Source organism: Borostomias antarcticus (genome assembly GCF_949987555.1).
Source record: "Borostomias antarcticus genome assembly, chromosome: 17".
Classification (NCBI taxonomy): Eukaryota; Metazoa; Chordata; class Actinopteri; order Stomiiformes; family Stomiidae; genus Borostomias; species Borostomias antarcticus.
The window spans coordinates 12,502,435-12,646,613 of record NC_140250.1 but is presented as its reverse complement, the minus strand read 5'-3'; the positions used below and the strand labels follow the sequence as shown (position 1 = coordinate 12,646,613).

The window sequence follows — 144,179 nt, the reverse complement described above, 5'->3', positions numbered from 1 at the left end:
GCTGCCATGTAAACAGGAAGAAGACAGACCGTTGGCCTAGGCTGTGCAAAGAGGGTTAAAATGAAAATAATAACTACTGAAAATTATTTCAAACTAACCGGGACGAGTTTGTCTGCACAACAAGGGAACAATTTAAAAAATATGTTCAACTTTTGAAATGTAAGTAAAATGTGAAAATGCAAATATCTTTTAGCATGAGCTTTACTTCGGAAAATGGATAATGTGATAAACGTTGGGTGAGTAGATTTAGGAGATCACATCATATTTAGACCGGTATGGTCCTTTAAAGGCCAAATGGAAATGCTACCGCCTCCTTACCCATAGATAGCCTAACACCAACAACGTGGATGAGGCATACTGGAAACTCTGCGACATGCTGGTGAAAGTGGCCAAAAAATCCATCTCACGCCGATGCCGCAACAGCTACAAACCATGCTGGGATGCAAGTGTAAGAGTCTCTACTGTGTCTTCCTCAGCCTCAGCCCTGCTGTCTAGACTCAGCTGAAGGAGACAAGAGCGCTGGGAGGAGGCCATTAACTCCATCGACTTCTCACACTCCAGCCACAAGGCATGGAGCATCCTTAACAACCTCACTGGTAGGTCTAGACCCTTCCCCCATCACTTCCCCATCTCTGCAAACAAAATCCCATCACAATTGGTGAAAAGTGGGACATACAGTACAAGGGCAAAGACCACGCATCGTCACTTCTTGTGGCAAAAAAAGTGTCTGACCTCTGGAAGGCCACAACTCCTAGCAGCGGTAACATCTCCGGTGAATTCACACCAGAGGAGTTCGCTGCTGCCCTCCAGCATGTAAAGCCAGGGAAAGCTCCGGGGCCTGATTCTATCTGCCCGGAGCTTATACTCCATGCCGCGCCTGCCTTGAATTCCTGGTTAAGAGCACTCCACTCTTCCTGCTTGTGCCAACTCAAGATCTCCAAAATCTGGAGAATAGCCCTAGTTGTCGCGATCTCCAAGCCGAACAAGCCTGAAGGGGACCCCAAGAGTTACTGCCCCATGTCTCTGCTATGTATTCCCTTCAGGAACCTTGAGCGTCTTATCTACGCCTGTGTTGAATCAATGACACCGTATGGCAGCATGATCATGGAGCTTGTCCAAAACCGCAGCTTCACCCTCACCACCGGTAGCGGACAGAGAAGAAGGTTGCGATGCCTTAATAATGGCGTCCCCCAGGGATCTGTCCTGGCCCCCCTCCTTTATCACAGTCTTGCCCCCCCTGCCGATCACAGTCTCCAGGAAGTGTGCCTACGTAGATGACCTTGCGCTTACCCTTGTTGTCTGCGGCCTTCCACCTTAACAACAAGGAAGCCAAACGTGAGCTCCGTGAACACATCGATGGAACACTGCTGCCATGCTGTGCCAAACCAACCTATCTCGGCGTGACATTGGACAGATCGCTCATGTTCCGCCGACACCTCGAGTCACTGCGCAAGAAGTTAACAGCTCGTGTGGCGGCTAGTCCGATCAGGATGGGGCACCAGCGCAAAAACACTGCGTACGGCAGCCCTAGCCCTGGTCTACTCAACCAGTGAATATTGCGCACCTGTTTGTTGTCACAGCACTCACACCCGCCTCATCGATCCGCCTATCAATAAAGCCTTGCGCATCGTGACAGGATGCCTGCATCCCACTCCTGTGGACAACCTTCCCATCCTTGCAGGCATCCAGCCCACTGTGCCTCTGTCACACAGGAACCACAGCACGTCTCGCCTGCTGGGCCATGGAGCCTAACCACCTGCTCCATGACAGGCTCACTGCAGCGGAGCCTCCCTGACATCTCAAGTCGAGACACCCTTTTGTGCCTGCCGCACGGGATCTCCTACAGCAATCAGCGAGGCAGGATGGGAAGACTACATCTGGTGTGCGGAGTGGGAGGCAAACACCTCCAGCCGCCGGTCCTTCCCCTCCCGGGATGGACTTACCCAGACCAGCATGGTTGAGGTTTAATCATCTCTGGACCGGCATCGGACGCTTCCGGCATAGATGCACAGATGGGGCTTGGCATCCTGTGCAGCGTGTGAGTGTGGCGCAGAGGAAAAACCGCAGACCATGTCATCCAGGACTGTCCGATACATCGGACACCCAGCGGAATGCGTGGCCTGACGGTTGTGGATGACGAAACGGTGACATGGCTTCTGGAGGTGTGCCCGGATATATAGCGGTGTAATGGTGACACCCTCACCCAGGCTCGGGGTGGTAAAAGGATAGCCCCTCGGCAACTACAGGACAACTACACCAAACCCACACGACAAAGAAGAAGATCAGAATGTCAAATGACTTGACTTGCTTGACTTATACCAGGGATTTGAATTGCTTGATTCTCAGTAGCTTGGGACTTGCTTGAGACTTGTGACTTGCACATTTGTGACCTATTCCAACCTCTGGTATGTGTAGTCGTTAGGTGTTGATATCGATTTATAATTATTTCAACATTTTCTTCTATGCAAAAGATAGGGCGGGTGCGAACCCAACCGGTAGAGGATGTGGTTTTAAACTTGGCTCCCTATAGACATCATGGGGAATGAAACAGGTGAACAATTTTCATTGGAATGAACGGGCAGCCATCTTTCAATGCTGCATTGCTAATAGAGTGCCTAAGTGGAAGCAGGAAGACAAAAAGCGCCATGGGACCTTAAATCAGAAAAAATATGAATGGTAGTGAAAGGCGTGAGAAAAATAATTCCTTGATCCCGATTGAATTGTGCCATGACCATCACATATGATGTTTGTCAATTTAAAATATTAACTTAACTAATTACAATAATCACAAGTTAGCTAATATTAACTAGCCAACATTACACTTGTTTAACATTCACCAAAACCTTGTAAAGGTTTGGTAAAATCTTGCAACTCTCCTTTCACATTCCTGCAGCTCTCAACATGGCCAGACTAATAGTGATTTTCACCTTTTAATAATTTTAAACTCGTTCTGGAATAACTGCTTTATGGTATTATGACAAACTGCGACTTTCTTGATTTGCAAAATTATGTTTTAAATTGACAAACATCATATGTGATGGTCATGGCACAATTCAAACGGGATGAAGAAATTATGTTCATCGCCATTGACTACCGTGCATAATACCGGCCCAGTCTCAAACCAGTCCCTATCCCCTTGCCCTATCCACTCCCCCTCCGTTTGCGCATTCAAACCCGCGGTCAAACCCGTAAATAGCGAGCCTGCATCGGCCCAAGCATAGTCATATATACTAGATGGCGCATTGACGTTGATTTGATTGCTGCCGGACGAAAAACGCGTCCGCCATTTTGGTCCGGTACGGAGCTCCGCGAGTGAACTAGTGATGGGTCGGTCACGAACGATTTTAACTCTTTTAAGTGAACAATGGGAGCCGGCTCCCGACTGAGAGACAATTTCTTTTTTTGTAAATAAATACAAGACTGTAGGTAGTTGATAAATAGATAGTTGTTAGCTGATAGATACAACTAAAACTGTTGGATGCTGCTGTTTTGCACTTTGTTATTTTTTATTTTATTTATTTATTTTTTATGTTATTTGACTGTTATGGATAGTTCAAAGACAAAAATATTTTTTCCCACTTATCTTCTAGTGTTATCTATTGATGCAGGGTTACTTTTACTGACTGAAACTGCTGAGAACGGTTGTCACGTGACAGCGGTACCGGACCAATATGGGGGCCGTATTTTGCGCCGCTCAATCCATGGGCGTGTCCGAAATGCCTGCTACCTGCTATTTAGTATGCGAGAAGTAGCATGCTACTTAGTACCTACTACTTTACGAAAACGATATACAGGTAGCAGGCGAGAAAATGTAGCATGCTACTCGAGTCAGGTGACGGGAATGCTACAGCCGTGTGAACACGACCGCTCCACTGGCTGGCTAACTTAGCCGGTAATGTTGCGTTTCCATGGCTACAGGGCTACTAGTTAGCTACGACATCGTGAGTTCTCGAAATCTAATTTTTACCTCACATATAAATACAAAACTGCATTTATAGCTCTGTGTCGTTATAACTACACTATCTGTTGGAGCCAATTAGGAAATTAAGACGATTTATATCAACTTGTATTAAATGAACAATGACTCCACCTGGTGGACATCTGGGAAAGAAGCCAAGGACAGGAAATATAGTCCACACATGGACACATGACAGGCCCCCCCAGTTAATTGAGCCAGGTGTGCTGGTATGTTAGATGCAACACGGGAAACCTTTGTCAACCGTACAGCTATACCGCACAGCTACCGACCTTTGGATTTATTTACATTTTCTTGAAGATACATTTTGAAGTACAGAAAGTAGGCTATTGTTTTGATCCTGAATTTGTTTGGACACAAACACACACGCATCACACCCATGCACAAACAAACAAACAAACACACACACACACTCATACAAGCTAGAAGCTCCAAGAAAGAACTGAAGACGGCAAGGAAAGTAAGAGAAATCTGATTTTCCGCGATATGGTGGACGCGTTGACTTCCGTATGCATCTAGTTGGATTGGCGTAAGTGGAACATTTGAAAAGGCCAATACAAAAGTTGACAAAGTTCCTAATTGATACGGAAACGCCTGGAGGAATGGATGGAATAATGGACCATATTCATGACTGATCTTAACTGCGGGGCATGTGGATATTGAATTGTGGATGATGGAAAACGGGTGGATATGAATCGGGAGAATTGTTGCTTTGTGCAATTTGATGTGAACACTGGAACGTTTGCTGTCGGACGCGGTGACTGTGGATTTCTATGGAACGGACTTGCGTGCCGTATTGCGATTGTGGAGTTATTGAAATTGGAAATTGTCGTTGTCTGGCGTTTTGGTGCAAACTATAGTTCGCTGTTAAATCGCGGAAGTGTGGCCGTGAATCCCGACTCATGTGTAGGCCTATGTTGAAATCGTTGCTGTGGTAGTAGCCTGCAACTTTGTTGCGCGCTGAGCGTCAACACGTTTGAACGGATCTGCGCTATGGTACTGTATGCGTGTGCCCATTCATATGAATGAAGTGACATGCGAGAGGTTTTCAAGTGCGCTTTTTTGAAGCCTGCGTAACATGAATGGTGCGTTCATGGGGTAGGCCTGTTAAGTAGTCACATTCTGATTGTGTGAATTGAATTGAACGGTCGAACTAAAGTAAAGAAATGTCTTTAAACAAAGAAGGCGTTAAATTAACTGAGGAACTTCAACCTCATGGTGGATTAAAGGAAATAAACAAAGACGACAAATCAACTGGGGAACCTCAACCTCAAAGTGGATCAAAGGAAAATGAAAATAAAATTCCTATGAAAGAAAAAACTGGAGCTGATGCTAGACCAAATAGGAGCACGAAACTCACACAAAAGGCTCTCCAAGCTCGTCTTGACAAACTCCAGGAGGCAAGAAGAGTCCAAATGAAAGCACTGACTGCAAAGAGAAATGCCATTGAAGACCTCATGATTGATTATGGAAATGATTCAAAGGTGAAGGATGGTTTTGCTGTATTCAATTCTCTGGAGGAGAAAATTGTACAATTGCATGCGTCTACTCAAGATATCCTTACTGATGAGGAGAAGGAATCAGACAACCTCAAATGGTACCTTCCCATGCTAGCTTGTAAAGAATTCCAGGATATTGTAAAGAAGTGGCTGTGTACAGCTGCCTCCTTTACTCAGCAGGAAGAAAAGGCACCACCTAGTGTCAGAGGTAGCCAAAAGGGGCCTTCTAGCCACAAAGGTAGCCAAAGGGCACCGTCCAGTCACAGAGGAAGTAATAGAAGCCAGAGCTCTACAGCATCATCCATGAGGAAAAAGGCTGAAGCTGAAAAGGCAGCTCTGATGGCACGTGCTGCCAATTTACAGAAAATGCATGCACTGGAAAAACAAGAAAGAGAATTGAAACATGAACTTGAAATAAGGCAAGCAGCTCTAGCGGCCCTGAAAGAAGAGCTTGAGTTGCAAACCAACATTGAAGCTGCAGCTGCAAAGATACAAACGCTGTCAAGCTATGAGGAACAACATGTAACAGAACATAATGGTACTGAACATGATGATGCTGAAGAGCAGTTTGATGAAGAGGATAATGATGACAATGATAATGATGAGGATGATGATGACAATGATGTCAATGATGATAACGAGGATGATGACAAGGATGACGATGATGCCGAGGATGATTTTGATGACGAGGTCGATGAGGAAGAGGATGAGCAGGAGGAGGAAGAGCTTAGTACAGCCAATCAGCAAACCAGTCATGCCACTCCAAGGGTGAAATTAAGTAGAAGACAAGTTGCCCCCGGTGGTGGAAGCCAGCAGCTCAGTTCCACCCAAAGGCAAGGTGCTAGCAAACAGCAGTCTTCTAACCAAAACAAACAAGCCTCTCACTCTCACACGGTGCCAAATGCAGCGTCAGGAAACAACATCCTGGCCAAAGTAATGAAAAGGCAGAACAAAATAACTGAAATGCTGATACAAGAACAACGGCACTCTCTGCTTCCTACCAGAGAAGTACCTATATTTAAAGGAGATCCGTTGCAATATCTGTCGTTCATCAGAGTCTTTGAACATACGATAGAGGAAAAGACCGACAACTACAGAGATCGCTTGTTCTTTCTTGAACAGTTTACTGAAGGCCAAGCTAAAGAGCTTGTAAGAAGTTGCCAGTATGCAAATCATAAGAAGGGTTACCTTGAAGCTAAAAGACTACTTGAAGAGAACTTTGGAAATCAGCTCTTGATCGCATCCGCTTGCATGGAAAAGGTATCAAAATGGAATACCATTAAGAGTGAGGATAAGAAAGCATTGCATGCTTATGCAATTGTTCTTCGTGGATGTGTGAACACAATGCAGGACGTCAAATTTTTGGATGAGCCATCTCAAATGAAGCAGGTCATCCTGAAACTACCGTTTAAACTTAGAGAGAGGTGGCGAGCTACAGTCTATGACTTTTACGAACGTAAAAAGAAAAGAGCAAAGTTTCCTGAACTTGTTGCTTTTGTCGAACGGCATGCTAGAATAGCAATGGACCCACTCTTCGGGGACATTCAAGACCCTGCACCTAAAAGGGATCAAAAGGGAGGCAAACCGTTCAGTGTAAGGTTCAGTCTTGACCACAAGAGAAGTAGTTTTGCTACTGTTGCAACCCCTGGTGTCCGTGAGGAACAGAAGCCTTGCAAGAGCTCTAAGCCGGACAAAGTCAATGCTGCTGTTCAAAGACCTTGTGTATTCTGTGCAGGGGCCCATGTAGACGAATCATGTGAAATGAACAAAAGACCTCACAAAGAAAAAATTGAATGCTTGAAGACCAAGGGAATATGTTTTGGTTGTTTAATTAAGGGGCACAGAAGCAAAGATTGTCAAAACAGAATGAAGTGGGATGTGTGCTCACAAAGGCACCCAACTATTTTGCACATACACAAAGGAAAAGACGAAGGAAAACATAAGGATGACAAGGAAGCAACAAGCACGTCTGTCAGCAATGGGATGGTTACGCTGGAAGCTCATGGTGTTACCGGGGCCGGTAATGGCCAAACACTCTCAATCATTCCGGTACAGGTAAAAACTTCAAACTCTAACCAGGTTGTTCAAACTTATGCATTTATGGACTCTGGGAGTACAGCAAGTTTTTGTACTGATGCACTGAGACAGCAGTTGAAGGCAAAAGCAAAGAGGGTGCGAATCCTGCTAAGAACAATGGGCCAGGAGAAGGCTGTTGACATTTCCCTTGTTCCGGCTGGTTGTTTGGAGATAAGCGGAATTGATGGTCATGATTTCTACGAGTTACCAAAACTGTACACTGATGATGAAATCCCTGTAAACAGGGAACACATACCCACGCAAGCTGCGCTAGACAGGTGGGACTACCTGAAGGAAGTTAAACTGATAGAACTTGATGCACCTGTAGGACTGCTAATAGGGACCAACGCACCACGGCTAATGGAACCTCAGAAGGTTATTAACAGTCAAAATGATGGACCTTATGCTGTTCAAACTGTATTGGGATGGGTGGTGAATGGACTGCTGGATAAAGATGACGGTGATGAAAGCCAGCCTCATTTGCGTGTTGCCGCCAATCGGATTTCAGTCGCTGACCTGAACGATATCCTCATGCAGCAGTATAACCACGACTTCCCAGAAAGAAAGTATGAGGAAAAGAAAGAGATGTCTGTTGAAGACAAAAGATTTATGGAGATCATGTCAGACTCTGCTGTAAAGAAAGATGGACATTATCAACTTGCACTTCCGTTGAAGCAGAGGGAAACAAAGATGCCAAACAATCGCCATCTGGCAGAACAAAGGGCAATGTCACTAATGAGAAAGTTCCACAAGAATCCAGCATTCCATGATGAGTACAGAACATTTTTAGAAGCTGTGATACAGAAAGGTCATGCTGAGCCTGTGCCACAGGAAGAGCTCAATGCTGACAATGGAAAGGTATGGTACATACCGCATCATGGGGTTCGCCACCCAAGGAAAGGCACAATCCGTGTTGTTTTTGATTGTTCTGCTACGTTACAAGGAACCTCCCTTAACGACAACCTGAGATAATACTTTATTTTTCTGACATGAGAAAACTAAGAAGGGCAACTTCATGGTTTCTGCACCTGAAAAGAGTATTGTTACAACTGAGTAAGAGGCGTAAAGAAATACTCACCATGGTACAAGCACAAGAAAAGGATGTGAACAAGCGGGTCCAGATGATAGAAGATGAAATGAAAAGGTTCAAAGGGACGATGACTGCTCTCACACTTACCACACATGATTTGGAAGAGGCAGAGGAAGCTATAATTCGCTTCTGTCAGAAACAAAACTTTGCAGAAGAGCTGACGACACTGCAAGTTAGTGGTTGTGTCAAGAAGAACAGTTCATTGTATAAGCTTGATCCTGCACTTGAAGAAGGTGTTTTGAGAGTCGGGGGACGATTGAGCAAGATGGCAATGCCAGAAGAAGTGAAGCACCCTACTATTCTTCCAAAGAATCACCATGTCTCCAAAATCATTCTCCGAAGCATCCACAACCAGATTGGTCACAGTGGCAGAAATCACATGTTGTCAAGATTAAGGCAAAAATACTGGATTCCCTGTGCTAACGCACTGGCAAGAAAAATCATTTCTGAATGCACTATATGCCGGCGTCAACTTGCCTCAGTCGGAGAACAGAAGATGGCAGATTTGCCTAAAGATAGGATAACGCCAGACTTCCCACCGTTCACGCACGTTGGGGTTGACTACTTTGGGCCAATAGAAGTAAAAAGATGAAGGACCATTGTGAAACGATATGGAGTCATTTTTACCTGCCTTACCTGCAGAGCGGTACATTTAGAAGTGGCTCATTCATTAGATACAGATTCTTGCATTCATGCATTCAGACGTTTCATCAGTAGAAGGGGCCAAGTAGCTGAAATAAGATCTGAAAATGGGACAAACTTCATCTCCACAGAAAAGGAATTGAAGGAAGCTTTAAAAGAATGGAATCTCGATCAAATCGACCAAGCCCTTCAGCAAAGGAACGTGAAGTGGACCTTTAATCCTCCATACGGAGCCCATCATGGTGGAATATGGGAGAGGTTAATCCGTCTGGTCAAGAAAACTTTGCTGTCTGTTACTAGACAACAAAATCTTGATGATGAGAGCCTCTCAACTGTCATGTGTGAGGTGGAAGCAATTCTGAACAGTCGCCCACTGACAACTGTCTCAGATGACCTAAACGATTTGGAGACTCTTACTCCTAACCATCTGCTTCAGCTCAAGGTGCAGCCCATCCTGCCACCCGGCATTTTTGATTCGCATGACTTGTATGTACGCCGCCGTTGGAAACAAGTCCAGTACATATCGGATCTGTTCTGGACCAGATGGGTGAAGGAGTACCTCGCACTTCTCCAAGAAAGACAAATATGGAATGTCACAAGAAGAAATTTCATGAAAGGGGACATCGTCTTGATTGTAGACTCTAATGCTCCCCGTGGATCCTGGGTCATGGCAAGAGTCCTTGAGACACGCCCTGGATCTAGAGGGTTGGTTCGCAGTGTTCTTCTTAAGACCAGAACAAGCACACTAGAAAGACCGATCAGTAAGCTATGCTTGCTGGTGCCTGCCTCAGAATAAGGCACAATCAAAGATGGACTCGGACCACCTGTCTATCGCAGTCAATGGCTCTATTCGAAGGCAGTGTAATTATTATTTTATGGCTCCATTGGAAATTTTCATTTGTATTGTTAAAGGAGGTACCCATAACAATAGGGGCCGGTATGTTGGAGCCAATTAGGAAATTAAGACGATTTATATCAACTTGTATTAAATGAACAATGACTCCACCCGGTGGACATCTGGGAAAGAAGCCAAGGACAGGAAATATAGTCCACACATGGACACATGACAGGCCCCCCCAGTTAATTGAGCCAGGTGTGCTGGTATGTTAGATGCAACACGGGAAACCTTTGTCAACCGTACAGCTACCGACCTTTGGATTTATTTACATTTTCTTGAAGATACATTTTGAAGTACAGAAAGTAGGCTATTGTTTTGATCCTGAATTTGTTTGGACACAAACACACACGCATCACACCCATGCACAAACAAACAAACACACACACACACTCATACAAGCTAGAAGCTCCAAGAAAGAACTGAAGACGGCAAGGAAAGTAAGTGAAATCTGATTATCCGCGATATGGTGGACGCGTTGACTTCCGTATGCATCTAGTTGGATTGGCGTAAGTGGAACATTTGAAAAAGGCCAATACACTATCAAAAAACAATTTTTCCATGGACAAATTTAGCCAATACTTGCACTTAAAAAATCCTTCGCTCTGTCCCGCCTGACAGACACCAGTGTCGGCCATGCCAGCTGTTCTGAAAATTTCGCTGAACAGTGACGTAGCATGCTCCGGTTTCCGGAATAGCATGTTCTGAACTATGCTACGTTTTTCGCCGTTTTTTTCGCCAATATAGCAGGCGAGGTAGCAGGCGAGAGGTAGCAGGCACAGTTTTGAAGTAGCATGCTACTTCTCACATACTAAATAGCAGGTAGCAGGCATTTCGGACACGGCCCATTACGAGTCATCCCGTGTTCATATCAAGCCGAAATCTAAAGTGAAGCCCTATTGACGGCGCCATCTTGGCTAAATTTGTAGTCATTTGGCTATTTCCGGTGACTTTTGTACTTGCGCAGTTGTGCTTTTCTGTCCTACGCGCGTCCACGAACAAGTTCTGTGAAATGCAATGAAATGAAAACCGGCTTGCATATTAACTGTTATGTCAAATATATCCATTGGAGACATTATTATTTATCCAGGCATCTTAGTTTTAACAGGTTAATTATAGCTGAACATGTTTTGTTTGCTAGTAGAAGGTATTCATTCCATTCGCGATAACGTTATTGCAGCCAGGCCATTCCTCCAGGGAGCCAGTGACAGGCGAGTTGAAAAGCTTCACTCCCCGCCAGCAGGAGCTTTGGCCGCATCTCGGATAACCCGCTGAGTTCGTGGCTGCTATTTCACACTCGCCCTTGATCAATCCCAATACCGATCCATGGTAATAATGAATCAATCGTTCAGATATAGGTTGGGTTCTGGTGCATAGTTGAAATGGTAGTGGGATACGGTGATAAACTGGAGAGATCATTTGACAGCAATTATTAGCCTTTTCCAGAAATGGACAGAAACTGGATCTTTTTTAGAATAACAGGAATTTATTCACATACAATGGAAAGGAGTTGATATGTAGGCATAAAGATGAAACGATACACTGCCATTCAACAATCCACAATAATTAGCCTACATGGTTAAGTTTGGGTGTTTTCAGTCAACGTTGGCGTTGACCGCTTCTAGCTTCTATATCGAATGGCCGACTGGTGTAAGATGGATAGCCTAAGGTTAGAGAGATAAATGTAGGTTATGTTAATAAAGCTAACAATGATGTTGTAAAATGCATGCAGCACTGCCGATCTGAAAGATTGATTCATTATTACCATGGATCGGTATTGGGATTGATCAAGGGCGAGTGTGAAATAGCAGCCACGAACTCAGCGGGTTATCCGAGATGCGGCAGCAGCGACCAAAGCTCCTGCTGGCAGGGACTTTTCAACTCGCCTGTCACTGGCTCCCTGGAGGAATTTCGCCTGGCTGCAATAACGTTATCGCGAACGGAATTAATACCATCTACTAGCAAACAAAACATGTTCAGCTATAATTAACCTGTTAAAACTAAGATGCCTGGATAAAAAAAGAATGTCTCCAATGGATATATTTCACAAAAACAGGTTAATATGCAAGCCGGTTTTCATTGCTAAATCAAAGCGGGGAGAGCCGGGAACGTGCGTCTACATTTCGTGAACTTGTTCGTGGACGCGCGTAGGCCAGAAAAGCACAACTGCGCAAGTACAAAAGTCACTGGAAAGCCAGAAAAGCACAACTGCGCAAGTACAAAAGTCACCGGAAATAGTCAAATGACTACAAATTTGCCAAGATGGCGCAGTTCAATAGGGCTTCATTTGTGATAGCGCTCAGTGAATGGAGTGGCTGTATCCAGTTCTATTAATACATCCATGGTTCATATCTATGGGCCCAAGCTCCTGATAGCTGAAGCCGGAAGTGCACCTGCCAAAGCGATGCTGGAGAAAACAGAATATAAATAAAGTTCCATCTTCCTACACTGTCAATTATTCTAGATAGGCTAGGCTCAAGCCCGGATTAACCATAGACTAGATCGGGTGAGCACCCTGGGGCCTCAGCCAGGGGGGGCCTCAAAAAAAAAAAAAAAAAAAAACTTTTTTCTTTTTTAATATATTGTCTATATTTAATAAGATATACAAACAGGTACAAAATTAACTGTTGATAAATAGTATGTATAAAATGAAAAATAATTGTGATTTGGTGCCCCCCCCCCCCCCCCGCCAATCACAGACGAGTGCACAATGGCACAGACAATTGCCAAGGCGCCAAACTGGAACTAGTGTCAAGAGAAAATTCAAGATGGAGAAGCGTCAGCACCCCAGTGGTTCTTTGAAAAGAAAACTGAAAAAGAGTTGTGTCAATGTGCTGTGATGAAAAATGTCCCCTCAAGAGCTTTTTTGTATCGCCTAGTCCTAGTAACGTTAGCAGTAGGCCTAGTAGCAGCAGCGAAGTGAATGCCAGTGAAGCGACTCAAACAACGAGCGAGGGAGAGGTCAGCGCTAGCAACAGTGCTAACGTTAGCAGCAACGACTTTAGCAGTGGCAATCCTAGCCTGGGTGCCCACTGTCAGGGGGACGTGAGCAAAAGCGGCGGCAAGGAGGACAACCAGGTGAATGAGAGTACCAGTGGAGGAGGCAATGAAGAGCATGATGTCGAGGATAAAGAGATAATCTCATCTGACCCTGAACTATGGGGAGAAATAATGGAGCGCGTCAGGGAGATGGCCATTCGCAAAGACCCTACAGCCTTCCAGAACAGGGCATCCAAATACCCAGCATCTGTGCGGGACATTGGTCTTGGAGGCCAAACAAGATAACCAATGATCTATTACACTGCTGCCTCCCAAATAAGGAGGTAGTGCCTCAAGAGTGGTTAATTTACTCATCATCCGCAGGTATGGTCAACTGCTAGCTACAGAACTCAAACTTTTGTTTTCCTCGCACTGATTTCACAGCTTTGAAGAAAATCACAGAATGTGATGTCAAAAGATAAAACCAAAAAAAGGAGAACATCACTTTATCCCTAGATCGCCTGACTTGTCGCAAACTCTTAAAAGCCTGTATTCATAGCTGACATTTAAATAAATAAAAATAGGCTTAGGTCCTATATCAAATGTACATCATATATTCCATTATTTACAGGGACAATAGAACAGATAAAGCAGCTGATTAGTCTGTGACATGCAAATGCCTCTTCATAAAAAAGGAATGTTGGCAAAGAGGTATGGGAGTAAGTTATTGATTGATTGATTGATTGATTGATTGATTTGTCTCCGTTTGGATTGGGTTTCTCATTATATAGGTATGTATTTTATATTGATTTATATTTTTTATTATAAATCATAAACATTTTACCCCATAAATCACTAAACATGCCATGGTGATGGCTGCTTCCCTGTTCTGTTGGTTCCGGTGGAGTGGGGAGTCCGTCCCACATTTGGCTGTCCATTATATAACCTACCCTCCCCCTGAATTGAGAGTACCCTCTACAGCTGAGTGAAACTTAATTTGGAGTGACACTCGGTGGTGGAGTGTGAGTGGTAGGGGCTAGTTTAGGATTGGGCCCATGGAGGTATAATATAAACTGGAGACGGCATTGAAAATGGCTGCCTATTCATTTCAATGAAAATTTAGCATCAGAGACCAATCTAATCAATATAAACTTTTAATTCAATTGGGGTTTTTTGTTTTTGAAGCCACCAATACCTGTATCAAGCCCATTTGAAACATGTGCTGTGAACGACCCTCGGGGACGCTGGGCGCGTTCATGAGTCCTGCGAACTCGGCGGAAAACATGTCACCATAGGAAGACCCGCCCTACTATGCCTCTGATTGGATAGTTTTAAGGAAGTCATATGTAATGACGTCGGCTAACATTTGCTATGCTTTTAGCAATGAAGCTGCTATGATCATGCTAATCATAGATATGAACGTATGTCTATGATGCAAATGATCATGACATGTGGTTACTTTAGGACATCGTTGGAAAAGAGAGGGTAAGTGGGTCAATGTTGAATAACTTAGCTAACATTATCTAATGTTACATTTCTTTATATTAACGTCAACTATATTGATAGGCTAGGTAGCTATGCTAATGTTGCTATGCTAACGTTACGTTCGGAGGTTTCAGATGTATTTCAATTTGAACATAATGTTGAGCATGCTCAATGTGACATTGTTCATACATTGATTACAGTCTGTAATCTTGTCTGGCATTATTTAGCTATAGTGGGCTGATGCTTGCTGCTGCTACTATAGCATTTGCCACATTATACATCAAATGAATCAAGCATGGTTATTGTTATTACCTGAAGGCATTATTACCATTGCAAGTAAGCATGCCATGTATATGCCATGCCTGAAAATCAAATTAATATTGTGATTCTTCCCCAGCATAGCTCATTGTACACTGATATAATCATTCTCCTTGCTTTTGCTAATACTCATCTCTTTTATCAAACTTTATGCTAGGAAAGAAATCTGGGTGTGGTTCGGCGCTAGTGCTCATCCAGGCTGTTGTCATCTCCCGCCTGGACTCCTGCAACTCCCTACTTGCTGCCATCCTGCAGCGTTGGCCATCAGACTCCTGGAGAAAGCTGCTGCTGACCTGGTGTTCAACAGTCCCATGCTCTTCCACACAACTTCCCTACTCTGTTCTCAGCACTGGCTCCCTGCGCTGTCCCATCCAGGTTAGGACTGTGGTGCAAGCCTACAGGGCAAATGAACAGCTCCCTCCTACCTCCAGGCTGTGGTCAAGCTCTGCTGCCTTCTGCTGCAGACAGAACCAGATACACAGGTGAGGCCTGTCTGTCACGGAGCCACCACCTTGCTCCGCCTCCGGTGTAACTCGGTTCTTCAGCTTGGCTGCGTACTTGATTGATGTTGCACATGGGCGATTGGAACTAAACTAACCTTGCGTTGCATTTGTCTCTCTCTCTCTCTGGCTCTATCGTGTCCACTCTGCTGGCGCTGATGGATGGGTTGGACAGTCAAGGGGAGCCAGTGGTCCAGTTCCTGTTCATGCTTGGTTGTTGCCTACTCACCTTCCCATCTCCTGCATCACCTGCCACCTGTCTCCGCTCTGCCCAGCTGCACCTCATCCCTCATTACTCTTAGCATTAATACCAGTCAATTTCCCTTGGTTCTCTGTAAGATCATCCAGTCATCTACCTAGTCTGTTCAGCTCTTCTGTCTGCCATATTTTGAAGTTGTTTATTGAAATTGAGTTAAAGTAGTTTGTATGGGTCAAGCATCCTCCAGTTTGTATGACTCAAGATCTGTTTAATGCCATGTATATGGTTCACACATACTAGAAATTTGACTAGGGTTAAGGCATACACTGTTGTAGACACAGGACTGGGAGCAGGACAGAACAGTGCAAAGACATGACAGTTTTCTTGCATGTCAAGTTGGTCAGTTGGTGACATGTTTTTAATTGTTGTTTTGTGATCACTGTCTTTGTGATATTTTCTGATGACCAAGCCTTTGATCTAAGCAGAGCCTTGGCACATTATGGAGGAACCATGTCCCTTTCTTTTACCGATCCCTGAGAGCAAGACCTGTAAATGTCCTGAACAGTGTGGTGGCCACATTTGTTGGGAATTTGGGTGGAAACGGTGTGGAACATCATTGCATAGTTTGACTGCCATTTCATACCAACATTAAGAGAAAGTGGAGAAGTAGACTATACCTTGTAAAAAAAAAAATCACCAATAGAAAATACTATAGGTGTGCAATTCGTTTGTACAGTCTGGTAGTTAAATGGTTAAAAATGGGCAAGCAATAACATTGGAGGGAAATGTATACTGACACCGATGATTGTTTCAGAAATGGTCTGAGACAAAATAATGAAATGTTATACATCAGTATTGTGAAACACTGAAAATATTTTAATGACTGACGAGGCGAGAGGAAACAGTCCAAGTTAATCAATAATAACTAGGCTCACTATGAACAGTGTGTATTATTGGCTCTGTTCTGACATCAGTGCACAGTTCATTCCACCACTGTGAGGCAAGGACAGAAAAGAGCCATGGCCGTTACAATCTGCCATAGGGGGGCTTGGAGCAACTGGGGAACCAATCACCTCAAGGCAGCAGAGCTTGACCACAGCCTGGAGGTAAGAAGGAGCTGTTCATTTGCCCTGTAGGCTTGCACCACCGTCCTAAACTGGATGGGACAGCGCAGGGAGCCAGTGCAGAGAACGGAGTAGGGAAGTTGTGTGGAAGAGCATGGGGCCGTTGAACACCAGGTCAGCAGCAGCTTTCTCCAGGAGTCAATGGCCAACGCTGCAGGATGGCAGCAAGTAGGGAATTGCAGGAGTCCAGGAGGGAGATGACAACAGCCTGGATGAGCACTAGCGACGAATCACAGACAGATTTCTTTCCTAGCACAAAGTTTGATAAAAGAGATGAGTATTAGCAAAGGCAAGGAGAATGATTATATCAGTGTACAATGAGCTATGATGGGGAAGAATTACACTATTAATTTGATTTCCAGGCATGGCATATACATGGCATGCTTTCTTGCAATGGTAATAATGCCTTCAGGTAATAACACTAACCATGCTTGATTAATTTGATGTATAATGTGGCAAATGCTATAGTAGCAGCAGCAAGCATCAGCCCACTATAGCTAAATAACGCCAGACAAGATTACAGACTGTAATCAATGTATGAACAATGTCACATTGAGCATGCTCAACAATACATTATGTTAAAATTGAAATACATCTGAAACCTCCGAACGTAACGTTAATTAACTAACGTTAACTAAAGTTAACCCTAAGCCGTTAGCATTAGGTACCGTTAGCATAGCTCCCTAGCCTATCAATATAAGTTGACGTTAATATAAAGAAATGTAACATTATATAATGTTAGCTAAGTTATTCAACATTGACCCACTTACCCTCTAGATCTTTTCCAACGATGTCCTAAAGTAACCACATGTCATTATCATTTGCATCATAGACATACGTTCATATCTATGATTAGCATGATCATAGCAGCTTCATTGCTAAAAGCATAGCAAATGTTAGCCGACGTCATTGCATGACTTCCTTAAAACTATTCAATCAGAGGCAGAGTAGGGCGGGTCTTCCTATGGTGACGTGTTTTCCGCCGAGTTCGCAGGACTCATGAACGCGCGACCAGCGTCCCCGAGGCTCGTGCACAGCACATGTTTCAAATGGCTCGATACAAGTATTGGTGGCTTCAAAAACAAAAAAAACCAATTGAATTAAAAGTTTATATTGATTAGATTGGTCTCTGATGCTGAATGATACCCAGAAAAATTGTGTTTTCCTTTTCTAGCCCCATCTATCATAATCCACAAACCATGGGAAATAAGGGTCTTGGGCCGCATGCCGTCACGTGACTTGCAATACCGAGCCTTGGCCACTACGTCAAATGGCTTCATGCGCCAGTGAGCAACTTTCATTGAAATGAATAGGCAGCCATTTTCAATGCCGTCTCCAGTTATATTATACCTCCATGGCTTGCTTGGATCCTGGGGGCTTGATTGGGCCTTCCTGAAACTCATGTCGAAACCGGAACAAAACCTAACCGCATTCGGCACGCCCCGGAAACGAGTCAGTGGGATTGAGGGGTCAAGGTCAAGGGAAGCCAATCAGATATGAGAGAAGCTTCTCCGAATCAAATCGATTTTACAAAATAACATTTTCAGCAACAGCTCAAAATCAAATGGCCCTACACCTCCCATGCATCTTCTTATTGACACTGGAGGTTGGAGGCTCAAGAACATTTTTTGCCGAAAATTGCGCCCACCCCCTGCTTGCTTCCCGTTTAATTTTTATTTACCCACACACTGATGTGCTATAGACTCTTGCCCAGGCCCGAACCCCTGGTGTGTGTCGCTTTAGCCTTGTGAGTCTTCGGACAGTTGCGAGTGCGACCTTCGACTCCGTCCTTGAGAGCCTCTACGTATTACATGTCGGCCACAGCTGAACAGCATCAGATATGTCGTTCACAGGGCGTCGATATGTGACAGACATCTCTATTACCCAATGAGATGAACGATTTCGAAGCCATCCCCTAAGCGCGTCTCATCCAAACCAATCGGAAAGTCAAATTATGTTTCTGATGGGCGGTACCTCTAGTGTCGCGGCCTTGCTGTCCCAAACAGTGCGTATACTTTTCCGCCTTGGGAACTGGCCGGTGGAGGCGGACTGTGGTGCATCTAACTAACGGTTAATATATAGGAAAAGGAATGTAGAAAGCACAAATCTTCACATTTGGACGCCGCAACGCATTGCTAACGAGCAACGCATCCCCCGCTGGTTTCTAATGGAAGCGGATGGTTTTGTGAGGAGGCGTCGGATGACAGCGGAGACAGCAGGCGGGGATGCCGGGGTCGCTGGTGCCTCTGCCGGGGCAGAGATTCGATGGATTGGGGGTAGACTTTGGGGAGTTTCGGAGAGTATCGTTGGGAGTGTATCGCCTCGGATTGGTGGCGAGACAGAACTACAGACTGTTTCATTCAGTGGCGTAGTACCGGAAGCTATAGAACAGCACACCGAGCCTGAATATGAGGGACTGCCACAAGGCGCATCGACCAGCACCCACATGTTGGCTGGAGCAGTCGCCGGGATCATGGAGCACTGCCTCATGTTCCCTATTGACTGTGTCAAGGTAATGTGGTTGGTTACGCTAGCTAGCCAGCTAACAGTCTGTCTTATAACGTTGGTATGTTGCTAGCCAATTTATGGCCTCTCGAAACTTGTCCACTTTTAATTCAGAATTTGGGACGCGTGGTGGGATTGGTCACTGCTAGTGCTAGCTAGCTAACTACTCTCTAAGAAGTTTGTCGTTGGCGCAAGTCAGTTAACATTTAACATTTTAGTTTAAGATGGCCAATGTTACCTAGCTCGCTAGCCAGTACTCATTGGTCCAACATGCTCGCTAGCCAGTTCAACATGACACCTAGCTAGCAAGTTAACGTTAGCTAAACACTCAGAATCAAGAGTCCTTGAATGTTGCACCCAATCGTGTGGATTTACTGAATTTATCACACCACTAAAGTTAGCTACAGTTAACCTTGCATGTTGCATTGGCGAATCCATGCCACGGGAGGCAATGAGGACTGATCTCGCATGCTAGCTAGCTAACTTGGTGCTAGTGTTTATGATGCTTTCAGGCACAGCTGCTCTGATCCACAATAACGTTATCTAGCTAGTTACCAGGCACGATGAGTTCACAGCATAATCCAATATGAGGGATAAATGGCTACGTTGAACAACATAGCATCGTATAAAATACACATTTCCACGATAACCATCTGAATCAACAACACATTTAGTCTTGGTCACGAGTAGAAGGCAGAATCTCCTGCCTGCAAGCAGCACATGGGCTTCAAACCCCTATTTAAGTCGGTCACATGACTAACCTCCACATAACCCAATTTGTTCAGTAAATTTGTTCAGTAAATTTGCAACTGTGCACACCATGTATGTATTTTTGCCACAGTCCTATTCCACCTGTGTAAAGCAGCTGTAAGCAGAGACTAGGTAGCAGCAGACTCTAAACTGTAATAACAGGTATTTTCTCAATCTGACAGGGTTTGGAGTGGGGTGAAATTGTTATGTGTTTACAGAAAGTAAAGCACTGGGTCTCCTGGGATTATATTAGCCTCGCCACTTTGTTGTGAAGCTGAGGAGCAGGAATTAAAGTCTTTAGTTTTTGACAATTTAGCTCCAGTCCTTTTCCACGAGCCAGTGTTTGTGGTTTGTGTGTGATGATGAAGAGCTTAGCTATGATGACACATGTAAACTGAGAGCTTGAGGAAGAGGATGAAGTACGCCTTGTTACCAATGGGGCCGGATGCTTCCTCAACTAGGCCTGGCTAATTGGTTGTCTGACCGTGTGAGCGCTGTCATTTGACTGGTCCTAGTGCAATCATGAGATGTAGGCCTCAATTGATTGTATAAACAGGGCCCAGCACCAGGTCATAATAGTTTGTTGTTTTTTTTTGTTTTTTTAAGCTCTAGTTGGGATAGCCAGGGAGGAGCCAAAATTAACTTCTTCTTCTACTACTGTAGGCTACCCTGCAAGTCAGGAAGGTTAAAATTAGCCTTTGGTAGGCTGGGGAACTCTCATGGATTTCCCTCCAAGGACAGAGGAAGTGGTTTCCACAGGTCAGTTCCCTAGATCCTTTCTTAGAACTAGGCCTTCACTGCCCAGTTGTTGAAGCAATGAGATAGGGTGGGAGAGACAGATGAGAGAGGAGGAGAGGGCTGGGTGATAGAAGGGGTAGTTCTAGTGGTCGGTCAGCTGTCTCTGTCAGACTGAAAAGCAGTAGTCTCACAGTGGTCTCCTTTAAACAAAGCATGATTCATCCACGTCTTCTCCAGCTGCCCGTAGCCCTCCCTCTCCTTTCTCCCGACCAGCCAGGGGCATACTTGTGACATAGCCCTGCACTGCGCCCGTACCATATGCCTACCCTTCCAACCAGGCTACTCTCACTTAGGGCTGGGTTAAAAAAAAATCGATGAATGATGATCAAATGATTCAGAATCGATTCATGAATCCCAAAATCGATCTTTTATTTAATGAATGAATTTTATTTAATGAATGAATTAATAAATGAAGGAATGAATAGTTCATTAATTCATTCAATGATTCATTTATTCATTCGTTTTTGTAAATCAGTATCGATACCCATCCCTAGTATTGATGTGTTGCATAACTTGGCAGTCATGTAATTAAGGTTACAGCTAAAAAGAACAAACAGGTTTTAGTAACACTAACCGAATCGATATCGAATCGAATTGAATCGTGATAATCCATTCTGAACCTTGTGAATCGGAATCAAATCGATTCTTGAAATTAGAATCGATACCCAGCCCTACTCTCACTTCTCATGAGAATCAGACGTGCCCGGCTTTAGGACCCGGTGGCAGTGCCCAGGCCTGGCCGTCGTTTCATGTTTCAGAGCCGTATGGGTTTGTTGTTGTGACTCAGCATAAAGTGCAGTTTGTCCTTCCTCAGGTGGTTAATGCTGAGGTGAACACTGGGACACACACACACACAGGCTGCCATAGCAGACAGAAAATAAAATCACATCTACTATTCACAAAAGAAAGAAGCTCTACACCCTTTAGCCCCTAAAGAGATTTGCAGTATTTACTTCCTTCTCAGAACGCATTTCACATTAACTGGGACTACTTCCCTTTGAATGTTTACTGTACTAATGATGGACGGATACATACATACAAACATACATACATACATAGTCTGTATAAATATGCATACTAATACTCAAATATACATACATGCACACAACCACCACACTTATGAACGTGTGATGAACGAGTGATGGCCGCTGGCATAAAGGAGCGCCTGAACCACTCAGTTTTGCTCCTGGGTGGGATGAGCATGTGGTTGAAGGTGCTCTCCATCTGCCACAGCTCGTCATAGAGGGGATGGGAGGGGTTCTCCAGAATGGACTGCAGTTTGTCCCTCATCCTCCTCTCCACCACAGTCTCCAGGCTGTCCTGTTGTCACCCACAACAAAGCTGGGTCTGTACTATAAATGTCTATCTGCTTTGACCCAGAATGCAGTCAACACAACGAGCAGCGATAGGCTAAGTGTTGCACACACCCCCTCCTCCCTGTTGGAGGACGCATCAGTGGTGTCCTAGAGGAGCATGGGAAGGGGAGTTTATTTACCCTCACTCCAAAGGTCATTGTGTGTAACATCGTACACAACCACAAGGCCCACTGTACTGACAGGACCCCTGTGGAATTGTCTGAACTCACTCGTTAATATGAATACCGGCGCAGTGGGGATCACTAGCTTTTTGGTGAGATAGCTGGCTAAAGCGGTCAGCGAGTCAGGAGGACCAGAAATGGCGCTGGGGTGGAAGCAGTACTGACGAGCGACGTAGGGACACTGACTGGACCCGAAGTCAACCGGATGGAAAACTTGTGATGAAAAGCAGTGTTCAAGCTCTGAGCATTACAGAGAGTCACATATAATTACACCCCCCCACCCCCAATTGCTGCAACTCTTCCTGACTTGTGTGCCTAGGCAGAGCTTTACTGGCCGGGGCTGAATGAATAGAAGTCTCTGACCTCATCCCGGCCATAGAGATGTGTGCCCTGTCTGTCCGGTCGTTCATAAGCCTTCCTGTCTGTGCATGGGCCTGTGAAGTCACTTGTGAACGAGAGGGTGCAGGCGGCTAGGCCTAGCGTGTGTGAGTCACTCTCGTGGCCAGCCTGCATTCCTCAGCTTCTCTATAGGGTAGCCTGAGGCCCTATTTATAGTTCCTGGAAAGACAACACACACATACAGTACATACAAACATACACACACAACTCTGCGGGCAATCAGTGTGTCCATTCAGCTGGAGATAGCTTGTTATGCAGGCTTGGCACGTGCTTTGATTATTGTGTGGTGGGTGTCTGTAGCGGGGCGGTTATTGCAAGGACAGACCCTGTCCCCCAGTCCCAAATCACGCACTGTACCGAGTCTTCTGATTTTCATCCCGTTCTTTAACTGCTGTGTGTGTGCATGTGTGTGTGTGTGCATGAGAGAGAGAGGTCAGGGTGTGTTTCATGGTCACGGGGAAAGGAGTCTAACGTCCGTCCCTCGGTGACCTTGGAGCACTGAGCTGCACACTCCCTGGTTTTGTCCTGTCAAACACTAGGCTCCACCCAGGACCCTCTCTGCTCAGACACATCAGACGTCCGGGTGGCTGTAACCTCTGACCCCCCCCCCCCCCCCTGTGACCCCTGGCAGACGCGGATGCAGAGTCTGCAGCCCGAGCCCGCCGCCCGCTACCGGAACGTGATGGATGCCCTGCGGCGAATCATAACCACCGAGGGCGTCTGGCGACCAATGAGAGGGCTGAATGCGACGGCAGCGGGGGCGGGACCAGCCCACGCCCTCTACTTTGCCTGCTATGAGAAGCTAAAGAAGACACTCAGCGACGCCATTCACCCTGGAGCCAACAGCCATGTGGCTAATGGTACCAGTGACGACGCACTCACACTCACACTCACCTCAGACCAGGCTAAGAGGAGCGTGGTTAAGTGGGCTGCGTCAAAAAAGAACCACCCTCACCATTTGGAACACACCCGAGGCCAGTCTCATGTGACCAACTCTCCAGCCAATGAGAGGGGTAGTGTGAGGGTGTGTACTCACCTGAACTCCTCTGTACATTCCCTGTTTGCCAGCTCTCTGCCGACTCAGCCAAACCCACAAATAGACCCTGGTCTGCATGCTGGTCTCTGACTATCAGACCAAGCCAAGAGACAGGACACTGTGACAGTCTCTGGTCTCTGTCTAGCTACTGCCACTCAGGTCCACTGACTACAATGTTACAGTCTAAACTACCCCAGGAAGGGTCTTTGATTAGCTACAGACTACAGGGCGTTACAGTTTGGGTTAGTTTGTTTTATATGCCAAACCAGGCCTGGATTATGATAGAAGTTTTCTTTGGGTGTTATTGTCCAGTGTCCATTTTTATTATGCCGGAGGCATTATGGTTTCGGGTTGTACGGCCGGCCGTCCAGCCGATGTTTGTTAATGCAATATCTCGGGACGCGACGGAATTTGTTCCCCTTTGGTACAAATGTTCACTGGCACTCAAGGATGAACTGCTTACATCGTGGGGGTCAAAGTTCAAAGGTCACTTTGACCTCACAAAATGTGTTTTTGGCCTGATGAACACAATATCTCAAGAAAGGCTTAACAGAATTTGTTCATATTTGGGTAAAATGTTCAATTGGATTCAAGGTTTAACTGATTACATTGTGTACATATTAGCCAAAATGTCTAGTTGGACTTAATTAGATTAATTGGATTATATTCTGGTATTCAACTGTCAAAGGTCAAGGTCACCGTGACATCACAAAAGGCACTTTTGAATGCTAACGCTAGCTAGCTAAAGCTAATGCTAACAATAATGCTCACGCTAGCTAGCTAACGCTAATGCTAGCTAGCTAATGTATATAATTCTAACACTAATGCTAGCTTTAGCTAGCGTTAGCATTAGAGTTAGAGTTTGCTAGCTAGCATTAGGGTTAGGTTAGCAGTTAGTTATGGTTAGGGTTAGTTAGGTTAACTGCAACTTGCATTGTTGGGCGGAGGCATTTAGCCAATACGCAGTTTTTCTAGTTTATACTCTGCTCTCTCTCTCTCTCTTGTGTCTCTTCTCCTCTTTCAGGTCAGAGAGAGGCTTGGTAAAATCCCTCTCCACCTCTCTCTACAGACTCTTTTCCCCCGCCTCCCCCTCCCCTCCCCTCCCCTGTTTCTCGCTACCCTCCCCCCTCCTCCCTGGTTGTAGGCCAGGGGCAGGCAGGTGAGGACCTACTTAAACCCCGGTGGAGCTGAGGTCTGTCGCTGTCTCAGCCAGGAGCCGTGACCTGCCTTCTCCACCAGGGGGCTCTCTCTGCTCAGTCATAGGGCTCCGTAACACACTCTGTTTCCCACCCCCTAGCTCACTCTCTTTGTCCCCGACTTTTCCAGTCTGTCTCTCTTTGCCTCTCTCTCTCTGCCTCTCTCTCTCTTCTGTCTTTCTGTCCTCTCCAGTGTATGATGTGTGGGTGTGTGTGTGTGTAATATTTCATTGTAAGATGTGTGTACTGTTAGATTTTCATTGTAAGGAGTGTGTAGTTTCTCATTCTGTGTGTGTGTGTGTGTGTGTGTGTGTGTGTGTGTGTGTGTGTGTGTGTGTGTGTGTGTGTGTGTGTGTGTGTGTGTGTGTGTGTGTGTGTGTGTGTGTGTGTGTATTTCAGGAGCGGCGGGGTGTGTGGCCACTCTGCTTCACGATGCTGCCATGAACCCAGCTGAAGGTGAGCTCAATATGGACTTGATTATCAGTGGCTAATATCAAACCAACACAATTGGGGGAGGGGGTATAGAGAGAGGGAGAGAAAGAGAGAGAGAGAGAAAAACTGAACTGAGATAAGGGTGGAGGGAGAGAGAGAGAGAGAATCACCCTGCACTGTTTTACCGTCCGGGTGTGTTAACGATGTAAGAAGTATTAGAGACATTCAAAGCAGCGACACACAGGTGTCACTTCTGACCCTGAGACAAACATCTGTGTGCTCCGGCCTCAACTCACACACACACACACACACACACACACACACACACACACAAACCAGCTGCCCCAGTACCACCTGTCTAGGCATGTCAGTGAAAGGACACAAGTTGTAGACCTCACTCCCTTCTCCTCCGCCCCCCTAGTGGTGAAGCAGCGCATGCAGATGTACAACTCCCCGTACCGCGGCGTGCTGGACTGCGTGGGTGCCATCTGGCGCAGCGAGGGCGCCGCCGCCTTCTACCGCAGCTACCCCACCCAGCTGACCATGAACGTGCCGTTCCAGGCGCTCCACTTCATGACCTACGAGTACCTCCAGGAGGCGCTCAACCCCCGCAGACAGTACAACCCCTCGTCGCACATGGTCTCCGGCGCCGCGGCGGGCGCCCTGGCCGCCGCCGCCACCACCCCGCTGGACGTCTGCAAGACCCTGCTGAACACGCAGGAGTCCCGGGCCCTCTCCTCCCCATCCCCCAGCCAGGCCCAGGGGCCCCACACACGGATCTCGGGGCTGGCCCACGCCTTCAGGACTGTGTACAGGCTGGGCGGGCTGCGGGGCTTCTTCAAGGGCGTCCAGGCCAGGGTGATCTACCAGATGCCCTCCACCGCCATCAGCTGGTCCGTCTACGAGTTCTTCAAGTACGGCATCACCAAGCACCAGCACGACAAGAGGAGGGTAGCGATCAGGCAGGGGGAGAAGTAGAGGAGGAGGAGAGGAGGAGGAGAGGAGGAGGACGGCAGGGGCAGAGGGACGGAGGGAGAGAGAGAGACGGAGTGGAGGAGATGAGGGCGGTGCTCAGGGAGGAGGAGAGGAGGAGCCCCCGCCTGCTCTACTGTCTTCATCCTTTTTCTCTCTCTCTCTGGAGGAGGACACGCTGTTTGAGGAGAGAACCAGAACGTCTTCTCTCCTTTTAATAAATCTCTGTCTTTCTTGAGGAGAAGAAAAGGAATCACGCACACAGAATCTAACCAACTCTCACCACGTTTGTTTATCTTCTTTCAGACATCACACCAATTTTCCATGTCTTTCAACCAGTAACATCCCAGCTTAGCAAGGAACTGGGAGGAGACTGTCTGAGTGATTGGTGGTTGTGTATATAGACTCTTGGCACTTCCAGTGTTATGGGTGTAGTTTGTCCGGAGGAATGTTTCTCTTCATTAATTTACCCACAAGGGGGTGAAGCAGGTATCGAGACTTAAGCGATACTGTATATGGATATCAAGTAATGTATCAGATGTGAGTGTGAGAGTTGGCCAACAGGGGGCGATAGTGCTGCTCTGTAACTAGTTCCCCCTTGACAGTTCTGATTTTAGGATAGCCACTCTACCCCTAGTCCTCTCAGGGTTTCAAAATGCTCTCGAAATGGTTTGCCTATAAAATATAATGTTCTGGTTGCATCTATATTTTTTTGAAATTTGAAAAGATTAAAAATGTTACAAATTATTTTTCTTACGATGTTATGTGAAATGTTGATTTTATTTATTTGTAGCCATTCAGGTTTGTACGATATTCTAAGGAAAATGAATATTGAGAGAATATTTTGAAACACAAATAGAGCTGACTAATTGCAGAATACTAAAATAAATTTTAGACCCAAAATGAAGCAGTCTATAAATCTTTTGGACTACTGAAGATGTGTTACCCTTCAGACAGTTTTCTGATAGGCTCCAAAATCACAAAGCTCTGTTAATACTAGATGGACCCCAATGGACTCCGCCTCCTGCGGTGAGTTCAATCTGAAAACGATTTGCGCTGTTTTGCTACATTTTCGGGGTTGAACGACACGTTTTCTGTCATTCGGTGGGTGTTACCCAATCAGCAGGGTGTTCCCACGCACCACGTTTCAATACATGATTTGTCAGGGCTGAACTCACCCCTGCTTTCTGATGGGCTGACCTAATTATTTGATCATTTGGATCTATCCAATCATATTGTGAGGGATCTGTCTGTGGAAGAGGTTAGCAGACCTGTGACCTGCCTTAAATCTCAGTTAGAGGTGAAACTTTGTTTCAGGCTATTTTTACACCTCCACGACTGGCATTAAAATCATTCATTGCCGGGCTCATCATGGATGTTCCCTCACTCGCCTTCAATACCTAATATTTTACAGGGACCTCCCACTTTGAACACACACAGGAGGGATGGAAATACTTAGGCTACGTTCTGTCATCTAATATTTGTTCCACGCAAGTTTGTCAATTTACAATCACACCTCTGATCGAGTCGCTCAACTTTGTTGCATACATTGATGCAACACAAAGATCCATACTGCAGTTACCACTGTGTGTGTGTGTGTGTGTGTGTGCGTGCGTGTGTGTGTTACAGGCTAAACAGAGACGGGCTGTCCCCCTGATGCATGTATTTCCCCAGGTAGAGCTGCTGGCTGTGTGACTTAGATCCTGGTTATCTGTTCAGATCAGCAGCAGCTCCGTCTGGCCTCCGTCCACCTGAGAGAGAGTGAGAGATCGACGCTGAAAGCCAGGGCTCCCCTACGGAAGGATGGGTTTCCATGTTAAGCTCTGAATGTTTATTAAAGGCTCCCAATGCACGCCTGTAACCAGACTGCTGTTTGTACATCTTCATGGATGGCATGTCCAAAGAATTGTTCTAAAGGATCTTCCAGTCTGTATTGGCGGTTTACACCCAGATGTTAGAGTGGGTTGATCATGAATGGAAGCGGTCCCTGATGAATTTGTGATTGATTGATTGATTGATTGTGCTGTAAAGCTGCCCTCTGCTGTCGGGTCAATAAAGGCTCAGAGCCGACGGTCGCACACGCTGCCCTGGCTGGCTGGAACACCACAGGCTCTCGTCTGGTTTGTACACACAAACACACATTAATGTATCTCCCTATAATTTAGCACCGTTGTGTAACAGGACACAAAGTGCCTGATATCACATACACAAGAGTATGAAACATTATTAATAGGGCCTTGGAATGAAGGAGGAGCTTAGGAAAGGTTCTGGACGTCCTGTGTCACGTGTGTGTCCATGCAGAGGGACTGCTACCACCCACAAGATGGAGGGTGTGTGTTTGAGAGAATGCAGGTATTTTCTCCTGTCACACTTGGCAGGTCTTCACTGGAGGCAGGTACAGTGTTTGGGCTGAGACACAGGTGCAGATCTAACCTTTAACCCCCAGTGACCCAAAACATGGCCCAGAGACACACTGCTGAGGCCCCTACCCCTGTCTGTACAAAGCCAATAGAATTGATGAATGAGTAGTCACTGTAATGGATAATAAAATGGTTTTACTTTATTTACTTTTTGAAAGTGCTCATTTCAGTAGGAGATTCGTAGCAGCTTGTTTGTACTTACTGGTTTGTACTTACTGTACTGGTAGGCAGCAGTGTGGAGAGACAGGACTGATACAGGAGGATAGATGAAGTCATTAGGTGTGTGTGTGTGTACTGTCAGAGTTGATGAGTTGGGCTTTGTTTATGAAAAATAAAAAGGGAATAGTTTTGACCCATTCAATTCACCTAATGAAACTGCCTAGAAATCCCTTAATTTTCTAATTTACTGAGGAGCGAAGTATCGTCTCGAGTTCGAGACTTGATCAGGAGCAGAAGCAGGTTTAGGAGGACGGCGACCAGTTTCCTTTAGCAGATCTAGGTGAGGAGTGATGTACTTCTCACTCTTCTCCCTCCACACACCCACACAGTCAGACACAAACACACACACTTCTCTTGTCAGCCAGGCACCTGTTCAAACAGGGAGTGTTAATGAGCCGTCTGTGTGTGTGTCCGTTGCTGGGCCAAGCCCCTCTCATATCTGTGGTGTAGCCAGCTTGTGCTTGCCCCAATATGCCTCTAGTAGTGCCCCCTGCCCCCCCCCCCCAAGAGGCTCTCAATGTCTGCCTGGCAGGCTGACGCAGGGTTGGGGAGGAGGCAGAGAAGAGGCTTGGGTGTTGCTGCTCAGTTTGGTGGGGGCACTTGGAAGGAGGTGTGAGTGTTATGGGATGGCCCAGATCAGAAGGACATTGGCAAATGTGTGTGTGTGTAGACCAGGGTTATAATAGTTTTGCTTTTTTCATTAGTTTTTATTTTTATATCGTTTTTACTTTTTGTGTTCAATTTCAGTTTAGTTTTAATTAGTTTAAATATTATTATTATTTGTTAAAGCAGATTTGCTAGTTTAGTTAAGTTTTTATTTTTTGATAATGCTTAGTTTTAGTTTAGTTTTTATTAGTTTCAGTATTAGTTTTAGTTTGTTTTTTTCTGCGCTAGCCTCGTGATACCATCTGGCGAACATCAGATTACCTTTGCGCAGGGGCACAGCTAAAGAAATAATGGAGGATAGATTTCATATCACCCCAAAATACTAGGCTTATGTATGGAATGAAAAAGACTAAAACTAAGGACATTTTGTAATGTTTGTTGTAAACACACAATACAGTTATAGTTAGTTTATCGTTTTTTTGTAAAGCCTAGTTTTTATTTTTATTTCAGTTAACTAAAATGTTTTTTCACACCTAATTTTCGTTTTTTAGTTAGTTTTCGTTAACTATAATAACCTTGGTGTAGACACAAATCTCCCCTGCCGTAGGCCTACTAATGTAAACAATTTAGTCTAGGGTCTGAGCTCTCTCTCTAGGGTCTGAGCTCTCTCTCTATCTCTTTTGCTGTCTGTCTTCCTTACATCTTTGCCTGTCTTTTTTGCCCGTAATCATACTTCATGAATAAATGATTGATGGAGAAAAGGAGGCTGGGAACCCAACACTGACGCTGACACCGCTGGTTGATTCATGGCATTTTGTCAACCACTACTTCAAGCATTGGTTTGTGCTGCCAGGGATGTTTGGTGAACTATTTGGCTATCTAACACCATCTTAACTGTCTAGCACTGAATCCATCAGCGCTCCCCAGAGCGTATCTGGCATATGGTAATGCTTTCTGTCACTACTGTGAGTTGTATCTTGGCAATTGACACTTTACTCATGCAAACAATGAAATAATGATTGTATCATAAGCAAGTGCTGCGGGAACAATACTGTTACAGAAAAACCATCATCCACACACTCTCACACACAGAATCAGCACACACGTACAGGCATATGCACATACATGTACATCAAACAATTCTCTGTTTTTGTTGACCCTATAAATGAGATTTAAAGGGGTAGTGTGCTATTTTTAACATTTAGCCCTATTTGTGGTCTGTCTACCATGAACCTGAAACAAAAAACTATGAAAAAGTGTTTTTCCGAGACGGGAAGCACAGGGTGTAATCTTATAATTCACAGTATGCTCTCCTGTGAAATATATGGCAATCCGAATGTTTTTACATGTTTGGCATGGCTTGGACATGAGCATTTCCCTGGTGCTTATTTTCACTGTTTCCAGAGAGGACTATGTGCAAGTCATGCCAAACACCAAAACATATTGGGTTTGTGATACATTTCACAGAAGAGTATACTGAGACTGGTAAGATTACACCCTGTGCTTCCCGTCTCAGAAAAGCACATTCATCATAGTTATTCAACACATGTACGTATGCCCCATTGACTTCCATTGTAGCCCAGTGAGAGCCTGCAGAAAAACTGCAGCTAGCTCAATACTGGAACCATCAGTGAAATTACGGTCTCTGTGTTTCAGGTTCATGGTCGACAGACCACAAATAGGGCTAACTGTCCAAAATAGCACACTTCCCCTTTAAAGAGCTGTAGTGAGGAGTAAACTTGAAACGTTCTGTTGAGAGAGGCAACGTTAGAGATGTACAGTAAGCGGGAACAATGAATGAAGGAAGAGAGGAGGAAGAAGAATGTATGACACATAGTTTTGACAGTAACAGACAGGTCTGTAGGCACAGTGGATGCAGAGGTATTTACCCTTTAGCTGTATGTGTGTGTGTGTGTGTGTGTGTGTGTGTGTGTGTGTGTGTGTGTGTGTGTGTGTGTGTGTGTGTGTGTGTGTGCACGCGTGCGTGCGTGCGTGTATGTGTGGAGATCCAAATAAAGTCAGACTTGGTGGCCTTGAAATGACACACACACACACACACTCCTATGTAAAACCACAAAATGACCCACACACATGGATGAAGACCTCATGAACCCACATACACACACACACTCTCTCCCATGTGTCCCCTGTGTAAGTCAATGTTTTGGAAACTCAAGTCTAGGGCCTATGCCCCTCACAGCAAGCACCTGTGGAGGGGTCGATGACACACACATACACACACACTCACACACACACACAGAGGCTCACGCTCTAACCACGGATACATAGGAATGTGAACTTCTCAAGAGCTTAGCTTCCCGAAATGCTACATCAACTCTCTCTGTCGTTTCCCCCTTGAATCAGATCATAAATTACTGGACATGAATTAGAGGGTGATGCGGGATTACACTGTCTCTGTTCTCTCACAGCTCTCAGACTAGGTCTAACAGATGAGGTGTGATCACACACACACACACACACACTCAGATTGTGGTCACTCTCTCCTAGGGGTGCTACAGGATGGAGGAGCTGTTGATAATCTGCTTGGCTGCCTCATTCCCACACTCCCTCACTGTGTGTTTCTGTGTGTGTGTGTGTGTGTGTGTGTGTGTGTGTGTGTGTGTGTGTGTGTAGGCGTCTTATTGTCGAATGTCATAGAGTACTTGCTTTACTCCCTATTAATTTCATCCTGTAATCAAGTGATCTCATCACAGACCTCCAAGCTTATACAGACACACAGAAGTACATAGTAATAGCAGTAGCAGTAGTTGTAGTACTAGTAGTAGTACTTTATTGATAGGGGAGAAGATCTCCCTTTCAGGGATAATTAGGGCTTACTCAAACAGAAAATTCACACAAAGCCGCATTCAAAGCTACAAATGGATGATGACAGTGTTGCATCCTTCCTGGCAGCATGAGCAACGCGTGAGCAGACACCATCAGCCACCCTGAGTCCCTGAGTGAATTAGATGAGATTACGTGTGGAGATGCTATGTGTTGTTCATGATCAGGTTTGCTTCTCGTTATTGACCACAGGAAGAGGGGGGGGGGGGGGATTACCAGCCGTAACACCCTTAGACACTAAAGGTGTTTCTGAGAACAGTACCTCTGTCCCAAAACTCCAAGGGAGTTGAGTGATCTTATTACAAGTATATCTGCGTAGAACTGGCGTGTTCATTTGATTTTGACGCTGTGTGGTGTTGAACAATGTGCAGATGTGGAGGACAGCAGAGCAGAGGCCGATCCTGTCATCACCTTGAAGAACTGTTGAGGAAGCAAATTCTTCCCACCAACGGTACAAGAATATCACACGCACACACACAGAAACACACTGTAGTCCCCTTGCGAAATGGAGCTGGGGAGGGATAAGACACAGCTGGCTTATCTGTACTGTATGTCTCTAGACTCTACCCCAGAGACAACAGAGTATATATGTGTGTGTGTGTGTGTGTGTGTGTGTGTGTGTGTGTGTGTGTGTGTGTGTGTGTGTGTGTGTGTGTGTGTGTGTGTTTGAAACAGGACACTTCACACTTCTTATCCAATGAAAGCGTACCATGCTAGACTTGCTGTGAATAGACAGCGTTCCTCGATAAATTCCGGATGCCACAACTAATGTGGAGAGAGAGAGGGAGAGAGAGAGAGAGAGAGAGAGAGAATGATCTTGATATTGATGAGTGAGGAATGGTCGTATTGGCAGAGGTCTCAGGGAGGTGTTGATATGAGAGTGGTATGAAAATAATAACAGGACATTAAAGTGAGTGTGGGAGTACAGTGTATGTGTGTTTGTGTGTCTGCATAGTATGTGTGTGTGTGTGTGTGCGTGTGTGTGTGTGTGTGTGTGTGCGTGTGCATATATGTGTGTGCCCCAGGATATGTGGCTGAAGGAACACTAAGCGGACTCTCATGCAGTTCTTTCATCATCAAAGGCAATGAAAAACACACACACACACACTGACACCAAAAAACACACATGCACACACACACACACACACATACATACACACACACACATTCACACCCAACAACACACACACACCTCTCTGCTTATTCCCTGGGCATGTGAGGGTTAAGCCAGAGGAGACTGTTGTGAAAAGTAGCATTCTTGCGGATGAGTGCAGGTGTCCGGAACTCTCTCTCTGCTGTTCAAACCTCTCCCACACTGTTCTACACCTTCTCTCCTCTCCTGTCTATCTGCTGTTCCAACCCCTCCCACACTGTTCTACACCTTCTCTCCTCTCCTGTAGCTCTGCTGTGACCAATTCCTTCAAAAGGTACACAAGTTCATACAATCTCCTGACAAGCTCTTAAGTGAGAGACCACAACCCAAAACACACACACACACACACACACAGCCAAAGAAAAAACAGAGGTCATTAATCCATCTGAGGTGTGGACAAGACTGTGAGTGTGTGCACGTATGCACGCCCACGTGTGTGTTTGTGCATGTGTGTGTGTGTGCATGCGGGTGTGCGCGTGTGTGTGTGTGTGTGCATGCGGGTGTGTGTGTGTGCGTGTGCGTGTGTGTGTGTGTGTGTGTGTGTGTGTGTGCGTGTGTGTGTGTGCGTGTGTGTGTGTGTGTGTGTTTGTGTGTGTGTGTGTGTGTGTGTGTGGAGCAGCAGCACAGGTGCAGTCAGGGACACTGCTTGAGGTTTGGGCCTTCTGAACTTTTTGAACTTGAGCTTGAGGAGAAAATCTGTCTTCCTTTCAAAGAGTCAAACAACCTTAGCTGCAGGCTCTCCAGCTCTGCTCTCGAAAACAAAAAAGACTCTATAGAGCCATTTGTGAAAAGTGACGGGCAACGGCGTAACCACTACAACATCACACATATTACACATATCTGGACCTGTGTGTGTTTAGGGTTCGTAGATAGAGGAATTGTATCGAACCTGTTTACTGAAATGAAAATACTCACATTCCCCAGGACTGTGGTCATTCCCCAGGACTGTGGTCTTTCCCCAGGACTGTGGTCATCCCCAGGACTGTGGTCATCCCCAGGACTGTGGTCATTCCCCAGGACTGTGGTCATTCCCCAGGACTGTGGTCACTCCCAGTCCCCATTCCCCAGTCCAGGTGAATCTCTCTGAACTGGACACGTTGTTGCCCTGAGAACAGCGAGGAGTCGGAACCTTGTATGAATGTCTTGAACATTGTTATCTCTTCATGTCCATAAAAGTACCATAGCAGCTTTATCTCCGGCCCTCCTCTCCTGCAAAGAGCATCAGAGCGGAACACTTGGTAACCTCTCCAACTCGCTGTGTGTTTGTGTGTGTGTGTGTGTGTGTGTGTGTGTGTGTGTGTGTATGGTCTATGTGTGCATGTGTCTCTTTGTGTCTATGTGTGTGCTCATGTGAGCGTGTGTGTGTGTGCATATGTGTGTGTGTGTGTGTACATGTGAGCGTGCGTGTGTGTGTGTACCCTCCACGGGACCAGACGTCCAGAGAGACAGCGTGGCTTCAAGGCCAGGGCAGCTCCTACGCTCCCTGGGGAGGCTTGTCACACTGCGATGGAGCCAGGAGCAAGTCCTGGAGGACGGAGGGAGTCACCGAGCGAAGGAGGGGGCAGAGGACAGAGACAGAGAGAGAGACGGTTCTTAATCCAGGCTGTTCGCCAGTTCCCAAACCTGTGAAATGGATGGCGACTGGCGAGAAACGGAGGAGGACTTTTGCTTCGGTTGTAGACGAGGAGAGAGAGGGAATAGAGGGAGGAGGAGGAGGAGGAGGAGGAGGAGAGTACTTTCTGAGAGGAGGTGCAGATGAGGCCTGGGGGAGTGCGGAGGAGGGAGGAGGCGAGGTGGAGTGCTGCTAGCTCTGTGAGAGGCAGTAAGTAGGCCCTGAGTAGTTCTTCTATCAGTCTACTGATATGAGGCGTCTCTCTGTGTCAGAGCTGCTCAATGCTCCCCTTGTCTTTCCTTATCACCACTAATTAAAACATTTAAATTCCTCCGTCTGGGGGAGTGTGTGTGTGTGTGTGTGTGTGTGTGTGTGTGTGTGTGTGTGTGTGTGTGTGTGTGTGGGGGGGGGAGAGATGGGGGCTGAGAGCAGTGTGTGTGTTTGTATGTGTGTGTGTGTGTATGTGTGTATTTACAAGTGTGTGTCTGTGTGCGCGCGCATGTGTGTGTGTGGGAGAGACGGGAGCCGAGAGCATTCAGAGAGGAAATGTAACAGGTTGTAGGATATCAGTCCATTTGGCTGTCCATCTATGGACAGGGGCACTCGCAAATATTCCCCCGCGTCTGCCAAGAAACAATTGGCTCCCACACACACACACACACGCACACTCCCTCTCTTTCTCAAGTCCCGCTCTTCTCTCTCTCTCCACTCCCAGATCACAAACTACCACACAATTTTCCCATGACCACGACAACCGTAGTTAAATACAGCCTTTTTACCAGGCCATGTATGGTAGGCTATTCTCTTGATACAATCAATTAATCTTACTAACTCCACCTAAGTTTTTATATCCTTTCTACTACGGAGAGTTTGGATACTTGATTCTGATTGGCTAGCAGCCGTTGTAAAATACTCTGTAGGCTATCCCACAGCTGCGACCGCATTGACCACGAGAGAGGTTGCTCTCAGTAGGCCTATTAATGCGCCGTCAATCTCATTGACGAGGACATTGATAAGATCAAGCGGTAGGCTACTATGCTTTGCGAAGCAACCACTCGCAGCAACCTCGCCTTTTTATTAATTACACCCGTGTTTACCTACTGTAGGTAGTCCTATCCTATTACAAAAACCCACTCATCAGTCCGACTCCCACACTTCCACACTCCTACAAGCAAAAATGAGTGCTTTGGAGAACTGTTTTAATAACTGCACCATAGCTGGAAATGTTAAAATAAACGTGAACCACCTGAACTATGTCTATAGGCGTATGTGAACAAGGCCAACCCAAATAGGCTAGATAGCCTATGTTGCCTGGCAAACATTTAATTCAGAACTATAGCTTATCGCGGAAGATTATGTAAATACTAAAATGATAAGAATGATCGGTAACTAAATGATTGAATGTTACTACTGTGTGTGTTTTTGTGAATATAGGCTATATGTAGTAACAGTAGGCAGTGGGTTACACGGGATTTTACAACAGTTACGGGGGTTTTAGGCCCTGCTCTATCTCTCTGGTGATCAATAGGGAGGGAAAGTGAAAGTTCTATTAATACATCCATGGAAAGTGAAAACATGCGCCCCTAGCGGATTTGTTCCTATCGGAGAGGAGTTTCAATGTAACTCCCATAGACCGGATTTTCTAATATTTACTACGAAACCATTTCGGCGAAGTTATCAAAACAAAAACTTGTGACTGTTTTTACATTGATAATCTACCAACTGTGAGAATTTCAAACAGTATTTCGCCTTCTTTCAAATTTTCGAAATTGCTTCATTCCTCCAGTCAAAGTCAATGGAATTTAAGATCAATATTTTCATAATTCGGATTGTGATTGAAAATCAACTATGATCACCAGAATCAATAAAGTTTGTCTCCAAGTATTTGCCGTTTAAGATATAATTTTTCAAAAGACGTGTCTATGAGAAATCCCATTCATTCTCTCGGCATTAGGAATGCTACCACTAGGGGGCAATAAGATTACTTTCCCTCCCTATTTCTTAATTATACAACGGGTATTTCCGGTCCTCGATTCTGATTGGCTGGAGGCCATTGTAAACTCTTTAATCACATACCTGTGACGCATAGGTAATTTTTTTGTATTAATGCGCTGCCAACATTTGAACATCTGAACATTGGATCCAATGCATTTAGACCTACTAGGCTATTACTGAGCTTAATGTGGCAGCATTAGGCCCATAGACATTATAAAGAACTAGACTGGCCATTGTGCTGTAGAATTCCAATGGACTCACGTCCGACGTGGTAGCCATCTTGTGCATGGCATCCCACTATGTGAATCAATGATCCCACAGATTCACTGTGTATATTTTAAATGGTAGATGTTAGATCATCTGGGAGAAAGTCCCTGTAATTGTGCATAAGTGGCATTTCCTATCACTGGGATTGGAATGCTTGTATATTTATATTGTGACAAAAAAAAGTTTTTTATTGTGACTTGCCAAGAGATTATAGATGCAGCCCCCTGCCAGTATACTGTTAAGGTCTACTCTGTGTATCTGGTGTATTCTCCAGGGTTCCCACTAATTTTTGCCAATAAAAATGACAGCTTTTCCATGATTTTTCCATAACGTCTTGATGACCATGGGAACCCTGATTCTCACTAGCATCAGTATCAACTAGAAAAACCACGTAGCGGCTAAATGCCTCCGCCCAACAATGCAAGTTGCAGTTAACATTCAGTTGGTCTTGAGAGAGGGCCCCTGTGTTGATGTGGATGGTGCTTGTGTAGGCTAGCTTGCTGGTATTCTAGCTGTAACGCAAGCTAACACTAATGCTAGCTAGCATTACAGCTAGAATAGCTAACGCTGATGCTAATGCTAGCTAACGCTAGTGAACGCTAACGCGTTAGAATTAGCATTAGCTAGCTAGCATTAGCGTGTTAGTGTTAGCGTTCAAAAGTGCCTTTTGTTTGACCTTGACCTTTGACATTTGAATACCAAAATCTAAATCCAACTGGACATTTTGGCCAAATATGTAGGTTACAAATTCTGTCAAGCCGTTCTTGAGATATCATGTTCAGCAGGCCAAAAACACCTTTTGTGACCCGTGACCTTTGACCCCCACAATGTAATCAGTTAATCCTTGAGTCAACTGGACATTTTACCTAAATATGAACAAATTCCGTTAAGCCGCAAAATACAAGTTTGACAATTAGCTATATGAGGGACTATCTCTGTATACCCGCATAAAACAAGTCAAGATACTACATTATATAAAACTGTGTTAATAGTCGATGTGAGTGGAATACGTTATCCGTGTAATGTTAGCTTAGGGCAGCTAGACTAGTCTGTTATCCTAACCAGTTAGCTATGCAATTTAATTGTGAGATAAGTAAATCATTTCCATTACAATACCCATATTAGGTTACCATTCTCTTCCCGCAAACGCCTGAGTATTCATAAAACCTTAAAAGGCTAGTCTAACTGTATTAAGGCTGATACTAAAATATAATAAGAGTCACTAGTCACTTACCGAACAAAACGACGAGCAGCCCAACAGTAACATGTTCCAAATGATGCCCTGCATAACATGGCGGTCTCGTCGGACGAGTCTAAAGGGGGCGTGGCCAGTCTAGTTCTTTATAATGTCTATGATTAGGCCTATTAGCATCTAGAGAGCCGCAGCATCCCCACTAACTCATCTGAGTGCTACATTGCAGTGCTACTGTAGGCTAACCTGCAAATGCTAGCATACATTGCAAACGTTTTGGGTTGGCATTCTAGGATGCCCCTTGCTAATGTTTCAACACTTTTTGAACCTCAAGTGCACTCTGGTGCTGCGCTTGTCAGTGGCTCTGTTTGTCATAGCGCTGTTTGTCATAGCACAGTCATAGCAACGAAACAAGTTTTAATTAAAATGATTTGGGGGGCATATCTCTAGCTAGCTACATAATGGTAAATGGACTGCACTTATGTAGCACTTATCCAAAGTGCTTTACAATGAATGCCTCTCATTCATCCATTCACACACACACATAGCCTACCCACACCAATGGCGGCAGCTGCCATGCAAGGTGCTAGCCTGCTCATTGGGAGCAATTTGGGGTTCGGTGTCTTGCCCAATGACACTTCGACATGTCATCAGGAGAAGCCGGGATTCGAACTGACGACCCTACAATCACTGGACGACCCGCTCAAACAGGTAAACCCTGACGAAAGCCCGAGGGCTGGAACATGTCCATTCATAGTCTGCTGTATATGTGCATTAAAAGCAGTTAAAACATATTCCAGATTGCAGATTTTCCCCTTTTTATTAAATGTTTTCTCTAGAATCCTCACCCGTCAGGAGTTGCAGACTTGTGGGGTGAACATGTTGGATATCCTATTTACAGGGATTTTAGAAGGTGTTTTTCGTGCCTAACAACTAGCTGTTCTAAAATCACTGCAACCCACAGCCTCAAGTGGTTTATTGCTTAAATATACACATATCTGAACCACCCTACTTTAGCACACTAAACATGCCCCGATGTATCTAGTGAAGTATTAGAACTCTTTTTCACTCTAGTCTGTATTATTAGACTAGCAGGTCTACTAGTTTTCATAACTCTCATCTTCTCTGGGTGGCCCAGGTCCCAGACTGACCCTCTAATCCCTCCCATGACCCCTGAACCCTAGCCCTGCCGTAGGACTCGTAGAGCTGACTGGATCTGTCGTTCCCTGCAGACACTCTCTCTCTATGGGGGCCAGCCAGGTAGAGTTGAAGGTTTTAATACAATGGAGTTTATTGTACCTCTTACCAACACACCAATGACATGGAATGAAAGTGATATTCATGCTCATGGATGGGCTTTCAATGTGTTAGAAGCCTGTGTAGAATGAGATCAAAGCCTCACTGATAAAGAACCATGCTTCAACTTGAGTAGAACATAGGTTTCGATCGGCCAAATCCAGATAAATTGTTTTTGTGGTCCAATAGCCTACTTGTATGTGTTTGCGTAGACACGTTTGTAGCCTAGTCTCTTATCATCTCACATAGTTCTGTAGAAAGGCATGGTGTTTATCATCGTTCTGGTTCTCTCTGAGAGGAAGCTCACTAGTGTTTGGGATGACAGTTGTGGTTCTCTGTCAGACGCCAGTGTTTGGGATGAGAGTTGTGGTTCTCTGTGACACAACAGTGTTTGGGGTGAGAATTGTGGTTCTATCTGAAAGGAAGCTCACCAATGTTTGGGGTGAGAGTTGTGGTTGTGTGTGATGGATGCTTCTTCCCCAGGGAGAGCTGATGCCTCCTGGCTTTACTGTAAATGTTTACATTCCTCCATTCACTGATGCTATCTGCTAATAGTTTCTGGAACAGGCCAGAATAGTCCTCTGGGTGGGATTATTTGCGATGTGTGTGTGTGTGTGTGTGTGTGTGTGTGTGTGTGTGTGTGTGTGCGTGTGTGTGCGCATGCGCGTGCGTGTGTGACAGAGAAAGAGAGTAGTGTGTTAGTGTGTATGTGTGTGTGCGCATGCGCATGTGTGTGTGCATGTGTGTGTGTGTGTGTGTGACAGAGAAAGAGAGTAGTGTGTTAGTGTGTGTGTATGCGTGTATCTGTGTGCGTGTGTGTTTGTACAGTATGTGTGACAGGTAGAGAGAAAGAGTGTGTGTTTGTGTCTTTGTGTGTGTGTGTGACAAAGAGAAAGAGAGCATGAGTGTGTTTGTGTATGTGTGTGTCTGTGTGTGTGTGTATGTGTGTGTGTGTGTGTGTGACAGATAGAGAGAAAGTGAAAGAGAGAAAGTGTGTGTGTGTGTGTGTGTGTGTGTGTGTGTGTGTGTGTGTGTGTGTGTGTGTGTGTGTGTGACAGAAAGTGTATATATGAATGTGTTTGCATGTGTGTGTGTTCCCTAATGTGGCTAGGGGCCAGGGTCAGAGTGAAGCAGCTCTCTCTTTAAACAGTGGCATTAACCATGACCCGTCTCCTTCCTGAGTTCTGCCCTGTGTCTGCCCTGGGCCAACGCATTAACATTCACACACACACACACACACACACACACAGCCCACACCCATTTCCAAATCAGAAGTTTTGAACTCGGAGGAGGACTCTTCCTCCACCAGCGTTGGTGTCATTAGAGATGCTGTCAGAGCTCATGGAAATATCCATTCATACCCACAGCGGTGAGCACCAGTCACAGACACTGTATGGACATGGTCCTCGACAGCGTTCACTCCAAAAGGACCCTTGGAGAAACCACGACTGTTGCAACAGGCGAAGGGGAAATGCGTGTTTAATTGCACCCTTGGCGTATCGTGTGAGATCTTTGTGTCAGTAAGGTGTGTGTCTTACAGGAGCAGCCTAGCGTGGCAGACAAAGACTGTGGGCTGGCTGGCTGGGAGGGAGGTGGAGGGAGGGAGAGAGAGAGAGAGGGAGAGAGAGAGAGAGAGAGAGAGAGGAGGTATCTCGTTCAGGTGTGTAACATTGTATCTTTGTCTCCGCTGCTCCCCATTCCTCTCTGCTGAGAGCTCAGCTAGTAGTGGAGACATGAAAGACCAGCGGGATTAACAGTTTCCACAGAGCTGATTAAACTGCCCCGTCCCTCTAGTCACCATGGCCCTCGCTTGTGTCTGGATCTGGAGGTATTGTCTGTCTAGATGTTTTGCTGAGAGAAAAAGGCAAGGCTGTTTTTCTCAGTGTGCGCTTCTCTCTCTCTCTCTCTCTCTCTCTCTCTCCATTTCTCTCCTCACCCTCCCTCTCTCCCTCCTTTACGAGCCTCTTCTTGCCAGGGCTGCAGGGAAGCGAGAAGCAGCTCATCTCTCTCTCTCTCTCTCAGAGAAGAATGTTTACATACTTGTACATTACATATTTATACATAAACACAGACGCTCGCTTGCCCCCCCCCCCCCCCCCCCACCCCACACACACACACTCAGGCTTGCAACCCCGGCAGTGCAGTCGAGCGTCTACGGAGCTATCCAGAAAACACCAACTCACATTTCCATGGACAAAGAGTCTAATACTCATTATTCAATACAAACTGTACGAGAGAGAGAGATCCAGGACCCACCAAGACCTCATACTGTAACCAGGGAATGACTGGGGGAGGGAGGGACACCTTCTGGACTACTGTCCACAATGCAGATCTAGAAAGGAAAAGGGGCAGTTCAGGGGCCAGCAGGCTATAGGGAAGGAGACATCTTTTGGAATGAAATGCAGCCCTTGTGTGTGTAGAGTGAGGCAGTGGAGGTGATTGTAGGTGCGGACGTTTCATAGCTGTTCATTCAAGTGAACATGAAGTCAGGCATCGACAGCAGGACCATAGATCATCTACAGGCACATTAATTAATCAATAAACTATTAACTGATAATGATAGTTGATCTTATCTATTGATAATCGATTTATAATATGATAATATGTTCAGGTCGATTCTGTGACATAGCAGGTTGTAAAGTACTCTGCCTGTTGTTTATTAAAAGGATGCACCTATGTTGATAACTGGGAACTAACGATGACTGATGTCCTTAATAGTCACAGTTGGACAGTCACAAGCGGCCATGTTGTTACTCTTCCTAACTATCAGCTTGTGCACAATGCCAGCCACTTCATTATAGAGAGAGATGAATAAAGTTTGGACAGCAGCCAGCCTTGCTGGGGCAGAAGATGAGACTCCTGCTGTCTGTCTGATGTTCTTTCAGACTGTCTATGTGCTGGTCTGCCAGCCTGCCAGCCTCTCTGCCTTCGCTTTTCAGTCTGTCCATCTGTCTGTCTGTCTGTCTTATCTGTCTGTCTCTCTGATTGTCTGCCAACCAGCCTGTCTGTCCTTCTGTGTGCCATACAGAAGGCATTGTGGGTTTAATTGTATTCCGATATGGTTCCCTCACTGTAGTAAACCTATATTCCATTAGCCGTGTTTATTGTCTTTTCTCCTATGGCCCTCAACGCGGTGTGGCTCTTTTTCAGCATGATAGCCTAAATGTAAAGGTTGGATGGATGTTGCAACCTCGACATGGTCGGTTGAACGCCATTGACTCATAAAGCAAGCAGCTCAGAGAGGCGGCGCAAATACAGTACGAGAAGAATCCTTTTGTATCCAAAATTGTACGCGGTATAAGCCATGCTGTTGTGAGGTTTTTCAATGTCGTTGTATCTACGAACGTTTCTATTTCCTGTTTTAAGGTTGAGATTTTCTCATTCGTTCCGTAACGCTTTCGATTCAAACATCGTGTGTGGAATTGCTTGAAGTTGCTTGATGTTTTTCCAACACAGTTTTTCCAAGTGAACTATGGTGAGAAATAACTCCACTATACCAACAATGAAAATGTATGATTCATAGTCATTAATCACTTATGACATTGACGATACTGTGTTGAGATAAATCATATTTCGTTCACAATCTGACATATTGTCAAACTAGATCATCACACAAACATCAAACATCATTATGTTAACGCTATATTAAATAGCCTACAGTATGTCATTGTTTTTATCACTGCATTCGACATTTGTAAACAAACAAATGCAGGCCTTAAAAATAAACAATCATTGAATCGGATTGTTTAAAAAATATATGATTAAATTATCATATTATTTAATTATTGTTGTTACCTTTAATTTCGTTGATTAATTATGATTTGCTGAAATTATCCTTATGAAGATAGGGAGCTGCAGCCTTCAAAGCATGTTGGACTGACAGCTATAAAACCAGAGGCAGTAGAAGATTAATGGTTTGGCGGGGGGAAGGTCAAGAAAGGCAGGAAATAACCCATTATAGAATATTCTATTTTCTTTCTTTCAAATACCCAATATTGTGAAAATAAACTTAAATAAATAAACGCAAATTATTTGCATCGCCTACTGAGTAGGCGGTTGCAAACTGAATATAGGCTATAAATATAATATATAAATCTTATTCTTATTTTTCTCAAATTGGGTAAAGTTTATATAGGCCTAGCCTAATATGTAGGTCTATAACGGATATTCGATTGTACTAAATATTATATAGCATAGTTTAATCCTTTTTAAGGGTTTAGTAACGAGATAACATATTTGAATTTAGTGTGAATTGCAATGAGAGGTAAAAAAGCGACAAAACACAGTTTTTCCTCAAAATAGCACATATTAATGTAGGACAATACACACCCCAACAGTTGCATCGCTGTAGCTTATCATTTTATTATCAATACATTCGATTCCATGCGTAATAGGGGTAATATGAAATCCGCAATAGGCCCAAAAAAGAAAACGAACCCATCTGTCCGTCAACGGGTTGCTCCCGCACTGTAATCTAAAATGATCCATGTGCATATACATGTCAGGATGCTACTCGAACAAAATAACGTAGCCTAAGAACACACCCTCTGACGTAGAAATAAACTATCATCTTGGAACAACAACACAGTCTTTTAGCAAAAGGGCGCGAATCAGCTGTCAGACGGTCAGTCAAGCCCTTATAGGCAATTCTTATAGAAAATTCGTATTAGTCAGAATAGCTTTAGTTAAGCTAATGCAAACTCCCGCACAATACCCCATTGGAGAGCCAGGGGTGGACGCAGTACATGTAGGGGTAGTACTGGTAGGCCTGGTAAAGAGGCAGGTTGGTGGTGCAGGGCAGATCCTCTGCCTGGTACTGTTTCTGGTTGTCCCTCACCAGGACTTTCACGGCCACTTTCTTGGCCACGGCAGCGGCGGTAGGAGGGGTACAACAGGCCACCAGCTCCGCCGCGATCTGACGCCGTTTGGTTTTATACCTCCTGTTCTGGAACCAGATCTTCACCTGCGTCTCTGTCAGTTTGAGAGTCCCGGCTAGGTCCGCGCGCTCGGGACCGGACAGGTACCGCTGAATGTTAAACCGACGCTCCAGCTCGTAGACCTGTGCGTGCGAGAAGGCCGCCCGGGAGCGCTTCTTGTTCCCGGCCCGGGGCTGCTGGTCTCCGGTTCTGTAGCTCGTCACCCTCTCGTCTTCCTCCTCTTCGTCCTTCGGTTTACCCCGGTTCTGATTGGGTAGCTGTTTCTCGGTGGTGTCTGAGGAGAGACGAAGGCCTTGTGGTGAGTCTGCAAACTAGGCGACCTCTTTCAGATAGCAATCAATGTGTACGCAAACACGTAAAGAGTTCTTTATCTGAATAGATAGACTGAACACCAAATTCAAAATGTTATTAGCATTAGTTAGCAGCAGTCATCTAATTTACATTAGAGGGCAATAAATCAGATGATTACCCAATAAGCCTCTAGTAGCCTACAAGTGTTCATCATTGGCACATCAAGCGTTAGGTAGTGTGATATTGCCATAGGCTATTCAACATGACCTGGGGTGTAGTGGAGGGTAAACCCAAGAGTTTACTCACCTATTTTCGGATCAACTGTATTAATCAATTAGGAGAAAAAAGGTGGGTAAACTCTGCATTTACCCACCTCTGTATTTACCACTACACCCCTGAACATGACGATTAGGCGACCATTTTGTAGGGGTACTTAGACACATTTCCTAGGTTAATTCTTATTCATTGTCTCTCAACAACAAAAAATATATTTAAAATACATTTGATTAAGCCCGCGTCAGAGTATGTAGACTATGCCACTGGACAAAGGCCATTACGCCTAAACTGACATGATTAATTAAGGCAGGAAGTGTGTGTGTGTGGGGGGGGGGGGTCATTGCCTCGACATTAAGGGAAGGAATACCTTCTCTGTAGACAGTATACTCTGCGTCCTCCACGCTGGATTCCTCTCCACACGACTCAGACGTAGGGTTCCCACTAGTCTCCAACGAACCGGGATCTGAAAGTTCTCTGTGCTGGCGGAAAAGGCTCACATCCTCACTGTCGTCCGACAGAGGCGAAGCGGGACCCTTCGTACTCCTGATACCCATCACCGGGGGTCTACTTTGCCCGTTAAAGGTGTCAAATCTTTGGGCGCAGCGTTCCGCCACATCCCGTGTATCTGGACAGTTCTCCCGGGCGTCCCGTCCGCGAGTGAGGATGTCGCTGATTGAGAAAGAGGAGCCGCCGAGCGCCATGGCATTTACGATGATATCAATTTGTTCAAGCAGGGAACTTGTTATGCTCTCAAAAACCTCTCCAGATTCGAACAACCGCATCCAGATAACCACCCGGCCGGGCAACTAAAAACAGTCGTCCTCTATTGATCTGTCTGTCCCCTTCTCTGTTCCTCTCTCCTCTTTCGATCTCTTGCAGTCGTGATTTAATTGCGGTGAAGCTGCTCGTGCGGCCTAATCAACAGCCGGAGTGTCAGAAGCTGTCATGTCTGCATAGAGTTCTCACTTCAGAGACTAAGTCACGTGTTGATTGGTTGGCTGCAGTCTCTAACCCCTCCCCCCCGACTCTGCTCTCCCTCCTCGGGCACTTGACTTTATGAGGACGATGAGATAAACTACGTTTACTTGGGCAGCATTACATAAACAAAACGGAACTGCCATGTCTTTGGTTTAACTCATGATAGATATTTGTGCACTATTTGAACTCTAGGTCGACACAATGTTTATTTATGAAAAGTTACTGCACAGTTAAAGAGAGAGATAGGCCTACTGACCTACTCTTTCCTCCGGGCTCTTTGGAATAGTCCGAGGTTCGGCTCCCGGGCTGTCTGATATAGGCTACATCCGCCCGACCTCTGCTGTTCAGGCAAGCATTGTCTGTTTGAATCCAAAACTTACTCTGATGTCCAATACACCTGTCACAGCCGTCATCGCGAAGGTGTTTAATTGACAGTAGACCTGAGTTTCCCAGAGGCATCGTAGTGCTATGATGAACGCCGTAGCTTACGATGAACGTAGCGCTACGATGCCTCTGGGAAACTCAGCCCTGTTAACTTTGCTCCGGACCTACATTTTGATCATGTGCGCAATTCATTCAATTAATTCATCTGTACATATGATGCAGTCCCTGTTATTCCTCTGTTTATGCTACTACCCCCTTATCTAGTGTATTTTTCGTTACTCTCTATCTAGTGTCCTTTTCTTCCCAGCCTTTCTGTATTTTCAACTGCTGAAACACAAAATTTCCCCCTGGGGGGATCAATAAAGTATCTGTCTGTCTGTCTGTCTGTCTGTCTGTCTGTCTGTCTGTCTGTCTATCTATCTATCTATCTATCTATCTATCTATCTATCTATCTATCTATCTATCTATCTATCTATCTATCTAATGCCATTGATATCCAAATATGTTCTTTGCTGCTTCATCTTCAAACGACAGATAATTATTTAAACATTATTTTATTCCAAGCCTCATTCAACTTATATATGTAATTGTCATGGAGTAGCCTAATGCGTAATGGTGCAAGTAATGCGTGATGCGTAAAACGTGCGTAAAACCGCCGAGCAGCAGCGCTTTCCACTGACCACTGACAGTATTCCTCAAATTACTATTGAGCGCACTAGAGTAAGGAATATGATGAAAAAGCGTAGGCATTTGGCTGTTGATCATCACTTTGAGACAAAACCTACACACTATAAGCTATTCAACAAGGCATAGGAGACGCGCTGGAACTTCTTCAATGTCAAAACGTCGACCAAGAGAAAATAAGTCCTGCATTCAACTTGATGGTGGTTTCTGTTTTTGGCCGTGGCGTTAACTTACAATATTTACGGATGAGATAAGCCAATACAATCCTAATATCGTAGACTATGTACACAGAATATCACGTACAGTATAAGAGAGCGATGGATCATTTTGTATCATTTGGACAGTGGCTTAGAAACCACATAGACTTTTAAGTTGTAAGTTTCCCCAAATTTGTCTTTGTCATTAAAAACCACTGCAAAAAAACTCAGTAGCAGTAGGCTAGAGGGGGACAGACGAGTGAACAGCGCCGCTCCGTGGCTTCAATTATCTCAACCCCATTGGCCTGGGAACGAAGTTCCTGGCTCGTAGGGAGCATTCCATTCCAGAAAAGTATTCTCTTCTTCTCCCGGAATGGAACGCAACCCAGAAGATGTCATGGGGCGCGCTCTTGACCGCAGAGTTCTAGACTTACGGCCAGCTATCATGACGGAATGCTGTATGGATACACAAGGATACGTTTGAATGTTATTATAATGTGTATTTACTTGTGATTATAGGCAATAACCTCTCTCTCTCTGTCTGTCTGTCTGTCTGTCTGTCTGTCTGTCTGTCTGTCTGTCTGTCTGTCTGTCTGTGTCTCTCTCTCTCTCTCCCTCTCTCTCTCTCTCTCTCTCTCTCTCCCTCTCATTGAAGCAGAGCGCTGACAGTTGAGTGATCCGGTTGTGTTTTGTTTTCGTCGTCTGACTAAACAGTGAAGATCTCTGTGAGTCTCTCTGTGTTCCAGTCAGACAGCCCCGTCAGCTCGGGGGGTGTAGGCAGCTGCGTCACAACATGTCTGGATAGGATAGGTCATGGAAATTCTAATAAGCACATCTACAGGTGCTCATGTCAAACCACTCTAGGCTATCTCATCACCAACACTCCTCTCTCGTAATTCTTAATCAAACTGGCCTACAGTCTGCGTGTTGAATGATGCTGAAATCTTTGGGCGTGGTAGTCAAGTAGGCTATAGCCATATGCCGCCTGAATCAATTGCATGGTGGACATATTTTGGACGTAGGCCTATGAGAATTATAACAGTGGCCTATTTTAGTATTGGATTCATGAAGTGTTCGAAAGGACACTAACCAATTAGAACAACTGTAGTGCTCATTCTAGTAGGCTACAGGAGCAGGCCTCTGGACATGGCTACTATCAGCTCCTTCAAGCAGTTTCTCTTCTCTATATTTGGCCTTTGTTCCTTGTAACCCACTTGAGTGGTTGCCATGGGTGACTTTGTTTTGGGAAACTCGCCCGGTGGATGAGCTGCGCTGCTATCTTTGGCAGCGATAGATAGCAATCAAGGCTCTGGCACTCGACTGGCTTGTCAGAGCGGCCGTGGCTAGGCCTAGTCCTCAGGCATCGCCGCCCTGTCGCCAAGTCTATTTACACTGGGGTCTCTCTGCCACTTAGCCTGACACCAGGTATGTCCTACCGGCAGCGAAGTAGCCAGGGGAAGCGCCATGTAGCGTGGCTATCAGCGGAGACAAACACTTTGTTTACCTTTCCATTAATCTCCATTAATAGCGTCTGTGTGTTCAAGTCGCCCAGTGGTCTCGCCTTGCAGTAGAGCTGAGTCAGCGGGGAGAGAGAGATGGAGGGGGGGGGGTGCGTTTGTTTAACTGTAAAGAATTCTAATTGAACCGAGTTTGCGTGGTATGAGTAGCCTAGGAGATCAAAGCTATAGATTTTTCCTGTTCTCAAAGAATGTCGTCAATGGGGACTGTGGATGCAGTGAGAACAACATGGAACAATGTTCCAATTGTATAGTCGTGATTGTAGTAACTTGGCACACGAATAAAGGCTTTGGGAAATTGGCATAGCTGGAATACTAATTTGCCAGCATTAAATGGATTAGCCTACAATACACATCTGTGAGAAAGGCCTTGTCCTATTTAGTAACGTCTAGTTTAAGAATGAACGGGCTCAAAATAAATTTAAATTCCTAATGCAGCCCAATAAGATCAGGAACAACAATCGTTATAATAACAATAGTTAATAACTAGTTTCAGTCGTTATAGTGATTACTAATCATACACACTACATCGTAAATCACTATTTACGTAGGCTATATTCGTGACAACAATCATAATTATACTATAGGCTATTTTGGGTTATTATTGCCCGGTGAATTATGACACTTTATGAGACTAGAAATACACAGATAGGGTACTGACAAACAATTATACTACTTGATCTTTTTTCCCTCACTCCCAGGACCTCGTAACCCCGCGAAATCGAGAACAATCTGTGATACGGAGAGTTTGAGAGAGGAGCCGAAAAAAAACGAAACATTACATATTCTTATGCAATTAATACCGCGAGGTTTGGCTGGTTATCTGCGTGGGCCCTTCTATATGCGCCCACTCCCCGTCTGGTTAGTGTCCGTCTCTGGCCAGACTGAAGATTCTAGATTATGTCTGCTCTGGTTCTTCTCTCGGGCTCAACATTCTGCGCTTAGTATTCCCACAGCTGGAGAACAGAATACGGAGTTAATGATAGGCATATAAGATTGACCATTTCCGTTGAAAGGAAAATACAATTGCTTTAGATAAATTAACAACTATAGCAGACTATTTCAAACACACACACTCAAATATCTTGAACCAATAGTAAAGAGGCCACGCATGCCTTTTTAGTGGATTTAGATGAGACAAACTTTCACTCATAGTCATTTATTGCCTTTCCAAATTTACCTTTAAACTGAGCGAAGACACGTAACAGAGAAAAATGGGGACATAATTATGATCCCAGTTATTTCGCTTCTGTTTCTTTATAGATACAACATCTTATCAATACTACAGTACAGATGCATAAGTGAATATAAAATCTTCATGCGGATATTTTCTTGAATAAAAAACCCAGATTATTTTCATCAAGTTTTTGGATTCGATTTGTGATCATTTTTTATTTATTCCGTTATTATGCTCGGGGAAGTAGGCTAATACATTAATGCTGATAAACGTACGACCAGTAGCTTGCTGCACATGAAACGTTTATAGACAATGATTGACGTTTCCTTGACCATGCATTCTTAGTCTAGGCAATCTAGTTAACGACACACACACACATCCAGCTGTTTTACGCACTATGTTCACAGTAGCCTATAAATTCAGATGTAGCCTACGGCGGATAGTCCAAAAATATTTACAACGCTATGATGAAGCATAGCGATATTAAACAATCGGTGTGGTTCGTCAATCTCAATATTTCGATGAGAACCCATCTGACCCATTCACATGCCTCTGCGTCCGGGCCGTGGATTGGACTATGGTCTTTGCTCCACAACCGTGACACCAGTGATCTTTTGAAGAATACCCTGCCGTGAATGGACACTGTCTCAGATGAACGCCAGAGTCCTTTCTGTTCTAGGTCATCATCGTCGATGTAACTGCCAGTGTGTAGGGTCTTTGAATCGAATCCCAGCTGCTACCAGGCCCTGATGCCCTGTAGAGTTCCCTGGCAGGCCGTGACCGTTGTTCCCTGGGGGGATGGGGCTTGGGCATGGGCACCCAGGCTCCCGAAGTTGACGTTCATAAAGGCGTTAGCAGTAGTGCTGGGGGCAAGAGCAGGCAGGCTGGAATACGAGTTGGAATACACAGAGTTGTTGTAGGTATAGGCTGGGTAGCTGTTGTAAGCGTACGGGTTGGGAGCCCCAACGGTGTAGGAGGCGTTGTAGTTGGGAGATCCAGCCAGACACGGCTTCCCGTCCCGGACCAGCACTGGGACGGCCACTCGCCTGGGGGGCGGAGGGTGGTGGTGGTGGCCCGCCATCTCCAGGCTTTTGTCCTGCCGCTGCCGCTTGCATTTATATCTCCTGTTCTGGAACCAGATCTTCACCTGGGTGGAGGTGAGTTTGAGGGAGCTGGCCAGGTGCTCTCTCTCCGGGGCGGACAGGTAGCGCTGGTGCTTGAACCGCCGCTCCAGCTCAAACACCTGGGACTGGGAGAAGAGGACGCGGGGCTTCCGCCTGCTCCTCTGTGCTTTAGGGGGTCTTTCTGAGTCGGTCTCAGCCTCGTCACACTCCCTCCTTTCCACGGCGGGGCCACAGCTCCCTGGAGGAAGACAGGAGGGTCAGAGCTAAACCTCCGCTACATGACTTTGGCCGGGTTTCCCGAACGAGTTAAGAAGCTTCTTAACTCCAAAGTACTTCTTAACTCCCATGCAAAGGGTTGCTTAAGAAGGGTGCCTTAAGAAGGTTCTTTATCGGGAAACCCGGCCTTTGTCAATTATGAAGTTAATCAAGTAGCCTAACTATGATTGTGATTATTATAAAGTTTCTACTAAAGTGTCAACCCACCTCATCCTGCACCTGATTGATATGACAACCACCTGAGTAATTATAATGATTAGGCATTTATAAATGTGGCCTGTTATTGTTCTGAATAAACTGTATTTAGAGGGGCAAATTTTAAAATGCACAAATCAGAAATCTTTCTCACCATTCAGAACTTGCATTAAATGTGTGCATGATCTCTTATTTTGGGTTGCTTTTCATGAAGCAGATTAAATAGGCTTTATCTGAAGATATATAGGCATATATGCATATGCCTATATATGTATATATATAGCCTATATATATATATATATATACATACATATATATGTGTGTGTGTGTGTGTGTGTGTATGTATATATATACACATATATATATATATATATATATATATATATAGCCTATATATATATATACATGTGATTTAAAATAGATCTACCAATAAACGTGTCATTATAATATTTGATGATAGGCTATACAGATGAAGCGATAGACTAATTTATTCATTATACACTCACTCGTTTCAAGACCCTCCGGCTCCGTTTCCAGGCTCGTGTCTGCCGACTGGCTCTGCACCGAATGTGTGAACATATCCGCGGTTAGACCGGGCTCCACCAAGCGGTCCTGTACTGTCAACGTGTTGAGGTACGACATCGTCTCCTCGCCCTCCGAGAGTCCCGGGCTGGTACTTGGGCTGTCTCTACCGGCCAACATGCAGGAGGGGGGCGACCGGGAGGCGAACGGGTGCTGCTGCTGAATTTTCCCCGCCTGAGAAAGCGCACCGGAGAGTCGCAGACGCGAGCTATGCCGCTGCTGGTGAGACTGTTGCTGGAGCTCCAGCTTGAGGATGTCCTTGACGGAGAAAGGCGTGGAGGAGGAGGTTACGGCCGGACTCGGCAGCATGATCGCCCTCTGCTCCGTAACATGAGGGGGAATTACAGTCCCACGCTGAAGTGGATCAGTCCGACATTTAAAAAACGACGCAACCAGTAGACTATGCTTTGAAGTTAAAATTTGATCTGAAACTGAAGGTTAAACGGATCCAAACGGCCGTGCGTAAAAGAGGAAAGGATCCTCAGTGAACGATTGTTGCGCACTGGCTGTTATTCGAGGAGAGAGGAAGGAGGGCTGAGCTCTGCTGGTGTGTGTTTAGCTGGGGGGCAGAGAGAGACACAGTTTCTGTTTGGTTGCGTGAATCAATGGATACAATCCTCTCTCTTTCAGTGACGTCTTAATGTAGGGGCGGGGTAGAGTGACAGCGGAGCAAGGGTCCGAGCTCTCCTGTCCCTCCCTCTCACGTCCCCCTCCCTCTCTCTCCCTCAGCGCGCTATGTATTTTGGAGAGTTAAAAGAGCTATGGATTAATTAAGATGCATACATACACAATCGACCTTCTGTTTCTCCTCTTCATTTTTCAAAAGGTAGGAGAGCATTTGATTTGATTAGAATAGCCTTAGAGGCATAATTAATCACAACCCTTTTTAGCCATTTTTGAGCTCTAGGCCTATCAACGACGAGCTCCTGAATATCAGAGATGGATGTGGTTAACCCTAGCCATACGTGTTGTTATCTGTATTGTTTCTGTATAAACGCTTTCTCTCCGCTAATATCTCATATTTGGCGCCGGCTTGCGACCTTAATTCCAATCACCATAAATATACACTCATTTAGGGTGAGATTACGCATATCATAACCATACTATGGTAGTGTGCGTGTGTGTGTGTGTGTGCACGCGCGAGCGTCGTGCGTAGATTAAAAAAAAAAAAAGCCTATGTTTGAATTGGCAATTTTTGTCAAGTAGCCTATTCAATAACGACTTGGAAAACTTCAATTTACCTCAGAGAGAGAGAAAGAGAGATTAAAGTTTATTATGAATTATGTTTGAAGCTTTGGCCATCAATATTGTTATCTAGGCCTATTGGATAAAAAAAAAAAACATTTTAACATGTAGGCTAGGGTAACATGTTCTTAGTCACTTATTTAGCAAGGAGATGCACTTGTGAGTTCTGGCAAGTAGCCTAGTAGTACGCTGACATAGCCTACGTTAAATGCAATTATTGTAGGTCGCTTTGGATAAAGGCGTCTGCTAAATGACTGTAATGTAAAGTATGTATTAAAAAAGTAGCCTACCAATTGTCCTAACAAACGTATTTTAGGAACTTATATAGGCTATGCTATGCACCATCCATTGATTCAGATTCCTCGTATACAAATGTAGGCTATGGCAAATACACCTGATCCTAAATAATTACCAAACTACATTAAATATGTCATGCATGATATACAACAATCCTATTATAGGCCTAAATAATAATAATAACCATATTTTGTCAAATGTTAATGGCCGGGTTTCCCGATAAAGAACCTTCTTAAGGAACCCTTCTTAAGCAACCCTTTGCATGGGAGTTAAGAAGTAGGCCTACTTTGGAGTTAAGAGGCTTCTTAACTCGTTCGGGAAACCCGGCCAATAATGATAACAGCAGTAATACATTTCGTCTGTAATATGGATAGAATACAAATTATTGATAAGACTTTTCAGAATCGAGCTTAGCATTTTATCGAAATACGAAAATAAAACGTATTTGTAAATTGGTCTGAATAGATTTCAGGCTCAGAAAACAACTTGTAAACCTACTTCGGATTGTAGCATATGCTGTAACTGAATTTTTATTTTTATGAGACCAATGCATAGCCATATCCAATTATGAACCATAATTGAGCTTCAATCTCAAATGAATTCAGTTCGCCAAGCCCGGCTAACTTCACCTGACGTCCAGCGGGTGAAGTAGGGTGAAAGGGGACACCTCTCCCTCTCTGTCGCCCGACTGCGGTGTCCAAGGACAGGCGCCAGTGACAAAAGCCTATAGCTTCTTAACCGTGTGGAAAGAAAGGGAAGAGGAGGCTATAATCTCATCCGCTCGCCATCAACACAGCCTTGTTTAGATTAGAGTAGGCTAGAGTCTTCCCCTGCCTCTCAAGACGTAGGCTATGTAAAATGGCCCATTTGGGAGGAGAGTGGAGAGGAGATGAAACTGGTGAGATTCTTGGGCCACGCGTCCTGTGTATGGGCCTACTACTCCCAACGTAGACTCTTTTTTATTTTTATTTCTACCCAGATAAGTTGTTCATTTTCTGTTTATAGTGTCTTATTGTAAATTGAGATTTGTGGAAAATACTTGTTGCACATGTGAAGAAATAAAAACACATTATTCGAACATATTTAAACAGGCTAAGCATAGGCTAGCCTACAACACTTTCTAAAGAACAAGATGGAATTTATTTGTTGGAAAAACTCGACGGGATCTGTGCCAAAGGCTTGCATTTCTTTATTTATACAAGTGTAGGCCAAATACTTCACATTTACCAGCCATGGCAAAATTAAGCTTTGTGATAGGCCTATAGCATATTATTTTAAAACAGATAAAATCGAAGGTTTGAACAGCCTAAATGAGGTCTGACCGCGTGCGTTCAATTACGCGAGGCAGCTACGGTCGCTAAACATATTTTCAATTCATCACAGCCTATCAGCCGCCTCGGGCTGTGACACCGGGATCCGTGGCGGCGCGGTATGATCAAAAAGAGAATGACTTTCTGATAAAAGGATTTAGAAGTGGGAGCCTATCTTATATCCTACCAAACCACAAAATACTAAATTGAATGGGATAATATGGGTGCCATTAAATAACATGATGGGATTTCCCCGTTGTAGGTAGGCCTATTGTCTGTTTCCTTTCAGATTTTGTAATTTCGATGGTCGTTTGCCAGGTCTACACTAAAGTAGCCTATGCACTTTAAATAAAGCAAGCGCAACATTTTAATAGGACCAGCTCTAGGCTAATGTTTTAGGCATGTAGGAAAACACCTGATCACCAAAGATTCAAAATATGCTAGGTTGTAGCCTAATATTTAATATTAGGCCCTATTGGTGAGTATTATTTTATAACACTGATAAAGTAAACATTAGAAAACATTTGCAGGTGTGTTTCAAAACTAACAAATAGGCCTAGTCTACACGGCAAAACGTTTTGAACTGAACCTGCGCTTGAGAAAAAGTAGCCATATTGTGACAATTAGGGGAGTCACGCCTTGGTCCGCTCAGCTTCACGGGTCAGTGAAAAGCTGCTCTAATGGTGCTATTAGAGCAGAGCAGCCTGCCGCCACTACACACACACACACACACACACACACACACACACACACACACACACGCACACACACAGCTATGCATTGGCGAATTCTTTCTGTCTATGTGTGTCTATCTATCAAGCCTATCTATAGCTTACTAGGCTATTTATCGAACTATGCATCTGTCGAACTATGCGTCTCGGAGAGACAGCCCCACTCATCTCCTCTTCCCCATTAGTGGTTATATCCTGAGAAGACACGGCGTTATCGGCTCTCTCCCAGTTCCTCCACCGGCACCATGCCTTGTTGAGATGGTCATGTTGTCTGCACTATAGCTTTCAGCGGCCTTTTAACACTATCTTTAGATTTAGATCACGTCGCCTCAGGCTCCCTGACAGCTATACCCGAGACGTTCACTGAACACACACTGTGTATGAAAATACCATCAACCTTTGTTAACTATATTATTGAGGCCTTATTTCAGATAGGCCCATTTGTGCGTCCTTACTTTCACCGATAGCCGCCTATGACAAAACAGGATGGATTGGAGTAGGCGAGAATGAAAGGCGATAGCATTCACAACTGAACGCTATGCACTCGTTCAAATAATATACGCCTATAACCGTATATAATTCTACAAAAAAACAGCCTTACCAAATAACAATTAGGCCTACCTCTTGCAAAATTTTATTCTACCAAAAAGTCTAACTAAATGACAATTAAAAGTCCAAGGTCCTAGCGCGGACCGTGCCTATTTTCGCTCCTTGCCCTGAGGTTGGCCTAGCCTATCAGAGATCCTTGCGTGCCACCGATCGTCCTGTGCTCCGCCGAACTCGGGGTCCGTGTTTACAGAGCGGAAGTGCCTGTTTCCGGGCCCTAACAAACCCCAGGCCTGGAGATGGTGTCAAGGAGGAGTCCGGTGGAACACGTGATAAGCCAGTACATCATCTTCAAGTTAGCAAGTTGCAAGTTAGCTTGCAAGCCAAGAGATGGACAAGCCCATAGGATGGGATTCCAATGTAGACTTATGCTTAACATTCAGTGCTTTTTGATCAACTTCAACTTATAGGTCAGAAACTAGCCAATTCGCCTTATTCACCTCAGCTGCCATATTGGTCAGTCTGACGTAATGAGGGGTGCGGATGCGGAAGTGCCTGTTGCCTTCAATGTTAAAAGTTTGCTGAAGTGGTGTTTTTACAGCGAACTTTTAACATTGAAGTCAACGGGCACTTCCGCATCCGCACCCCAGACTGACCAAAATGGCTGCCAGGTGAATAAGGCGAATAGGCTTGCATCAACACATGGCTTACATCTGTGTAAGTTAGCCTACTACACTATCAAGTTTCTGGAAGTTTTTTATGGAACTCCAGGGAGTGCCATAAGCCCTGTATCAAATCACTTCCCCAGTGCCCATAGTACATGTAGGCTCAATGGAAATGATCACAGATCAGCTAAGATATTTCATAAAACAAATAGGGACTATTCTAGAAATATGCCTTTTCTCTCTCTCTCTCTCTCTCTCTCTCTCTCTCTCTCTCTCTCTCTCTCTCTCTCTCTCTCTCTCTCACTCTCTCTCACTACTTTAAGGGTAGGGTGATGGTGTTCAGTCACCCAGCCTGGTGAACGTGAACGTGTTTGTTCTTGCTCCACCCTGCTCTCTCTCTCTCTTTGTGTTCATGAAGAGAACATTCACACACACACACACACAGACAGACACACACATGGCAGGCTAACCTGTTGAAGCAGTCTCGTTGGCTGTCGACTGACAGGTGTTGGCTACTTGTCTTTCCCAGTGTATGTGAAGCAGTGAAGGCACGAGCCAGAGCTTGATGGCCGTGTTATACCACTGTGTGTGTGTTTGTGTGAGAGTGAGAGAAAGAGAGAGACAGACAGAGAGTGTGGTGTTGGAGTGTGTGTGTGTGTGTGTGTGTGTATTCATGCACATGCATGTAGGCTGAATGCATGTGTGAGCAATTTAGTCATTTTCAGGAGGCAACATAAGTAGCCTAATGTTGTTTTGCAGGTGTCACTAATATAATTTTAAGGAGAGCCCTCTGAGTCTAAACATAAAATTGAAGGATGGGCACTTGTCATCCAATCTAAATGCTATTACAAAAAGCAGCTTATCACATTAGGAGCTTAAGCGCATGTCTGCAGGTGTGTTTGTCTGTGCTGTATACAGGGGAGAGTTCAGTCTGGGATGTGCTTGGTGAGGGGTGTATGGCACGTGGGGTGGGTTTTCGGCAAGACGGTGTTGAAAGGTAGACTGATGGATTGAGTAGACAGGGTAGATGAGGGCACACATCTACTGTCCGTCTGCACCATGTTTCCTTAACCCTAACCCTAACCCATGTTTCCTTAACCCTAACCCTAACCCATGTTTCCTTAACCCTAACCCTAACCCTAACCCATGTTTCCTAACTCGTTAGGTAGCGCTCCCTGTTCCCTAGGACCTTGAATATAATGTGCATGTCTGTCACCCATGTGCAGTACATCAAATGACAGGGATCTGTAATAATAATAATAATAATAATAAAATAATGAACTTTATTTGTATAGCACTTCTCGAATAAGGGTTACAAAGAGCTTCACAGAACAGAATAAAACATAATTAAAAATGACACCCCAAAAACATTGGAAGAGAAAAAACATAACATAACAAAACAAAACATCATGATATAGAGTAAAAGGGAGGAGAGCAATGCATTAAATAAAGTAAAATGAAAGTACTTTGAAAAAGCTTTTACATAAAATAGAGTTTTGAGAAGATAAAAGATGCTAGCTTGTCTGAGGCTCTCAGGCAGGGAGTTTCACAACTGAAGGCTGTACAGCAAACCGGTCTGCTTGGTGATAAGGCGTGTTTTTAGAATAACCAGGAGACCCCTACCTGAGGATCTCAGGCTACACTTAGGCTCATAGGGCACTAACAGGTCTGAAATGTAACTTGGAGCCAGACCTTGCAGTGCTTTAAAAGCTATCTGTAAAATCTTAAAAGCAACTCTAAAAGTTACAGGCAACCAGTGAAGAGAGGCAAGGATGGGAGTAATGTGGTCTGATCTCCTAGAACGAGTTAAAAGCCTATCAACAGCATTTTCCACTCTGGAAGTGGGAAGTGTCTTTCTGGCTCAGCCCTCAGTATAGGGAGATGCAATCATCTAAACGAGAGGAAATAAAAGCATGGATGACCCTTTCAAAGTCTGTAAAAGATACAAAGGACCTAATTTTAGCGAACAGATGGGAAAAAATGATTGTACAACAGTAGTTATTTGGTCATCAAAAGAGAGATTATTGGGTCAAAAATCACCCAGATTATACACAGAAGATTTACCACTGAAGGACAGGCTGCCAAGATTAGACTGTGAGATGATGGCCTTTCGGGGGTCAAATAGAAGAATCTTTTATTCCTGTTCCTGCCTCACCAGGCTTAAGTGGGACATAGAGCTGGGTATCGTCCACATGACACTGAAATTTAATATATTGTTTAAGAATTATCTCACCCAAAGCATGTAAATTGAAAACAACAAGGGACCCAAAATCAACCCCTGAGGGGTACCACAAGAGAGAGGGCAGAGAGGAAGAAGCTCCTATAGCAACGGAAAAACCTCCAACAGGGAGTTAGGATTGAAAATCAATCAAGAGCCAAGCCCCCGAGGCCAAACCATTTTCCAAGACGGTTAAGTAAAATAGTATGTTCAAATGTGTCAAAAGCAGATCTTAGGTCAATGAGGATTCAAATTAAACAGTAACAAGAATAACTGTGCTGAAAATGGTGCTCAGTGAGCACAGACCTCCACCCATGAATGCATTTTGTGGCTCTGTGATTGCAAGTAGCACCTGTTTGGTATTGCTGCATTCATTAGGTCAAGAACTTTCTGCCAGTCCTAGTCTGACTCAACGGAGGTAGGTTTTGGTAATAAGCCTTGTCATTAGTTTATTACTGCCTAATCAGTGGCGACATAATTTAATCTGATTGGGTTGACCGAAGCAGATTCAATCCAGATTATACGAAACAACAACAACCCAGCGGGCGCTGCAATAACCTAACAGATTATACGAAACAACAACAACCCAGCGGACGCTGCAATAACCTAACAACTCCTCCGCCAAAGATGTTTGAATTTTAATTTGATTGGTTTACAGTAATGAAATGCAGCCTTTTCCCCCCTCTATCCCCGAAATGGTAATGAGTCCAGCCAGACCTTTCTACAGTGCTGGTACATCATACATGAAGTGTGGAGATAGGTCTGGTTATGTGAGACTATGCCAGTCCAAACCCTTTATCCTTGTGACCTTCCCATGTTGAGATATGTCTGTTTCAATTCCCCCCATTTACAATGAAAGGGGGGGAATTTTTGCTCCTGAGCCCAAAAGTCCAAAAATGAATGGAAGTGAATGGCAGGCCCTGTTTGAGAGGCTCGTGGACACGCCCTATGATTCCGATCTGCTCCAAAATTTAATGGGTTTTAAGATGGACCATGCTACATGAGTTTCATAGAAAAAAGTCTGGTAGTTTCTGCGTAATCATGCTAAAGAACCATCCAACACACTCCACCGAAAACATTACCTCTCGCCCTGCAATGTCGCTGGGGCAGAGGTAAACAGCGAGCTAGAAAGATGAAGGTATTGTGGAGATACAGTAGACAGACAGACAGACAGATAGATAGATAGATAGATAGATAGATAGATAGATAGATAGATAGATAGATAGATAGATAGATAGATAGATAGATAGATAGATAGATAGATAGATAGATAGATTGGCACACAACATCACTCACTAAGTAGGGCTATTTGTTGGGCTAGGTTGGGATAGGTACTTTATTGATGGCATTTTTTAAAGGCACAATCAGGGACTAATTTACAGTAAGTACACAAAATATTCACCAAATTTACATTACACAAAATATACAAAATAATGTACCAGATATACTACTACTGTCTGTAAGTCTATAAGCTGAAGCTGTAGAAGAGTGCAATACCTACAGTCAGTCAAATCAATACTGTAAGGAGTGTGTCCATGCTAAATAATAAGTGAACTGTAAACTGTCCTGTCTGAGAAAACAAACTGTCTTATCTCCCTCCAGACTGGCTCAGGTACAGAGTGTCCAGCCCGTCAGGGGATGCATTGAATAGCCTGATGGCAGCTAGTAGGAAGGACCTACGGTATTGTAAAGTAAAGGCGTTGTAAAGCTATTGTAAATGTATTGTACGTATAAATATGCATGGACCAGACTGTACAGTGTGCCTATCAGTGCTATCCCGGGTCCCGGAAGGTGAGTCTTATCAGCATGTCCATCTGAGGGGCTCTGTGCCCAGGAGCTGGCCAAGACCATTGTGCCCCTGCCTGGACCAGAGTGACGGATGTCAGCCCCCTGGCTCTGGAGGAAAGGATTAGGCCGCACTGGAGCCTTGGACCGGAGTTTCAGTGCATGCCCAGCTCTTGCCCACCCACGCTAGCATCCCCCTTCATCACAGGGTGGTAAGAATAGGGAGTGTAGACTTGGTAGCGCATTCCAACTGGGGTATGACGTAAGACCAGGTTTTGGACAGAAACAAACATTGTTCAATAAATCAACATGCGGCTACTGGAAAGGCTTCAGAGAGGTTTGGTATGGGAGAATTTGGGTGGGGTGTGGGTGTGGGGGGGGGGGTGAACCCAGCCTAGAGGAAATGTAGTTGGGCTAGTCTGGGTCCCCTGCCCCCTGCCCCCTTACCCTCCTCTGGGACCCATAAATTAGACAGCTGTGGCTCTACTCCCTGACGACCTTGCTGAGCAGGTGTGTGTTTGTATATAGCAGTGCTAGCAAGGGGATGTGAGCGCTGTGATCTACTACACTGGGAATGTTGTGGAGAAGGAAACATGTAACCTAAATATGCTTATCCTCCTGACTGCTACCGCCACGCAGGCCATGGTGATAAAGATACCGAGGTCAAAAACACTGCCGTCTGATTGGCCAGCGGGTAGGATGTTGAGGTCAGAGGTTAACCAGTTGTTTGCCAGCTCTGTTAATACTGGGATACCTCCCACTGCATTGTATTGTAGGGTGGATGTTTTTAATAGAATTCTAGGATATTACGTGATGTTTGATGTTTAATGTAGTCCGATTTTGTATGCGTTTTGGTTGATTTATGATGTATTTGTTGAACCAATGCCGGTGCTACCTACCACATGCTATGGGTGGGGCCAAACCAGCTACTATCGTTCAGTTCATCTGTGATTTTTCATCATAGATGTTGCCTTTAATACATTGTTATTCAATATCTAATCTTATAATAGGTATAGGTATAGGTACTGCATTTGTAACGCGATAATAATTATGCATTTCAGAGTCATTATCCACAAACCTCTCTCCCCGGGGAGCCTATGAGTGGGTCAACCTCCAAATCCTTTCTTGCTTGAGGCCCCTCAAAATCTTGACACAACCCTGTTTTGAACATTATCAAGTTAACTTCCCACTTATGTGATACTGACACTTACAGTACCTTTGACCCTCGTCACCTCCACGCCATCTTGCCAGCGTTGAGGAAAAAATTGCAAATCGAAAGGTTGTGTCAAGTTCATCTGGCCACTGGCATGCCGGCGACTTCTCATTGCTTTGGTCTCTCTCACAAACATAGTCGCTATGACCCTCTGGGGAATGATGTTGTTGATTTGGAGATAAACAAATCCTGGTCGCTTGTGAAGCAGAAAAATCAACAACCTTCTGAGAAAATAGCCTACATTGCTGCCGGCAGCCACTGTGGCATCTCCATCAAAGTGACAAGGTTTGTTTAATTCTGTAAATAGGCTAAAGCACTCAGAGATGCTCCTGGTATGCTCTATACTCATATTGCCTGTAGTATAACATCTCAGACAGAAACGACGTGGATGCTCTTGAATTGATCAATGCAATGTTGGGTTGGTGACCTGCTGCATGACAAGTAAAGGATTGATTTGAGAGGCAGAGTCTGTGTCCGACCATTTCCAATGAGTTTATTTGTTCCTATGTAGCCAGTTAGGGAGTGTAGAAACTCAGGCATGAGTCTAACTCTTCCTGTCTTTGTCTTCCAGCAGCAGAGGCTATCTGTACTGGGCTTGTGGCTGGACAGCCAGGGCCGGGCATACAGCAGGCCACAACCACCAATCTCTACATAACTAGGGCTTCATAGAAGTAGCCTAGAGGTCGGCCCTGTTCTTACTGCCCAATCCATTCAATCTTGACATCAGATTTCAGTAAGAATCCCACAGCCTGCGACTCAGAGACTCTTTCCTCTGGTAAACCTGGAAATATTTATCTATGCACATGATGCCAGTGGAGCACTTCATTACATTACTCTACATTACATTACATTATTACATTACTTTACAGTCATTTAGCAGACGCTTTTATCCAAACTAACAATAATTGCATTTAACGTAGGAAAAGCCAATGTACTACTACTTGCCAGAACTCATCTCCTTTCTAAAACAAGTGACGAAGAGCATAATCTAGTGCTAGGGGCAAAGTGCAAGAATAGCAATCTATTGTAAATTGATATTCTTCACAACTCTATCCTCATTTTGGACAGTGTGTGGGTGTCTTCCTCCTTTTATGGAGTGTGTAAGCAATTGATATGTGGCCTCTTCCTGTCCTGTATACCTATACCAACAGCTAGCTATAGCAACAGGAGTGAGGGCAGTGTCAATTTCACACTGCATTTCAATGCAGAAACATCTCCAGCTCTGGTTTTGCATGGCAAACAGCATCCTAAATGAGCCGGCAGCAACATTTCACTGTGACTGTACACCGTACATTGCATGTGACAAATAAAGACATCTTGAATCTTAAAATGAGCCGCTGCTTGTGAAAGTGTAATGATATCACTGTCACTTCTCATTGTTTTTCCAAGCCATAGGTGCAGCTTAGTGTAAAAAAAGGTAGTTATTTAATTTATACTAGCCTTTTTTGACAGATTGCTGAATCCTGTACTTTCACATTTTAATTCATAAATGCAAACAGAGCACAAACCTGCATATTCCGCTTTATCAATTGTCCTTTTGAAAGGACATGTAGCGCTACTGTGGAAGCACTCAGACACACACACACACACACACACAAACAAAAGACTAATGTCGGCTGCGGCGTACATGCACCATCAGTCACTGCACTGCATACGGGAAGCCGGGAGGCTCGGTGTTCTCTGTGTTGTTGCTGTGTCTAGTCCCTTGTTACAGAATTGATGACACTGCCTTTGAAAAACAAACAGCAGTGTGGGCTGTAAAGACACTCACTCACCATGGCTCACTGACCCGCGGAGACAGGGGCTATCGCAACATGTGAGCAGCACGCTACAAGGTCGCCGCTGGAATCTGGAGGAGTGTGAGGGTGTGTGTGTGTGTGTGTGTGTGTGTGTGTGTGTGTGTGCGTGCACACGCTCTTGTTTTTGTTTGAGTGATACCTCCATTGGAATGTAGCTGTGTATGTGTGTGTGTGTGTATGCATGTATGTGTGTGGTTGGTGTCAGCTTCCTACACGGCTGATGATAACCTTTAAACGAAACAAAAACACTTTGCACAGACAAGAAAAGGAACGTGGGCCATGTTCTCCGCTCAGTGACATTGGACCGAGCTCTGCCAGGAAAAAAACATTGATCGCCAGGATAAGCAGATAAACCTGAGTCAGAATCATTGGCAGACTAACTCATTGATGTCTTTGTGACTTACCTGCCCCTGTAGCTGTGCCATGCCAGGGGCCTCTCCTGTCATTCTCTCCCCTGACTCAGCCCTCCCATCTCAACACAACCCCTAGACCCCCAACACCCCCTACTGCCACCCCCTCCACCTCACAACCTCATACACACATGCAGACACACTCATGCACACTCACTCACACACACACGTACACGTATTCACACACTCATGTGCACACACATACACACGCGCACACACACACATACACGCATGCACACACTCACCCACGCGTGAACGCACACACACATACACACACACACACACACACACACACACACACACATAAACACACCCCCCGCAGGCACCCAAGCCTGTTCAGGGAGCTCAAATCCCATAATTGCAGAGCTGACAGTGATAGGTAACACACATGACACCCTCACCTGGCCGGAAAGAATGAAAATATCAGGCCCACTGTCAGAGGAAGGGAGGTGGAGTGGGGGATGGAAGGAGGGGGGGAGAAAACTGGGAAGGATATACCTCCTTGGTCTTCTGTTTTTATGCCTAGAGGTTCTGCGGTCCATCAGGACCAAAACCTCTCGGCACAAAAACAGTTTCTTCCCAACTGCAGCTGGCCTCATCACCAAGGCCTGGTAACCCCACTGACACTGGGATACTCCTGACAGCCACGTGTGGTTTGGTCCTTAAGGAGGGCAAGCTCATTTTTCAGTTGTTGTTGTTGTTTCTGTTTTACAGATTATGCAAGTGTAAATTGTATCCTTTCAAATGATGTGCCATGCATTGAAATATGCAAATATTCTAAAATGATATGCTTCTGTGAATGTTGGTACACCTGAAATCACAAGAGAAAAAGGGCTTTAAAGATTTTTGATCCTAAAACCATTGTTTGTTATGTTGAGTGAGTTCTTTGCAACCTCAATTCTCGTAATATGAAAAAAAGTAAAACAGTAAAAACAAAACAAAACAAAACAAAACTTACTTTAAAAAGAAAAAATATTTTGCCCTCTAGCGCATTTTGAGAACTGCCTACAAAAGGACCAAACCATCAGTGGCTGTCACATTTTGTACATTATTTTGAAGCCTACATTATTGTAGATTGCACTGTATGAAGAGTTTCGTTGCAAAACGAGATATACATTGTATCCATTTTGAGAGATGCTGGTTACATTACCCTACTGTTTAAGATATCATAGCATTTTGCAGACAAACACATTTTAAACTGATACAGTAACAGAAATAGTTCACACATAGATACAGGTACCTATTAGCAATCATGTGTGATAATAAATGTGACAAATTGGTGGTTATCTCATTTTGACAAAAAAAAACTCTTTGTATATAGTATTGTAGTGATTGCATTTGCCACTTGTATTTTGCACTGGCATGTCTTGTAGATTGGACTATATTGTATTTAATATTTTTTAGTGCCCGAGCACTGGCGGTGCGAGGCCCTATTGAAATTCAAAGGATTATTATTAGGGCCCGAGCACTGGCGGTGTGAGGCCCTATTGAAACTCGAAGGATTATTATTAGGGCCCGAGCACTGGCGGTGCGAGGCCCTATTGAAATTCGAAAGATTATTATTATTCTCCTTCTTCTCCTTCTCCTTCTTCTCCCCAAACAAATGCCTTTTTGGCGGCCTAAACATCGATGAAAACGGATGAAACTTTGCAGATACATCAGTCCCGGTGAAAATCGGATATTTCATTGGTAACGGAAATGGGCGTGGCAAAACGGCTCAAGAGCGCCCCCTGGAAAGTTTAAAATGGCGAGCCCCACCTTTCAGTTTGATGTAGGCGAACGGAATTCGGTGGGCATATGTATTTCATCGAGCCACACTTAAATGTCTCTTGGAGCTATACCCAACAGGAAGTCCGCCATTTTGCTCTTAATGTGCCATTTTGTCCTTGCTTTGACCATTTCCATGCCTCGTACTTCGACGAACTCCTCCTACAGACATCATCAACTTCATATCGGGTCAGCTTCATCTTAAGACCTTTGTGATCAAAAGTTATCAAAAAAATTGAGTTTTCACCAAACACCCTTGCCGTGGCGCCCCGCCAAAGTTTGACATTTCGCCATAAAACACGAAGTCCTCATAACTCCTACATACATTATCCGATTTGTCCGATATTTCTCACGCTTCATGACGGTTCTGTCCTGAACACATCTATGTTTCAGTATTGCGTAATACTTATAGCGCCACCTATTGGTGAAACAGGAAGTCCTCATAACTCCTCCATACATTATCCAATTTGTCCGATATAGCTCACGCTTCATGACGGTTCTGTCCTGAACATATCTATGTGTCAGTATTGCATCATACTTATAGCGCCACCTATTGGTGAAACAGGAAGTCCCCATAACTCCTTCATACATTATCGGATTTGTCCGATATATCTCACGCTTCATGACGGTTCTGTCCTGAACACATCTATGTGTCAGTATTGCGTCATACTTATAGCGCCACCTATTGGTGAAACAGTACGTCCTCATAACTCCTCCATACATTATCCAATTTGTCCGATATGTCTCACGCTTCATGACAGTTCTGTCCTGAACACATCTATGTGTCAGTATTGCGTCATACTTATAGCGCCACCTATTGGTGAAACAGGGAGTCCTCATAACTCCTACATACATCATCCGATTTGCACCAAATTGCTGACGCTTCGTGAAGGTTACCTTCTGAACACATCTATGCGTCGGTATTGAGTCACACTTACAGCGCCACCTACTGGTGAAACAGGAAGTACTCATAACTCCTACATACGTTATCCGATTTACTCAACATGTCTCACGCTTCATCAAGGTACCGTCCTGAACACATCTATGCTTCGGTATTGAGTCACGCCTAGAGCGCCACCTACTGGTGACAGGAAGTTTCTCTCAGTACTGCACACCGAAATAGCACACCCTTTAACGGCGCCACACTCCGACACGCGTGGGGTGCGAGGGCCCGCTCACTGCTGCTCGCAGCACTAGTTTCTACTTGTATTTTGTACTGCCCTGTCTTGTAGATTGGACTGTATTGTATTGAATTGTTTTTGCTACTTGTATTTTGCACTGTCCTGTCTTGTCATTGCATTATGTTTATTGTTATTCACCAACAGACCTAAGCAAATTCCTAGTATGTGAAAACCATACAGTAGGCTACCTGTCAATAAACCTCTTTCTGATTGTGATTCACAAAGCAGACCTAATGTACATACAATAGAGTTCCTCCCCTGAGAGAGAGTGGGAGTGAGAGAGAGAGAGAGAGAGAGAGAGAGAGAGAGAGAGAGAGAGAGAAAGAGAGAGAGAGAGGCAGGCAGGCAGGCTGACAGACAAAGTGAGACAGAAGCATTTCACATAGTTTATCCTCCACAAACTAAGAAATGTTACAGAGAGAAAGAGAACGAGAGCAAGAGAGAGAAAGAGAGAGGAAGAGAAAGAGAGAGGGAGGGAGGGAGGGAGAGGAAGAGAGAGTGGGAGACCAGAGTGAAGTGGCCTTCATTTATCAACCACTTCATCCTTAGGGGGACAGCTGAGAGAGAGAGGGCCCGAAAGCCTGCATGTTTACACACTACCTCAACCCAGACCCTCAGGGAACAGGGCTGATGAGCAACTGCTGTTAGGCTAGGAGAGATCCCCACACAAACACAGACACGCACGCGCGAACACACACACACACGCACACGCACGCACGCACGCACACACACACACACACACACACACACACACACACACACACACACACACACACACACAAGATGAACTATAGTTGTCATTTTATATTCACCCTGGCAATTTGGTTTGGATGTGGGTACTGCGCTGCTCACTGGGCTGCTGTGTCTGGGTTGACAGAAGGATTAGCGAGGCTAGAGGCTACACCCAGATAGCAAGGGGATCTGGGCCATATACAGGCCAGATCTGGCCCTTGTGGCTTAGTTCTGGCCCATATATGGCCCAGATCTGCTTGCTATCTGGGGATCTGTGAGACTAGAAGAAATGCTTGCAGTTGCTCTTAGGCTACTGGCCCATATCATCTATATGCTAAATCTGGTGTGCTAGTAGCCTATGCTGTACACTTAGGTTTACTAAGAGTGGTCTAAAATTGTAGCTAGTGAAGCACCATAAGGAGAGAAAGCAGTTCAATAATGCACAAAGGTCTGGAAAAGTAGTTGGATAGCTGAGACAAAATGCTGTAGTAAGCTGGTCTAGAACACTTTTTTTTTATCAGACGGCTATCGCCAAGAGTAGGTTTGTGGCACCGCCTTGTGGTTAAAATAAAAACGCACGCGCTAATCCTCGCCAAGGGCCCGCCTCTTTACGAACAAGATTAGCATAGGAATGTGTCAATCTCCAAGTAGGGACATTCATTGGTCAACCACCCTGAGCGTCATGTTGTCGTACCTTCAATTATACGCTTCTGATTGGGTCAGCTAGTAGATATTAATTTATATTGGTTGAATAGTTTACGCCTATTCTCAATTGATCAGGCCCAAGTTGAAGGTGAAGGCAAAGTGGAAAGTCCTTCCTCTGCTTGCCTGTAGCCAGACTAGCGGCATATCCCGATTGGCCCAACATACATTCCAACATTCATTCGACTTCGATAATATTCCAGCATCATGTCGGTATTCAGCGAGGTTCCACAAGCCGCCCCCGTTGCAGTCTTCAAATTGACGTCGGATTTCCGCGAGGACCAAAACCCCAACAAGGTGAACCTCGGCGTAGGAGGTAAGCGGCGGGGATGCTAGAGATAGGACCTGTCACTCGGGAGCTAACCAGCTAGTGCTATCTGTCACATAGTGTAAGCTAGCTAATGTTAGCTGGCCACAGTGGCCAGTAAGCTTACAGCCACTTTACCTGTCAGACGCTCGTGTAAAATAGGTTTGGTTGCTAGATAACTATCTTGTGCTAACTTATCTATGTTCCATCCATCCATAATATTTTGTGCCAGGAATAGCCTACACTAGCCAGCTAGAGCAACTCAAAGACCAGTAGTGTGCAGTGGATTTGAAAGCAGGGTAAAGCTATAAACTTGCATAGGCTATTTGACAATGATGGCATAATATGGATTAGAATCATCATACCATTTTACCAAGCATGTTTGATTAGAACTACAGCTATTCCAACGATCTTTTCAGCATTAAAGACAGTGCTGATCAATCTTATGTTTGGCAGTCATCCAGTAGGTCGGTGATGTGGTCACGGCAGTAGGGAAAGTAGGAGTTGTCACTGCTTTGCCCAATCAGTGAGCCACAATCAGGACTCTCCCTCTGCACACTAGCTAGCCTCTTACTTATGTGAGGAGACTGAATCCACCTTTTTGCTAATCCCCTCACAATCATATCAGAGAACACCTACAATTGTTTTATTACCTTAAATGTTCAGTGTGTAACCCCTCATTTTGACACAGCACTGAGAGTACCACCACAGACCGAACCACAGAGGCAGAACCCACTCCCCGCTTAGACACAGGGAAAAATACACTACACACACACAGGGCTGAAAATGAACACCTGCCACCGGCCAAATGCTGGTAAAATTTCCAATTGGCGACTAGATTTCAGAAGGCTATCAGAAAAGAAACAAAAACTTGGCCGGTAGATTTTTTCATCCCCAGTCCCCTTGGCAGGTGACTCACCGTGAGCCAAAAAGTTAATTTTCACCCATGCACACACATGCACACACACACACACACACACACACACACACACACACACACACACACACACACACACACACACACACACACACACACAGACAGACAGACCTGCTTAAAGTCAGGTGAACCAGTGTGACCAATGACGATGTTTAGTTGCACTTGACAGATTTTTGGTCATGTGTTCACACTCCGAAGCCCTGGCTCACACAAAGTACAATTGTGGCCTCTCTACTGACTACAGCATTGAGGAGAGAGATTAGACTATATAACTGTTTATATAGCACAGAGGCTGAGTGCAGGAGCAACATGAGAGAGAGAGAGAGAGAGAGAGAGAAAGAAAAGAGTGTGTGTGAGAGAAAGAGAGAGCTAGTTTACCTGCAGTGGAGATCTGTGACAGCTTGGTCTCCCAGGGTTAGGCTGCAGTGTTAGCATTCTTGCTAGCTGGATGTGAAGTCATAATCAGAAATGAATCAGTATCAGAAATGTTTATTGCGATGTAGTTTTACAACATACTAGGAATTTGTTTTTGGACAATAGTGTAGCCTATAGCATGGAGACAACATTTGACAGGGTGCAGGGACAAGACATGACAGTGCAAAGACAGGACAGCGCAAATGAGCAGTTAAAAATATGAATCCAAAAAGAGAAAAATATATACAAAATGGAGTGCGGTCAATACAGTGAGTGTGCAAAGTTCAATGTGTATGTGATGTGTACCGTGTGTGTGACGTGATGTTAGTACGGTGCGTGCTATGTCTATGTACAGACAGTACGATCAGCGTTCTTGCGCAAGTATTGCAGCAGTGATGGAATCAGGGGTCAGAGGGGGACGCGATCCCTGTTGCTGAGGCTGGTGGCTGTGGGGAAGAAGCTTTTTATGGCGTGAGGTCTGAGAGGAGAACCCTAGACCACTGTTACATCACACTAAACAACCCGTATCACGCCTCCCCCCTGCGCTGCGCCGCTACACTCGTACCACGCCATCACTCACTTGATCCCTGAATGCAGGCAGAAACTAAAGCTCTCTAAACTTGTCATTAGGACATACAAAAAGTGGACCAGCGAAGCCAAGGAGAAAACATGCGCTTGGCTAGAACAGGCTCGCTTTGGTGAGGGTTATTGTGACTGGGTGGGCACGGTAGCTGAGAACAATCAAGACAACAGACACTGTGACATCATTCACCAGCTAAGTGTGAGAACGCCTGTGTACACACCCGCATCAGGGTCGGCTATAACAACGAAAAACCCTGGTTCACAGCCAAACTCAGATAGTTAAAGCTGTAATAACTGATTTCTTTCACATTTTGTCAAAACTTATTAAAACCACCTGATATCAGATTGATTCATTGAGTCATAGCATCCTAATAGTGTCAAACTTCAATGACTCAACCCCACCAGTCGCCATGTCTTGTTATTCTAGCATTTCTGTGTTTCCTTTCGTTTGTAAACAAGTCTCTTACTGCCATCTAGTGGTAGGAAATTGCTTATTGACGCTTAAAGGCTGGAGAAAGGAAGCACGTAAGAGTGGGGACAAGGACCGGATTAAAGAGGCCAATTGCAGGTTTAGCAAGGTGGCTAAACGACACTTCTCTGAGAAACTCCAACATATATTTTCAGAAGGAAATACATCCTCTGTTTGGAAAGGCCTCAGACAGATCATAAACTACAAAGCGAAACCCGGTCCACTGACGACTCACGCCTAGCCAACGACCCCACTGACTTCCACTGACGACTCACGCCTAGCCAACGACCCCACTGACTTCCACTGACGACTCACGCCTAGCCAACGACCCCACTGACTTCCACTGACGACTCACGCCTAGCCAACGACCCCACTGACTTCTACTGACGACTCACGCCTAGCCAATGACCCCACTGACTTCTACTGCAGATTTGAAAGACAATGGGACCCCTCTGCCACCCACAACCAAACTGCAGCGCGTCATCCGCTCTGCTAGAAGCTGATTGGCTGCAACCTGCCTTCCCTCCAGGCCCTGCACGACTCCAGGGCCCTGAAGTGGGCTAGGCAAGGCAAGGCAAGTTTATTTGTATAGCACATTTCAGCAACAAGGCAATTCAAAGTGCTTTACATGAGACATTAAAAGCATCAAGACAAAGTGCAACACATAAAAGGTTATGTAAAACGAAATTCAAAAAAGGACACTTTTCTTTATCACATACTGAAACCTTCTCTCTCTCCACTCACTTACGTACAATGTCCTTCTGTATAGTTGCTCGTTGTCTTTTCACCAGTGCCTCAAACATCCTTTCTGAGCAAGGGGCCTCATCAGCTGTCGGTGGCCTTCTGTTGTGTCACTAGGCACACCTTGCTCCAAAAATCCAACTTCTCCATTTCCAACATACATTTCCTTCTTTCTCTTCCTCCCTCAAGTCGTTCTACTAACATTCTCTTGTACTTTGCAGAACATTTAAAACAAAATGCAGGAAAAATAAAATACAGGAATAAAAGTTACGGTGCAGTGTATGAATACATAATTATTTGATTTAATAAAAAGCGGCAAAAAGAAAAGTGTTAAGTCTTGATTTAAAAGAACTGAGAGTTGCAGCAGACCTGCAGTTTTCTGGAAGTTTGTTCCAGATATGTGGAGCATAAAAACTGAACGCTGCTTCTCCATGTTTTGTTTTAACTCTGGGGACAGAAAGCAGGCCTGTGCCAGACGACCTGAGAGGTCTGGATGGTTCATAACATAGCAGCAGATCAGAAATATATTTTGGCCCTAAACCATTCAGTGCTTTATAAACCAACAGCAGTATTTTAAAGTCAATTCTTTGACAGACAGGAAGCCAGTGTAAAGACCTCAGAACTGGAGTGATGTGATCCACTTTCTTGGTCTTAGTGAGGAATCGAGCAGCAGCGTTCTGAAGCAGCTGCAGCTGTCTGATCGATTTTTTTTAGAGATACCTGTAAACACACCGTTACAGTAATCAAGTCTACTGAAGATAAATGCATGGACAAGTTTTTCTAGATCCTGCTAAGACATAAATCATTCAATCCTTGATATATTCTTCAGGTGATAGTAGGCTGACTTTGTAATTGTCTTAATGTGACTGTTGAAATGCAGGTCTTCGGGCTAGAAAGATTGCGTCCGACCCCTCGCACCCTGGCCACAATCTCTTGGTACCAATCTGTTCTTTACCTCCCCTCTGGCAGGAGACTGGGATCCCTCTGTGTGGGTCAGCAGTCCATAACAGGCAGGGGGATTTGTGCCCAGTTTGAGTAATAAAGGGTATTAATAAGGGTATTATTCCAGTACATACTATAGGCCTAGCTTTCACCAAACCAGTTACCATAGGGACGTCACTAGGATTTAAATATTGGGAGGGCTTAGCCTCAAGGGGAGTGTCACTGTGCAAAACCGCAAATTATTTGAGATACATTTGCAGATTATGCAAATTACATTAAAGTAAAGCGATGACATATCGTCACTCTATTGGATAAGTTAGGTGCAAAGAATATTATTTAATGCGACATTCCTCCTAGACCTGAACTGAAGGATTAACAGTAATATAATATTCCAGCATCATGTGGGTATTCAGTGAGGTTCCCTATGCCGCCCCCATAGGGGTCTATAAAGTGATGTTGGATTCCCATGAGGACCAAAACCCCAACAAGGTGAACCTCGGCGTAGGAGGTAAGTGGCAGGGATGCTAGAGCTACTGTAGGACCTGTCACTCGGGAGCTAACCAGCTATTGCGAGCTGTCACATACTGTAATCAGAATCGGGGGGGGGTGTGTGTGTGGGGTGTGTGTGTGTGGGGGGGCGGGCGGGGGGGGGGGGGGGGGTCAGAGGGGGACACAAGTCTTGTTGAAGAGGCTGATGGCCATGGGGAAGCAGCTGCCTCTATGGCGGTGGTCCTGATGGACTCAATTGGGTGGTTAAAAATATTATTTTGTTTCAATGTAAAATAAAATTTGAAAATCTGGTAAACCTACCCACACAGCACTCGGAGATGAACCCGATGAGGGTGGTGTCGTCCGCAAACTTCAGTAGTTGACAGACTGGTGGCTGGAGGTGCAGCTGTTGGTGTACAGGGAGAAGAGTAGGGGGAAAGGACACAGCCCTGGGGGGAGCAGGTGCCTATGGACCTGGAGTCAGAGATGGTTTTGCGTGTTTTTTCGGTGATCCACCTGCAGGTAGAGTCGGGCATGTGCAGCTGGGAGAGCTTGTACACCAGTGTGAGCGGGAGGATGGTGTTGAAGGCAGAGCTGAAGTCCACAAACAGGATCCTAGCGTAGGTGCCTGCATGTTCCAGATGCTGTAGAATGTAGTGAAGGGCCATGTTTACTGCGTCATCCACAGACCTGTTTGCTCTGTAGGCGAGCTGCAGAGGGTCCAGGAGTGGGTCTGTGATGGATTTGAGGTGCAGCAGAACAAGGCGCTCAAAGACCTTCATTACTACAGAGGTCAGGGTGACGGGCCTGTAGTCATTTAGGCCAGTGATCTTTGTTTTGTTTCGGGACAGGGATGATGGTGGAGGTCTTGAAGCAGGCTGGAACATGGCATGTCTCTAGTGAGGTGTTTAAGATGCCAGTGAACACCGGGGACAGCTGATCAGCGCAGAACTTCAGCATGGAGGGGGAGACAGAGTCTGGTACGGCCTCTTTCCGGGTGTTCTGTCTCCTGAACAGGCTCATATCCTTTTCGAGGATGGTGAGTCTGTGCTACAGTGGGAGAGGGAAGGGGGTGTTTTGTAGTTGATCTGTCTCGGGCCTTTCAAGACAGGACGTGTTCCCCTCTGAGAACTGATGTTGTAGTTTCTCTGAAAAGCGTCGTTTAGCTTCCTCCTTCATTGTCTTGCTGAACCCGTACTTGGCCTCTTTAAACCGTTCCTTGTCTCCACTCTTCCTTACTTACTCCATCTCAAGTCTTAACTTCCTGAGTTTGGCTGTGAACCAGGGCTTGTCTTTGTTGTAGCTCATATTGGTGTGAATTGAGACACGATCCACTTTTTTTCAGTTCCGATCCGATTCCGATACCCGAATTTGGATATCTGGACAAAGGTGGGTGTACCTTTCACCACAATGTCCAAAATGTCCACAGTTGGGATGAGATAATCCAGAATCTTTTAATTTATGTGCACCAGCACATAATTTAAGTGCACCCACATTTTCTCCATATTCCATAGTCAATGCATATGTTGGCCGTTTTATCATATGGAAATTGGGCAAGCCATTCTTTGTGAAATGCCTTTCTGTATGTGGCAGGCTTTGGCTCTGAGGCCATCTGTGCCGAAGATGTTGGGACAGGATTAGGCATTTTACCGGGGACAGGGTAGACCGGTGGTGGAGGCAGTTCTCTCTGCCTTCCAGGGCCGGGGGGCAGGGGCATTTATCTTGACGGAAAACTATCAATAGCTTTCATTTTGAATTGCCGCTATGTTTTACGGTTGTGATGTCGCTCGTGGAGCAAAGAAGAATATCAGGGTCTGAGACAATCAGTGGCTGAGTATGGTCGGGTCTTTTCAGAACGTGGGTCTGAAAAAATAAAATAAATGCTACACATGCACACACCCAGACAGACCTGCTGTCAGGCGCACCTGTACAGCCAATGACAATGTTTTGTCCTCCACGTGACAGGTTTTGGTCTTGTGGTCTAAGTCTGGAGCCCTGGCTCACACAGTACACAGGCCTCTCTACTGACTACAGCTTAACAGAGATTGTTATTAGGCTATAGTTTATGTAGTGCAGGGGCTGAATGAGAGGGCAAGAGAAAGAGAGAGAGAGAGAGTGTGTGTGGTGTGTGTGTGTGTGTGTGTGTGTGTGTGTGTGTGTGTGTGTGTGTGTGTGTGTGTGTGTGTGTGTGTGTGTGTGTGTGTGTGGAGAAAGAGCTAGGCTACATGCAGTGGAGATCTGTGACGGCTTGGTGCTCCAGGATTAGCGTTCTTCTAGCTGGATGCTGAACTGATCTCTCTGTGTGGGTCAGTCCATAAGAGGCAGAGGGATTTGTTCCCAGTTAGAGTAAAAAAAACTTAACCATTAGCGAAATGTAAGGGTGTTATTCCAGTACATATTATAGGCCATATAATCTCTCTATTAGATAAGTTAGGTGAAAAGAATACTATTTAATTAATTACACATTCCTCCTAGACCTGTTAGTAGATCACCAACCGCCATCACACCTGCTCCTTCAGAATCAGCTGCCCTCTCTGTCTCCTGCTCCTCTCTCTCTCTCTGTCTCCTGCTCCTCTCTCTCTCTCTCTCTCTCTCTCTCTCTCTCTCTCTCTGTGTCTCCTGCTCCTCTCTCTCTCTGTCTCCTGCTCCTCTCTCTCTCTCTCTCTCTCTGTCTCCTGCTCCTCTCTCTCTGTCTCTCAGTCTCCTGCTCCTCTCTCTCTCTCAGTATCCTGCTCCTCTGTCTCCTGCTCCTCTCTCTCTGTCTCCTGCTCCTCTCTCTCTCTCTCTCTCTGTCTCCTGCTCCTCTCTCTGTCTCCTGCTCCTCTCTCTCTCTGTCTCCTGCTCCTCTCTCTCTCTGTCTCCTGCTCCTCTCTCTCTGTCTCCTGCTCCTCTCTCTCTCTCTGTCTCCTGCTCCTCTCTTTCTCTGTCTCCTGCTCCTCTCTCTCTCTGTCTCCTGCTCCTCTCTCTCTCTGTCTCCTGCTCCTCTCTCTCTCTCTGTCTCCTGCTCCTCTCTCTCTGTCTCCTGCTCCTCTCTCTCTCTCTCTCTCTCTCTCTGTCTCCTGCTCCTCTCTCTCTCTCAGTATCCTGCTCCTCTCTCTCTCTGTCTCCTGCTCCTCTCTCTCTCTCTGTCTCCTGCTCCTCTCTCTCTCTCTCTCTGTCTCCTGCTCCTCTCTCTCTCTCTCTGTCTCCTGCTCCTCTCTCTCTCTCAGTATCCTGCTCCTCTCTCTCTCTCTGTCTCCTGCTCCTCTCTCTCTCTCTGTCTCCTGCTCCTCTCTCTCTCTGTCTCCTGCTCCTCTCTCTCTCTCAGTCAACTGCTCCACACACACACACACACACACACACACAGACAGACACAGACACACACACACACCAGCTAGAGCAGCAGGACTACCTGAGTCACAGGGCTCAGCAGCTCAGAGGACCTAAGGCCTGGTAATCCCTTCCTACAGCTACACAGCTGCTACTATGGTCATGCTCCAGTATTGGTCTGCTAGTTAGCATGATCCGGCTCAGATGGGCCCATGGCCTCCTGCTCCAGCCCTGCTGCTGGTGTAGGCCGCCATAACTAACAACTAATTGTTTCGACTATAGAGTTTCACACACATCAATTTAGGTCACCTAAATTCCCACTTTAAACCTCCTATACTGTACTTCTCTGCTAGTGAACTGAGATGAGTGTTGACTTTCGTTGTCTTTTATTATTGTCCTTATTCAGCTCTGCGTTGTGTTTTGATTTCAATAAAAGACGGCCCCCAATGTCTCACAAATACCACACAGTCCACTGTCCCTTTTCCGATGTACTCCAAATGAATCTCTCCAACACGGGATTTGAGCGACAATCAAAAGCTGTTTTATTACAGAAGGTTATAGCATACAAAAGATGATGGCATATAGTCTAATGTCAGCTTGCCTGTCTGTATGGCTGTCTGGCCAAAATCAAAGCATCTGAGCTCGAGCACGGTTCTTATGGTTCGGGGGCGTTCTACCCCACCCCCCCCCCTCCCCGATCAGACTGGTCTGGTCTCTCCTGCAGCTTCTGGCCTTGTAGTGAGATAACTGGCTGATGGTTCGGTGCCCTGATCTCTGACCACAAAAATTGCTGTTGCCCACAAAATGTACCAACCATGGAATGTCACCCTTATCTCATAAGTCTATGGAAGGGAGACACAGTTTCTTACAGAAAACTCGAGCAGACAGCCACACTCAGGGGTCAACATCATAATCAGAAACAGCTAAAAGGATCAGGCTAAACCACAACATTTCTCTGAAAACAACAGCCATTTTCATCATGAGGAAAAATGTAGTTTACAGGCCTGCCATTACACTAATCTAAACCTGTAAGCTTTAGAGCAGTATATGCTCTAGGTGACGGACCAGTGTGCACATTCACTCCTACCTTATCACTGGTAGTAGTTTGGGCATGAGGATAGCAGGGTAAAGTACACCTCTGTAGTGTTCTCTCATGTGCTCTGTCAGGAATCGGGACAAAACTGGTTTGGCCTGGTCTCTTGCCGCACCATTGACTAATAGACACCAGTAACACCAGTGACGAGCATAGATATACTGTAGCCTACATAAAAACGCTAAAACGGCCCTAAATGTTGGGTCACACAATTCATAAAGCCAACGCCTACATCAGGTTGGCCATGATTAGTAAATATGAATAGATTGTAATGCCGATTTTAATGCATGAATCTGTGTCAGTGGACCTTGAAGCACAGATACTGTGCAAACAGTGTAGAACGATTATTGCAGCACCTTGAATAACCTTGTTTTTTTTTATAAAAGTGGTACCATAGTTGATCACACTTAATAATTGTGATCACTTGTGATTACACCATCAGGCAAAATAATTGCAGTTATACATTTTTGTGTACCCTAGGTCCAGGTATTCTCTTCATCTCCAATGTCCTTTTCCTATCTCTCTCCACTGATCAGTCTGGTCACTAACCCCTTCTCTTCCGAGGATAAATCAAATTAAGAATGTAGCTGTACTTGAAAAATGTTTTGAACTTAAATGAGTCTCCATCACTCTCTCCATATTTTCCCCAGTAATCATCTATCATTCTGATTAACCTGGACCTTGTCTTGGATGCGTAGTTGAAGAGGTGGTACGTGAATGTAATCTCCCTCCCTCAGCCTATAGAACGGATGAGGGCCAGCCCTGGGTGCTGCCCGTGGTGAAGAAGGTGGAGAGGATCATTGTGGACGATGACAGTCTGAACCACGAGTACTTGGCCATCCTGGGCCTGCCTGAGTTCAGGTCCTCGGCCTCCAAGATCGCCCTGGGGGGTGACAGCCCTGCCATCCAAGAAAACAGGGTAGGTAAGCAACAGGGTAAAATACAACAGGTTGCCACAGCAAGACAGGGCAGAACAGGGTAGGTTGTTACAGGAAGACAGGCTCTTACAGAGGGACAGGTTAGAATAAGGTAGGTTGTTACAGGAGGAGAGGGTAGAACAGGGTAGGTTGTTACAGGGGGACAGGTTAGAACAGGGTAGGTTACTACAGGAGGAGAGGGTAGAACAGGGTAGGTTGTTACAGGGAGACATGTTAGAATGGGGTAGGTTGTTACAGGAGGAGAGGGTAGACTGGAGTAGGTTGTTACAGGGGCCCATGTTAGAGCGGGGTAGGTTGTTACAGGAGGGCAGGGTAGAACAGGGCAGGTTGTCACAGGAGGACAAGGTAGGCTGTTACAGGAAGACGGCTCTTACAGGGGGACAGGTTTGAACAGGGTAGGTTGTTACAGGAGGAGAGGGTAGAACAGGGTAGGTTGTTACAGGAGGACAGGGTAGGTTGTTACAGAAGGACAGGGTAGAACGGGGTAGGTATTGGAGAACAGACACGGTTATAGGTAATACTTTATACAGCAGTAGAATGTTTGTACAGTAGGACCCCACTTATCCGAACCCAACGGGACCGAAGGTCGTTCGTATCTCTGAAATGTCCGGATGACTGAAACTTATGTTAAAATGCACCAAATTCAATAAGTGGTATACTTGTTTCATATAGGCGTCATCAAATAGCCAACTAAACTCGTACAGCCTAGCCTATAATAGACCTACAGTAGCCTATAATAAAATAACCGAATTTCCACTTGAGTGCGTGCTTTGATCAAATACAGTACTTTATTCTCAAATGAGGTGTACGCTGCATCGATAGGCTACTGTATTCGCAGAACAAAATGGTATAGCCTAAAAACAACCCAACATTAGAACAATTAGAGCAAATGATAATCAAGAAATAAATAAATGAAATGACAGACAAGTTGTCGTGTCTTAGGCTATTGTAGCCTAAAAGAAAGTCTCTAAAACAACCGATGTAGGCTAACGTGGCCTAGGCTGTAGGCTATTATTTAACAAATACAGTAGGTCTAGTGGACTAATCTACATGCCAACAACACGTCTGTGTTCCTGAAGTCCATTAACTGGGAACCAATAATGACTCGATGCTCCTCTGCTTCAGGTTGCTGACGCGCTTTCTGGCTACCAAGGAATGCAGCTCTCGCGCAGCAGACTCGTTTGCGTTTTGCGCTCGACAGGCTACAGCCTACAGGCAACATGTAGGTCTACATACAGTTCTGTTTTTATTCACAGTAGGGTACAGTACTGTAATGAAAATCCCACCAGTAACCAGATGGCAGGCTAAAAAAAAAAGTTTTTTAAGCCTGTCCGGTAGACCGGGAGGTTCGGATCTCTGAAGTTCGGATGAGTGGGGTCCTACTGTACTAGCTACGAAAGGTAGTTGAGTCATGTGCACCCTCCGATTTGAAGCTTGGAAGTAAGCTATTTGGAGCAATTTCTGTTTGTCACTCTGGTCTCGCTCTGTCATGCTCTCACCGTCTGTCTTTTTCTCTCTCCTTCCTCTTAGGTGGGGGCTGTGCAGTGTCTGGGGGGAACAGGTGCTCTGAAGATGGGGGCAGAGTTTCTCAGACACTTTTACAACGGGAACAACAACACCAAGACACCTGTCTATGTGTCTGCACCTACCTGGGGTAGGTACACACACCCATAAATACATATACCCATACCCCCCCCCCCCCTCCCACACACACGGGTGTTCTGGAAGTCTTCAGATAACGTGTATTTCAACCTGCACTTTGAATAGTAAACTTATCTGAGACTCTAGGGCAGGGGTGGCCAACCAGTCAGAGACTAAGAGCCACAAAAATTACTGTGGTACCACCCAGAGCCACGTATATACCAGCGTTTCTCAACCTTTTTTTCAGTCACCGCACCCTTCATAAGTACTTAAAATCCCAAGGCACCCCAGTCTAAAATAAGAAGAAAAACGTTATTGTCCATTAAATATACATTTAAAGTTAATTTATTTAAAATTCATTCATACAACAAGATATTTTCTGATAAAATATATTTTGGACTTGGTTGGGTTAGGCTGGGCTGGGCTGGGTTAGGCTGGAATGGAATGGACTGGGCTGGGCTGGGCTGGGCTGGGCTGGGCTGGGCTGGGCTGGGCTGGGCTGGGCTGGGCTGGGCTGGGCTGGGCTGGGCTGGACTGGACTGAGCTGAGCTGGACTGGACAGATGGGCTGGCCGAGGTGAAAGCAGATGGGAGACGGGGGCAGCTTGTGTTATTTTTTGTCAAGGCTAGCACTCATTCACTCACTCACTCTCTCTCTCTCTACCTATGTCTGTCTCTCTTTCATTCACTCACTCACTCACTCACTCACTCTCACACACAAACACACACACACACACACACACACACACACACATGCACACTCTCTCTCTACCCCCACACATGAAAATATAACAATTTACAATAGCCTACCGCACAGTAACAGTATGTCAGTATGTGACCAGTGTTTTTGTCTTAGCTGTCGCTCCTCAGTGGGACTTCTGCCACTCCTTGCTTGCCACAATCCTCCTCAGATTTGGCTTGTATTCCGTTGTGGCCACTCTAAGCAGTTCCTTCACATGTGTGTCAGTCAAAACAGATCTGTGCTTGGATTTCATGAGTTCCAGGGTAGAAACAAAGACTCACAAATATATGTGGACACAAACATTGAGAGTAGCTTGAGCGCAGCCCGTTTGTGCTGGGGATATTTTTCCATTGGCATTGTTTTCCAAAACTCAATGGTTCCATCCTTCAGAACAGACTTCAGTCTGTCATCCTCCGACAGTTCAATCATTTCCATCTCCGATGCTGCTTCATCTGTGACAAGTGGGGCTTTTAAACAGTCCGTCTCCGCACTGAAAGGATCGACAAGGAATGTAATCTGTGGCCTTTTCAGCTGTAGGTCCTGGAATCTGGTCACAAAACTCTCCTGGAGTTTTTCCATCTGTGTCGCATATTAGGCTGTCTGCTTTTTCAGGGCGGCTGATGCAGCATGTTCACTTGCTTTTTGCAGAGAGGGAAAGTGCATAAATTCTCCCTTTTGAAGTTGCGCCTTAAACAGCTTGAAATTGTTGACAAACGCAAACACGCTTTGCACCAGGTCTGGCAGTATCTTTAACTCCCCCTGCAGGCCCAGGTTGAGTCTGTCCAGATGACTCAGCATGTCGACCAAAAAAGACAAATCCATAATCCACTGGGGGTCTGACAGCTGTGGATAGTCCTTGTTCTTTTCCTCCATGAACAGCCTCACGGCATCCAAGAGCTCAAGGAAGTGAGACAGCACTGTGCCTCTTGAAAGCCCCCTCACAGTGCAGTGAAGCGGCAGGTCTCCAGGAAGGCCTTGGTCCAGTTCAGCAATCAGCCTGTGGTTAAGAGCATGTGTGCGGATATAGTTGATGATTTCCATCACAGGCTTCATGACGTGGTCTAAATTCAGCGTTTTAGACAAGCTGCTCCCGATGAATGATTGGCAGATTTGCTTTAGCAAACACGTCAGTCATGGTTTGTTTCACATCGATGCCGCGGGTCCTGTCCTTCAGTGACTGAATATCAAGGAGCTCTTCTTTGATCACACAATCTTCTGAAACCGACCGTGCAAATATGGCCAACTGTGGCTTGTCTTGTATGTCACAAGACTCATCCAATCCAACACTGAAATATTCGCATTTCTGAAGATCAGAATGTAATTCTGGCACGGTTTATGTCCGATATTCTGTGTTCAACTGTGTGGCGTGACAGTTCACGTGACAACTGACACCATCTTTTTCAGTTTGTCATTTTCTGTAGACCAGATTTCAATAACATCAGTGATGCATTTCTTCTTCACAAACTCGCCTTCGTTGTATGGCATTTTAGCACGAGCAATGTTCCATGTCACTTGATAAGAGGCAAGCGTCGCTGTCTCTGCCTGCTTGGTAAATGAACGGAACAGCTGGGTCTGTTTCTGTGTCTGATTTTTCAAGCTATTTAACTTGTGCTAGCGAAGTTCAGTATCTTTTGGGTAGTCCTGGTCATGTTAGCATGTGTTGTGGTGAAGTGGCGCTGGAGATTGAAGCTTTAATGTCCCAATGATGTCTGGCATATCAGACAGAATGGCTGACATTACGTTCGAAATAGAAAAAATTACTCTCCCACTCGGGTAAAAATGTCCTGTGTTCGTCTTCATATTTTCGTTTCGCTGTGCATTTCTTCTAATCCATTCTTTTGTTGTGTAGGCCTACACGTTAGCTAAGTGTGCATTTGTCGTAAAAGAGCATGACCCACGCAAAGCAAATTATTTTCATTTCTTTTGTTACCAAGGTGATTTGCTACCGTATATAATTTGAAGTCACACGACTTCCTCACGACCCTAGCGTTGCTTCAGACCAATTATATGATTTTATGACAAATCTGCAATAAACTAAAAATGGGCGGGAAGAAATGCACAGCGAAACTAGAGAGAGGATAGAGAGAGAGAAACATTCTTATGAATGATTTTTTTTAATGAAAGGATGGAAGAGCTGCAAGCCAATTTTTATCAATGGATGGAGGAGCAGCACATTGACGGGCTGGCGAGCCGCGGGCTGGCCACCCCAGCTCTAGGGCTATTTATAGTGTCCTTAATAATGAATGCAGATCAGGACTGCGGAACATCCTGTATTCTACCACTTTATTACAGCTGCCTGTTAATGCAAACAGCCTGCTCCTCCAAACAGCCAATCATATGGCTTCAACCTAATATACAGGTATAAAGCATGTAGACATGGTGAAGAGAATTACTTGTTGTTCGACCAAACATTAAAATGGAAAAGACGTGTGATCTAAGCGACTTTAACCGTGGTAGGATTGTTGGTGCCAGAGGTAGTGGCTCTGGCACCTCAGAAACAGCTGCTCTCCTGGGATTTCCAGAGACGGGTGCGATAAACAAAAAATATCCAGTGAGCGGCGGTTCTGTGGGAGAAAACACCTTGTTGATGAGAGAGGTCAGAGGAGAATGGCCAGACTTGTTCAAGCTAACAGAAAGGCCACAAATGCTCAAATAACAGCTGTTTACCATAGTGGTGTGCAGAAGGGCATCCCTGAATACACAACAACACGTTGGACCTTGAAGCTGTTCTAAAAGCTAAAGGGGTTGGCGTGAGTTAAATAAAGTATATTACTTTTGCCCATGGTTGTACAGCAGTCAGAGATGAGTTATGTCTGTGCCCCAGCTGCTGTCTCTCTCCTGCCCTTGACAAGGGTGCTGTGGCCTGTATGAAGGACTCCTTGTTTTTGCTTTGTGTTTTGAAGGAACCATAACAAGACAAGCTTGTCTCCTGACTTGTTGATCTTTTTTGTACCAGTCATGACTCAGTTTAATCTAATTGCATCTTCTTTCTTCAACGATTTCAAGATAAGATTATTAATTTCTTTGAGAGGGTAACGTTACTACCCGGTACTAGATATGTGTACCTAATGAAGTGGCCATTACATGTACTGTACAAAGCAGATAACAGTGCTCTACTATATAATGACATAAAATAAAAGCCCATGAAAGCAGTGTAGAAAAGAAGGTTGAGGAAGTGAACTAGCGTTCTGAACTGCTGTTTCTCACGCAGTCCTAGCAGGTTTAGAGTCAGTGTTGATGTCAGGTCTGTATTGTGTTCCCAGAGAACCACAACGCCGTGTTTGCCAACGCCGGATTCGAGGACGTTCGTCCCTACAAGTACTGGGACGCCAAGAGGCGGGGCTTGGACCTGGACGGCTTCCTTGGCGACCTGGAGGTAAGCAGTTGGAACATGAGAGAGACTTGGCTAAATAATATAAACCACGTGAGTGTTTCTGACGGAGAGGTCTGTTTTGAGAGATGTAGCCTAATGCTTGGGGCCTCTGCTCTATAGATGCTAACCATCCTTCAGCTGACTGCCCCCTAACCTTAACCAGCTGTTGCATATTAGCGGAGTTGGAGAGATTTTGACCTCCCTAGTGATTGATATTGACCTTTGCCCCCCTGTCCCAGAGTGCGCCAGAGAACTCCATCTTCGTGCTGCACGCCTGCGCCCACAACCCCACCGGCACCGACCCCACTCAGGAGCAGTGGATGCACATCGCTGAGGTCATGATGGTGAGACGCACACACACACACACACACACACACACACACACCCTACTTAAGGAATCTGCCAAGAGATGTGTTCTTTGGTTCTAACATGGATCATTTGGTGGAAGACAGAACATTTGGGCTCTAACGCATTCTCTCCTGTGTGTTCCAGCGGAGGAACCTGTTTGCGTTCTTTGACTCGGCCTACCAGGGCTTTGCCTCAGGATGTCTGGACAAAGATGCCTGGGCGGTGCGCTACTTTGTCTCTCTGGGATTTGAGATGTTCTGTGCCCAGTCCTTCTCCAAGAACTTTGGCCTCTACAGTGAGTCATGAGTACACACACGCACACACATATTTACTCAGGCTTCCTCGTCCACACCTGCCCTCTCCTGGGTCTCAGTCAATGAGCTTGTAGATAATTTAAATTCTAAAATTACAAATATTATTTATGCCATTGCGCCCACTAAGGTGAAGGTAGTCTCTGGTAAGATCGTTTCTCCATGGAGAAATGCCACGCTGGTCAGAATAGAAAAAAGAGTGTCGAGGAGCTGAACGCAAGTAGCGAAAAACATATCTCCATGTTCATTATGACATCTAAAGTATAAAGAGAGACTTCACATGTATAATTTGGAGCTGAGAAATGCACAGCAGTCCTTCTTTTCCACATCATCACCAAAAACACATCATCACCAAAAACAATAATAATGCACATGCTTTGTTTGACACTGTCGAATAGGCTAACAAACCCTCCTGTGTCAGTAGCCTCTGAACTTCTATCCACCATGGCCTGCAATGAATTTGCCTCATTCTTCACTGACAAAATTCAGAAAATTAGACAAGCAGTCAGTGCCTCCATATCAGGTACAGAATATGTGTTGTCTGTCATAGTAATTGTAGTTTCACCACCTCACCACCTCCCTCAACCTTTAAAAATCTTCTACATGTCCCAGTGTACACTTAAAATCAATACCATGACACAATTTTATCCGATCAACCATAAAACCCTGGAAGATATTTTATATCTAAAATCCTCCTTCTGTTGCCTTGATATTCTGCCTACAGGTTTTTTCAAAAATGTATCTAACTGCATGGACTCTGAATTACTACAAAAACCCTGAAAACTGCAGTCGTCAAGCCACTCTTAAAAAAGAATAATCTAGACACCTCACAAATGAACAATTATAGGCCCATATCAAACCTCCCGTTTTTAAGTAAAAACATTGAAAAAGCAGTTTTTCAACAGCTGAACAACTTCCTGGCATTAAATAATTGTTTTGATATCTTCCAGTCAGGATTTCGACCACACCACAGCACCGAGACTGCTCTTGTTAAGGTCTTCAATGACATCCATTTAAACACAGACAATGGCATAATTTCAGTCGTAGTATTATTGGATCTCAGCACTGCATTTGACACGGTTGACCACAACATATTACTAGGCTGACTTGAAAACTGGCTGGGAATTTCTGGCACAGTGCTAGACTGGTTTGTATCCTACTTGAAGGACAGAGACTACTTTGTGTCTATAGGCAATTACAAATGTGAGCGGACAAAAATGACCTGTGGAGTTCCCCAAGGCTCCATTCTGGGGCCTCTTATGTTCAACATTTACATTCTCCCACTTGAAAAAATTATGGAAAAAAACTAAATATGCTACCATAGCTATACAGACGACACACACATTTATATCACCATATCACCAGGGGACTATAATCCCATACAAGCGCTGAGTAAGTGCATTGAACAAATCAACGATTGGATGTGCCAGAAAAAGTCAGCGTTCAACTCCAATCAGTAATGCTAAAAAAACACAAACGAAGCCAGAAATCTTGGTGTAGTCATGGACTCAGACCTCAATTTCAGCAGTCACATTAAGACAATTACCAAGACAGCCTACTATCACTTGAAATATATATCATGGATTAAACGATTTATGTCTCAGCAGGATCTTGAAAAACTTGTCCATGCGTTTCATCTTCAATAGACTCAACTACTGTAACGGTGTGTTTACAGGTCTTTATAAAAAATTGATCAGACAGCTGCAGCTGATTCAGAACGCTGCTGCTCGATTCCTCACTAAGACCAAGAAAGTTGATCACATCACTCCAGTTCTGAGGTCTTTACACTGGCTTCCTGTCTATCAAAGAATTTACTTTAAAATACTGCTGTTGGTTTATAAAGCACTGAATGGTTTAGGGCCAAAATATATTTCTGATCTGCTGCTACGTTATGAACCATCCAGACCCCTCAGGTCATCTGGCACAGGTCTGCTTTCTGTCCCCAGAGTTAAAACAAAACATTGAGAAGCAGCGTTCAGTTTTTATGCTCCACATATCTGGAACAAGCTTCCAGAAAACTGTAGGTCTGCTGCAACTCTCAGTTCTTTTAAATCAAGACTGAAAACTTTTCTTTTTGCCGCTGCTTTTTATTAAATCAAATAATTATTCATTCATACACTACACAGTAACTTTTATTCCTGTATTTTATTTTTCCTGCATTTAGTTTTAAATGTCCTTTTTTTTTTGGATTTCGTTTTACATAACCTTTTGTGTTACACTTTGTCTTGATGCTTTGAATGTCTCATGTGAAGCACTTTGAATTGCCTTGTTGCTGAAATGTGCTATACAAATAAACTTGCCTTGCCTTGCGCACACACACACACACACACACACACACACACACACACACACACACACACACACTCACTCAGACCCAATGCTCACAATGTGTGTGTGTGTGTGTGTGTGTGTGTGTGTGTGTGTGTGTGTGTGTGTGTGTGTGTGTGTGTGTGTGTGTGTGTGCGTGTGTGTGTGCGTGCGTGCATGCACGCGCTTGCTGTCAGATGAGCGCGTGGGTAACCTGACGATCGTAGCTCGGGACCCGGACAACCTGAAGAGGGTTCTGTCTCAGATGGAGAAGATCGTCAGAACCACCTGGTCCAACCCCCCCTCCCAGGGGGCCCGTGTGGTCGCCATCACTCTCAACACCCCCGACCTCTTCGCTGAGTGGTGGGTAGTAGGTTCACACCAGGGATGTGCACAGCGGCTATTTTCATTGTGCACGGTGGTTTTGTAACCGACTACACGACTAGTCTAACCCAACCACTCAGCGGCAGCCAATTTGCAGTGATTACTCAGGGTAGGCTACTCAAGACATCAACCTTTCTCTGTCGCTATTTACCTCCCTCCCTCTCTCTCTCTCGCCCCACTCCCTCTCCCAACCCCCCTCTCTCACCCTCTATCTCTCACCCTCTCTCTTTCTCTCACCTCACTCCCTCTCTCTCTCCCTCTTCCTCTCTCACCCTCTTTCTCTCACCCTTTCTCTCACCCTCTTTCTCTCCCTCTCCCTCACCCTCTTTCTCTCACCCTCTTTCTCTCACCCTCTTTCTCTCACCCTCTTTCTCTCACCCTCTCTCTCACCCTCTTTCTCTCCCTCTCTCACCCCCTCCCTCGTTTCTCTCCTTCTCCCCCTCTCCAGGAAGGAGAATGTGAAAACCATGGCGGAGCGGGTTCTGCTGATGAGAGCCCAGCTGCAGAAGAAGCTGCAGGCCCTGGGGACGCCCGGCACCTGGGACCACATCACACAGCAGATCGGCATGTTCAGCTTCACCGGACTCAACCGTGAGTACACGCATGCACGCACTCTCTCTCTCAGCACCTAACAGATGGACATGTTTAGTTTCTCCAGTGTGTATCCCTGGAGCAGAGCTTTGTTTTGGTGTGTGTGTGTGTGTTTGTGTGTGTCTGTGTGTGTGTGTGTGTGTGTGTGTGTGTGTGTGTGTGTGTGTGTGTGTGTGTGTGTGTGTGTGTGTGTGTGTGTGTGTGTGTGTGTGTGTGTGTGTGTGTGTGTGTGTGTGTGTGTGTGTGTGTGTGTGTGTGTGTGTGTGTGTGTGTGTTAAATACTCACATACACTTTGTGGACGAAAGTATTGGGACACCTACAGGAGCTTTTATGACATCCCATTCTAAATACATAATTTAAATTTAAATACAACATTTTAGAGTGTTTCGTTGGGAGCATTTGGCCATTCTTCCAGAAGAGCATTTGTGAGGTCAGACACTGATGTTCAGTGCAATGCTAAGCGTTGGATGGAGTGGTGTAAAGCACGCCGCCACTGGACACTGGAGCAGTGGAAACGTGTTCTGTGGAGTGAGGAATCACACTTCTCTATCTGGTAATCTAATGGATGAGTCTGGGTTGGGCGAATGCCAGGAGAACGTTACCTGCCTGACTGCATCGTGCCAACTGTAAATGGTGGAGGAGGGATAATGGTCTGGGTTGTTTTTCTGGGGTTGGCCTGGGCCTCTTAGTTCCAGTGAAGGGAAATGTTAATGCTTCAGCTTACTAAGACATTTTGGACACTTCTATGCTTCCAACTTTGTGGGAACAGTTTGGGGAAGGCCCTTTTCTGTTCCAGCATGACTGTGTCCCCAACCTGGTCTCACCCGGCAGACGTCAGAATTCGACGTTTGTCCATCGCCTCCAAACGTCATTTTTAGACGGCATCAAATGTAATTTTTAGATGGCATCATACAACTCCAAACGTCATTTCTAGACGGCATCATACAAATGATGCAAATAACGTATATGCGTGGAGGCGCTCGGGCAGCGAGCATTGAGCAATTCCCCTGCACGCCCGCACGCCTCCAGGCCAGGTGCCCGCGCAGGGGCATTGCGATATGCGGAGCGTGCCCACTAAGTGCCACTCCTGGGTCCAGTTTCGTAAATTTGCCTGATCCCTGTGTCCACGTTAGAACACAAGCTATAACAATAGTAGCTAATGCTAGATATTAATAATGACAGTAAGAATGTGAGCTAGTTGGCTAGCTAGTAGTCTTGTTTGCTAGTTGCTTGTAAAACATTGTTGTTGTTTGCTAGTTTCGCCAGTGTAATGGAATTAAACTGATCTAGTCAAAAGGATTTACCAAGATTCGCTCAAAAGGTTAAGTCTGGTTTATTGTGAAAACATACGAGCGCAAGGACTTCCTGGACAACGCAACAAGAGTGGTTTATCCAGCGAAGCGCCGCCCCTGGGTCTTGCTCTGCCTTATATTCAAGCAAAACACAGGTACGGCGCCTCCAGGATGTGATTGGCTACTCCATTGTACGTCATAGTAAGGTGACGGATATCAAACAGTGGTTGAGGGATGAAAAGAAAAGCGCGGTACACTTTGAATATAGACAAAGGAACAAAAGGCCTGAGCCAGGACGGGAAGGTTGGGTGTGAGGCCCTTCCTGTCTTGGTGAGGAGGAAGACAGAGGTTCAGGAGGTGTTTGGAATTACAAAAGAGAGAGAGGAACAAAGGTTTAAGGTGTTTGGATGTAAATTCTATAACAATCCCCCATTTGTGCCTGAACAGGTACACAAAAATAAAATATAAAATCCAAACAAAGTGTAAACATTCAGCTATGCTATACATGTGGAAAGGAAGTAATCTCTCCACTAGGTGGAGCAAAAATAAAAAAAAAAAATTTGTGAAATATTTAACAAAAAAATTGATTATTTTCTTTCCACGTGCAAAATCACGCACCAAAACCCCTTGTTTCAGAAATATGACAGGAAACAAGGTAAAAAAGATGACATGATTATATACTATTTATAGTCTAAAAGTGGACAACCATTCACCAAAAACCTTGATTTAAAGTTTGAAACAAGGTAAAAAGATGAATGGTTACCAGTGTAAGAAGGGCAAAAAACCTCTTGGTCAATTTAGAGGAAAAACCCAAACTTATTTGTCAACTCATGTTTCAACCATTGTAACTCTTGTAAACAAATATGATATTTTTTCAAGATAATTTCAAAGTTCATTCACTCTTGTTGTGAATAATCGCATGTAATTTCTTCTGGATCGTAGCTTCCATGTTTGGGTCTCTGAATGTTCAATGTAGGTTCCAGTGTGTGCGGTTAGAGGTGCAGTCATTGCTGTTGAGCTTGTCCACGTTGTCATAACAACAACCACGAGAAGGAGGTGACCGGCAAGGTCAGTCTCCGATTGCTCATCAGAGGAGAGGACAGTGTGGCGGTGACCGGCAAGGTCACTCTCCGATTGCTCATCAGAGGAGAGGACAGTGTGGCGGTGACCGCTTTGCCCTTGAGATCTCTGGTTCGGCTGCATGGACCGTCCTCTCAGCTACTTTTGACAGCTATTCCACACAGGCCAGAATGCCATGGTCCTGATTGTTCCATCTTTGACGGGTAGGTTCACCCGGCTACATCTCTTTGACGGGTAGGTTCACCCCGCTACATCTCTTTGACGGGTAGGTTCACCCCGCTACATCTCTTCTCTTCCATGTTTTCTGGCCTGTTCTCAGGCTGCTCATCTGCTCCTTGGTTTGGGACGCAACGGCGTCGAAGTTCTCTCAGCTACTCTGGCAGCCGTCTGCGTGGTGAGTTGAATCTGGTACGGCCCCAGGTCGCGGATCAGGACCCAACGGCCTGGTTGGAGATGATAAGAAGAAGCCCTCTCTGGCGTCCAGAATGGTCACCTTTCCTTAGTGGGGACTTCATACGGGGCAGGTCGGCAATGTCTTTGAGAGACATGGGAGGAGAGACCTGTGAATCCACAGATGAGAGAGACAACAGAGACAAAACAGAAGAGCAAAAGGAGAGTCCTCTGGTCTGGTCTCCCTGTTCCCCTCTTTGAGTCCTCTGGTCTGGTCTGGTCTCCCTGTTCCCCTCTTTGGTCAGGAACCCCCTCTTTGGTCAGTAACGGTTATCAGCAGTCTGTTGAAGATAAGTTAAGATCGTTAAGTGCAAGCCACATTCTATCATCCCCTCTTCCTGGCAGGAGATGATCCTGCTTTGGGGAAAAATGGTGTTATTCAGTCAGGAAAACTTAAACAGGGTGTCTGTTCAAGTGTCATTAGAGCCAGTCGGGCTCGTCAGTCTATGTAGTTTGTCAGTGGGGATCTAGCTTTTGTCCATTTACCGAATCGGACAGTAGCAGGGATCTAGGCTCTGCAGTAGCCTACAGTGACATCAGGGGCAGTGTAAGAATTACTTTAACACGCCCAGTCCCCAGTCGGGATCAAGGCAATTGGATTTTGCTCTTAGAATTTCTCTCGCGATTTTATGAAATAAAAGAAAAACATTCTTGTCTCAACAAAATAACACTAAAATGAACTTGCTTCATTTGCAATTAACAAAATATCAATTATCTAACAGAGTATTTGGCACGCTTCCGAAAAAATGGTCTCTTCCCTATGTCATACTTATCTGTCGTTCACGGTGAGTCGGTGACATGGCCCATCTGTAGGGAAACAGGCCGGTAACCTCCATCTCCACTTCCGGTCCTGTGCCCGTCTCCTGGTTCGGCATTCACCCATCACTCCCGGAACGACAGGTGTCTGTAAAAACACTCAGAAAAACACTCAGACCCGATGAATGTGCCTCAAACTATAAACATGAGATATTTAACATAAACATTAAAAATATATAATTGGGTTAGGAGATGCTGTATTCAGATTAAGACACTGGCAAACATTATCTATCCCCCCACTATCATGCACAAACCTTACGTCCTCAGCTACATCTGTCTTGTCCTGTTTATTTACCTTAAAAAAATGGGTCTATATTGGCTATTTAAAATCTACCTTGTGGGTTGTTCAAGGGAACTCCAGCAGGTGGCGCCGAATCCCAGGTTTGAGAATTCTCCATTTCTTTTATCTTGCGGTAACTGTGACATTCTCTAATCCAGTGACCAACTTTACCACAATTAAAACATGTATCAGGTCTGTTTCCCTTCCTGTCTTCCATCCTGTGATCTGTTCTGTTTCTAACACTACGGTTCTTATTGTTCATGTGACGGCCCTGTGGTCGTTGTTGGTTGGGAGCAGACGGAAAAACAGAGTTGGGAGGCGGGGCGGCAGCTACAACAGCGAGTGAAACAGACATAGTTCGGGAAGGATGTGTGACATCTGAGTGCCGAGTCGGCGTGAAAGAGTTCAAAACAGAATGACTAGGAGGGGGAAGGGACTCTGAATATTCATCTCGCTGATTAACTTCCTCAGCTACGCTTTCTGACTTGAAAAAACACTCGTGCGACTATTTCCCACTTCCTGAATGCATTCCAATCTATCGCATTTCCAGGCTCCCTTCCTAATCTAGTCATCTCAAACACCTCTAGCTGAGCCCGAATCTTAGCTAAAAATTTAACACCAAGTGTCGGATGGGGATGTAAGAAATCGAAAATGCTTTAGCACATAACGAAATCTGCCAACAAACGCTCACAGAATAATGCTTCAGTGCAACAATCTCATCAGGGCTAGACAAATTGACGATATTAAGCGGCAAGCTAGCAGTAGAATCCCTAATGAACACGACGCAGCCTAAAACCCCAAAACAGCAATGAAAGGAAACCTTATAGTTAACTCACGGCGGGAAAGAATACAATTTCGAAAGAAACAAAGACACATTAAACCGCTAAGTAACTCACCCAGCAACTGGTCCTTTGTTATCCCTCTGGCTCGATGGCGGATCACGGGAGAGCGGAGTGGTGTTTTCTGCGTCTCCCAGACGACCAGCTACTAGATCCAGCAGTTAGGATTTAACAGTCGAAACAGTGTACAAAATACTTACAATACTTACCTGGATAATAGGCGCGCTTAACAAACAATACAAGGCAAGAGCCGAAGCTCAAACAGTAAACAACAAAGACTAACAACCCCGTGCAGGGACACAGAACACAAAAGACGAACAAAGGCCCACGTTACAACACTCGGCTGACCCCCAGCCCTCTTGGTTGGAAGCTACCCAACCACCCGGGATAAAAAGGGAAACGTTTCTCCAAGAAAAACGCGGACCGGACACTACCAAATCACTTCCCAGTAGCTACCTTCGTTGAGAAAAAAGACAAAGCAAGGTCCATAAAGGCACGGTTGGGAGAGGTTGGTGTGAAAGAACTTGACTGGCCCACACAGAGCCCGGACCTCAACTGCATCGAACACCTTTGGGATGAACTAGAACGGAGATTGCGAGCTAGGCCCTCTCGCCCGACATCATTGTCTCACAAATGCTCTTCTAGATGAATGGGCAAATATTCCGACAGACGCACTCCAAAATCTTGTAGACATCCTTCCCAGAAGAGTGGAAGCTGTTATACCTGCAAAGGGGGGACCAACTCCATACTAATGCCTTTGAATTAAGAATGGGATGTCATTAAAGCTCCTGTAGGTGTCCCAATACTTTTGTCCATATAGTGTACTGTATGTACAGTATTAAAACTCGTCCTACCTTCTCCCTCTTCCTCCAGCTAAGCAAGTGGAGTTTATGATCAACGAGAGGCACGTCTACCTGATGGCCAGTGGTCGTATCAACATGTGTGGTCTGACCACCAAGAACATTGACTACGTGGCAGAGTCCATCCATCAGGCTGTCACTCAGGTCCAGTAGAGGACTACACTACCCACAGCACTGGGCATCACACCTCCTCCTCCTGCTCTTCCTGCCGCTGCAGCTGCCGTGTGTGTGTTTGACCCCCTTTTAATATTTAAGAAATCTGTCCTTCCTTCCTTCCTTCCTTCCTTCCTGTCTTTCTTGAGGTAATCGCTGATCTAAATAGACTGGATAGGTTTAAGCCAAAGCTCCTCTACACAGCTGTTACTAAGCCAGTCATAACAGATCAGTGATTCCTTCTAAAGATGGAGGAAACAAGGTTGCTTTCGAGTTGATTTGAGTATTTTTAGTATTTGTAAGTATTTGAACGGTTAGACTGATATCTTGCACCAGCTATAACACACACACACACACACACACCCACAGAGTTTAAGAGAAGTGTTCACTTGTCTCTTTGTTTATTTGTTTGTTTGTTCTCTGTGTGGACCTGCACACAGTTTAGTGTGATGCAACTTAATTCCTCCTGTAGAGCTGTTGTTGTTGTTGTTGTTGTTGTTGTTAACTAGTAGAACTTATGACTTATAATTATTTTATTCCAGCTGTTAAAGGCACATTCATTGTTTATTAAAATATCTAACATTTATGATTATGTGTAGATTAAAGCAATACATTGCGATATTTGGACCTTTACAAACATGTCTGGTGCTAATTCTCCAATTATATTTACTAAAAGTAAGCTGAATTGTCCAAACAGTCTACTCAGAAAGAATATATTGACATTTATTACCTTTTAAAACCTGTGCCCCCGGGACGCAGCATTCAGTCAAAGTGTGCATGCGCAACGTTGTGCTTAAACAACACGGTAGTAGCTAACTATTCCGGCGTCTATGGATATCATGCGTTTTTTAGCTCAATGATATCATGGCGGAGGTGAGAAAACCGAAGCAAAACATCACGGAGGAAGCCAGAAAAAGAAAAAGACAATCTGATAACGTTAAGACAGTACGACAGTGCACTTACTCGCAGAGCCTGTGGGGGCGCAGTTCCGAGAAAACCGTAGAAAACGCTATGTATTGCTTTAAGCTGCTGGAGATGCTGGGTCCATTTAAGAAAAAAATGAATATGAATAATGACCATGTGAATTGATTGTATGGAAACTATGTTGAAACAAATGAACTGACCAAATCATCTGTTGACACGCTAACAGAACACAGGCCAATTAGTCACTAATGACAATCACTGTGAAAGAGAGTCATGTATGCTGCATTATATGAACATAAAACCAATCATGTTTCTAGAAGCTGGTTTGGTATGAATACCTCAGTTGTGCTGTATTGTGTATAGCACATATATGGACTGTGACCACTAACCCACACTGGGCTGGTGACCACTAACCCACACTGGGCTGGTGACCACTAACCCACATTGGGCCGGGGCCCCTGACACACACTTAAGGCCATGTTTGAATTCTCTAAAAATGGCTTTCCCCTCCCTCCTCCCATCCTTGGGAAATCACTAATCTGATGTGGCAGGATAGGTGACAGCTATGCAGAAAAGCACTGTGCTTTCACCTATCCAACCTGGTCAGATCAGATTTATCTCAAGGAGACGATGGGAGAAGGAAGTAAGGAAACGTGATGGTATTCAAATGGTAAATGGATGGTAAATGGACTGCACTTATATAGCGCTTTTCCACCTTAGCGGCACTCAAAGCACAATGGCGCCTCATTCACCCATTCACACACACATTCATACACCAATGGCGGTAGCTGCCATGCAAGGTGCTAACCTGCTCATTGGGAGCAATTTGGGGTTAGGTGTCTGGCTCAAGGACACTTCGACATGTGGACAGTCGGAGCTGGGATTCGAACCACTGACCCTTCGATCATTGAACGACCCGCTCTACCGCCCAAATGGGGTTGTACCCCAGTTTGTCAACTATGCTTTATTTTCAGTAAAGTTGACACTTTCATTATTACATCTAGTCGACACTTTCATGGACTAGAATGTCATTTTGCTCTATAGCCTACAAATAGCCTTTTTTCAGCCCGTATTTTGATAGGCCATTCGGCCTAGTTGCGCTGTCTCTCGGAGCCAGATCAAATGGATGATTGGTAATTGATAGGCTATGATGGGCCTATTCGATAGCCTAAACCAGTAATATTCATACTGGTTTAAATAGCCTAAACAATTTGATAGTAGCCTACCGGTATTTCCCATCTTTGCTGAGCAAAGGTTTTGTGTGAAAGGAATTACGGCCTGTTATATAGACGCGTGTCAGAGGTCACTTCAACAAACAGAAAAAAGCAGCCTTCTGACCTGAGACACAGCGCAACTAGGCCGAATTGCCAATCAAAATACTGGCTGAAAAAAGGCTACAGACAGATGATAGTCACGATCTATAATATATAATATAATCTATAGATATACACGATCTATAATATATCATATAATCTATAGATATACACGTTGGTCAGCGCGCATTTCCCCATGGTCAAGGAATGTTCCTGCCCGCTGACCAACGTGTATATCTATAGATTATATTATATATTATAGATCGTGTATATCTATGGATTATATTACATATTATAGATTGTGACTATCATCTATCTGTAGACGATAAGATAGAATATTACACCAAATTATAAATCATGCAATAGGCTGTGCCTTGCGTGCTATAGCCTACTTCCAATAGGCCTAAATGCATTCAATATTTTTTTGAATTATAGATTACATGTTGATAATCTGCGATGACATATTTAGCAAGGTTCATTTCAAATAGCCTACATCCATGTTCATGTGTAGGCCTATAAATAGCTGAATGATAGAGAATAAAACATTGTGGTCTAGTCGGCTGTAGTTAGTCTAATATCCTACCTGTGGCAACTGCTTTGTCACTTGAATTCTGCAATCATCCACAACTGCAAATAATTCCAGCACTTCTCACAGTCATTGGTGTGGAGCACATTATTTATTTGATGCATATTCCCACGCATCTTGTTTGATTATCTTCTTATTTAGTCCATGAAAGTGTTGATTAGATAGTAATGATTAAAGTGTCGACTTGACGTAAATAAAGAATTGTTGAAAATAATAGATTATTTTGGTAAATTATGTCAAAATGAGTTCTTGAAAGTGTCGAGTCGATGAATGAACGCCTCGATGCAATACACACTTGCTTCACTGTCTCATCGTAGCTGTTTCACAGTGGTGGGGTACCTCGAACGATGCGTATCCCGATACATGGGTCACGATACCATTGTATCACAATACATTGCGATAAGTTACGTATTGTGATACATTGCGATACTCCCTGAACTCCATGGAAGTGATCCCGAGGGCGGAGGGAATGTAAGGACGTTTTAGATCCATTTAAAACATGAATAATGTTTTAATGATTTAATTGTATCCTTTTTATGTATCAGTATCTATTCCCTATGCTAAAAAACTCCCCTTGTATGTCATTGATACAAGGGGCTGGAAAATCGATACAGTATCGCCATTTATGAAAAAAAATTCTACAGCATGTATCGCTGTATCGATTTTATTGCACAGCCCTCATGTGTGTGTGTATGTGGTGAGTGTGTTTGGTACAGCAACTGCATGTCTGTGTCAGTAGCACTATTGCACTATGATCAGTAACTGAATGGCACAAAAAAGCACAAACGCCTCACTGTTAACCTGTGTGCCGTTGATGGATGAATTCTCTGTTCACTCATACTGGAAGACTCAACTCTCAGAAAGTCCTCACAACAAAACAATGTCATGTCAGACCATTGACCTGCTGATGTGTTGATCAGGAATAAAATATGTGAAAACTTTTTGTGGTCCGTCTTGAGATGTGTGTTTTCTGTAGCTTGTCGAGGATCTGAGTTGCTGACTGTGTGTGTGTGTGTGTGTGTGTGTGTGTGTGTGTGTGTGTTGAGGCTATCACCCAAGGTGACTGACCTTTGTGCCATGTCACCAGTACAGTTAGAGAGACACCCTACCTCTCAAAATAGAGCAACCTCTTCATTCTCAGAATCAACTGTGAAGAGATCCACAGATACCTCTGTTGTGTATCAATCCATTAGTACTGTAAGTCACCCACACCTGACACAAGGACAGCTGTAACACTGAAGAAAAGTCAAGTTAGGCAAGGGTCTCTTTCAATCGGTTTATTGAGGAGTTCATATTTCTTGTTGTTCAAGTTATGGCTCAGCACCCTTGTAGAAATCTCATAAATTAGTCTATACATCTGTGCTATTATAATCTATACAAATATAAAAACATATCTCAAACAAAACAAATATCTCAGAGAACATGCGACAGAGAGAGAGCGAGATAATCACCTTTCATTTTTCATCACTTTTGTTAGGTTAGTGTGTGTGTGTGTGTGTGTGTGTGTGTGTGAGACTGTGTCTAATGGACATCAATGTGGACAGAAAAGCAGTGAAGTGTACTTTGTGCTTCACTATCACCGTTCCAGGCAGATTGAATGAGGTCACTAAGCGTTATCCTTAAATAGCCCTGTGTGCGTGTGTGTGTGTGTGTGTGCGCACGCTTATCAAGGGAGGCAGTGGCTTGACGTCAGTGTGTCATATCCCCTCCTCCATCCCTGCAATGCAGCAGCTCTGTGACGTGGGACTTATCTTTTTCTCTCTCCTTCTCTCGCTCTTTTCTCTCTCTTCAGTATTACACAATAGAGCAGGTAGCATGAGCCTGATAGCCACTAGTCTGGCCTCTACTGACTCAGGTTTTAAGGGAACCTATGAGCTGTTGTTGCTGCGTATCACCAGCTTCATTCTTATGGCTCATAGTCGGTGTCCTATGGACTTCACCCCCACCCCTTCCACACAGCCCAGCCCATTCCTAGTGCATCGTCCCCATGCTGCTCCTGCCAATACACACACACAGCAGACACCTGTACAGTACCCTGATAGGCTTACCCTTCCCTGATCCAAAACCACTGGAAAGGAAATCTTGGCTACATTATTTTGTTTTAGAGACATCGTCACTCACGCCATTCTCTCTGCTCTACGCATGCAGGACTACAGCAAAGATTTTAAGAAAGTTCAAAAGTTCTTAATTCTTAATGAAGAATACTCTACATTGATAAAAGCAGTAGGCAGAGACCGACATGCACCCAGCACCCTGTTCTCCCCCCCCCCACACACACACACACACCTTGTCCCAGCTGGTCGTGGTCCTACAGTACCACTAGCACTTAGCCTCACAGCCTCACTGACCAGCCCAAGTAGGCCTACCTTCTCCCGGCTCCTTTCCCCAAGCACTTAGCCCCAGGAACCAGCCCCATTGTGTTGCCCAGCCCCCTCACATCCTAGGACCCCAGTAAATTAACCCTGGTGTAGGACTGCTCTATGAATGATGATGTCAGGTCTGTGACAGCTATATGAATGCTTATGAGGTCTATGACTTACTCCTTTGGGTCATCTATGTAATTGACGGGCTCAGGTAATAGTATGTGAACAGCAGGTGGATTGTGATGTGATGATTATGAATAGATAGCACAGAAAAGCAAGCAATAATTAGAATGGTGTGTGTGTGTGTGTGTTGCTGAATTCTTGCAGATGGCAGAGGTGATCTTTGTTTCAGAACATGGTTCAGACGATGGCACAGTGAGCAAATTGTTCTAAGTGTTCTGTGTTACTGTGTCACAGTGTACTGATATACAGTACACTGTGTGTGTGTGTGTGTGTGTGTGTGTGTGTGTGCGCGCGCACGTGTGTGCGTGCGTGTGTCAACAGTGTGTTGATGAGAAGAGGCAGGGAGCTGAGGTCAACATCAACCATAATATCAACCCCAATATTATAACAAAATACCAACTATATCAAATATTAGGTACTGTAACAAATTGTGTCAAGTTGTGGGGTTATTCAAAGTATTGCATATCCCTTCACAATGAGGGTCATTAGCACACAAATTGTTAATTCAAGTTGTTGTCATTTATGGCTTTCTCATTAGGGATGAATACTTTTCATCTCCCCTTAACGTGGAGAAAAGTCCCTGTGGTCGTAGAAGTTGTGCTTTTATCTATTGGCTGATTCCAGTGGTTCGGAGGCTTGTTGTCACGTCGATGGCAGTGGATGGTGTATCGGTGTCACATTAGTACAGTACAGTAGTATGGCAGTTCCTCTTCTCTCTGTTAAGAGATTAACAATTCAAGAAGATTTACAGTCCAAGGATTGGGATGTAAATCAGCTCAGAACATTTTTATCCATGGCTCAGATATTATATTTGTGCTCTTCTCTTCGGTAGTTGTAGTCGGGTCCAGGTTACGTCTGCAACAGCTATTGTCAATTGATGTTAGCATGTCACAGCGCTAAATGGCGCTACATTGCACTCTGTTGAGTGTGTTGTTAACGACGACTCAGATGCATCTTACTTTTCTAGCCTCCTCATTTATCCGTCTTGTGTGTGTGTCACCTCAATCTTGCTCCTCATTTATCCGTCTTGTGTGTGTGTCACCTCAATCTTCCTCCTCATTTATCCGTCTTGTGTGTGTCACCTCAATCTTCCTCCTCATTTATCCGTCTTGTGTGTGTGTGTCACCTCAATCTTCCTCCTCATTTATCCGTCTTGTGTGTCACCTGTTGTCGAGCTGAGATAGATGTTGAACGGACAGAATCTGCAAGTCTGTGACAGCAGAGATGAACAGGAAGTGTACTACTTGGATACAATATTCTATTGTTTCTTCTTTATGGCACACACACACACACACACACACCTGTGTTTTTCTCCTAGTGGCACTGCTGAGGATTCAACCCCCAAGTCCAAAGTCCTGATCAAGAGGAAAGTCTTCTCGTGAAGGATTATTCTTTCCCTGGTGTAACGGGTCAGGTTGAGGACAGACCAGGCAGAGTTTTATGGTTCCAGGACAGGTCAGGGTTTTAAAGGTTACAGGACAGGTCAGGGATTTAAGGACCTGTGTCTCTGGAGGCTACAGGAGACAGGAAGTCATTGCCGAAGGTAAAATCTCGCCACGACTCCGTCTGCACCTTCACTCATCAGGACATTAGGACGACATCACCTAAGACCACGCCCTCCAGTGGGTGTCCGCGGTGTCACAGACCGTCATTTTGGTGCTCTCTGTGCGACGATGATGTCACGACATCCTGGGGGATGTTGGCCTATGAGGGAGATGGTAGCTCTAGTCTATAGGGTGTCGCAATGGTAGAGACTGAGGAAGAGGATGGTGAATGACAGGGAGGTGGCGTGGTGCTAGGTCTTCATCATAGGCTGCCCTGAACTCTCCTCCACACTCTTCGCTCTTTCACCAGACTTTATCCTCTTCCTGTTACCTGGAAGCATAAAACTGATTGGTTAATATCCGTTTCATGTCACAGGGACATATTTAGTGCAGTGCATCGATGGTAAACAATGTTGGGTTAAAAAAGAAAAAAGGCCTCATGGCTTTAGAGCTGTGTGTGTGTGTGTGTGTGTGTGTGTGTGTGTGTGTGTGTGTGTGTGTGTGTGTGAGTGAGCATGTGTGTGAGCCTGTGTGTAGGTGAATGTGTGTGTCTGTATAAAGTGTGTGGGTGTGTGGAGCCGTGTGAATGTGTGTGTGTGTGTGTGCCTCTATGCGTGTGTGGATGTGTGTGTGTGTGTGTGTGTGTGTGTGTGTGTGTGTGTGTGTGTGTGTGTGTGTGAGTGTGTGTCTGTATAAAGTGTGTGGGTGTGTGGAGCCGTGTGAATGTGTGTGTGTGTGTGTGTGTGTGTGTGTGTGTGCCTCTATGCGTGTGTGGATGTGTGTGTGTGTGTGTGTGTGTGTGTGTGTGTGTGTGTGTGTGTGTGTGTGTGTGTGTGTGTGTGTGTGCGTGCGTACGTGTGTGTGTGTGCCTCACTCACTCAGTTTGCGGAGCAGCTTCTTGCCCAGTGTTTCCTCTAAGCCAGAGAGAGAGAGAGAGCTGATGAACAGAGAGCACGACGGCTCGGACTCCCCAGGCACATCTAGGAGAGAGAGAGAGAGAGAGAGAGAGAGAGAGATGGATAAAAAGAGAGATGGGGGGGCGGGGCAGCGAGAGAGAGAGAGGCAGAGGGCGAGAGACGGAAGACATCACATCAGTCAGCCAGATACAGAGATGGTGGAGTCGGTGATACTGCAGATACACAATAATAGATCTGCCAGTGCTGTATGTGACTGATAAAACATGAGCAGGCGATCGGCCTGTCTGTCCTCCTCACCCCTCTCCCCCTGTCCCCCCGGCCGGTCCTCTCCGCTGTGGGGGACCTCGTCCATCCTCAGGAACACACAGTCACTGGGGCTCTTCTGGCCGTCCGACTTACTGCCTGCAGGGAGAGAAGGACATTTACGCACGTCATCCACTCTTTCATCAAGTGTTCAAAAAAATCTGTGACACTCAACACGCTGCTTTAAATGTTCCTGTTTCATTTGTTCATGGACAGTGTGTGGAGATCTCCTCCATTTTTGTCAGAGAGGGAAGCAGACATGGTGGACCAGCAGCCCTACAACTGCAGCTAGTGAGAGGGCTGTGTCGTACTACACCTCTGCCAAGCAGGGGGCGCTAAAGAGCTGTGCCAGAGGGAGCTTATAGGGTTTTCATGAAGTACATGACCTTTTTAGACCTTTTTTTCCCCTCAGTGACAGAGATCAAACACAAGCACATACACACCCCCATACATGCAGTTACACACACACACACACGCACACACACAAGGTGGCATGCTTTACACAGCCGTCACACAGCCATGCCAAAATGCCAGATGGTATCTGGGAAATCCTTTAAGCCTCGAAACCAATCAGTTTTTGGATTACCTCACGCAGGAGCTGTGTGTGTGTGTGTGTGTGTGTGTGTGTGTGTGCGCGCGTGTGTGTGTGTGTGTCTGCGCACATGCGTGTGTGTCAACAGTCAGTACATAATGACTTTGTTAGCATTCGTCCCTTGTCTCTGAGTACATGATCATGTGAAAGCCTCAAGTCTGAGAGAGACTGAGCTGCTGATTTGTTTTGCCTCTGAGCTGTGGCACAAATTTATGTTATATCTTGGATTTCACACTCATCATAACCACATCCGTTTTTTTTCTTCATTCAGCGACTCTGAAATGAGGCTAACTGTAATTCTATCTTCAGAATATTTGAGTGACATCATTATAACAAAGCCAAGAGTAGACCTACTGAAAAACTCGCCCTCACTCAATCTCCAGGATAGTAAAGTTAAAACGCCTCACACGCAGCTGCAGCCTATAAGGCACTCAAGATGCGGCCTAAGCCAATCAGTACATAGTACCATTCATAAAATAACAGTCTCATTCATGAAATATCATGAGTGCATACATATGCGGCCTCAGCCTATGAACAATCAACAAATCATCTCAATTCGAATCACCACATCAATATCAACAACACAACTTTAAAATACAAAAAGAAAACACAGTAATAGCCTACAATAAACACTGGCGCCAGTAGTAAACGGGAAAAAAGAAAATAACAAATTCATAAATCTTTTTTTTTCTTTTTTTTCTAGTAACCACGTAATGAACTCTAATCTCACAGACAAAGGGCCTTAACTGTATAATATGTACATTATGTACATTTAAGGAACGGGGACGGAGCAAAGTTACGGGCCGTAATTTGACAACACAGGCAGAAATGCTGGAATAGCAAGACGTGGTGAATGGTAGTGGTGAGTCATTGAAATTGGACGCTATTAGGACGGTATGGCTCAATTAAACAATCAGATTTCAGGAGGCTTTAATTAGTTTTGATAAAATGTGAAATATGTGAAAAAAAACTGCTTCAGCTTTAATGTCAGCACATTAAGCAAGCAAGTCTCTGCAAAATTACCTAACAAAACGATTTATACATTCTTCAGCAAGAAGAATAAACGTTCCTCAACTCAGTCCTCCTATCAACACCCAAACCAAAGTGAAAGATCTGCACCAGCTTAAAATATTAAAGCAAACACTGCTGTTGCCAATGAAGCTAGCCACACAGAATGCACCGGCACATCCATCTAAGATGAATCATTTTCGATCTCTAGCCTATGTTTGCTGTGGCTGAATTGCGACAGACCTGCCGTTCCTAAGGTGAAAAACGACACTGCTCTTGCACATGGATGAGGCTAACGTAAGGAGGCTCTACTCACATGGATGAGGCTAACGTAAGGAGGCTCTACTCACATGGATGAGGCTAACGTAAGGAGGCTCTACTCACATGGATGAGGCTAACGTAAGTAGGTGGAGGAATATAAGTACCTGGGCACTATCATTGACTCCAAACTCACCTGGACTGCCAACACAGTGGCAAGATACAAAAAAGCACAACAGAGACTTTATTTTTTAAGGAAGCTACGCAGCTTCAAGGCAGACGTAACAACACTGAGACTGTTCTACCTGACGTTCGTTCAGAGCGTGGTGACCTTCGCCATCCAGTGCTGGGGTGGAAGTCTGTCCATCCAGAACAGAAACATGCTGGACAAGGTTACTAAGACGGGGAGGAAAATCACTGGCTCAGATGTTCAGAGTGTCTCTCAGCTCTCTGATCAGTACACCATCAACCTTGCCAGACGAATACTGGACGATCCTTCCCATCCACTCTTCTCAGAGTTCCCCCTACTCTCCTCTGGACGCAGGTTTAGAACGCCCAAAACAAGGACAAAACGAGCCAGCACTTCTTTTGTGCCAAGAAGCATTAAATTGTTGAACTGCCGTTGATGCCTGTTGCAGTGATGATGATGTTCATGCGATGATGTTGGTGAGGATGGTGATAACGATGATGGTGGTTGGTGACATTGTGGTGTTGGTGATGGGCGTACATTTCAATGTTTTCTGTATGCTTGACGTGTGCTAAACAAATTCCCCTCTGGGGCAATAACGGTTTCAATTCAATACTCACGGACGATGCGGTTCCTCTGGTTGAGCTGGGGGGTGTGGCGGAGGGCGCGGTGGCGGCGGTGGTGGTGTGTGAGGCGCGCCAGCCCCAGACGGGTGTGGGTGTGGGTGAGGGGCAGGGCGATGCTGTGGGAGCGCGTCTCAGAGTTGGGGGGCCGGGCCTCTGTGCCGGGGGCCAGGACGTCGGGGTCGGGGGTCAGGGGGGAGCTGTCCATCCTGCAGGCCGCCAGAGCGTTCTGGTAGTGGCTCCTGGTGATCTGTGTTGGGGGGGTGGGGGGCGTGATCAATATGTTATTCCCTTGCCTCATCTTCATCGTTATCACTGTCTAGTGTCTACATTGTCATCACCAGAGTGTGTGTGTGTGTGTGTGTGTGTACGTGCGTGTGTTTGGTGTTGCATGTCTGTGTGTGTTATTTATACAGACCTGATCTCTAATGCCTTCATGAGATGACGGAATTTAGGTTATTGTATTTGAGCTAAGTGAGGGTATGGGCTGTTTGAGAGTGTGTGTGTGTGTCTGTGTGTGTGTGTGTGTGTATTTGTGTGCGTGCGTGTATAGTCAGGCAGAACATCCATCACTTAAATCCTAAAATATTCATGAGGGAAATAGAGCTCATTTATCGCCCTGATTAAAGGGAAAGAGAGAATGTTTGTGTGTGCGTGTGTGTTTACTTTTGTGTGTGTGTTTGCTTTTGCGTGTGTGTGTGTGTGTGCGTGTGCATGTGTGTGCTCAGACGGCACTGAGGCAGGCAGGGGGGAGGATGTGTCTGCTTTCCGTCAGCAGCATTGACCGGGACAGATCAAAGGAGCTGAGGGTCTGGACACCCAGAGGGAGGGTTCAGTGTTTCAGTTTTTGTGTGTGTTTATGTGTGTGTTTGCTTGTATGCATGCATCTGTGTGTGAGTGTGTGTGTGTGTGTGTGTTACCTTGATGACCTGCAGGTCTGTGAGCTGTCTGACCGTGTAGTCAGGCAGGTAGACTCCCAAAGTGCTCAGCTGACCCACACTGCCTCCGCTCAACACAGAGTCTGATTGGTTCAGACCACTGCTGCGAGAACCGTACCTGTGGGCTACACACACACACACACACACACACACACACACACACACTTACAGTAGGAGAACATTTTCCATGGGCCATTTTCCAAAATGTATATTACAGCAGAAAGAACTCAGAGCTGCGGCTTCTCTTCTTCTTTAGAATAATTGTAAATGCAGAGGTTCCCGTACAGTATCCTGAGGTTGTCTCAGGAACAAGGCTCATGTGATCAGAAGCCCTGCCATGACTGAACAGACCAAATATCACTCCTTGATAGCGGTAGATGTTTGGGTTCCAACATGGAAGCGCTTTACAATGGCCTCTCATTCACACATTCACACACACATTCACACGCCCATTCACACACCGATGGCGGCCAGCTGCCATGCAAGGCGCTAGCCTGCTCATTGGGAGCAATTTGGAGTTCAGTGTCTTGCTCAAGGACACTTTCGACACGCTGGAATCGAACTGTGAACCTTCCGATTCCCAGACGGCTACCTCCTGAGCTACTGCGGCCCCACACGTTACACGCACGTGCATGCGCACACACACGCACACACACGCACACACGCGCGCACACACACACACACACACACACACACACACACACACACACACACACACACAGACAGAGGACTATGTCTGCATGTGTTGTTTGTTTCTTTGTGTTGTTTACCTGAGGGCAGGGCCGGTATGTTTGTGTTGTTTACCTGAGGCCAGGGGCCTCATTTATCAAAGAGCGTGTAAATTCAGGTGTAAAAGAGGGCGTACGACGAAAACGCGGAAAATGCGAAATGTCGCGTACGACGAGAATATTTACACGCTTTTCGGATCTATCAAAAATGTCGTACACGCTGCTGCGCCAATTCCTCCACGAAAAATCCGACGGTGGCGTAGAAGAGAGCGGACGCGCACGCGCCTCGTGTTCCGCCCTCTCCACGCCCAAATTCAACCATATATGGTCAAAACTATGACAGCGCACAACGTGGATACCCCGGAAGGAACCGACATAATATAGCGTGGAGCATAGGAAAGACAAATACGTTTATGGAAAAACGCGGAAAGAAGAGAAACTTTTCGGAGACGGAGGTGCATGTGCTTGTTGGTGAGGTCCACGCGAGGAAAGAAAATCATCTTCGGAAGGTAAGCTATTTGTACGAGCCTACATTTGTCTGATTGCTCCTACAGTTTAGGTAGCCTACTGTACGTTTCGTGCATCCTGTATTTGGCGTAGGCTACACGGACATGCTGTATTATGTGGCTGTGAGGAAAGCAAACATTCCACACATTCTGTGGTAGGCTATGATTGATTTAGGACCAAAAACAGGGAACGATAACACAGATGACCACTTCATAATGTTAGACCACATTAAACATTTTCCCCTCTGGGAAATTAAGACTCATCTAAATCACCCGGTAAATCACACTTAAGCATTTATTTTGCTGCCAACAGAAAAACATATCAATTGAATATGGCTACACAATGAAATGTTTAATGCATAATCAAGTTAACAGACAAACTCAAAGAAAATGACTGAAATTGTTTCTCCAGGCTCTGACGTGGGGTGGGACTCAGAGGAGGGGGAGTCTGCAGTGGTCCTTGACCTGACGGTCGTGCCCCCGCCGGTTGCAGCCTCTACATCCAGCGCCACGACCTCCAGTGCCTCCACCTCCAGCGCACCGGCCTCCACCTCCAGTGCCATCTCCAGCGCCTCCGTCTCCGTCTCCACCGCCCACGCCTCCACCTCCGGCTGCCAGCGTCCCTGCCTCAAGGGTCCCTGAGGGCTGGGCTTCCTCTCAGACGCTGTGCTGGAGGCTCATGACCCTAGAGGCCCAGAGGGAAATGGCAGAAGGGATTGGGGCAGTTGTGGGGCAGTTGTGCAGCAGTTGGTGGAGGTCACCACACTACACCACCAGAGCCAACAGGACATCCTCACTGCACTTCATTCCCTCACACATGCTGTCACGGACCTCACACTGTCACTCACTACCACACTCACGGACCTCACACAGTCACTCACTACCACACTCAAGGACCTCACACAGTCACTCACTACCACACTCACGGACCTCACACATTCACTCACAAACGCACTCACACACCTCACACAGTCACCCACCAACAGACAATAAAATGGTAGAAATGTGAACCTTACTTGTTTGTGTCTTCATAGCTGGCGCATGACCTCAGTGTGGGCCCTTTGGCCCCGCTGGTAAACCTCATGACGGGGAGGGGGCTGAGGGCTTGGGTCCTCATTTTGTGGTGGGGTCTTGACTGGTTCTCATTCTTATCAGCTTTGAATATACATCTTGGCAAACATAACAGAATGATGTACAAGGAGGGGACAGATACCTAGTGAAAGTACTATTGGTTGCTAGTAAAAAGACAATAATGAGGGCTTGGTATAAGGTGGAACCCCCAACCAAGGAGCAGTGGTGGGTGTTGTGGAGGAGATTTATGAGATTTATTTATGCATTGAGGATGCAGGAAGGAAAGTTTGAAGGGAGATGGGAAAAATGGATGGATTATAGAAGGAAGTGTGATGATACCACTAATATTAAAATTGTCATATTTGAGTAAGAAAAAAAAGCTGCATGGATGGAAGTACCCATAAGCTGTTATTGTAAGTTTTTATGTTTTATTGTATTGTCGTTGTATGGATGGAAAATGCTAATAAAGATTAAAGTAAAAAAGACAAAGAATATGTATCTTGGCTATGCACACACCAACAAGCCAGCCGTCACGCGCAGCGCCTGCCTCCAGTCTAGCCCCTACCCTGCTGTGCGCCAGGATGAATGAGTCATGCGTGGAGCCAGGCCACCGTGCCACTACACTTGTGATGAGCATGTCGGCATCACATATGATTTGGGTATTTATAGTGTGCACATTTTTGCGATTCACATAGACATATTCATTCACTGATGGTGCCCTTATGTGGGTGCAGTCGCCATCGCCGTCACCTCTTTGGAGTTCTATCTCGGCCAGTAGGCCGAGTAGCGCCGGATTCATTTAGGCTCGCATTACGCACAGGAGGACTGTCATTTATATGCTTACCAAACAGCAAACAGGTCCACATGATCACATATTAATGACAATCTAATTGGTCAATTATTGCCGTTTGTTGGAGTGCCTGCATTAGGTGTGTGACATATAGCGCGGAAAGGTTTGGGACAGCGCATACGTTAAGTTTGGGGAACAAATCCATATCGGACCATTAATGAGCCGGTTAGAGGACACGTCTAATCTTGCATTCCGATATATGTTTGTGCTGAATTGGGCTATTAGCCTACATGATTGTGCGTTCATAAACTGTCGCTCTTATTCTCTCCATCAAACAAACATTGTAATTCACCGACGCACCACCTGCGTCGCCAGTTCCCCCTGTGTTCAAAAAGGGTGTAGAAAACCGTGTAAATCGGTACGGCTACTTGAGAGGTGTCCTACAAAAGCGCGTAGAAAGGCGACTAGATCGCGCTGTGGGGGGGGGGAAATGGCGTACGCCTGAAATCGCGGAAAAGACCGTGTAAAAGAAGGCGTACCTCAATGATAAATGAGGCCCCAGGGCCGGTTTGTTTGTGTTGTTTACCTGAGGCCAGGGCCGGTTTGTTTGTGTTGTTTACCTGAGGGCAGGGCCAGTATGTTTGTGTTGTTTACCTGAGGGCAGGGCCAGTATGTTTGTGTTGTTTACCTGAGGGCAGGGCCGGTATGAGGGCAGGCATGCCGAAGTAGGAAAAAGCTCCGTTCTCAAAGCGAAGCGCCTCCTTCCCGATCTCCACCTCCACTCGACCCTGCAACACAATGAAAACCAGAACTCAGAATTACCACTCTTTAAAACATTCAGTCCTCACAAGTCAGTTAAAAAGAGCTTCTCATATCCAGAGTGAAACAATGTCCTATCTAGAATGCCTTGTAAGGACGGAGAGAAAGACAAAGACCAGAGAGAGAGAGGCTGCTAGTGTGAATTGAATGTGTGTGTGTGTGTGTGTGTGTGTGTGTGTGTGTGTGTGTGTATGTGTGTGTGTGTGTGTGTGTGTGTGTGTGTGTGTGTGTGTGTGTGGTGTGTGTGTGTGTGGGTGGGTGTGTGTGTGTGTGTGTGTGTGTATGCCCTGTGGCCTACCTGCAGGACCAGGATGAAGTAGTCGACGGGCTTGTTCTTGTTGAAGAGGTAGTGCTGGGGGCGTCGCTTGTCCTTGGGGTTGAACTTGAGCTGCTGGACTACGCTGGGGTGCTTGATGAGGCGCAGCAGAATCTTCTCTGATAGGTGGGATGGTCTGAAAGGCTCCACCTCTACAGTAGGGGGGTGGGTGGGTCAAAGGTCAAACAGGGCAAACACACACACACATTTACACACAAAATTGTATACCACATATTCCATCTCTCTTTCTCTGTAACTCTCTCCAACACATACTCTCACAACACACACACCCCATACCCACCAGTGGCCAGGAAGCGATGTGTGGCCAGCAGCAGCTGTGGAGAGATCTTCACCCTCATCTCGTTGTCCGTCAGCTTGAACACAGAGAAGTCCTTCTGCTTCCGCTCCCGCTGAGACACACGCCGCTTGTTCCTGTTGTCAGCTGGGAAGACACACACACACATATACCAAACACACAATGATTGGCCGCAATGATTAACTGTGCATGACATGACTCCTCTGAGAGTGACTGGCTATGATGACTTCACTAACACTGTTAACCTACAGCAGGCTGTAACAAACTGATGCTCCTACAGTTGTCTAATTTATACACATCTTTACCCACCCTGTGTCTCACTCTCATCAGCATAGCCAGATTGATAGTCTGGTGTTTATCTGATGCAGTATAAAACACATCTGTCAGGTGAGCGCAGGATTGGCTGCAGATGGGGATTGGTTATGCTGTTGCAGGAAACACTTAGGATTCTGAGACAGTAGTTGGGATTACTGACGCATTGGAGATTAGCTGTACCAAGCTATATTTAGATACAAATACACATAGACACACACACATATGCTCACACACACATATACAAGCACACACACGTGTACATATTGGAGCATACATGGACGCGTACACTCGCGCACTCCGGACGTCATAAAAAATGGAACAGATCTGTTGAGTGAAAAGTAATGACATTTGGGATCGTTCAGGGACAGTTGCAAACACGCATTCATGGTTTTTTAAAGATTTTTGTTAGAAAGCAAATTGTGTTAAATCAAGAGTGTGAATGTGAGATGCAAGCTGGGGAAGTCGAGGAGTTAAGTGTGGCTGCCAGTTAATACATGAATGCTCTACCAGGGCATCAGATCCTGATGTGCTCTTTCCTTAGAGGTCTATTTAATAATGTAATTCCTTACTGTAGAGGTCCATTTAATAATGTAATTCCTTACTGTAGAGGTCCGTTTAATAATATAATTCCTTACTGTAGAGGTCCATTTAATAATGTAATTCCTTACTGTACAGGTCTATTTAATAATGTAATTCCTTACTGTAGAGGTCCGTTTAATAATATAATTTCTTACTGTAGAGGTCCGTTTCGTCCACGATCTCAGACTTGATGATCTCCTCGATGACGTCCTCCAGGGTGACGATGCCCAGGACCTCGTAGAAGGGGTCGCCCTCGCCCTCGCTGTTCACACACTGCACCACCGCCAGGTGAGACCTACCTGAGGACGGAGAGACAGGGGGTGGTGGGGGGGGGGCATAGGTATAAAGGGCCATCAGCTATACCAAAATGTGTCTGAGTTAATAATTGTGTTTCTACAATATGAGTGTGTTTGGATATGCTTTGTAGGTGTGTGTGTGTGTGTGTGTGTGTGTGTGTGTGTGTGTGTGTGCGTGCGCAGTATGTGTGGTCCAGTCAGCAGGGTCAGGCATCCCCACACTGGTTATATACCGTCTATCTCTCCCTCTCTTTCTCTCTCTCTGTCTGTTCATGTAAGGCCAAGTCCTCCAAACTGTCAAACTGTCTCTACTAATCCACTGGCCTCTCCTCTGAGTCACAGCTGAGACACAAGATAAACACACAGATGAATCACACACGCGCAGACGCAAGCACGCACACACCCACACACCACAGAGATGTGTTTCAGCTCATCGTTTGGGTAAACATCCTAACCTGCTCCATCCCTCCCTCCCTCCCTCCCTCCCTCCCTCCCTCCCTCCCTCCCTCCCTCCCTCCCTCCCTCCCTCCCTCCCTCCCTCCCTCCCTCCCTCCCTCCCTCCCTCCCTCCCTCCATCCATCCATCCATCCATCCATCCATCCATCCATCCATCCATCCATCCATCCATCCATCCATCCATCCATCCATCCATCCATCCATCCATCCATCCATCCATCCATCCATCCATCCATCCATCCATCCATCCATCCATCCATCCATCCATCCATCCATCCATCCATCCATCCATCCATCCATCCATCCATCCATCCATCCATCCATCCATCCATCCATCCATCCATCCATCCATCCATCCATCCATCCATCCATCCATCCATCCATCCATCCATCCATCCATCCATCCATCCATCCATCCATCCATCCATCCATCCATCCATCCATCCATCCATCCATCCATCCATCCATCCATCCATCCATCCATCCATCCATCCATCCATCCATCCATCCATCCATCCATCCATCCATCCATCCATCCATCCATCCATCCATCCATCCATCCATCCATCCATCCATCCATCCATCCATCCATCCAATCCATCCATCCATCCATCTAAATGACCCCTTCAAGTTCAGAAAAGGGCTAGGGTTGATCCACCTAAATATTAGAGGTCTGCTCCAGCATCAAAAACCTGACCCTTTACATGTTTTACAGTTATTTCCCAAACGGATCCTGATATTTTGTTATTAGTGACTCCGAGGTGGCCCTGAATGATTATGGCATCTTTAGAGTTGACAGAATTGGGAAAAGGGGTAGTGGAGTGGCCATCTCTGTGAAATCCTGTTTTACTACTTCTGTTTTACATGCTGCCACTATACCTGATTGTTTTGAATTCATTGCTGTTAATATTGACTGTGGATCCAATAATTCCTTTGTAGTTGTCGGGGTCTATAGACTTCCCTCAGCCATTGCTTCATCTACAGACCTTTTAACTGAGTAACTCTCTTGCATAATTAACAAGACCTTCGCCAAGCACATCAAAGCCTCACTTACCCACAGTAAATGTAATTATTTATTGATCCACAAATCAGCCATCTCGTACAGACGGATGCTGTTCTTCCTGAGGTCAAAAACACAAATTGTATACCACTTTTCTAAATAAACATACATTCATACAACATACATAATACAAAGAAAAACAAAGAGGGATAGCAGATCAGAAAAACAAAGAGGGATAGCAGATCAGTACGTCACTAAACGTTGGTCGTTGGAAAGGGCGAGGGCAGGTGCACCCCCCCAATCGGAGCCAGCAGGGCTGTGGCTCGGTGGTAGAGCGGGTCGTCCAATGATCGTAGGGTCGGCGGTTCGAATCCCGCCTCCTCCTGTCCACATGAAGTGTCCTTGGGCAAGACACTGAACCCCAAATTGCTCCCAATGAGCAGACTTATACTGTATAAATGCAGTCCATTTACCAACAGAAGTCCTCCACCCCCAACCCATGAAATGAGGACCACATGGAAGATTGAGTCAGCCGTGCTCTAAACATGACCTACCACAGGGACAGGGAACCCCGAACACCCCCAGCCCCTGTCCCGCTCCTAGAGCTCCCCTCACCTACACACAGCTCACATCAGTGAGTTAAAAAAAGCTACAAGAATTGAAAACAAAGGTATAGCTACATAGCCACGAATATTTAAAAACAGGAAAAAAAAACATCTCATGTAACACCTTGTGTAAACAATTTATTTTTAAAGGCCACCCCACTAGTTTCAAGAACCAAAACCCTTGGCAAATAAGGCTACCATTGCTCTGTAATGCACTGTTCTCTGTCCTGCTCCTGTTCTGCATGCAGGCAGCAGAAACCTCCTCTCTGATGACTGCCGCGTGGATTAGTGTGTCTGTCACAAGAGAACATTAAGTTACTTTACAGAATCACAGAACTTTTTGTCGTAATAATATATTTCAATTGCATTTCACTCACTCTTGTTCTGTAGGAGCAGTTGAGCACTATACAAACTACTTTATTTTGAGCTACCTGTAACCTGTATAGATTCATTTCTGATGTGTTGGACCAAACCACTGTGCAGTAATCAAGCTGAGATAGTACTAGGGCTTGAGATAGTACTAGGGCTTGAGATAGTACTAGGGCTTGAGATAGTACTCGGGCTTGAGATAGTACTAGGGCTTGAGATAGTACTAGGGCTTGTACTAGTTGTACTAGTTGTTTAGTCAAGTAGCCTGGTATATATTTCCTACAAAATCTAATAGCAGCCATCCCTCGACCCATTTTCTTCAACATTTGATCTATCCAACTTGTCCAAGACATTCTGCTGTCAATCATAACACAAAGTAATGTCACTCACTTCTGTCACCTGTTCAATTTCGTTATCATCTATTTTTAACTGCAGTTTTGGTGTCACTCTCCCTGCATGTTTAGAACTAGTTACTATGCATTTTGATTTTTTTTTTCTATTTTAAGTATCTATTTATGTTTACCCATTATTTTATCAGCTCTAGCTCCTAATGCCAGGTGAGTCCAATCCTTTAGGGGGTCTGCTGAGATGACGCTACTGTGACCCAAGGGACTCATCTGAGTTTCCTGCCTGGATACACTACCTCAGCTCATTCATTCATTTAATTAATTCATTCCTTTATTACTGGAAATCATTCATTCTGTTCATTATTGCCAACCATTCATTCTGTTCATCAAATCAAATTAAATCAAATCAAACTTTATTTGTATAGCGCATTTCATACACAGAGGCAATACAATGCGTTTTACCGAGAACAATGTGGGGGTGGGCATAGATCCCACCCCTACATATTCCAGAAGGAAGCTAAAAAACAGTTTCACCCAGGGGGCCAGAAAAGTGAGCTGGGTTGATAAAGTGGGCCTCTATCAACACAGGCAGACATTGATTGACAAGACAAGGTCACACAGGGCTCGGTCTGTGATTGGTTGATGAGAGATGACGGGTGGGGTCAGGTCAGCCTCTCAGGGGAGCTCAGGTGAGGAGAGACTGACGAGACCCTCGGCTTCTGATTTGCAGGGAGAAGACTGCATTACTTCATTCATCTGTTACATAACACACACACGCACACACACACACACACACACACACACACACACACACACACACACACACACAGAGACACGGCTGATATAGTGCCAGCACACACAAAAGCACACACACAAGCACGCACACTGACACACGAGTGGGAGCCCACACGGATGTCCCTCTAATTGTTTCTGATTTTACAGTTTGCAGGATCCTCCAGGCTGTGTGTGTGTGTGTGTGTGTGTGTGTGTGTGTGTGTGTGTGTGTGTGTGTGTGTGTGCGGGCATATGTGCATGTGTTGTGTGTGTGTGTGTGTGTGTGTGTATGTAAACAAGAGCATCTGTCTTTAGTTGAGCCAGCACTGACTAAAACATTGACTAATGAACACACATTCTGTAGAAAATCAAACTGTAGCAGATTATGGACATGACAAATATTATTCAGACCATACTGTGGGACTGACAGGAATGTTGGTGATCACACGCTACACTTGATAAAGATCTGCTGGCCTCCAGGCTCAAGCCATGGACATCCTGCTCTCCCCTACTCAGTGACTAATCAATGGGAGGTCACGCAAGGGGGAATGTGGTCCATTTGGACCGCTTCCTGTCAAACGCACAGTAAACCAGACAGAACCTTCTCTAGCCCAAGGGCTGGTCCCTTAAAATGGGATTTTGGGGAATCATTAAAGGAGAAGGCTATTTTTCGACAACCTGGACCTTATTTACGGCATATTATAAGACGTTTGACTCACCGAGATAACTTTGGTGTAATTTGGAGGCCTGTAGAGGAAATGTAAAATCCAGCACGAGCCAAGTATATCCATGTAATGGCGGCGGACGGGGCACTGAGAATGCAGCTTCTAAAAAATGTATTTTCTGCCGCGAAACGGTTGTTTTCATCAATCTATTTTTATGAATCGCTAGTTGTGCTTCCATAGAGCGAGGGATTGTTGTGGTTTTCACATGCCTCTGTAATAAGATCTTTAGAAACGGAATAAAGCTTCCCCACTTGCTCCAGCACGCATGCGCACAGCGCGCAGACTGGCTATTCTCCGTCTGTAGGCTACACTCGCGGCTCACATTCTCTACGCTACGATCGGCTTCCATCATATTATAAGTCATCTTCCTTATCCTCAAAATCTGATAAATATTCAGCCATATTGCACACAATATTCCAGGCACCAACAAGCCGATCGTAGCGTAGAGAATGTGAGCCGCGAGTGTAGCCTACAGACGGAGAATAGTCAGTCTGCGTGCTGTGCGCATGCGTGCTGGAGCAAGTGAGGAAGCTTTATTCCGTTTCTAAAGATCATATTACAGAGGCATGTGAAAACCACAACAATCCCTCGCTCTATGTAAGCATAACTAGTGATTCATAAAAATAGATTGATGAAAACAACCGTTTCGCGGCAGAAAATACATTTTTTAGAAGCTGCATTCTCGGTGCCCCGTCCGCCACCATTACATGGATATACTTGGCTCGCGCTGGATTTTACATTTATTCTACAGGCCTCCGAATTACACCAAAGTTATCTCAGTGAGTCAAACGTCTTATAATATGCTGTAAATAAGGTCCAGGTTGTCGAAAAAGAGCCTTTTTCTTTAACTCTTCCTCTCCTTGCAACACTGAGAGGATCTGGCCCTTTTCCACAGAAATGCTATGGAGGGTCGCTGCTATAAAGCCTGCGATTTATAGATAGAGCCTCTAAAACAGCCTCTACATTCCTCCAGGCCACATGGCCTCAGCAGCCTCTTCATACGGTGAAACAAAGGAATATGAACATTCTCTCTCATTTTGTCATTAATGAAGTTCAATTACTTTTACTCCCAACTATGTGATGCAACCACCATAAGAATGAGCCCTAGCATGGGCATTGATATGTTGTATTTTAAACCAATGATTGTGTTTTGTAAGTAACTGATTGCTAGTCAATGTTTGGTATCAATCTGAAGCTAAAACCATGTGTCAGTTGATTATGAATGCTGGGGAAATGTAACATGTTGAAACCTTAACAGGGATATTTGGTGGGGGTGTGGGGGGGGCTCACCCACACCCACACCCCTCACCCTGTGTGAATGACCAATCGTCACTGTCTGGGGAAAAAGGACACGCCTCAAGTTATCAGTTGTATTTAAGCCTGGGACAGGCTCTCTTTCTCCCTCATTTTCTCTTGTTTTCCAACGTGTAATTTAAAGGATCAAGCTTGTGCCTGATTGATGAAAATCAATCTGTCTTCATGGAATTGCTGAAAAGCTACCTCCTCTTTAAGATGTCTGTGAGTCGACGTGCAGCGGCGTAAGAATTTCCATAAACTCTTCAAACGATCCACTTCTGGTGATAGAAGGTTTGAATGAGACATTTACAACTTTTAAACTCTGAACCTTTTCATTTTGCTGTAGCCTACACCGAGAAGCTCTGAAACTGAACTCTGAATCTCTGCGAACCTCAACGTTCGCCACAGTCTACCATCAAAAGACTGTTTTGACAGAAGTGCAGGCGGGCTACGCCTTGCATCAAACTGAACGACCATCAGTCACGTGCCTCTTCAATTCTCCATGCCGAGAGCAGCATCTGAGCCAGCGCGCCAACACACTTCTGCCGTAAGGTCACATTCAACGTTCTTCTGTGGTGTGGTGTTGATGCTATATTATTTTAAGATTAGAGAATTTAGGACAGGCTGTGATAATCTATGACATCATTCTTTTAATTTCTGCTGTGTTTTCATATTGCTAAATGTGTTTTTCCATCCATTTATTTAATTGTTTTCATGTTATTTTGATACTTGATTAGTATAACTTCAATAAGTTATACTATGCGTAACCATAGATATTAAACTGACGTGGAAATCTCACATAGCATATGTAAAAACCAAGAATTATTCATAATGTTGACTTCAGAGAACCCACAAACAGTCTGTATATTAAATCAGGATTAATCAAATTTACAGATTTAATTGAATTACAGACATTGCTAGTATTGTATAAAGCAAAAAACAGAGTATTGCCCCTAAATTTACAAAAAAAATGTTTGTCTTTAGTGCAGTGGATGTGGACCACAGAAGGAGATATAATTTTAAGCACCAATATGCACGGACCACACTTAAACAGATGTGTGTCTCACTTATCGGTGTCAAATTATGGAACTCGCTTCCCGAATGATTTAAAATGCTTAAATTTGTTTCAGTTTAAAAAGAAGTTGAAAGAGAGAATAATTAGACAATATGAATCTGTTGGATGAGAAGTGGAGTGTAGTGGGGGTTCTAAATTGTATTTTTTTTAATTACTTGATTTCTGCATAGTTATGTTTACTTTATTTATTTAATTTTATTGCACAGATGTAAACGTCACTTCGTTTCAGTACTGTCATGCTCAGTATGTAGCTTGTTATCCTAAATACAGTATGAACACTGGCAGACCATCTATCATTTTTTAAGGTTCAAGTAAGGGGCAGGGTTAATAAGTTTTCTTCTTCCTGTTCCTTTCTGGCCAAGGATTGTGTAAACTGTTAAGTTGTTACTGTCTTGGTCGGAAAAAATAATAAATGAAATGAAATGAAAATGAAATGAAATAATATTATTAAAGGACAGTTTCGGAATTTATTACATAAGCCATGTTATAAAGTTATTTATGATCATATACAACGGCCGATATCAAAGTTTCGTTAAACGGTGCACTCTCGAGATGTAGTCGCTGCTACACATACTCAATGGATCCATAGGTGCATAGACAGAATCCCTCAATAACAGCATAAACTCTCGTTTTCAAAGACAGGAAATCCACCGAGTGGTCACTGGTGTCAGTTGATGTTCTGCCAAAAGAATCGCCACAAAGCATGCTTCCGATCGGGTTTTATTGATCATATTAAATCCATTGATTTGTATTGACAACAAAGCCAGATATCTTTAGATTAATCCGTGTCCCATATTTGTTTTGATCAACAAACACTTCTACCTAACACTATTAATAAAATACCAGCTGCAAAGCAATCCTAGGCTTCTTGGCTACATGGTGTTTTTGAGGGAATTTGTCAATGCCCCTATGATCCATTGAGGGTGTTGAGCGGCGACAGGCTATATCTCGAGAGCGCATGTAGTGCACGAATGATCGTAAATAACCATGGCTTATAATGCTGAATTCAGAACCTGGCCTTTAAACTTTGATCATGTCGTAGCGTCATCACATGATCTGTCGGTCGATTTGATTGAACTTGATTGAGTAAAGACCGCCTTTAGACAGAGATTGATCAATTAGACTAATTGCTATTACTATTACTATATAGAACGGTGGTGCCCCATGTGGGTTGATTTACTGCATGCATTACATAAGATAAGATCAAATAAGATAAGATAGGACTTTATTGGTCCCCCCAGGGGGGATTTAGGCATTTCAGCATTGAAAAAAAATAGCGGTTCTAGCATGTTTTACCTGGGGTGGCAAAAGAGTGGCAGCGTTTCCAGCTAGGGGGGCAGAGGTTATCTCCCCCCATACAAATAGGGTGGCATTTGCCACCCCATAGAACCACCATTGACGTATGGAGGAACATGACATTTTCACACATACACACACACACAACCCCATGCTGCCTTGCCCTTCTGAATCAGTGCCGCTAATCTGTGGGAGTTCAGAAGGAGGCGGAAGAGCGTGATGGAGAGATGAAAGAACGAGAGGGATGGAGAGAGGAGAGAAAGAGAGGGATGGGAAGAGGAGAGAAAGAGAGGGATGGAGAGAGGAGAGAAAGAGGGATGGAGAGAGGAGAGAACGAGAGGGATGGAGAGAGGAGAGAAAGAGAGGGATGGGAAGAGGAGAGAAAGAGAGGGATGGGAAGAGGAGAGAAAGAGAGGGATGGAGAGAGGAGAGAAAGAGAGGGATGGGAAGAGGAGGAGAGAGGACAGGGAAGAGGAAGTATGAGAGATGGTTAGAGGGGAGGGATGAAGAGAGAGAAAGAGAGGGAGGGGGAGTGAGGGAGCGGGGGATAGAGAAAGGAGAGGCCATGGAGAGATGATAGGGGTGGAGGGAGGAGAGAGGAGGGAAAGGTTGAAGCTACATTTTTCATGTCTGCCCAGTAGACTCAATCAGTGGTGGCCCATGATGTGGGAAAGGCCTTCAGTAATACAGGAAACTAAAAGGGCACACAGATCCTCTCTGGTGATAACCTGCTGATATGGGGATTAAGAGAGAAGGTCAGCATCACACACACACACACACACACACACACACACACACACTCACACAAACACACACACAGAGGGATGAGGTGGACCCCAGCAGTGGACATCAGTTGAGTCAAGTAGAGAGCCTTGCTCTAATTACTTTACTTTCACAGAATACAACAATAGATTTAATCTTTCCTCTCCCCTCGCTGAGAGGCCCGTGAGACTGTTCTTGTTGGCTCTATGGTACGGTATATTTGAGACAAATAGGCCAGAATTCAAACCCCATGCAGGTGATGTTGGAACAAACGTGGTAGGATTGACCAACTACTACAGTACCACAACTACAACTACCAATCAGAGCTGCTGCAGTCCCAAACTTGACCCCCCAAACATCCCCCCATAGCAGACCTTCACTGATGTTATTCAGCTCCTCACAGTCAATGAAAGCGCTTTGGGTTTGACCTCTGACAGACATTCTGAATCCTGTCAGAGTGAATGGAGCTCTTACATAACCTCTCAGTCCTGCTCACTGGATACGGCCTGCTCTCTGTTCTGCTCACTATTATGTTTCTACTCTATTTCTATTTGGTTTGTACTGTCTCTATTCAGTTTCTATTCTTCCTGTATAGCGGGGCTGAAATCTCAATTCCATTCCATTGAGGCAGGGAGACAGGACCACTCCTCAGGATGTTTTTGCTACCTTGTTTCATTGTTATTTCTTGTTAACCTACAGTATATACCTTATCCATCACAAGTTGATAATGAGCACCCCCATTTCGGTCCCGTTTGGTCTCAGGAGGCCAAACCCCCCTTTTTGGGACATGTTCCTTGAGAAATTATGGATATCTTATCCAAAGCAATACACTCAAGTAAAAGCCAACCACCAATAATGTAAACTTTTTTTATTTTAATGTTTTTTCTATAAAACATATGGTTTTCCTTCAGTACATAGAGGACAGGTAGACTAGTCTCTAGTTACTAGAGGACTGGTAGTCTAGCCACTAGTACATAGAGGACTGTTAGTCTATCTGCACTATTGGCATATCATGGTGAATATCTATGCTTCCCTTGTATATCAAAAACCTCCCTAGTTCATAAGCTTCGATTTGAGCTTCAATTTGACCTTTCTATCTCAAAGCTGACACTTGCTGTGGCCGAAAGTCTTCTTTATACAATACCACTATTATGAGAAAACAGATATCATTTCACACACATACACACACACACACACACACACACACAAACACACACTCGCGCAGACACACACAAACACACACACAAAAGTGAGAACACACTAGTGGCTTCACACTCTGAGACTCAAATCTCTGTTTTTACAGACTAGGAACCTGTGCATCTCATTATATCTTTAGAGACCATTAATTCAGAGCCAAGCTATTTTCTCGAGCCTGTGTGAGGTGAGATCAGTGTTAAGAGAACACATGGCTATGTTTGGTTCATGTTTCAATTGTGAATTCTGCTAGTAGAGTGAACGTGTGTGCGTGTGTGTATGCGTGTCTGTGTGTGTGTGTGTGGGTGTTCTTATTATTTGCTGTATTGTGAGATTATGGTAAATGTATTTATGTTTCTGGAATTTATTTCTCAAGTCCCAAATCTGTGGATAAATGTAGCAACAAATTCAAAAAATTTGGTGGTGGTTCACGTTTCAATTGTGAATTCTGCTAGTAGAGTGAACGTGTGTGTGCGAGCGCGTGTGTGTATGTGTGTGTGTGTGTCAAGGTTATTATAGTTAATGAAAACTAACAAAAAAACGAAAACTAGGTGTGAAAAAACATTTTAGTTAATTGAAATAAAAATAAAAACTAGACTTCACAAAAAAACGATAACTAACTAAAACTGTATTGTGTGTTTAAAAAACTAAATAAAATAAACTAAAATTATAGAGAAAATGTCCTTAGTTTTAGTCTTTTTCATTTCATACATAAGCCTAGTATTTTGTGTGGTTATGAAATCTATCCTCCATGTTCTTTAGCTGTGCCCCGGCGCAGAAGTAACCTGACGTGCGCTTGATGGTTTGTTTCACACGCAGTGAAACAACGTGAGCTCACGAGATCAGGATAGTCTCACGAGGATAGCACAGAAGAATAAAAAAACGACAACTAATACTGAAACTAATAAAAACTAAACTAAAACTAAGCATTTTCAAAAAATAAAAAATAAACTAAACTAGCAAACCTGCTTTAAAACTAATCAAAACTAAACTGAAATTGAAAACAAAAAGTTAAAACGATATAAAAGTAAAAACTAATGAAAAAAGCTAAACTATTATAACCTTGGTGTGTGTATGTGTGTGTGTGTGTGTGTGCATGTCTGTGTGTGTGTGTTCCTAATTAGTTGCTGTATTGTGAGATTATGGTACATGTATTTGTTTCTGGAATGTATTTCTCAAGTCCCAAATCTGTGGATAAATGTAGCAACAAATTATAAAAAACCTATGAAATGGTTAATCTACTTACATCTCTTAAAACACAAACTAGGCTTCAACACATTAGACATACATCATGGACCTTTAAAGTTACCTTTATCTAGTGACTAATTGATGCACTGGCTAGGAGTTAATCTAGAACTTAGTGACTAGTGGATAGTCAACTAGTCCTCCATGCACTACTCGCCAGTGACCAGTCTTCTGTGTACTATAAACTACCAGTCCCAAACTAGTGACTAGTCTACCAGCCCTCTATTTACTAGCACTAGTTCCTATGCACTAGTGACTAGACCTGTCCTCTATGTACTAGTGACTAGTCTACCAGTCCTCTATGTATAGTGACTAGTCTATCAGTCCTCTATTTACTCTAGTCTACCAGTCCTCTATGTACTAGTACCTAGTCTATCAGTCCTCTATGTACTAGTGACTAGTCTACCAGTCCTCTATGTACTAGTGACTAGTCTACCAGTCCTCTATGTACTAGTACCTAGTCTACCAGTCCTCTATGTACTAGTACCTAGTCTATCAGTCCTCTATGTACTAGTGACTAGTCTATCAGTCCTCTATTTACTAGTGACTAGTCTACCAGTCCTCTATGTACTAGTACCTAGTATATCAGTCCTCTATGTACTAGTGACTAGTCTACCAGTCCTCTATGTACTAGTGACTAGTCTACCAGTCCTCTATGTACTAGTACCTAGTCTATCAGTCCTCTATGTACTAGTGACTAGTCTACCAGTCCTCTATGTACTAGTGACTAGTCTACCAGTCCTCTATGTACTAGTGACTAGTCTATCAGTCCTCTATGTACTAGTGACTAGTCTACCAGTTATGTACCAGTGACTAGTCTACTAGTCATCTGTTTACTTAAAGAAAACTATGTTGTATTAAAAAAAGATTAAAATAAATAAAGTTTACTCTATTGGTGGTTGGCTTCTACTCGAGTGTATCACTTTGGACAAGATATATGTGAAATACAATTTAAAAGCATTAGTTTTCCTACAAAATTGTACTCAACCCCACTTGGAAGGCTAGTGGGTGAAAAATATTATGCTAAAATCTAAAGCTTATGAATTAGGGAGGTTTTCTATATACAAGTGAGGCATAGATATTCAGCAGCTGAAAAATAATGATTTAGTCTTTTGGGGGATGTTGTGGGTGATAGAGGGGATGTTGTGGGGGATAGAGTAGCATCGAGCCCCAGAATCTTGTTTTCCTGGTTTCCCCTTTGTGTCAGGATACTCTCTGCCAAATGTCATACTTGTATGCCATTGTACTACCTTAATATTTGCATTTACATAGTTTTGCCAGGATGTCCCAAAAATAGTTTTTTTTTTCCCCATCTGAGTTGGGAGAGCTCGTTATCAACTTGTGATGGCCCAAGGTCTGGGGTAACAAGAAATAACAGTGAAAAAAGGTAGCAAAAAACATCCTGAGGGTTGGTCGTAGCTCCTGGCCTAATTCTCTCATTCCATCACCCCATGCGCATTACACGCGCTCTATTGAATACTTTTGTTCTGATGATTCATTATCATTATGTTGGTCGTCATGGGGAGGCAGCTTGTCAGTACACTGGCAGAGAGAGAGACATGGAGAGAGTGTGTTTGTGGAGAGGAGAGGGAGGTAGGGAGACATGGGTAGAGTGTGTGTGTATGTGTGTGTGTGTGTGTGTGTGTGTGTGTGTGTGTGTGTGTGTGTGTGTGTGTGTGTGTGTGTGGAGAGGGTAGTAGGGAGACATGGAGTTTGTGTGTGTGGAAAGGGAGGAAGACACAGAGAGTGTGAAGAGAGGGATGGAGATATGGTGGAAAGAGTGTTGAGACAGTTACTAAAAGCTCCTCTGACTGCATCCCATTATCTCTGTCTCCAAACGAGACAGACTGTCTCTCAAGATTTATATTCAATTAATTGTGTCAAACTGTGTTTATCTCCAAAGAAACAAGCAGTGCTCTAGAAGGAGGCTTCCCTATCAACTTTAAAACACCCTCTTAAGCAGGAGTGACCCAGGGACCTTGGGTCTAGAGAGAACAGTTTTCCTTCAGAGAGACAAGAGGAACTGAGACCCTAGAGAAGTGATGTACGTGTTCTGTGTGTGTGTGTACGTGTCCTATTCCGTCTCAATCATTGAGTCCTGGCATATTTATACAGAATACACAGAATATTTGCCATCAAACTTGATTTTGATAAATAAGTCCATCTCTCAATGCCCTTGGGATACAGTGATGTTCTTGGGTCACTTGGGGTCACCAGGAATTTCAGGCATCGAGAAAAAGATATTCCAGCTATAGAGTTCCGCTGGCAACAAAAAATGTTTTTAAGAAGTCCTTCATCCCTAAGTGCCATTAGCATCCTCAACTCCACTAAGGGACCAACAAGATAAAACCAAAGACATGAACTGTTTTAATGTCTAACTTACCTTGTCTGTTTGTTTATATATTTTGTCTTATTAACGGCCTCTTGGCTTCTTATGTTGTTGTTTTTTGCGTATGGTGAGCCAAAGACAATTTTCCACCTCGGTGGACAATAAAGTTCTGTTCTATTCTATTCCACCAGGCCCTTTATTGACTAATGAATAATTCCCTTTCTTTCCTTAATGCTGCCGCTGGGGTCTCTGGGTGTTTCAGTACACCCTCCCCCAGGTCAGAACACAAAAACAAGAGAGAGAGAACCGTTAGTAACAACAGAAGAATGCTCTGAAGTGTTCTCCCCCAGGCCAGTAAGGTTCTGTAGAACCCTTTTAGGATGGGAAAGAACCCTTGGTCTGTAGGGTCCCAGACAGAACCATATGGAGAAAATTGGCTTATTTTTTTTTTACCGTCGGTTGCTATATGGAAATTTTTTCCCCAAAGTGTTCTTCTATGTTACAAATGGTTTTATATACAGTAGCAACCTTCTTTTTTTTTTAGAGTGCACATTCTGGACTCTGGCCGCCATTTATGAGGTCGGAGGCCGCCCTATGAGGCCTTCCCTGGGTGGTCTCCTGAAGGATCCAATCAGATTGATGGGCTACAGATGGAGCTCTGTCCTCTGTGGCTATAGCCCACTCCCCTGACTCCACCATGTCAGGAGTCAGTTCCACACACCCGTCTGCCTGTGCAGAGGATCAGAGGATCTCCATATAAAACTTGGGCTCTGGATGTTCAGGTGTTAACAGTAAAGTCGATTGATATTTGCATATATGAATATTCATTCGCCTGGGAAGTATTCATGGCCAGGGCTCTAAACCTAGTTTCTCTCGACCACGTGCTGATGTTCTTTACTGTCAAGAGGTGACCATGTCTACAAGGGTTGATGTTTGCTTACCTTGCAACGCAGCTCTGGTGCATCAGGTTAGATGCTTGCAGTGTTATTTGAATCCAAATGTAAACTACCTGAAGCCCTGTTGTTTTCACCTGCGCTGTTACATTAGTGTGAGGTTTGATTACCTCTCTTGAACTCTTCCAGCATCACATCCAGCTTGGTGTCACTGAACACGCAGTGCATGGGATGCTTGTAGAACCGTGTGATGGTCTTCAGCGGTGTGCAGTCGTCCGGATCCACGAAGGCCAAGTCTTTCACGAACAGGATGTCCACGATATTGGACCTCTCATTCTCAAACACCGGGATCCGTGTGAACCCGCTCTGCATGATGTCCGACATGGTGCAGAAATCGAGGACCGCGTCCGACGAGAGCATGTAGCAGTCGGCCAGCGGGGTGAGGACATCTTCCACCGTCTTGGTCCTCAGCTCCAGCGCCCCCTGGATGATGTTCAGCTCCTCTTTCACCAGGTCGTGGTACGGGTCAGTGACACGCAACATGGCTACCAGCTTCTCCCGGGTGTAAAAGTTGCTGATCTCCTGGTGCAGCATGATGTCGAGGATCTTGGAGACGGGGTAGGAGATAGGGAAGGAGATCAGCATCAGTAACCTCGTAGCCCAGATGGTCTTGGAGGCGATGGCAAGGCTGTGTCGCGATGCCACGGAGTGGGGCAGAATTTCCCCGATGAAAAAAATCCCTAAAGTGCAACATGCGGTTGAGAGAGGAGTCATCCCTAGAATCATGCACATCCACACCACGAAGCAGGTGTTGGTCAGCACGTTCCCCAGCACCACGGTACACAGGATGTAGTTCCCGTGTTTCCGCACTGATTCTATCTTATGCGCGTATTTCTGCTCCTTCTCCGTGCCGCTGTTTTCGAGCACCCTCAGCTCCACGGGGTCCAGGGCGAGCATGCTGATGTTCAGCCCACTGCAGAGAGCTGACAGCCCCAATAACAGCACCGATACCCCTGCTTGGAGCCACACGTCCGCCTGCGGGGGTCGTTCCACCACCGCTAGCCGGTAGTCCCTGGTCCTGAAATGCTCCCACTTCACACCGTCAAAAGCGCACATGGAGTAGTACTTGATCGTCTCACCTCTGCGCAGGTCTTTGGCGAGCAGCTCCACAACGACTGAGTTTTGACTGGAGGTGGACCTGAAAGAGCCCAGTAGCTCGATGTCTGAGCTCCGGGCATTCTCCTCCACACACGGGCTCCGTTTCGGGTGCTGGACCGGCTCCCCCTCTGTATTCTCCTCCCCAGACTCCTCTATAAACGCGATCCATGGGGCGGCTGGGCCGGCTTCCTGTGCCCCGCTCAAACTCCGGTTAGGTCTCTGTGTAACCGGGGATTCTGCGTAGTAAACCCGCAACATAAAGCGAGTCCCCTCGGTCGCCCTCAGCAGCCCGTCCTGCACGGACAGCTCCCCGCTTGTGGTGTCCTCTGCCCGGACGCCGAGCAGAGCCCCTGTCCCTGCTGGGAGATGGGAGAGGATCAGCAGGGAAAGGAGAGCCAGGCGGTACGGACGTAGGATGCGGTGCGGTGAGTAGCGAGCATCCGCAGCCATCGTGAATGAACTGGAGAAGGGCATTGCTCACGTGGTTTGCGTTGTACGCTGCCTCTGCTGGAATTGATGGAACAGCTGGACAGCCGTGGTCATGATGGAGAGAGAGAGAGAGAGAGAGAGGGAGGGAGAGAGACGAAAGGGGATTGAGAGAGACAGAGTGGGTGGGAGTGGAGAAGTCCAATGACGTAATATCACTATACATGCCACTGAGGTCTAAAAATAGAACCAGGAAATGCCCTATCATGACCGGCCAGAGCTCACTAATCATGCATGCTTACTGATAACACCCCCCTCTCTTTGTTGGGTCTCCAGCTGTTCCATCATATTCCATGCCTAAACATTGATTTCACATTTAGTTATGGATCAGGTTTTTATAAGCATACGATAATGTAGTGAACAATGTAAGTCTACGGTGTGTGTGTGTGTGTGTGTGTGTGTGTGTTGTTTTCGTTGTTGTTGTTGTAGTTGCAGCTTTTGTTGGAGAAGTATTTGATTAGGATCATTACTGGACTGAGTCTAGCGTCAACATTCTAGCATTGCTGATCTATGCCAGTCTGTCCGCTAGTCTTGGACATTTCCCGAGTGTTCCACTAGATGGCAGTGTTGGCAGATAGTTCAGGCCGTCTCGCCCCACAGTACCTCACGAACAGCTGCAAAGTTGCTTTTGCATTTCTGGACGGATGAGAGAAGCCAGTTTTATGAAAATTATTATGAAACAAATAGCGTTTTTTTTTACCTATTCTGCAGCACAGCTGAGTTTATATTAGAAAGTATAGCCAGCTAACAACCTACTTTGGTTTATTGAGGGAAACAAAACTCGTTTGAACTTGGAACTCATCAAAATGTCAGTGTTCAAAAATGATAAGCTACGTTCTGCTGCACTTGATCCATGACTAAAATACCACATTTAGGCATGAGAAAACCAGTACATACATGATAGTTTATTGGGTTAACAAACTGGGGACACAGTTTTGTCAGGTCTTTAGCTCCATGTTTAACACTTTCGTCAGCCCACATCTCGATATCCGCACCCACCACACGAAAACACGCTCCTGCTCTTCAAGTTCTCACACGTCCTCACTAACTACTCGGAAAAGCGAGTGTGAAACTTATGTTATTAAACCGTAATCTTTCCGTCACCAGTTGGAGACGGTAAACGTCCTCACACGTTAGAATCCCTGCCCACCAGAGTCCAATAGCCTATACAACTTTACTTCCCTTTTTCTTCTGGAGAAGGTTTAACTGTAATAAAAAACAACAACAATAAAACACACACAAAAACAAAACGCATTTTCTGAGAAACAAAGTGCCTCGAATTAATATCTCATCTTGTGTAAATGTTCGATATCAGGTCCTACTTGATATTTTAGTTGTGCATTAGGCCTACCTCTGAATAATAATATTGAACCACTACACGTGCGATCGGAGTCATATTTCACCATCAACATGTAACATTTATCAACCGAGCCAATTGGCTTGTGATGGTCCAAATGCACCTTATAATAGCCTTTAAACTCAAATCTGATTGGATGATTTCGAGACTATGCAGTGATCATATCTGGATTTAGATAAGGAGATGTGCACCAGATGTAACACACATACACACACACACACACACAAATACACACACGATATTTCAAGATAGGCTGTAAATAGGCTATACTTATAGCTTAATGATGATACTAATGACAATACAATTAGCCTATAATGCAAAAAAAACAGACAAATTAATATAAATTATAATAACGAACAATTGAAATTACAATAATTAGCATAATTGTTGCTGTAGCCTATTTTTTTATTGTACATACTCGTTTACAGTTTATTTGCCATTCATTTAATGTTGGAGCAGAGATAGGCTTATTTTGTTGTAGCTTATTCGATGCATGTCTATAACCTATAGGTCAATGTTTTCTCCGTTGATTGAAGATGCTGGATAACATTTACTCTTCATATTCCCTGAACAAACATGTACTGGACAGTAGTAGGTTTATATTACGAAGAGGATAGGCCTAGGCTATAGAAATAATGTTCTTTAGAAAATGTAACGATTTTAATGTTACACATGTGATTTTGCGATCACATGTGATCACATTTGTGATTTATATATATATATATATATATATATATATATATATATATGGCAGCATGTAGCCTACAGTAAGAACGGCAGTATCCCCTATATGCCTGCTAATACCAAAGCCTAAATAAAATGTTGCTTTAGCGATTTAGATTTTTTTGGACCGTGTTTTTTAGACTCCTTGTTCAAATGTGGAGACATGTCAAAATCATCTTGAGATTTCTAAATCATTTTAATAAAAGCTCATATGGAAAATACATAGGCCTACTCCTCATATCTAAATTAAAATCACATGCGAAGATATTTCCCGAATCACAAACACTTTAAACAATGTGTCCCTTGCCATATATACAGATCGACATCAAACAAGATCCATGATCTGCTAACTGCGAACTAAAAACTTGATTCGTTTGGTTCGTTGCCAAGACGCCCCTCTCTCTCTCTCTCACTCTCGCTCTCTCCACGGCAGGTAGGCTATAGGCCAGCGGGGCTGCGGCCCTCATATCAAAGGGAGGTCATCTTTACGGTGACGTGATGGATCAAGCGAAAATCCCACTGCGATGTGAGGCGCCGTTGCAAGAGGAGCATGGCTGGGATAGATCATCTTTCTGTTTCTACGGTGTTGTCTGGTCTCTCGTGAGATTCACGCTTTTCACATCATGCCTGCGTGATCACCTTAGTGTACAGCGTTTGACCTTTCAGTCCACGTGCAGGGCCTACTTTCTTCCCCACGAGGCCAATATTGCTTCTCATGCGTAAAATCAAATAGGTCATTTATTGGGGATTACATCTGTCATCTTCCCTTGTGATAATCCATATGTAGCCCATCCATCAGTCTGTTCTCTGACCTCGGACGTCTGGGATCGGTGCGTGTTTGTTAGGCCAAGTTAAGATTAAGTAATTGTTTTAAGGCTAGTTGCAGTGAATTTCCGCCTCTCTTTTCCAGTCAGTGATGCCACGCTATCCATCGATCAAAGAACATCTGAACGGCAACACCATATAAAACGTTTATGAGTATGTTGGGCTTGTTGGCTCCATTCGCCAAATAAATTGCCAGTATTTTATAATATCCAAGTCTCCCGCATATACAAAGTCTATAGACCCAAGGCAGCCCAGGGCAGCAGTGTTGTCCGAAGTCAAACTCTCTAGCCTAAAGGCGAAGCCCAATATTAAACAAACATTAAGTTAACATTTATTTTAACAAAGCTATTTGTTTCTGTGGGATAGTAATGAACTTTGTTATTTTGTTTTGTTATTTTTGTGACAACATAGCCTATCTTATTCGCCAACAGAATTTGACTAATTTATAGCCTAAGTAATTAAATTTTTTAAGTTCACATTTGTGAACTTGAGGTGTTGTAATTTCGATTGTTATGCAATAATAACATAACCACAAATATACGGTATTCATCTCTTCAACAGAAGGCCTATATATACAAGTATACTTATATTTTAATAGGTAGCCTACATTGAAAAGAAACAAATAACCTTCGCCCAACAGCATAGAGGATAACCCGTGCACTATCTTCGACCAACAGGCTCCTCTCAGTTATGTAGATTTCTTGATTTCGGTGAGAGATTTCCATCCGTCTTAATCTTAATCACAGCTCCACAGAGAACTGTCATGCAGGCCTACATTGACGATCCGTAGGCCTATACACGGGGTTGGAACCTATATAGCCTATAGTATACAGTAGGCTAGCTAGTAGCCTACGACAGCAAGGTGTTTGATCCCCGTCTCATTGTCACCAACAACTAATGTATGTGTTGAACAAACTGTTGCTATTCCTGTACAACTGTTAAATTATATAGCCTAACAAATGCAATAGGCTATCTGCCGATATTCCACTCTTTGAAAAAAAATGTTATTTTAACACATGCGTGTGTTTGGTTAAGGACAATATAACACAACGTGTTGTTTTTAACACATCTGTTCTAAGAGTGTACATTATTGTTTCTCCCATTTCATTGTATTTCCATAGGTTAAGTAGGCCTAATACGTTTTATGACATGAACCAACGTGCGTAATTGCTCCATTCGCTTTTGTACACTCATCAGACGATACCCTGCTATTTTACAAAATTGATTAGCCTACGCCTATAGAGTGTAGGGTAGGTAGCCTATGCTATTCTTTTTCAGAACATTCTAGTCATTGTGTGATCCGTGAACTGTATGATCACAGAAAGGAACGTGTGCCAAACAGGATGCTATTTCCATTTGCACATGTTCCTAATAGATAGATCCCGGTGAAAGCACTGTGCTCCCCTCTGTACCCCGGAGTGTGTGTGTGTGTGTGGGGGGGGGGGGGGTAACTGCGCACCCCCCAATCTTCCCTGTCCTAAAGCACCGCAGTGCATCCTGGAGGGGCGGTGCTGGCCCCTCTCCTCCTCCCAGCTCCTGGCTCTCGCTAGCGGGAAGGCCGTCCCGGGGCGTGCGCTCCTCTCTCTCCAGCTCCAAAAAACACGGAGGGGCGGAGGGGAGACGAGCACAGGAACGCAGGAGCAGATACATGCTGCTAGAGCAGAGAAGGACATCCGGACGGAAGGTAGCTTTTTCTCACCTTCCCCACAAGCAACACAGCAGGGTTCCCATAACGTGCAGTTGCTCCGTCTGGTGTCCGTTACCGGGAAGATGCCCAAGCCGTCGCCGTGCCCCTTCTCAGGCTCCTCTCTTTGGCTGGCATCAGTCGCTCTGATGGTGCAGTCTGTGGTCTCCTCTGCCTCTTATCGGAGACCTTTACCGGGCGGGAAGCGACCGGGGTTCATGGAGAGGACGTTGATTCTCCTGGACGTCAACACGCGCAGCCCGGTGAAGGTTCTGAACGACAACTTCCTCTCTTTACAGTTGGACCCGTCGATCATCAAAGACGGATGGCTAGATTTCCTGAGGTAGGCCTACATCATGTCCCCGTTTTATTAGTTTAGGTTATCATCGAATTGGTTTATCATCATGATTCACTCTCTTGCGCAAATCAAATATTTGAATAGTCCTTGGTATGGCTACAGAAGTCCACGCGTGGAGCGGTGCAAGCGTGGAGCTCAGCGTGTACAGATTCGCTTTACTAGGCTACATGAGGACCATCACTGGGATTACATGCAACAGAACCCTATTAGATCATTTAGGCTATTGGTGTTCCTTGGGCCTGTCTCTGATTGCCTCGAAGACGTTTCAAACTGTTCGAGAATATCGAGAATCACGGCCGGATGAGTCTTGGTTAAAAACATAAACTTTGCCATTTCAATCAAATAATCTTTACACGCGAGTAAGCCTAACCCTTCCTTCACAGCCGATTGCGTCATTATGTTGCGTAAAAGATATTCTTGCATATTCTACTCTATCCTTATGTAACGTCATAACTTGAGTGCAATAAGCTGGTTAAATCTGTTTCCATGCCTCTCTTATCCATGTCTCCGTGCCACGGTAAGTGAATGCGAAATGAAGAGGGAGATATGATAGAGTGAGAGAGAGAGAGAGAGAGAGAGAGAGAGAGAGAGAGAGAGAGAGATAGATAGATAGATAGATAGATAGGATATGCAGGGACATACTATAACAGGAGCTTAAAACAAAGATATTAAATCTTAAACCAACGCGATCTAATATTTCAACACAGTACAACTACATGATTTAACTCTAGTGAAACTAGAGAAACAATCTCTGAACACCTCCAAATTCGCACCATCTTTTGAATACACTTACTCCAGTCTCTAAAGTTATTGAGGACATTGCGGCCAGGTCTTACTTTCTATCAATGACCTACAAAAACAATCTTAAGTGTGCAGCTGGAAGTTGGCAGCTGCGTCAGACGCCTTTGTGCTAAAAACCATATGACATACAGAATGACTTACCTTTTCAAAAGTGTTTTTCCTTTCATTTTGTTTTATATTATGTCACTTTTCGGGAAAGGCCTCGCGCTGATGTGAACTTTCTCTGCGGATGTGTGTGAGCTCGCGCCTTGTTCACAATATTGTGGTCTGATGAACATGTACTGAGATTTTATTAACTTATGAGGCACTGCCACTTTCTACATCAGGTTGTCATTTATACACAGTTGTTCTTGTAGCCTATCATTAATTTTATATATAGGCATATATTTACGTTTCAAAGGAAAAGGGATGTAGAAATATTATCTTATGTAGGCTTTCAAGTAAATTAATGATATCATAGGTATCTATGATATAATCTATATAATACCTATAATAATGAGAACATCAATAATGAAAACAATTAAATAACTAAAACCAAAATAATAGTAGCAATTATCCTACTGCAACTACTACTAGCCTACACATAATAGTAATAATAATGATAATAATAATATGCCTGATAATAACAATAGGCATAATAGTTATAACAACAATAATAATTACACAAAATAACAAAAAGGATTGATGGTGTTATGACTACTACTAATAATAACAAAATCATCATCATCATATTTGAGCATATACCGCTTTACAATTTATCCTCTGCAGGATCGAATGAACCAGTTTCCCAATTTTTGTTTCAGAGATGATTTTGATCCAAATGCAGATAACAGGCTACAGCTAAACTTTAATTTGTCGGTTTTTTGTCGGTACTATTAATGTGTAGTATGCATTGCTGTGTGTTTCATATGAATATAGTTTAGTGGAAAAGGCCTACCGATACTAATAGTTGAAGCTCTGGACATGCGCTTCGACGGCCTGTAGGCTACTAAATGTTGAGATCTTGCCATTTTCTTTTATGCTCATATTGTTTAAAATCGCAAATCAGTTTCTGACATCTTATCGAGCTCTCTCAAATTGATTCCCTTTGGCTAGGCCTATCACTGTGAAAAGTGTTCCAATTCAGTCAACTTGAGGCTTGTCATTCTTTTAATACAAATCCTACGCTTGATCTTGAGAAACTGTTCACGTGGGAAATTGCTCTTGTCACGTTTCCTTCAAGTGCGCCTATACATAATAACGAACACTTATACTGTCATATTGAGATTGTGAAACTTGTGAAAACAGTAGTAGTGGTCAGAAGTCCACCTTCTGGATACCTTTTGGATACAGTCAGCTATGGACTTGAACGAGACATCTTAACCATAGTGCTTTGTGACTGACAGCCAGGGTCAAGGATTAGGGTAGGTTAACCGAAACTTGGGTCAAAGAAGGAGAATCATTCTTACTCTTGAACTGTTTTTCAACTGCCAAATAGAGGACCCGAGAGGGTTATACAAGCATTTTGCAATGGAAAATCTGCCATAGCTTTCAAGGAACAATGAAGCAAATACTTGCTTTCACTGGCTTCATTGTTTAAGAGACAGATACTAAGAGGAACGTATTTAACGACTCAATCTGACGGCTGGGTTGTTATAGGCCTATACACCTATAGGCACACTATGCTATACTTATATGCACACTATGATAAAACAGTGTCTGTGGCCAATCCCTCAAACTACTCCCTTTGCAATGGAGTTGAAGTCTATATTTTTGTTTAACTGTTCTACATATGAATATAATTGGATAAGTATTAGAGCCTATCTTTGGTCTGGCACTTTGCAGTGGGAGCTGGAAGTTTGATTTCAATAGTCTACTAGGCCTACTCTGAAGTTGGACTACTATTTTCATCATTTATCCACAAAACAGTTCTGTTATATCTGATATAAAATCTGATATTTTATGCAAAATATATAAAAATGTATCATAAGGATACATAGAGGAGCCTAAGACTCCCCCCAATATGTGTATAGGCTATGATTTTAGTATATGTTAGTCATATTGAACTTGGATTTGGAAAATAACAGCACTCACTTCTGATTTCTCAGGCTTCTTTTATTAAGGGCAGACAGAACGTTTCTTCAGCATCACATCTGATCATATTGAACTCTAATAGCATTTAAGTTGAAACAAACAAACAACTTTGCTAATATTAATGCAAAATAATAAACAAATTTGAAAGGGGGCCTTCCCCACCCTGAGGGCAAGATGTCTCCCTTGGTGGGGAAGATGCCCCATGAAAATATAGTGCAAATGATCTGCATGGTGTTTCAAATTCAAACTCCACAAATGCTTATTAATAACATGTATCACAACATTTAGCCAGCTTAAGTTAGGCTGAAGCTAGTTATGTAAGTTAGGCCAAGGCTAAACAAGCTAGAGGCAGTCAGGCCGGCAGTGGTAAGGATATTAATGAACAGCCTTACTAAAGCTGTGCCTTTCTGTCTGTCTGTTTGTCTGTCTGTCTGTCTGTCTGTCTGTCTGTCTGTCTGTCTGTCTGTCTGTCTGTCTGTCTGTAGCCCGAATATCTCCACAAGTGCCTACTGTCTGAAGTTGATATGCAGGAGTTGTATTTCTCAGAACCCAAGGGTATGCATGTGTTGCCTGTGAAGTGGTTTGAATCAGTGGTTCTTGACATGTGCTGTCCGGTAAAAAGTTCAGTGGGGCATGATACACTCCCGTCCAGTGCTACGGTCATCCCATATAGGGTGTGATGCCCAGTTTTGCATGCCTGCCGAGAATTGCATGCACCTCGCCGTCTCAGTGAGATGAGTCGGTTAGAAAACCAGCTCACTAGCTAGTTATTAACCACTATGTGATTTATTTCTCTATGAACCAAGTGGTTTTATCATGTTTTACAGTAGCTAGCTAAATAAAGTAACTCGCTTTATGTCCCGCCACAGACTCATAATGAACCAAAAATGTCTTTCCCAGTCCCACTTATGCTAACAATGTGATCACAACAGTAAGACAACTAACATCTGGCTACAAAAGAATAACGCACAAAACAACCACGACGGGGATTGAAGGGGGAATGCAACTAGGCTATGTTATGGCAAGTGATTAGGAATGGGCATACATTTTAAAGCTAAATATTATCTACAGTCAGATCAATATTTGGTTGTTCAACACTGTTGACGCTGAGTTATTTCTTCTTCAGTTTTGGATGCATGCGTTTCAGTTTTATGTGTAATGTAACCCATATCAGGTGTCGTAAGTGTATGTTTGTTTGTGGGTATGCCCATGTGTGTTTGTATTAGTGTGTGTGTGTGTGGTATTTCTGGAGGGGGTGGAGGTGTTATAATTGCCTTTTAAACAAGACATCTGTCTCACTCTCTTAAAGGGGCCATGCCATCAAAAATGCAGACAGACAGACAGACAGACAGACAGACAGACAGACAGACAGACAGACAGATAGATAGATAGATAGATAGATAGATAGATAGATAGATAGATAGATAGATAGATAGATAGATAGATAGATACTTACCTCAGGGGGGCATCTTGGGATACCCTACCCTAACTGTAACTGTGGTAACTACGTTTTCCAGACAGCAAAGTATCAGAGGGAATCAGGTGTCAGAGTTGTTTAGACTATTGGGTCTTCAGAGTGAGTCCTTAATATGGTTGCCACGCCTGTTTCCTGTCTGCCCCGGCAGCTCCAAGCGCCTGGTGACCCTGGCCCGAGGTCTGTCCCCCGCCTACCTGCGCTTCGGGGGGAAGAGGACAGACTTCCTGCAGTTCCACAACCTGAAGAACCTGGCTAAGTTCCGGGGGCCCGGTCCAGACTACTACCTGAAAAACTACGAGGACGGTGAGAGAGGCCGGCCATCACATTCTGATTTTTTTTTTTTTTTTACTGTGTACTGTATATTTAAACTTTATGTTGTTGTTATGAGTATTGTTTTGTTGTTCTCTCCTGGAGGGCCCTGGATGACTGTGAGGGTGATGTGAAAACATGTACAGTGATGACAACGCGGCATAGTTAAAATAAATCCCTTCTTCCCAACAGTACTAAAAAGGAATACGTTTCTGATTGCTTTTAACTTCTGGAAGCGACTTGGATCTACAGACTGAACTAGAATTTACTAAGTATAATTTTCTTACTGTAATAGGTAGTGCTAAGTGCTAGTCGTCAGTGCCATTGTGAAGCTGTTTTGATAGTCGATTCTATTGTGAGAGTTAGTTTTTGAGATAGACTAATTGCCCTGGTGACTGCCCTGAGGGAATGGCCTACTCTCCTGGCAGACGATTCAACAGGCCTTAAACACTGCTGCCCTAGACGACGACAGCCAGAAGGCGACAGTTCCCTCCGGTGTGCGACCGAAGACTAGGGTGACCAAAGCCACTGGGCAACTTATTCAAGAGCGACTTTGCCAAAAAAGACTATGTCAGGAAAATAGAATGTCTACATTTACTTCTGTACCTTTTTTGTTATCACTATGTCTTTGCATCCTACTCCAGTTGTGTCCTCTCTCCGGGGGTCACGCAGACACTGGGTCACCCCCAGACTCCGTAACCCCTCTAACCTCATCTATCCTACTGTCTCAACTCATAGAGAGCACATGGTAACAGGAGGACTTTGGAATTGCCAGTCGGCGGTGCCCAAAGCTGAGTTTATCTCAGGCTATGCATCCTCGCTCTCCCTCAACTTTCTTGCTCTCACCGAGACATGGATCACACCAGAGAACACTGCCACACCCACAGCTCTGTCAGATGTGTATTCTTTCTCCCACACTCCCAGAGCTGTGAGGCGAGGTGGTGGTACTGGCCTGCTCATTTCCCCAACATGGAAATACTCTCTCTTCTCTATTCTACAGCTTTCCCCACCCTCTTTTGAACCCCTGCTGTCTCTGTCACGTATCCAATCAAGCTCACCATTGCTGTTGTGTATCGCCCACCAGGCCCCCTTGGTGAGTTCATGGAGGAGCTTTATACACTAGTTTCGCACTTCCCTGATGATGGGTCTGCACTCATCCCTCTCAGCGACTTCAGCATCCAGAGTGAGAAAGTGGAACCTCTTGTCTCTTTCCTCTCCTCTTTTGATCTTCACCTCTCTTCTTCTCCTCCTACTCACAAAGCCGGCAACTAGCTGGATCTCATCTTCACTAGACACTGTTCCACCCCTAACCTCTCTGTCAGTCCCCTCCATCTCTCTGACCACTATTTCATGTCTTACTCCCTCTCCCTCCACTCTTCCCCCATAATTCCTCCTCCTACCCACATGGTTACTACCCGTAGCCACCTCCGCTCGCTCTCCCCTACTGACCTTTCCTCAGCCGTTACCTCTGCCCTCCCTGCCCCTGAATCCTTCTCTCTACTGCCACTGATCTTCTCCTCTCTACTCGTTCCTCTTCTTGGACAATCTCTGTCCCCTCACCTCCAGGCCAGCACGCCCAACTCCACCTGCCCCATGGCTGTCGGACTCAGTGCGTACTGATAGACAGCCTGAGAATAGCTGAACGTAAATGGAGAAAAGGCAGACTCGGCAGACCTTCTTAATTTCCAATCTCTTCTTTCCGCATTCTCCTCCTCCCTATCTGTTGCTAAAGCTGCTTTCTTCTGCTCTTAAATTCTAACCTCTGCTTCCACTCCTAAAAAACTCTTTGAAACCTTCTCTTCACTACTCCAGCCCCCACCTCCTACTCCCAACTTCTCCCTTCTCCCTGATGATTTCAGCAACTTCTTTTGACAAGAAAGTTAACCATATCAGATCCTCTTTCTCCCATCCCCTGCTCCGTGCACCAACCTCACCTCCCCACCCTCTCTTCCCTCTCCGCTCTTCCCCTCCTCTCCACGTCCCACCTTATCCCACTTTTTTCCGCTCTCCCCCAACGAGGTCCTCAACATTGTAACATCTCCCCGCCCCACCACATGCTCCCTAGACCCTGTTCCCTCAACTCTCCTTCAGTCTGTTGCACCCGAACTCCTTCCCTTCCTAACCCACCTCATCAACACATCTCTTGCATCAGGATGCTTTCCCTCAGCCCTACCTGACGGGCCGCTCCTACCTAGGTGACATGGAGAGGGTCGTGTTGGAAACGTGTAGTCTGACTATGGGGGTTCCACAAGGGTCTGTCCTGGATCCTCTCCTTTTTTCCCTCTACACTACATCTCTGGGCTCTGTCATTCGCTCGCATGGCTTCTCCTATCACTGCTATGCTGATGACACCCAACTGGTCCTGTCATTTCCCCCTTCTGATACACAAGGGGAGATGCGCATAGCTGGGTGCTTGGCTGACAGCTCGGAGTGGATGACAACACATCACCTCAAGCTCAATCTGGACAAGACTGAGCTGCTGTTCCTCCCGGGGAAGGGCTGCCCGCACCGGGACCTGGCCATCACCATTGAAGACACAGTGGTGACCCCGACTCGGACTGCGAGGAATCTGGATGTGACTCTGGATGACCAACTGTCGTTCTCTGCACATATCACATCCGTCACACGCTTCTGCAGATTCATACTCTACAACATCAGGAGGATTCGCCCTTTCCTCACTGATGAAACAGCGCAGGTGCTCATCCAGGCCCTGGTCATCTCCCGCCTGGACTACTGCAACTTCTTCCTTGCTGGGGCCCCAGAGTCAGCCATTAAACCTCTGGAACTTGTCCAGAAATCTGCTGCTCGCCTGGTGTTCAACCACCCCAAGTTCTCCCACACAACTTCCCTCCTCCGTTCCCTACACTGGCTCCCTGTAGCGGCTCGCATCCAGTTTAAAGCTCTGGCGCTAGCCTACAGGGCAATGAAAAGAACAGCCCCCTCCTACCTCCAGGCCATGGTCAAACCATATACCCCCTCCCGACCGCTACGCTCTGCTACCTCAGGGCGACTGGTTGCCCCATCACTCCAAGGCCCCTGCCCCTGCCCACAGCTCTTCTCTGTCCTGGCCCCGCAGTGGTGGAACGAACTGTCCACTGACGTCAGGACAGAGTTGCTGTCCACCTCAAAACTCATCTCTTCAAGAAGTACTACTGTTGGCTTTTGGCATTCTTCTTCTGTTGCTCTGCGTTGTGTATTTTTTGTAAGCCTTGATAAGAGTTGCAGCACCATCTAATTATGAACCACGATGTTAATAGCCTTCTTGTTGTGATAGTCATTGATGAAATCACCCGACACAGGATTGGAAGCGGCGACAGATGACAGATTTATTGTACAAAGATACAATCACATTGACTGGGATGTTTCCCTAGTCTCTCTCTCTCCCTGCTTCTCTGCTGGCTGTGGCGTGAAGTCGTGGCCTTTGACTTCCCTCCCTGCATGGTGTTATCAGCGTTCCTGCCTGCTGGGAACAGTGAATCTGTCCGGCTGAGTTGCCTACCGTTTCCAAATCGAAGTCTCAAGGTTTGGTTGAGACGTTAAATAGTGCTCTCTCGGCCCACCCCCCACGCCTAGGCCTGCCCGTTTAGGGCCTAGTGAAGCTAGATTGGTGGAGGAGTGACCATACAGATGTGTCGCCTGTCACCCTAACATGATATCTTAATCACCATTGGTTGTCAGTCTAGGTTGTGTTTATAGTGTCCCTTAGAGATGTGCCATTGAGTGTGTGCCCCCAGAGGAGAGGCCCCCCCCTGTGGCCTAAGTGTGATCTCTTGACACCCACTACCCTGAACGGCCACAGCAGCAGCAGCATCAGCTGTCTCCCTCACTCTATCGACTACAGTGTCCACGTGAAAACAAACAGACACATTAAATCAAATACATAGCAGTAATACTCTGTAGATGTTAGAGACATTTCTCCCTAGATTCTTCACTACAACGATCCATCCTCTTAAGCCCCTATTGTATATTAGATTGCTATTCTTGCACTTTGCCTTCAGCACTAGATTATGCTCTTAGTCACTTGTTTTAGAAAGGAGATTTATTTGTGAGTTCTGGCACGTAGTAGTACATTGGCTTTTCCTACGTTAAATGCAATTATTGTTAGTTGCTTTGGATAAAAGCGTCTGCTAAATTACTGTAATGTAATAATGTAATGCAATGTTTCTTGTTTTCTCAGAATCAGGGATTGCTTTACCATGTGTCATGACATCATTACTTATTTCATCTGAAGGATCACAGGAAAGTGTCTTGTTGGGAGCACTCTGAGGAGATTCAGGAGTGCACGTGTGTGTGTGTGTGTGCGTGCGTGTGTGTGTGTGTGTGTGTGTGTGTGTGAACCCCTTCTCCTCTGTTTCCCACTCAGACATAGTGCGAAGTGACATCGCCCTGGACAAGCAGAAGGGCTGTAAACTGGCCAACCACCCAGACATGATGTTGGAGCTGCAGAGGGAGAAAGCTGCTCAGATGCAGCTAGTTCTCCTCAAGGAGCAGCTCTCTAACCTCTACAGTAACATCACAATAACAGGTAGGAGATCACACACACACACACACGCACACACACGCACACACATGCACACACATGCACAAACATGGACACACACTTCTTGTGTAACCCAAGTTGTTGTGCACATGGACATACACCTACACATTCACACACAAACACACACTCATTCACGAACATGGACACACACCTCTTGTGTAATCAGACTTGTTGTGCACATGGACACACACATACACATACTCCCACACACACACACAAACACACACTCATTCACACACACACACACACACACACACACACACACACACACACACATACACACGTGCACACGCACACACACACATGCACACACACATGCACGAACATGGACACACACCTCTTGTGTAATTAGAGCTGTTGTGCACTTAACCTAAACCAAGAATATTTCTCTCTCGCTCTCACTCTCTCTCTCTCTCTCTCTCTCTCACACACACACACACACACACACACACACACACACACACACACACACACACACACACACACGAACATGGACACTCCCCCCCACCCCCCCCACACACACACATTCTGTTTGAGCAGGGCTATGTAAATCCTCAGCTGTCAGAGAGAGTATGTACAGTAAGGTATAGAGAGAGGAAGAGATGGAGAGATGGAGAGATGGATGGAGGGATGGAGTGCAGAGGAGGGTAAGAGTTAGAAACCCCCACCATCTCTATTGGTGAGCTCTAACTGATCCTGACTGCAGAGAGAAAGAGAGAGCTGTATTGTGTGTGTGTGTGTGTGTGTCTCTGTGTGTGTGTTTGTGTATGTTTGTGTATGTGTGTGTGCGCGCGTGTGTGCATGTGCATGTGTCGAGGCATTTGATTGATTTTCATTTGATTGATTTTCCATTAATGTACTCAAGTGAACAAAAGACCAGACACATGCACTCATAGACCTCAAGGGGGGTGAGAGATGCTGCCCTCTTCACCTCTCTCAGAGAAGTGCCTTTTTTCTGCAAGCTAAACCTTTTTTATAAATAAATTCTTGTTGTGCAGAGGTTGCCCTGCCTAACAGATTTAGATTGAATCGAAATATCAGGTTGGAAAATAAAGTGTTACTCCCGGGTGATGCCCTACCTACCCTCTCTCGTTTTCCTAGCAAACAAATGCACGTGCACTTGATAGTTGTGAGAGTTAGTCAATCAGTTGAATAAGGTCCAGTCCCAATGTACACCCTTACGGACTCACAGACTTTGAGGCATGTTCACGCTAAGTGCGCGAGGGCTTAGAGGTGTCCCACTGTCAAATCCTCAAGTGTATGAGGGCTCTCTGGCAGACATTTTGAGCCCTTAATGCTCCTTTACCATAAATCTGCATTTCTGCAGACTTTGCCTAAGGGAATTACCCACAGTTTATATCGTTGTGACGTGAAACACGGGGTTACCTGAAGAACAGCCAATAAACAAGCACGGACAGATCAACCAACCCTAATGTTCATGTTACAAAACAAAATATGTTTTCATGTTTTCAGCTGGACTTGTTTATCTGCACAAGTAGCCTTATAATTATTTGGGTTTCAATATTTGTATGTATAGGTTATCAACCCCATGGGTTTGTATAATTTGATTTGTTAGAAAATGTGTAGGCTATAAATTACATTGATTTCTGTTGCTCTAAATCATATGA

At 44.9% G+C, this 144,179-nt stretch overlaps 6 protein-coding genes across 7 annotated transcripts in view; 3 read left to right on the top strand and 3 right to left on the bottom strand.

The window, feature by feature from the left end:
* The first annotated feature begins 18,818 nt into the window (after positions 1-18,818).
* slc25a28 (solute carrier family 25 member 28) lies at positions 18,819-28,461 on the top strand. The gene is made up of 4 exons (XM_084452218.1): positions 18,819-19,295; positions 23,404-23,632; positions 25,404-25,460; positions 25,858-28,461. Exons 1-4 carry the CDS (start codon positions 18,951-18,953, stop codon positions 26,412-26,414), a joined length of 1,188 nt encoding a protein of 395 aa, XP_084308344.1. The 5' UTR covers positions 18,819-18,950; the 3' UTR covers positions 26,415-28,461.
* Positions 28,462-44,702: 16,241 nt separating this feature from the next.
* nkx3.3 (NK3 homeobox 3) lies at positions 44,703-46,217 on the bottom strand (the record flags this gene model as incomplete). The annotated part of the gene is made up of 2 exons (XM_084451997.1): positions 44,703-45,223; positions 45,884-46,217. 2 exons carry the CDS (start codon positions 46,215-46,217, stop codon positions 44,703-44,705), a joined length of 855 nt encoding a protein of 284 aa, XP_084308123.1.
* Positions 46,218-51,189: 4,972 nt separating this feature from the next.
* nkx2.3 (NK2 homeobox 3) lies at positions 51,190-52,939 on the bottom strand (the record flags this gene model as incomplete). Its single annotated transcript, XM_084451910.1, has 2 exons — positions 51,190-51,815; positions 52,555-52,939. 2 exons carry the CDS (start codon positions 52,937-52,939, stop codon positions 51,190-51,192), a joined length of 1,011 nt encoding a protein of 336 aa, XP_084308036.1.
* Positions 52,940-69,317: 16,378 nt separating this feature from the next.
* got1 (glutamic-oxaloacetic transaminase 1, soluble) lies at positions 69,318-98,677 on the top strand. 2 transcript variants are annotated; one of them, XM_084452146.1, is made up of 9 exons: positions 69,318-69,547; positions 79,252-79,433; positions 80,983-81,106; positions 85,098-85,210; positions 85,447-85,551; positions 85,700-85,850; positions 88,371-88,536; positions 89,006-89,148; positions 94,780-98,677. In XM_084452146.1, the coding sequence occupies exons 1-9, from the start codon at positions 69,439-69,441 to the stop codon at positions 94,917-94,919; spliced, it is 1,233 nt and encodes a 410-aa protein (XP_084308272.1). In that variant the 5' UTR covers positions 69,318-69,438; the 3' UTR covers positions 94,920-98,677. The 2 variants fall into 2 exon arrangements, with proteins under 2 accessions (XP_084308272.1, XP_084308273.1); XM_084452147.1 differs by lacking the exon at positions 69,318-69,547 and adding an exon at positions 73,989-74,131.
* Positions 98,678-102,702: 4,025 nt separating this feature from the next.
* cnnm1 (cyclin and CBS domain divalent metal cation transport mediator 1) lies at positions 102,703-128,392 on the bottom strand (the record flags this gene model as incomplete). Its single annotated transcript, XM_084452340.1, has 9 exons — positions 102,703-102,812; positions 103,047-103,147; positions 105,714-105,970; positions 106,641-106,783; positions 110,442-110,541; positions 110,871-111,040; positions 111,190-111,330; positions 112,254-112,397; positions 126,931-128,392. 9 exons carry the CDS (start codon positions 128,390-128,392, stop codon positions 102,703-102,705), a joined length of 2,628 nt encoding a protein of 875 aa, XP_084308466.1.
* A 4,687-nt stretch (positions 128,393-133,079) lies between these two features.
* The window catches only part of hpse2 (heparanase 2), a gene marked incomplete at both ends in the record, with an annotated part of 168,878 nt that continues 157,778 nt past the window's right edge, over positions 133,080-144,179 (top strand). Inside the window, 3 exons of the mRNA XM_084452250.1 lie at positions 133,080-133,336; positions 137,851-138,005; positions 142,375-142,536. Of these exons, the coding sequence (XP_084308376.1) occupies positions 133,080-133,336; positions 137,851-138,005; positions 142,375-142,536 (574 nt within the window). The remainder of the gene's footprint in view (positions 133,337-137,850; positions 138,006-142,374; positions 142,537-144,179) is intronic.

Excerpts from the sequence above, each read along its gene's own strand:
- got1 (XM_084452146.1), top strand. The coding sequence starts at position 69,439 with ATGTCGGTATTCAGCGAGGTTCCACAAGCCGCCCCCGTTGCAGTCTTC. Across the intron at positions 69,548-79,251 it reads GGTGAACCTCGGCGTAGGAG|CCTATAGAACGGATGAGGGC; the intron begins GTAAGCGGCGGG and ends TCCCTCCCTCAG. Across the intron at positions 85,211-85,446 it reads GCTTCCTTGGCGACCTGGAG|AGTGCGCCAGAGAACTCCAT; the intron begins GTAAGCAGTTGG and ends CCCCTGTCCCAG.
- slc25a28 (XM_084452218.1), top strand. The coding sequence starts at position 18,951 with ATGGAAGCGGATGGTTTTGTGAGGAGGCGTCGGATGACAGCGGAGACA. Across the intron at positions 19,296-23,403 it reads TCCCTATTGACTGTGTCAAG|ACGCGGATGCAGAGTCTGCA; the intron begins GTAATGTGGTTG and ends GACCCCTGGCAG. Across the intron at positions 25,461-25,857 it reads TGCCATGAACCCAGCTGAAG|TGGTGAAGCAGCGCATGCAG; the intron begins GTGAGCTCAATA and ends CCGCCCCCCTAG.